This window comes from Muscardinus avellanarius (genome assembly GCF_963383645.1).
Source record: "Muscardinus avellanarius genome assembly, chromosome: 10".
Taxonomy (NCBI): Eukaryota; Metazoa; Chordata; class Mammalia; order Rodentia; family Gliridae; genus Muscardinus; species Muscardinus avellanarius.
This window is the reverse complement of record NC_137796.1, coordinates 58518500-58662678: the sequence shown is the minus strand read 5'-3', so window position 1 is coordinate 58662678 and position 144179 is coordinate 58518500. Positions and strand designations below refer to the sequence as shown.

Genomic DNA, 144179 nt, shown 5'->3' with positions numbered 1-144179 from the left:
AAGCCTGCGCCACCACACATGGCTGTCCTATTTTTTTTTAATTTTTAAAAATTCTTTACTTTGAAACAGGGTCTCACTGAGTTGCAAATGGCTTCACTAAGTAGCTGAGGTTGTCCACGAACTATGATCCTCCTGTCTCAGCCTCCCAAATGCTGGGATTACAAGTGTGCACCACCACGCCCATCTTACCATTTAATTTTTAAAGCTATTTGCATGTATTATTGTTTGACAAAAAAAAAACAGCCTATTAAAAATAAAAGAGCCACTTTGGCCGGGCATGGTGGCACATGCATATAATCCCAGCACTTTGGAGGCTGAGACAGAAGGATCGTACAGGTTCAAAGCCAGCCTCAGTTACTTAGGCTCTCAACAATTTAGTGAGACCCTATTTCCAAATAAAGTATTAAAACAGGTCTGAAAATAAAGCCCAGAGGTAGAAAAAACCCTGGTTCCACCCCCAGTGCCACAACAACAACAACAACAAAAAGCTAGGCATGTAGCTCAGAGGTAGAATGCTCCTGAGTTCAATCCCCAGTACCAAACACATACGCAAAATCCGAGCCCGGAGATCATGCATTTGAATTCCTTTTCTGTGTAGATATTTGTGTAACAACTATGACCACGTCTAGATGGTTTTATTTTAAGACTTTGAGACCTTCCATTTTTATTTTGTTATGTTTTAAGATGAGGTCAGGTGAGCTGGGCGTGGTGGCGCACGCTTGTAATCCCAGCATTCAGGAGGCTGAGACAGGAGGATCGCAGTTCGCAGATAGCCTCAGCTACTTAGGGAGGCCCTCTGCAACTCAGTGAGACCCTGTTTCAAAATAAAGAATAAAAAAGTAGGGCTGGGAGCTCAGAGGTATAATGCCCTTGGGTTCCATCCCCAGACCCGCAAAAAAAAAAAAAAAAAAAAAAAAGATGAGGTCAGGCTACATTGCCCCAGGCTCATCTGGAACTCCTGAGCACAGGTGATCCTCCTGCCCCAGCCTCTCTAGATGTGGGGACTACAGCGGCGTGCCACCATACCCACACCCACACTCAAGACACTCTGCTTTTGGTGGGAGGTGCCAGGGAAGGAATCCGGGTTAGTTCTTACTCTGAACTTCCCTCTCTATTTTATTTTACACACACACACACACACACACACACACACACACACACACACACACACATATATACATACACATATATATATACACACATACATACATATATATATACACATACATACATACATACATACATACATAGTGTGTCTGTGTAGTCCTGGGGATGAAACCTAGGGGCATTCTACCTCTGAACTACCCCAGCCTTATTTTTTGTTCTAGTTTTTTTTCTTTTCAGTTCTGAGAATAAAACCCAGAGATATTCAACCTTCAAGCTACATGCCCAGCTCAATTTTTTAGTCTTTATTTTTTTTTTGGGGGGGGGTTGTTTTTGGTGGTACTGGGAGTGGAACCCAGGGGATTTTCTACCTTCGGGCTATTCTCCCAGACCTATTTTTATACTTTATTTGGAAACAGCGTCTCACTAAGTTGCTGAGAGCCTCACTAAGTAGCTGAGGCTGGCTTTGAACCTGTGCGGTCCTCCTGTCTCAGCCGCCCAAGCACGGGGATTAAAAGCATGCACCACCACGCCCGGCTCTTATTATATATATTTGATTGATTGATTGATTGCGGGTCTGGGGATGCAACCCAGGGACATTTGACCTCCGAGCTACACCCCCTGACCTATATTTTATTCTTTATTTTGAAACAGGGTCTCACTAAGTTGCGGAGGGCCTCATTAAGTATCTGAGGCTGTCTGCGAAACGCGATCCTCTGGTCTCAGCCTCCTGAATGCTGGGATTACAAGCATAAGCCACCACGCCCAGCATCTTATTTTATATTTTGAGAGAGGATCTAAGTGGCTGAGGCTGGCCAGGAACCTGCAATCTGCCTATATCAGCTTTCCAAGTACTAGCATTACAAGCGTGCGCCACCACCCTGGCCTTATGCTTTGTTTTGAAATGGGGTTCTACTAGGTTACTGAGAGTCTCACTTCTTGCTGAGCCTGTCCTAAAGGCTGTAATCCTCCAACTCAGCCTTCCAGGTACTGGGATGACAGGTGTGTGCCACCACACCCAGCACATTACCCTGTTTCAAAAAGGGCTGGGGGGCCAGGCCTGGTGGTGCAGGTCTGTAATCCCAGTACTTGGGAGGATGAAACAGGAGGAGCCCAGGTTTGCAGCCAGCCTCAATAGCCTTGTCATGTCCTGCACAATTTAGTGAGACCCTATTTTCTTTTTTGTTTGTTTATTTGTTTGTTTTGCGGTACTGGGGATGAAACCTAGGGGCATTCTACCTCCGAGCTAAACCCCAGTTCTATTTTTTAATTATTTTGAAACAGGTTCTCTGAGTTGCAGAGGGCCTCATTAAGTAGCTGAGGCTGTCTGCGAATCGTGATCCTCCTGTCTCAGCCTCCCGAATGCTGGGATTACAAGTGTGTACCATGCCCAGTTCATTGTTGTTGTTTTTTACGGTACTGGGGATGGAACCCAGGGGCATTCTACCTCTAGGCTACACCCCCAGCACTATTTTATTTTTTATTTGAGAACAGGGTCTCGCTAAATTATTGAGGCTGGTCTCAAACCTGTGATCCTCCTTTATCAGCCTCCCAAGTACTGGGATTACAGGCCTGTGCCACCATGCCTGCCTTCACTTTTTATTAATATTAATATTATTGGTACGGGGATTGAATCCAGGGGCATTCTACCTCTGAGCTACACCCCAGCTCTGTTTAGTTTTAATTTCAATTTCATTTTTCTTTTTTTCTTTTTTTTTTTCTTTTTTTTTTTTTTTTGCGGGTCTGGGGATGAAACCCAGGCGTATTCAACCTCTGAGCTACACCCCGTGCCCTATTATTTTACTCTTTATTTTGAAACAGGGCCTCATTAAGTTAGCTGAGGCTGTCTGTGAACCACGATCCTCCCATCTCAGCCTCCTGAATGCTGGGATTAGAAGTGTGCGCCACCACACCCGATGTCATTTTATTTCTTTCTTCATAGGTTGGGTTCCTCTATTCCCTCACGGGACCCCGCAGCAGGGACAGGAGGCAGAACCCCAGAAGCCAGAAGTAGAGATATTGCAAGACTACAGGTGTCACAAGACTTCAGACAGCAAGACAGACTCCAGGTGCCCTGAGACTCGGCATTTCCACCCCAAGACCCCCTGTTATAAATATTTGTACTTCCTCTCTGAATATGTGACTCTCCCAACCGACTGTGACTCTGCTGACTGCATAACTCTGCTGCTCCGTTACCAGTCTCTACCCCCATAGTCAGCAGACCTCACCTAAGGTGCCAGTTGATTAAAGAGGCCATTAATAACTTGGCTGAAAGCCGGGCGTGGTGGCTCACACTTGTAATCCCAGTACTTGGGAGGCTGAGACAGGAGGATCATGCAGGCTCAAAGCCAGCCTCAGCTACTTAGTGAGACCCTGTTTCAAAATAAATAATAAAAAATAGAGCAGGGGGTATAGCTCAGAGGTAGAAAGGTAGAATGCCCCTAGGTTCCATGCCCAGACCCTCAAAAGAAGAAAAGAAAGAGAGAGAGAGAAAGAAAGAAAGAAAGAAAGGAAGAAAGAAAGAACGAACGCATGCACGCAAAGCCGAGCATGTTGGCACACATTTGTAATCCCAGCATTCGGGAGGTTGAGACCGGAGGATCACGGTTCGCGGACAGCCTCAGCTACTTACTGAGGCCCTCTGCAACTTAGACCTGTTTCAAAATAAAGAGTAAAAAATAGGGCAGGAGGTATAGCTCGGAGGTAGAATGCCACTGGGTTCCATCTTTAGACCCGCAAAAAAAGAAAGAGAGAAAGAAAGAAAGGAAGGAAGGAAGGAAGGAATGAAGGAAGGAAGGAATACACAGCTGAGTTGGAGAGGCCCCTGGACGACCAGGTTGTCCTCTAGCATTGAGAAGGCATTGAAACGTCTTTCCCGATCTTTTAACCCCTGTTCCTGAAAGATTGATCAGGAAAATAGGAAAGCCTGTTTCCTTTTCTTTCTTTTTGCCCACGCACCAAATTATGGGAAGCCAAACCTCCAAAATCTAGCGGAGGACTTATGCCCTACCGTTATGAGTCTTATTGACGCAGTGGTGAGAATGACAGGTCACTCTTAATGTCTTTCATGAATACGCGGTTTATTTCACAATGCTCATGACACTCCCATCCTTCTCTATCTACGCGGCTGGCCAGATAGCATTTGGTGACCTGAGGAAAACGGGTCTCCACGGTAACTTAGGTCTAGGATCGTGGTCACAGCCGTCGTCGATGGTCGAGGTGCAGATTCTCGGTGTCCGGGGAGTCAGACAGGGATGAGCCCGACTGTCATCTAGAGGAATGTGCCCTTCTGCCCGGGCTAACTTTCAGCCTCTTAGACTGTTGGGTCAGGGCCGCCGATCTAGCCATTTGCTAGGTCTTATACGGCCTAAATTGATGTCACTAATTGCACAGGCTCATTGCTTTGAGCTTGTTTTCTCAGCTGTTTCATCTTATGGACGTATGTCCGGGATGTGTGTCTGTTACTTTATCCTTGTCTTCCAGCTGTCTCATCCTACAGATGTGTGCCGGGGTGTGCGTCCATTAATTTGTCTTGGGCATGTCAATTACATCCTTCTTCTGCCCCATATTCTTTGCGTGTCTGGCCAGCCCACCTGTCCCTACGCTATACCTATATCCTGACATATATTTCATATACCCACAACATTTTTTTTTGTGTGTGTGGTCTGAGGATAGAACCCAGGGGCATTTGACCTCTGAGCTATTTTTTTGTTCTTTTTTTTATTCTTTATTTTGAAACCGGGTCTCACTGAGCTGCAGAGGGCCTTACTAAGTAGCTGAGGCTGTCCGCGAACCACGATCCTCCTGTCTAAGCCTCCTGAATGCTGGGATTACAAGCATGCGCCACCACACCTGGCTCTTCACTCACAACATTTTTGACAGAGATTTTGTGTGCTCACAACACCTGAGCACCTACATTTCTATTATATGAGGGTCTGGCCTCAATACAAGTTGGATAATGGGTTGCGGTGGCCCAAGAATGGTACTTTGGATTTTAATTTTAATATCCTTTGGATCTCAGCAACTTTTTTTTTGCAGGTCTGGGGATGGAACCCAGGGGCATTCTACCTCCGAGCTCTATACCCCCTGCCGTATTTTTTTTTTTTTTTTTTTTTGGTGGTACTGGGGTTCCTGGAAGCCCTTCTACCTCCAGGCTACACTCCCAGACCTATTTTTACATTTTCATTTTGGAAACAGGGTCTCCTAAGCCAGCGCGCGTGGCTGGCTTCGAACCTGCGCGATCCTCCTGTCGCCGCCTCCCAAGCGCGGGGATTACAAGCGTGCGCCACCACGCCCGGCCTTGCCGTATTTTTTATTCTTTATTTTGAAGCCAGGTCTCACTGAGTTGCAGAGGGCCTCACTAAGTAGCTGAGGTTGTCGGCGAACTGCGATCCACTGGTCTCAAGTCTCCCAAATGCTGGGATTACAAGAGTGCATCAACAAGCCCAGCATTCTCAGCAACTTTTGTAAGCGGTCCGGTAGATCTTCGGAAGTCTATATCCAGACCTTCTTTTTATGTGTTCCCTCTTTTCCCTTCCCATCCCACCCCCACCCCACTCCACTGCCCAAGTCTGCTGTCTAGGGATTCCCACCAGCTGCAGTCACCATCTTGGTTGCCACATGGCGGCATGCAGGTGCCATCTGGTGGTCTTGCTGAGTTACAGGCTAACTCACAGTCACCATCTTGGTCGCCCCATGGCGGCGTTTCTGTGCCTGCTTTGATTTTGCTGAGTCACAGACACAGTCGCCATTTCGTGGCGATATGTGGTTGCCAGCATTTGACCCTGCTGGGTTGCAGGTGCCACTTTCTGAGGACCCTGATCCACAGGAACTCTCCTCACCACCCCAACCACCAACCTATCCTAGGACAGCCTCCCACTCTAACCCGCTCCTTGTCCCCCACCAGCCATCCTCCCTTAAGGGACCAACTCAGGAGGCTTTTACCCTCTATACCCGCTTAGATCATCTACTGAAGCAGGATCTGTGGTGTTGGCAACCCATATCATTGGACAATCTGCTCCTGGTATTCGAAAAAAAATTAAAAAGGCTGAGGATGGACCTTAAACTCCTATCCGAAGGAACAGGCTTAAATGGAGCATACAGTTGTAATCCCAGTACTTGGGAGGCTGAGACAGGAGGATCGCACAGGTTTGATGCCAGCCTCAGCTACTTAGTGAGGCTCTCAGCAACCTAGTGAGACCCTGTTTCCAAATAAAATATAAAATAGGTCTGGGAGTATAGCCCGGAGGAAGAAAGCCTCTGGGTTCCACCCCCAGTACCAAAAACAACAACAAAAGCTACTTAAATGGAGCATACACTCCAACTTTGCCAAAAATCAGGTCCCTGGTAGCTGCCCTATGGCTGGCAGTGGTGGCTCAGCCCTCTGGAGTGCCACCTAGGGGTGAAGGACAGCAATGACAACTACCTCCAGGGGCCTACTTCAAGTGTGGCAAGGTCACACCCACCAACCAGACCATGCCCGGCATGTGGGCAGGAGGGTCCCTGGAACAGTTCCCTTGGAAAAGCGATGAGCCCCAGGTGCCTTAACACAGGGGGACCACCCTTCCAGACCAGGCCCCTCCAGTGACCCTGCTTGACCTGGCTAAAGACTGATGGACCCCGGACTCCTCAACTTCAATAATCCTTGCCAGGCCCAGGGTAACTCTCAAGGTAGCCCGTAAACTAATCTCCTTTTTGATTGCCTACTCAGCCCTTCTATCCTTTTCAGGTCCTAGTTTTCCTTTTCCGATCTCGGTACAGGGAATTGACGGCAAATTCTCCTGCCCACGCACTACAGGCCCTGTTGTACAGGATGAAATTGCCCAGCCTGAGGCTCAAGCCGAAGCCATTATTAACCTAATATATAATTCCCTACACGTTGGGCCTTTTATTCTCCACTCCTGCAACAGCTGATTAGTAAATTCAGTGCCTCCTGTTCTACTTGCACTGCTATTTCTCCCCAAGGAGGCCTTTGCCCCTCTTTTCCCATCCACCAAATGAGAGGCGACACCCTAACAGGTTGGGTAGAGGCTTTTCCCTCAAAGGACGAGACAGCCAGCACAGTGGCTAATGTTCTGTGCTGGGACACCGTCCCTCAGTTTGGACTCCCTAATTCCTTACAGTCTGATAATTGACCAGCTTTTATTTCTAAGGTTACTCAACTGGTGGCACAAGCCCTTGGCATTTCTTGGAAGTACCACATCCCATGTCAATCTCAGTCATCACAAAAGCAGCTCCTCGTTTGTTAAAGTTTACTCGAACAAGCATTAGCAAGCTGTCCAGGTTAACCTCCAATCAATTCCCGTTGCAGCCATACCCCCACCTGCCCACTTATGAAGAACCCGACCTCTCCTGGCCTCCCCTATGATGCCCCCTGTCAGCAGGAAGTCGTCATGAACTCAGTCGTTGCCCAATACCACCAAAAGCCTGGGGTGATAGGTCGGGTCCCTCCCTTCCCCCACAGGACTCCACAGCAGGGACAGGAGGCAGAACCCCAGAAGCCAGAAGTGGAGATATCACGAGACTCCAGACGTTCTGAGACAGACTCCAGGTGCCACGAGACTCTGGATGTCGTGAGAGAATCAGCATTCCCACGCTGCTAGCTCCACCCCAAGACCCCCCACTATAAAAATTCATACTTCCTCTCTGATCACGTGACTGCTAAGGACTCCTGACCTACATGACTTTGCTGCTCGGTCACTGGTCCCTCCTTCCCCCACGGTCGGCCGACCTCACCTGAAGGTGCCAGTTGATTAAAGAGGCTTTTTTTTTTTTTTTTTTTTTGGTGGTACTGGGGTTCCTGGAAGCCCTTCTACCTCCGGGCTACACTCCCAGACCTATTTTTACATTTTCATTTTGGAAACAGTCTCCTAAACCAGCGCGCGGCTGGCTTCGAACCTGTGTGATCCTCCTGTCTCTGCCTCCCAAGCACGGGGATTACAAGCGTGCGCCACCACGCCCAGCTTAAAGAGGCCTTTAATAACTTGACTGGTGTTTGCCTCCTTCATGACCCCAAACTCAATTTCAACGTTACATTTTCTTTTCCTTTTTTTTTGGAGGGGGGGAGGGAGAACTGGGGACAAAACCCAGGAGCATCCCAGCCCATTTTTTTCTTTTTTCTTTTTTTGCGGTACTGGAATGGACCCCAGGGACAATCTATCTTGGAGTGATACCCCCAGCCCTATTTTTATTCTTTTTGTGTGTGTGCGTGTGGATCTGGGGGTGGAATTCAGGGGCATTTGACCTCCGAGTTATACCCCCTGCCCTATTTTATTCTTTATTTTGAAATAGGGTCTCACTGAGTTGCAGAGGGACTCACTAAGTAGCTGAGGCTGTCCGTGAACCGTGATCCTCCGGGTCTCAGCCTCCCAAATGCTGGGTTTACAAGCGTGCGCCACCACGCCTGGCTTTTATTCTTTATTTTGAAACAGGGTCCCACTGAGTTGCAGGGGGCCTCAATAAGTACCTGAGGCTGTCCGCAAACCATGATCCTCCTGTCTCAGCCTCCCCATTGCTGGGATTACAAACATGTGCCACCATGCCCAGATTCTCCCAGTGTTTTTTATTTTATTATTTTATTTTATTTATTTTTTTGGTGGTACTGAGGATGGGACTCAGGGGTATCCTACCTCCAAGCTACACCCCCATCCCTATTTTTTTTCTTTTTTGGTGTGTGGGCCTGGGGATGGAACCCAGGGGCATTTGGTTTTTTTGTTTTTTTGTTTTTTTTTTTTTTTTGTGGTACTGGGGTTCCTGGAAGCCCTTCTACCTCCGGGCTACACTCCCAAACCTATTTTTACATTTTTATTTGGAAACAGGGTCTCCTAAACCAGCGCGCGTGGCTGGCTTCGAACCTGCGCGATCCTCCTGTCTCTGCCTCCCAAGCGCGGGGATTACAAGCGTGCGCCACCACGCCCGGCCGAACCCAGGGGCATTTGACCTCCGAGCTACACCCCCTACCCTATTTTTTATTCTTTTTATTTTGAAACCGGGTTTCACTGAGTTGCAGAGGGTTTCACTAAGTAGCTGAGGCTGTCTGTGAACCGCAATCCTCTGGTTTCAGCCTCCCGAATGCTGGGATTACAATTGTGCGCCACCACGCCCAGCTATTCTTTATTTTTAAACAGGCTCTCGGTGAGTTGCAAAGGTCCTCACTAAGTAGTTGAGGCTGTCTGCAAACTGCGATCCTCCAGTCTCAACCTCCCAAATCCTGGGATTACAAGCGTGCACCACCATAACCGGCTCTAATCTTACTTTTTATAGAGACAATAATTATTTATCATAATTAAATACTAGGAAATCTGAGGCCACAATACAATTAACAAAGAAGAAATATGGTAATTATTTTTTTTCCATCTTCCAAAAAGGGTAAAAAACAGCCAGGCATGGTGGCATATGCTTGTAATCCCCATGCTTGGGAGGTGGAGGCAGGAGTATCACACCGGTTCAAAGCCAGCCTTGCTGGTTTAAGAGACCCTGTTTCCAAATAAAATATAAAATAGGTCTGGGAGTATAGCCCAGAGGTAGAAAGCCCCTGGGTTCCACCCCCAGTACCACCAAAAAAAAAAAAATTATGAATATGGCATGGTTAACCTGGACAACCATTGGTGGGAGGGGGGAAGGGAAAACGGGTGGGGGGTGAGAGGGCACCAAGTATAGTTTAAATGTATACCATTTATGTTCAATTAAAAAATAATTAAAAAATAAAATAGGGGAAAAAAAAGGGTAAAAACCAGTTTTTGTTGTACCAATCTCTGTTCCTGTACCTGCACGGAGGCCCTGAGCAGAAGGTGGGTCCTGGGCCTTAGGTCCGGAGAGGACATGCTCAGAAGCAGAGCGAGGATGCTCAGATCATGTTACTGAAGGACTGCTTCCTTTTTTACCTTTTAAGAAGCATCTCAGCTGGGCGTGGTGGCGCATGTTTGTAATCCCAGCATGTGGGAGGCTGGACTGGAGGACCACAGTTTGCGGACAGCCTCAGCTACTTAGTGAGGCCCTCTGCAACTTAGTGAGACCCTGTTTCAAAATAAAAGAATAGCGGGGCATGGTGGAGCTTGCTTTTAATCCCAGTACTTGGGAGGCTGAGACAGGAGGATCACACAGGTTCAAAGCCAGCCTTAGCTACTTAGTGAGGCTCTTAGCAATTTAGGGAGACCCTGTTTCAAAATAAAACATAAGCCGGGTGTGGTGGTGCACGCTTGTAATCCCCTGCTTGGGAGGCGGAGACAGGAGGATCGCGCAGGTTCAAAGCCAGCCGCACTGGCTTAAGAGACCCTATTTCCAAATAAAAATATAAAAAATAGGTCTGGGAGTGTAGCCCGGAGGTAGAAGGGCTTCCAGGAACCCCAGTACCACCCCAAAAAAAACAAAACATAAAATAGGTCGGGGGCATAGCCCGGAGGTAGAGATCCCTCGGTTCCATCTGCAAGACCACACAAAAAAAGTAAATAAAAAAATAAAGCATACCCAGGCATGGTGGCACACGCTTGTAATCCCAGCATTCGGGAGGCTGAGACTGGAGGATCATGGTTCAAAGACAGCCTCCGCTACTTAGTGAGGCCCTCTGCAACCCAGTGAGATAATAAAGAATAAAAAATAGGGCAGGGGGTGTAGCTCAGAGGTCGAATGCCCCTGGGTTCCATCCCAGACTCGCAAAAAAATAAAAAATAAAGCCAAGTGTGGTGGCTTATGCTTGTAATCCCAGTATTTGGGAGGCTGAGACAGGAGGATATCAGGTCGAAGACATCCTCAGCTATTACTTAGGCCCTTTGCAACTCAGTGAGATCCTGTTTCAGAAAAGAAAAAAAAAATTGGGCAGGGGGTGTAGCTCAGAGGTTGAATGCCCCTGGGTTCCATCCCCAGACCTACACACACACACACACACACACACACACACACACACACACACACAGTAGGGCTGGGGGTATTGCTCAGAAGTAGAATGCCCCTGGGTTCCATCCCCAGTCTGCAAAAAGAGAAGAAGCATCTCATATCTCATTATTTTACGTTCAACTTTACCATGTTTGACAAAGCTTATAGTTTGCAATGTTTAGGGTTTTTTTTTTTTTTTTTTTTTTGTGTGTGTGTGTGTGTGTGTGTGTGTGTATGGTGCTGGGAATGGAACCCAGGGTCTTTCTACCTCCAGGGTACACTGCCAGACCTATTTTTTATATTTTGTTTGGAAACAGGGTCTCACTAGGTTGCTGAGAGCCTCACTAAGTAGCTGAGGCTGGCTTTGAACCTGTGTGATCCTCCTGTCTCAGCCTCCCAAGTGCTGGGATTACAAGCGTGTGTTACCACGCTCTGCTGATGTTTAGCATTCTATTTTTTTATATTTACTTATTTATTTGGTGGTATTGGGGGTGGAACCCAGGGGCTTTCTACCTCTGGGATATCCTCCCAGACCTATTTTATACTTTATTTGGAAACAGGGTCTCACTGAGTTGCTGAGAGCCTCACCAAGTTGCTGGGGTGGGGGGGATTACAAGTGTGAGGCACCGCTAGGCGATGTTTAGCATTTTAATAACCTGTATCTACAACAAAGAGTTAAGTGGAATTCTGGCTTCCCCCAAGCTGCTCAGATTACAAGTGCAGGCCACCACACCAGGCTTTTTTTTTTCTTTCCAGAAACAGTTCTGAGCTGTACATCAGTGTGTCAGAGAGAGGAAAATCATTTTGGTGACTGTCGTCTGGGACTTGCAGACTCTCTATGATCAGCAAGGCGCTCGCATTTGTTGTGACCTACCCAGGTGAGAATAACTGTCCACAGCCAATTATTAGTCCGTCAAGCCACACTGTATTGCAGGTTCGAACCTGGACCCAAGCACATCTGACACAGCAGAATTAGCAAGGCCCAGACTGTCATTTTTGTGGGTCTTATATACTGTCTTACAGGTTACTGGAAGTCATTTTTTACTTCATTGGTGACGTTTTTTTACATTTCCCGCTTTACATTCTCCGTTTCATTTTTCGCATAGCTTATACAGACGTTTTTAAAATAATAGGGGCAGAGGGTCTTTTATCTAGGATGTGTAGTCCTGACATGGGCAGTGACTCTGGTAACTCTTAATTAAGCTTTTTTTTTTTTTTTTTTTTTGGTGGTACTGGGCTTCCTGGAAGCCCGTCTACCTCCGGGCTACACTCCCAGACCTATTTTATAGGTTTTATTTGGAAATAGGGTCTCTTAAGCCAGCGCAGCTGGCTTTGAACCTGCGTGATCCTCCTGTTTCCGCCTCCCAATCGCAGGGATTACAAACGTGCGCCTCCACGCCCAGCTAATTAAGCTATTTTCCACCTTGTGCCCTGGTTACAAATTTATGAAGGAGTTAAATTAAAAGCTTCTACTTAAAACAATGTGTTATTACTATATCATACATTAAATTATTACACAGTATTATTATTACAATTACTAATCTTATTATTAATCACAGCAAACTTATAAAACTTAAACCAACTCCTAAAGCATCTAACTTCAAACCAGGCATAGGTGGGGGTTTCTTATCTAAGACACACAGGCAGGCTGGGCCTGGGCAGCTGCTTTAGGTGTTTCCCGTTTAGCTGCTCTCTGCCTGTCAATTTAAAACTTTTAAACAAAACTTATAAACACAAATCTATATATGTGACATTAAGAACTTATTACTTAACTGATTATTAAACACCATACAGAATTAAACTAAATTAGTTATCTATTATTGATTATTAACTTTTATTAACACGGCACACAACACTGCACTCATGAATTTAAAGACACTTTATAACAGCATTCACCATTCAATTGCAAATGCAAAGACGGCCTGAGTCTAATCCCTCTAAAGGCGGAGCCTCCACCTCAGGTTTGCTGCTGGAACCAGTGGATGGTGCGCTCATCCTCCATCTCCAGCTGGGCAGAGTGTTGCAGCAGGCCTTCATCAGCTAGCTCACTGTGTGTGCCTCTTAATGTTAAACCGCACTGCCGGGCCATCCTGCCCGGCCTCATTCAGGTAGACTGGTCATTCTCAGTCTTCACTCCCCTCCCCTTGGACTTCCTCATCAGACGCAGCTGCACTGTGTGGTGAGGGCAGAACACAGCATTGCGAGAGATAGCGGAGAGCAGGCTAGTCGCACTCTGGGCCCCTCTGCTCTCCAGCCTAATTTTATTTATTATTTATTTGTTTATTTATTTATTTTTGTGGTACTAGGGATGGAACAGGGATATTTTACCTCTAAGCTACACCTCCAGCCCTATTTTATTTATTTATTTACTTGTTTACTTATTTATTTTTGGTGGTACTGGGTTCCTTGGAAACCCTTCAACCTCCGGGCTACACTCCCAGACCCATTTTTATATTTTTATTTGGAAACAGGGTCTCTTAAACTAGCCAGGCTGGCTTCGAACCTGTGGGATCCTCCTGTCGATGCCTCCCAAGCGCTTCCCAAGCACGGGGATTACAAGCGTGCGCCACCACGCCCGGCTTATTTTTTATTTTGAACAGGGTCTCAGTTGCAAAGGGCCTAAGTATCTGAAGCTGTCCACGAATACAATCCTCCTGTCTCAGCCTCCCAAATGCGGGGATTACAAGCATGCACCACTAAGCCCAGCCCTATATTTTATATATTTTTCTTTTGCAGGTCTACGGATGGAACTCAGGGGCATTCGACCTTTGAGCTACTCCCCCTGCCCTATTTTTTTATTCTTTATTTTGAAACAGTGTCTCACTAAGTTACACAGGGCCTTACTAAGTAGCTGAGGCCGTCGGTGAACTATGAACTTCCGGTCAGCATCCTGAATGCTAGGATTACAAGCGTGTACCACCACACCCGGCTTTATTTTTTATATTTGAAACAGGGTCTGAGTTGCAAAGGGCCACACTAAGTAGCTGAGGCAAGGTCTCGAACTTGCGATCCTTCTGACTCAACCTCCCAAATCCTGGGATTACAAGTGTGCCACACCACACCCAGCTCTTAAATTTATTTTTAAAACAAGTCCAAGAAGATATCGCGCTGTCTTCTGAATTCCGACCTTCCCCCGACGCAATGCTCTCTGGAATTCGTAGTCTTATCCCCCAAAGCAAAGAAGGACAAGCACTACCGGCATGGATAACAGAGGTGGGATTCACCGCCATGTTGGCCAATGAACGATGCTTGCAGGGCTTGAGTGGCGGGCCAGCAGCCAATGGGCCCGGCGCTCAGCCTGAGTGGCGTGAGCCCGAGCCTACAGGCGGCCCGCGGGGCGGGGCGGGGCGCGGCGGCCGTAGTGCGAACCATGGGAGGCGGCTGGTGGTGGGCTCGGGTCGCCCGCCTGGCCCGACTCCGCTTCCGGGGGGCGCTGCTGCCGCCTCAGCGGCCCCGGAGCGGGGGCGCCCGGGGGTCCTTCGCCCCTGGCCACGGCCCCCGCGCCGGGGCTTCGCCGCCCCCAGTGTCCGAGCTGGACCGCGCGGACGCCTGGCTCCTCCGGAAGGCTCACGAGACCGGTCAGCGGCGGCGGGCGGCGGGCGGCGGGCAGGGGCCGCCCGGCGGGAGGGGCCCCGGCCGGCTCGGCGGGGAGAGGGGCTTCCGTATCCGCGCGGAGGACGGCGGCTGCCCGACCGCAGGGCGTCTGCACTGCCAGGGCTGGCGGGCGGGCGGGGGTCCGGGGTAATGGGCGCAGTCGGGGTTGGAAGGAGCGGCCCCGTAGGAGGGGCAGCCCGATAGAAACGCTCCTGCCCCGAAGGGAGCGCTTTCCAGGGGCTGCTGAGGGGGAGAGGGTCGCGGGGAGAACGCGAGGGGTCTGTTCCCAAGGCAGAGGTGACCACTGAGAAGAACACGAGTGCGGTTCCCCGCAGAAGATGGGGAAGCTCCGGATTGGGGGAGGGCACAACCAATAGAGGAGAAGCTCTCTGCTGATTGGCGGGAGAGGTGATCTAGGATGCAGGAGGAGGGACCTGAAATATGTGGGGGTGACAAGTTGGAGCAGGTGAGGCATCAGAAGACCGGGTGGGGGGCGTGTAATGCGACCAGCCCTTTGGTACCACACAGGGACTTCAGTGGGGCGAGATGTAGCTGCATCGAGGATGCCATCTTCTGTAAGAGTGGACTTTGAAGGAAGGTGAAGGGGTAGGCTGGGGAGAGGCTTAGGTGGGGGAAGTTTATTCCAAGTCTGAGAAAGAAGTGAGTGGGCTGGGCGCTGTGGCACATGCCTGTAATCTTAGTTCTTAGGGGGTTGAGATAGGAGGATGGCAGGTTTGAGGCCAGCCTCGGCCACTTAGCCAGAGCCTCAGCAATTTAGCAAGATCCTATTTCAAAACAAAAAATAGGCCGCCGTGTGTAGTGGCGCACGCTTGGAATCCGAGCGTTTGAGATGCTGAGACCGGAGGATCGTGGTTCGCTGACAGCCTCAGCTACTTAGTGAGACCTTGTTTCAAATTAAAGAATAAAAATAGGGCAGGGGGTGTAGCTCGGAGGTGGAATTCCCCTGGGTTCCATCCCCAGGCTCACAAAAAAAAAAAAAAAAAAAAAAAAATGTCGGTTGTGGTGACCCACGCTTATAATCCCGGTACTTGGAAGACTGAGACAGAGGATTGCAGGTTTGCAGCCAGCCTCAGCTACTTATGCCCTCTGCAACTTAGTGTGACCCTGTTTCAAAATAAAGGACTAAAAAATAGGGCTGAGAATGTAGCTCAGAGGTAGAATGCCCCTGGGTTCCATCTTTGGTACCCCCCCCATGTACACACACAAACAGGACCGGGGGTGTGGCTCAGAGATTGCATGTCTCTGGGCTCAGTCTACAGTTCCAGGGAGGAGGAGCCATGGATACACCTGTGAAGAGGGGTTGGCTAAGATGACCCTGATCTCCCTGTCTTCAGAGTGAGGGTCTTCCGTTGGGGTCTTAGATTGTCCTTCAGGTTCTACAGATGCTGTCTTGAATCTTTGGTGTTGGAGAATTTGGGGGAGAGGGGCTCAGAGATAGGGGGTAAGAACCAATTTGCCGGGATGGGCTTGGGGGAGCTTCCTGGATTAGGATTTGGTGAAGCCAGGCGTGGTGGCACACACTTGTAATCCCCATGCTTGGGAGGCTGAGACAGGAGGATCGCGCAGGTTCTAAGCCAGCCTCAGCAACTTAGTGAGACCCTGTTTCCAAATAAAATATAAAATGGGTCTGGGAGTATAGCCCGGAGGTAGAAAAGCCCCTGGGTTCCACCCCTAGTACCACCAAAAAAAAAAAAAAAAAAAAAAAAAAAAAAAGGATTTGGTGTGGGTTTGCCTTGTGTCTGGATGGGGGCAGGTGGGGCGAGGGAAGCCCCTTGGCTTATCTGAGCCGAGGGGTCTGACTCCCCACCGCCCCTTCCTCTCAGCCTTCCTCTCCTGGTTCCGCAATGGCCTCCTGGCATCTGGCATCGGTGTCATCTCCTTCATGCAGAGTGACATGGGTCGGGAAGCTGCCTACGGTGAGTGCAGACCTTTACCCGCACTTTCCCTGACACACGGGGGAGTGTGGCCCTCCTACCTGCCCCTACCCCCTGGGCACTGGGTTCCCTGAGTGGGTGGCCCAGGGCGGGGTTCTGGGGCTTCCTCCTCCCATCTTATTTTTCCAAAGATGAGGGTCCTCCAGCCAGGTATGGTGGTGCTCACCTATAATCCCAGTACTTGGGAGACTGAGACAGGAAGAATGTAGACTTGAAGCTAGCCTGGGCAGTATGTTTCAAAATTTAAATGAGTATAGCTTAGGTAGAATGGCCCTGGGTTCCATACCCAGTCCCAAAAACAAAAAGAAAAAAAATGAGGGTCCTCTTCCAGCCCCTCATGTCGGAACAGCCCCCACATGACCCTGCCTCTCGCCTCCAACTTTGTTCCAGACCACCCCCCCCCCCCGCCCCTCTCCTGAGTGGGACTCCACCTCCAAGTCGCCCCCTGCCCTTTTTGCGGTACTAGGGATGGAACCCAGGGGTATTCTACCCCCGAGCTACACCCCCAGACCTCTTGTTTATTCTTTATTTTTTGTGATACGAGGGATAGAACCCAGGGGCTTCTCTACCCCCGGGCTATACTCCCGGACCTATTTTATGTGGAAACAGGGCCTCACTAAGTAGCCGAATCCTCCTGTCTCAGCCTCCCCAGTGCTGGGGTTACAAGCGTGCGCCACCACCCCGGCCCCTCTGCCCCTTTGACGCCTTCCCGTGACCAGCCCCCTCCGGCCTGGCCCTGCGCTCCCCTCACCCACCGGGCCCCAGGCCCCCGACCCTGGCCTCCGCCCTCTACCACGGCCCCTCCTCCGCAGGCTTCTTCCTGCTGGGCGGCCTGTGCGTGGTGTGGGGCGGCGCCTCGTATGCGGTGAGCCTGGCGGCGCTGCGGGGACCCATGCAGCTGTCGCTGGGCGGCGCGGCCGCGGGCGTGGGCGCCGTGCTGGCGGCCAGCTTGCTCTGGGCGTGTGCCGTGGGCCTCTACATGGGCCAGCTTGAGCTGGACGTGGAGCTGGTGCCCGAGGACGACGGGGCGGCCACCGCAGAAGGCCAGGATGACGCGGGCCGGCCACCACCCGAGTGAGCGACAGGACCGTGTGGACTGGCCGGCCCAGGCCGAGGCCTGGACATTAAACCTGACCCTTCCCCTCAGGATCCGAGTGCTGGTTCCCATTACTTGGGGATGCTGGGCCCGGAGGCGGGTGGCGCCCGGGAGGAGCCCCCAGTGGACGAGAGGACCGAGGAAGAGTTGGAGAAACCTGCGGGGCGGCTTTAATCCTCAGGGAGGGCTGACGGCCGTCCCCCCACCCCCGCGGCCCCTGCGCCTCAGTCGCCCTTCCGCTGCACCCTGGCCCCCGCGGGCCCGGGGTAGGGCAGCCCCAGGCCGGGGTAGAAGGCCTCGGGGAGCGCGGGCCCCGGGCCCAGCCGCTGCAGGTGCTGCAGGTGCTGCAGGTGCGGGTACACCAGGCCCAGCTCGGCGGGGCCGTAGCGGATGGCGCCGGGCGTGCACAGGCCCCGCACCGCGGGCGGCAGGAAGCCCGCGTGCAGCAGGGCCGGCGGGGGGTCCGCGGGCGCCAGGCCCCACGGCCGCCCCGGGCCCGGCCTCAGGGCTCCCGCTCGGATGACAGACGCGAACTCCCGCCTCGGCGGGGCCGGCGCCTCCGAAGGCTCCTCGTCTCCACTGTCGCCCGGGCCCTTGGCGTCCCCGGGGCCGGGCTCCACCTTGATGCGCGTGCCCCGGGTCTGGAGGGCCTCGTCCGCCTCCGGGGGGGCAGCCTGCCTGCCTTCCACCGCGGGGTCCGGCTCTGGAAGGGGAAGAGAGTGAAGGGGGGCCTGCGCCCCCAGCCCGCCCATCCGTGGAAGGTGCGCGTGGCCAGCAGCGGGTCTTGTCCCCAGAGCGCACTTGGCAGTGGCCGGGGCACCTTGGGCCCGGTCAGGAGGAGGGTGCCCAGGAGGAGGGTGCCCAGGAGGGATGCTGCTTAAACATCCGAGGGCTGTCAGCACTCAGGTGTCAGGAGAGCGAGGATTGAGAAGTTCAGGTTATACCTGCGGGTCCACAGACTTTCCAGAAAGGACTTTCCACAGTACTGTCCGTCTTATCCACTGCATCGCCCACCGGGCAGCCACTGGCCACGTGTAGTTACTGAGTGCTCGCAGCGTGGCGCGTGCGAGGAGGAAGTGGGCTCTGTGGTACCAGGGACCGAACCCAGGGGCTTTGTTCTTTGGAACCGCATCCTTAGCACCCCCCACCCTGCGCCCTTTTTCCCCCCTTTGGAAACGAGGTTTAGCTAAGTTGTCCAGACTGGCCTTCAACCTTCAGGCCTCCTGTACCAGCCTCCCAAGTACTGGGATGATGTGTGCTGCCACACCCAGCTGCAAATGGACATTTATTTATTATTATTTATTTTTGTGGTACAGGGGATTGAACCCAGGGACATTCTACCTTCGAGTTATACCCCCAGGTCTATTTTTTTAGTCTTTATTTTTGAAACAGGGTCTCACTGAGTTTCAAAGGGCCTAAATAGTTGAGGCTGTCCGAGAATCCAGATCCTCCTGTCTTGGCCTCCCAAATGCTGGGATTACAAGCGTGCGCCACCACACCTGGTTTCAGCCCTATTTTTTATTTATTTATTTTTGCGGTACTGGAGATGGAAGCCAGGGGCATTCTACCTCTGAGCTACACCACCAGCCCTATTTTTTTATTCTTTATTTTGAAACAGAATCTCATCGAATTACAAAGGGCCTCACTAAGTAGGTATGGCTGTCCCTGAACCGCGATCCTACTGTCTCATGCTGGGATTGCAAGTGTGTTCCACCATGCCCAGCTTTTAAATTTTTTTTGCGGGACTAAGGATGGAACTCAGGGGCATTCTACCTCCAAGCTACACCCCCAGCCCTATTTTTTATTCTGTATTTTGAAATAGGGTCTCACTGAGTTGCAAAGGACCTCACTAAGTAGCGGAGGCTGTCTGCGAACCTGGATCCTCCTGTCTTAGCCTCCCAAATGCTGGGATTACAAGCATGTGCTACCATGCCTGGCTCTTTTATTCTTAATTTTGAAACAGGGTCTCACTAAGTTGCCGAGGGCCTAAGTAGCTGAGGCTGGCTGCAAACTTGCAATCTTCTTCTCAGCCTCACAAGTACTGGGATTACAGGTGTGCTCCATCAAGCCCGGCTGATGGACCTTTAATTTTAATCTTAAATAGCACATGTGGCTAATAGCTTTCAGGCTGGACAGTGCAGGTCCCCAGGGCCTCCCAGGGCTGAGGTGGAGGGGCTCACCTGTGGGCTCTGGCCCTGGGCTGGACGTGTCCTCACAGGCCATGCTGGTCGGAAGCTGGAAGGTGTCCAGAGGTGTCTGGCCACCTTCGGCTTGGCTGGGGACAAGAGGATGGGGTTCGTTGCCCGGGTCCTGGCTGCCCAGCCTCTGGTGAGGGTGATGCCTTCCTGTGGCTCCCCCCACTGTGAGTGTGGAGGCCCCACCCTGAGGCTCTTTTTTTTTTTTTTTCCCTTTTTGCAGGTCTGGGGATGGAACCCAGGGCCATTTGACCTCTGAGCTACACCCCCTGCCCTAATTTTTTTTATTTTTTATTTTTTGTGGTAGTGGGGGTGGAACCCAGAGGCTTTCTACCTCCAGGCTATACTCCCAGACCTTTTTTCTATTTTATTTGGAAACAGGGTCTCACTAAGTTGCTGAAAGCCTAAGTAGCTGAGGCTGGCTTCGAACCCGTACGATCCTCCTGTCTCAGCCTCCCAAGCGCAGGGATTACAAGTGTGCGCCATCATGCCCAGCTTTTATTCTTTACTTTGAAAAAGGGCCTCACTATGTTGCAAAGGTCTCACTAAGTAGCTGAGGCTGCCCGTGATCCTCCTGTCTCGGCCTGCTGAATGCTGAGATTACAAGTGTGTGCCACCATGCCCGGCCCTGAGGCTCTTAAAGGGCTCTTCACCAGACCCAAACTCCAAGTTCATTTCTTTCTTTCTTTCTTTCTTTTTTCTTTCTTTCTCTCTTTCTTTTTTCTGGCGGTACTGGGGATGGGGATGGGACCCAGGAGCATTCTACCTCTGAGCTACACCCCAGCCCTATTTTTTAGTCTTTATTTTTAAACAGGGTCTCACTGAGTTGCAAAGGCTGTTGAACCGCGATTCTCCTGTCTCAGCCTCCCAATTGCTGGGATTACAAGTGTTAGCCACTAGGCCCAACAGCTCTAAAACATTCTATGGCTCCCCAGTGCCATACTCCAACCCCAGTCTTCACCTTTACTACTTACACCTTTATCTCTGCTCTGCCTTCAGCTAGCGGTGCCCCTCTCACCCCTGGCTACTTTTCCATGGTTGCTGGGCCTGCGGCCCTCCCCTGGTAAGAATGCACCAGAGCCAAGGGCCCCAAAGTCAAGTTGCCATACCCAACCTGGACCAGAGCCAGGGGAGCTGCCCCTCCCTCCAGTAACTTCTGGGCTCCTACTGGTGAGACCACCACCCTTCCAGCCTCCTTTCCCCTCACTCAGCCCCCAGGGTGGAGGCTCTCACCTGAGCACATGGCTGACCCACAGCACGTGGTGCTCCCCGGGGTTCTTCCCGCTCCCGGCCACGGTGGCCACGGACTGCAGCCACACGAAGCCCCCCGCGCGCTGCAGCCAGCGGTAGTAGCCGGTCATCACCTGCCCCTTGTCCAGCACTGGGCCCAGCCCAGGGGCGCAGGACACCGGGGCGACAGGCAGGGCGAGACAGGCGGACGGAGGTGGGAGAGAGTGGACAGCCGGCGTGGGAGGGCAGGGAGCGGTGAGAAAGAGGAGACAGACAGCAGTCAGCCCAGAGGGGGCCGGCATCCAGGCCACCGGACTTCTGAGGGTGGGTCTGAGAGGCCCGCGGCCCCTTTACTCCCACCCATCCTGAGCTGTCGCTCAGAGTCCTTGCTGCTTTCCAGCACCAGGCGGTGGCCCTGGAGCGTGGGGTGCGGGCTCAGCCCTGGAGGGGGGCTTCAGGGAGCCGGGCGCGCCTGGCAGGGTGGTGGTGGGCAGGGGAGGAGGGTGTCGGAGGCATGTCTCACGGTCCAGGTGGCTTTGGCGGATCCTGGTTGCATCCTGTCCGTGCACAAACTGGTAGCAGCTGCGGCCCACCAGCTCCGAGGGCCCCAGGTCCATGTGGTCGCTGACTCTGGGAGGACGCAGAGAAGAGGGGAGCGTCCAAGGCCACGGGTCGGGGGAGACAGGCCCCGAGCCCGTGTCCTGGCCTGCCAGGGGCTTCTGTGTGCCTCTAAAATGGGGCGGCAACAGCACGCTCCCGAGGTGGCTGTGGGGCAGAAGCCGCCGGGGCGCAGCCAGCACCTTCCCTATCTCATTTTTCCACTGCCTGGTGCGGAATGGATGGGAGCCCAGACCAGGACAGAAGCGGCCAGGGGGACCCGGCCACACCGACCTGCCTTCAGTCCCCAGAGGCCGCACTCCGGCCAGGGCCGCCCCCGCCTCCCTGGCCATCCCCCTTCCTCCTCCCAAGGCGCAGTACCCCGCCTGAAGCCCAGCGCTCATCTGAAGCCTTGTCTCCTGTGCCCCTGCCCACCCAGCTCAGCCCCCGGCCACGCTACCTGCTCTCACAAGCAAGGATGGTGAGACCCAGGCTGAGGCGGAAGACGATCATGTGTCCATGCAGAGGCAGCTCGGCCAGCGGGGCTGGGGGCAGTGTGTGGCCCAGGGCCACCAGGCCCAGTGCGCGGGCCCTCAGGCGCCCTGTCACGTGGATGACCTGCCGGTGGTAGGTGTGGCTAAGGGAGGGAGGGCGGGGCCATGGCGGTGGGCGGGGCTGGGAAGGACAAGGTAAAGCCAATGGATAGTTGAGAGCGCAAGGGGGCCTGTGTGGCGGGTGTGGCCATGGAGGGGAAGGCGGGGCCAGCGTGGTAGGCGTGGCCATGGAGGGCAGGGCAAGGCGGGGTCTGTGAGGCCGGAGGACCCTGACCAGGCGCCCGCCAGGCTCCATCTGACACCTCCCACGATGGGGCAGTGAGCAGTGGTGGCTCCTGGTTCCCTGACCCACCCGCAGCCATGAAGCCATCAGCCTGCTTCCCTTGGTCACCCTCGGGGACACAGCTGGCTCCCCAGACCGCGGGACGGCGCGCACCCACCTTGTAACCCGAGGCCTTGACGTGCAGCCCTCTCTTGGTGAGCGTGGATTTCATGCGGACGAAGAAGGAGCGCTCCTGCACCCGGGAGGAAGGGGGCGCCCTGGCAGGGCTGGCCTCTGGGACGGAGCGTGACGGACAGTTAGGGGATCCTAGGGGGGGAGCGTCCACCCTCTCCCGCCAGCAGACACACCTGACCATTCCGCAGGCTCACTGGGGACACACTGCAGCCTCCCCTGCCCGTGGGGGCCAGGTCTCCCTAGAGCTTGGCCAGACCCTGCCCTTCTCCTGCTCCCATCCTGCGTAGCCCCCCAGGGTCTAAAGGAGAAAGCCACCATGCTAGCAGCCCCCTCCTCCAGCTCTCCCCCCGCCAAGGCTGGCTCAGTTTCTCTCTCTCAGCCCTCCTCTGGGCCCTGCCCAGTCTGGGCTGTCCCTGTCTGGAGACGGTCAGTCTCCCCCAGTGGGCTGTGAGCCCAGAAGGGTGGGGATGGGGCTGTCGTGATCTCTGCTACGTCCCCAGCATAGACCTAGGCGCAGAGCAGGAGCTCAGAATAGAAATGCATGAAACTCACAAATCCAGGTTACTCTTTAAATTTCGCAATGAGGTCTTATAAAAAATGTCCACATACAACATACCTGGTGCCTCAAACTCAAGCAGAGACAACTCTTTCCCCAAAGCCCTGTGCCGTAGATGTATCCCCACGCTTATGAGCCCTGCTAAGGTCTTGGGATGGTTTGGTGTTAAGCAAACTCAACTAGGAAAATCATATTTACAGAACTGTTAGCCCCATAGGGCCCCCAACATCTCAGAGTAAAGGGAGCTTTCTGGGTATAATCTCCAACACCCTCTCCACCAGAGGAATGGAAATTTCCATAGGAACAGAAGGGCAAAGAGAACAGATCCTGGGGTTAGACAAACCCGGGCTGGAGTCCAACCCAGTCACTTACAGCTGTGTGACCCGGGGCAGTTAGCACAGCCTCCTGGTATTGTGCCCTGTGCTTCCTCTTTCTGCTCAGTATAGAAAGTGCAGATAAGAGTTCCTGCTTCTGAGGTTATGGTTAGGATCCAGTGTAATTATTATCGAAAAGCAACGTGCATGCCGGGCGTGGCGGCGCACGCTTGTCATCCCAGCATTCGGGAGGCTGAGACCGGAGGATCAGGGTTCGCAGACAGCCTCGCTAATTAGTGAGGCCCTTTGCAACTCGTTGAGACTCTTTCAAAATAAAGAATAAAAAACAAGACCGGAGGAGGTGTAGGTCGGAGGTAGAATGCCCCTGGGTTCCATCCCCAGTATTGCAAAAAAAAAAAAAAAAAAAAAAGGGCTGGGAATGTAGCTTGGAGGTGGAATGCCTCAGTTCAATCCCTAGCACCACACACACACACGCACACACACACAGAGTCTGATTTATTTTACAAAGACTTGCTTTGCACAACTCTGAGGAGAGTGGGTTTTGTTTGAAGGAGGCATAGCTGGGCACAGTATAAAGAGGGCCCCTAGCCAGGTGTGGTAGTGCATGCCTGTAATCCTAGTCCCTGGGAGGCTAAGATAGAAGGATCACAGGCTCAAGGACAGCCTCAGCAACCTAGTGAGGCTCTCATCAATTTAGCAAGACCCTGTTTCCTTATTAAAATACAATAAAATAGGAGCTGGGTATGGCGGCACATTCTTGTAATCCCATTACTTGGAAGGCTGAGACAGGAGGATCACGGGTTCGCGCCGGCCTCAGCTACTGAGTTTACCTTGCAACTTAGACCCTGTGTCAAAATAAAGAATTAAAAACAGGACTGGGGGTGCAGCTGGGGGGGCAGAATACCCCTGGGTTCCCAGTACCACATAAGTAAATAAGTAAAATAAAAAATAAAGATGCCCCCCTGATCTCCCTTCATGCTTCATTCTGAGAGGGGAATCTTTGGAATTACCAATGTCAGGGGTCTCCGCCAGCGAGGAGGAAGACGATGAGGAGGAGGAAGAAGAGACGGAGGGCGGAGTGGGGGGTCCTGGGGTTCGGGCCCGCAGCCCCAGCTGTTCCAGCACTTCCGAGTGGTCCCCGGGATGGATGTAGTCAAAGACGCTGCTGCCCGTCAGCTCCACCTGCCGGCGACGGGGGGGAACGCGGGCAGGTGAGGTGCGCCCGGTGCCACTGCGGCTTGGGCCCGCGCAGGCACGCAAAGCAGCTCTCGGTTGTTTTTATTATTATTATTATTATTATTATTATTATTATTATTATTATTATTATTATTATTATTATTTATACTGAGGATGGAACCCAGGAGCTTTCTACCTCTAGGCTACACTCCCAGACCTTTTTTTTTTTTTTTTTGGAAACAAGGTCTCACTAAATTGCTGAGAGCCTAAGTAGCTGAGGCTGGCTTCAAACCTGTGTGATCTTCCTGTCTCAGCCTCCCAAATACTGGGATGACAAGCATGCGCCACCATGCCTTAGTAGAAACGTTTACCTTTTTGTTTGCTTATTTATTATTTTTGTGGTGTTGGGGATGGAACCCAGGGGCATTCTGCCTCTGAGCTACCCCATCAGACTTATTTTATTTTGATATAGGGCTTCGCTAATTTGCTGAGTCTGGCCTTGATCCTTTTAGTTGAGCCTCCCAGCTACTGAGGTTACAGGCATGCAACACCATGTACTTATTTGCAGTACTGGGGATTGAACCCAGGGGCATTCTACCTCTGAGCTATACCCCCATCCCTATTTTTAAAATTTATTATTATTATTTTTTTTTTTCCTTTTTTGTGGTATTAGGGATGGAACCCAGGGGCATTCTATCTCTGAGCTATACCCCCTGCCCTATTTTTTATTCTTTATTTTGAAACAGGGTCTCACTGAGTTGCAAAGGACATCATTAAGGTAGCTGAGGCTGTTCCTGAACTGTGATCCTCCAGTCTCAGCCTCCTGAATGCTGGGCTTACAAGTGTGTGCCACCATGCCCGTCTTGTAATCCCAGCATTTGGGAGGCTGAGAGAGGAGGATTGCGGATTCGTGGACAGCCTTGGCTACTTAGTGAGGCCTTCTGCAACTTTAGTGAAACCTTGTTTCAAAATAAAGAATAAGAAAAAAATATGAGCCAGGCGTGGTGGTGCACACTTGTAATCCCAGCATTTGGGAGGCCGAGACTGGATAATCGTGGTTCATGGACAGCCTCAGCTACTTAGTGAGACCTGGTTTCAAAATAAAGAATAAAAAATAGGGCTGGGGGTATAGCTCAGAAGTAGAATGACCCTGGGTTTCATCCCCAATACTGCAAAATAATAATAAAAAAGTAATAATATTGTGCTGGGATATAACTTGGAGGTAGAATGCCTTTGGGTTCAATTTCCAGTAATGCACACACGCACACACACACCTACCAACCAAAAATAAACAGGATTAGTGGTGTAGCTTGGAGGAACAATACCCCTGGGTTCAAACTTAACCCCCACTTCCACACACAAAAAAATAAAAATTAACAAAAATGAAGGCTGAGCGTGGTGGCGCATGCTTATAATCCCAGTGCTTGGGAGGCTGAGACAGGAGGATTGCACAGGTTCAAAGCCAGCCTCAGCTACTTAGTGAGGCTCTCCACAACTTAGTGAGACTGTTTCCAAATAAAGTATAAAAAGTATAAATTAAGTATAAAATAAAGTATAGCCCTAGAGGTAGAAAAGCCCCTGGCTTCCACCCCCAGTACCACATACACACACACACACACAAAGGTATGGTAGCATAATCCTGTAATCCCAGTACTTGGGAGGCTGATACAAGAGGATTGCAGGTTCAAGGCCAACCTCAGGTACTTAGTGAAGCCTCAGCAAATTATGAGACTCATCAACCCAGCTAGACTCTGTTTCCAAATAAGAAATAAAATAGGGCTGTGGGTATAACTCAAAGGTAGAATGCCTCTGGGTTCAATCCCCAGTACTACACACACACCCCCACACCCACACCCACACACACACACACGACTGGGGATGCAGCTTGGAAGTAAAATGCAATTCAATCCTCAGTACAAAACAAAGCAAAAATGCCAAGCATGGTGGCTAATGCTTGTAATCCCATTATTTGGGAGGCTGAGCCAGGAGGATCCAGGTTCTCCTGCCAACCTCAACTACTTAGTGAGGTCCTCTGCAACTTAGACTCTGCTTCCAAATAAATATAAAATAGGGAGTGTATCCTGGAGGTAGAAAGCCCCAGAGTTCCATCCCCGGTACCACAATAAATAAATAAATAAATAAATAAATAAATAAATAAATAGGGCTGGGGGGCCGGGCGTGGTGGCGCACGCCTGTAATCCCCACTCTCTTGGGAGGCAGAGACAGGAGGATCACGCAAGTTCGAAGCCAGCTGCTCTGGTTTAAGAGACCCTGTTTAAAAAAAAAAAAAAAAAAAGGTCTGGGAGTGTAGTCCAGAGGTAGAAGGGCTTCCAGGAACCCCAGTACCACCAAAAACAAACAAACAAACAAACAAATAGGGCTGGGGGTGTAGTTCAGTGATAGCATGCCTCAGGGTTCGATCCCCAGCACCCTCACACACTTGACCTGTTACTTACAACCCCTCTCCCTCCATGAAGACTAGCCTCGCGGGCTGCCACATTTTTCTCCTATTGGCATGGGGAAGCCAGGCGGGAGGGAAGGCGCCCAAGCGCCGGGCCGCGGGGATGGTGGCTCCCTGGGGCCCTTACCTGTGAGAGACCCAGATAAATGGAAACCGTTTCCGAGATGTAGAGGAATTTTCCTTCCTGGTTCAAGGCGAACACGAAGCCGTCCAGGGACTAGATAGATAAGCGTCAGGAGAAACAGAAGGCGGGAGTAGGGCGCCGTTCCCGGCACGGCCACCAGGTGGCAGCAGGGCGCCGCGGGCCGCGACGGGGCCTCACCTGCAAGATGTGTCCTCCCAGGTGCTGCTCGAAGACCTCGGCGACCAGCGCTGCGGGGCCGCGGCGGCCGGCGGCTGGGCGGAGGGAAGGAGGGACGGGGCCACGGGCTGGCTGAGGCTGGCCGGGGCAGGGCGCCAGCCTCCCATCCCGCACTTACCCCAGCCCGAGAGCCGCCTTGGGGCCCTGGACGCCTAGCAGGTGGACCTGGGGCCGGAGAGGGGCAGAGGTGGCACGACAGGATGACAGAGACAGACAGACGGGGGGACACAGACAGGGGCTCCTCCACGCATCCACTCGTTCCCTCTGTAGAAGCTCCCTGAATGCCCGCCGGCCACCTGTCCTGTGTGGGCACTGCGGAAGACCCAGAGGTGACCTCAGCCCCGCCCGCCTTGCTGGGCCCCAAGCCAGGAGTGGAGGAACAAGCAGAAACGAACGAACACGGAATTCTCATTTGTGGGCTGTGTTGTGAAACGCAGACGACGGGGAGGGCTGCGTTAGGAGGGAGCGTCCAGTCCGCCTGGAGGAAGAGCGGCGGGGAGGGCCTGACTGACAGGGCCCAGGAAGAGAAACGTCACGACCCAACAACAAAAAGACAGTTAATGGAAAATAGAAAGCCGGGCACGGTGCAGCACGCTTGTAATCCCAGCATTCGGGAGGCTGAGACAGGAGGATCACGGTTCAAGGACAGCCTCAGCTACTACTTAGTGAGGCCCTTTGCAACTCAGTGAGGCCCTGTTTCCAAATAAAGAATAATAGCGGGCGTGGTGGTCCCAGCGTTTGGGAGGCTGAGACAGGAGGATCTCACCGCACAGGTTCGAAGCCAGCCTCAGCTACTTAGTGAGGCTCTCAGCAACTTAGTGAGACCCTGTTTCCAAATAAAGTACAAAATAGGTCTAGGAGTATAGCCCGGAGGTAGAAAAGCCCCTGGGTTCCACCCTCAGTACCACACAAAAAATAAAAATAAATAATAAAAAAATTGGGCTGGGGGTGTAGTTCAGGGGTAGAATGCCCCTGGGTTCCATCCTCAGTACTGAGAGAGAGAGAGAGAGAGAGAGAGAGAGAGAGAAAGAGAAAGAGAAAAAGGAACACAAGCTGGGCGTGGTGGCACACATTTGTAATCCCAGCATTCGGGAGGCTGAGACAGGAGGATTGTGGTTCATGGACAGCCTCAGCTACGTAGTGAGGCCCTTGCAACTCAGTGAGACCCTGTTTCAAAAATAAAGAATAAAAAATAGGGCTGGGGGTGTAGCTCGAGGTCAAATGCCCCTGGGTTCCATCCCCAGACCCGCAAAAAAAGAAAAAAGAAAAAAAAAAGCTAGGGGTATAGTTCAGAAGTTGAATGCTCCTGGGTTCAATTCCCAGTCTCACACACACACACACACACACACACACACACACACACACACACACACGCTGTGCCATGGCCCCTGCCCCCTACCCGTAGTCAGGAACCGGGGCCCCAGGTCTTGTGTTAGGTGTTGGCAGAGACACAGGGGTCCTGGACTCTTCCCACCAGGACCACCCATGACCCTGGTCCTGGAGGGGGCGACCCCAAGGGTGACCCAGGCACTCTGGGGCAGCAACAAGGACTCACTGGCCCTGGGGCTCCCAATCGCTTCCTGCGGGGCAAAGGATCTGGTGCTGAGGCCCGGCTGTCCTTTCCTGACCAGCCCCTTCATCTCTGAGGCCCGGGTTCCTCCTCTGTCAAGTGGTTTATGGCGTGCCCTGGCCTCTCCTGCTGGGGCCTGGCACGCAGCACTTGCTGTGAGACCCGGGCCAGAGCGGGGCTGGTAATAATTGTGTGATTACTACTGTTACCACCAGACCATCAAAACACCAGGCCGCGAAGCACCCCGCCCCACGCGTCCCTGTCCCCCCCAGCGCCCCAGGTCTGGGCCAAGCTCTGCCCCAGGCGCACCCCCACATCCTAGCTCCCAGGGTTCCTCCGAAGCTCCAGGAACAATAAGAGGAGGGTGGTGGGGACCCCTCCCCCGAGACGCAGCTCCAAGCAGCCCAGTGACAGGCGGAACAATGCTGCCTGCTAATTGTCGCAATTTTCCCCTGTCATTTTTGCTAATTCCTTCATTTTCCCTCTCCCAGGATCAGCCTGGGTCAGACCGAGCTGCTGCAATTAACAGCATTAATGGGCGCTGGGGATGGGGGTGAGGGAGAAGGCTCCAGGCCTGCTGTTCCACATACTTGCGGCTGTCCTGTTCCCTAGGACAGGGACCCCCATTCTGTCTATGATCTTTTAAAACAAATTAAAAAAAATTTTTTTTATACTGGGAATTGAACCCAGAGGCATTTGGCATTCTACTCTACCTCTGAGCTACACTCCCAGCCCTTTTTATTTTGAAACAGAGTCTTGCTAAGTTGCTGAGGGCCTAAGTGGTCGAGGTTGGCCTCAAATCTACAGTCCTGTCTCAGCCTCCTAAGTACTACTGTGCCCAGCTGTTCTATGATCACTGCTTGATGTGCTGACGTGCATGACGGCCACCCCAAAGCTCCCGGACTCCTCCCCAAAGGCCCCACTTCACTGTCCCCTGAATGCACCAACTGGCTTTTTTTTTTTTCAGTACTGAGGATGGAGCTCAGAGGACATTCTACCTCCAAGCCACACCCCCAGCACTATTTTTTATTCTTTATTTTGAAACAGGGTCTCACTAAGTTGCAAAGGGCCTAAATAGCTGAGGCTGGCCGCGAACCACGATCCTCCAATCTCAGCCTCGCAAATGCTGGGATTACAAACTGCGCCACCACGCCCGGCTATAGCCAAGTGGCTTTTTACCAATCCCAGGTCTGCCCCTCTTCAAATCCAAACTCCAAACATCACTCGTGTGTGTGTGTGTGTATGAGAGAGAGAGATAGAGGATTGAACCCAGAGGCTTTCTACCTCTGAGCTATACCCTCAGCCCTATTTTATTTTTATTTTAAATTGGAAACAAGATCTCACTAAGCTGCAGAGGGCCTAAGTAGCTGAAGTTGGCCTCAAACCTACAATCCTCTTGTCTCAGTCTCCCAAGTACTGGGATTATAAGCACGTGCAACCATACCTGGCTACCCCTAACTCTTTTTTTGGGGCGGTACTGGGGATGGAACGCAGGGCATTCTACCTTCAAGCTACACCCCCAGCCCAATTTTGTTTCTTCTTTTTTCTTGTGGAACTGGGGATTGAACCTGGGGGCATTCTATCTCTGAGCTAAACCCACAGCCCTGTTTTTCTTTCTCTCTCTTTGTGTGTATGTGTTACTGAAGATGGAACCCAGGGGCTTTCTACCTCCAGGCTACACTCCCAGACCTAGTTTTTATAATTTATTTGGAAATAGGGTCTCACTAAGTTGCTGAGAGCCTCACTAAGTAGCCGAGGCTGGCTTCGAACCTGTGTGATCCTCCTGTCTCAGCCCCTCAGTACTTGGAGTATAACCATGTGTCACAACACCCACCTTTTTTCCTTATTTTGAAACAGGGTCTCACTAATTGTGGAGGGCCTCACTAGGTAGCTGAGGTTGTCTCCAAACTGGGATCCTCCTATCTCAGCCTCCCAAATGCTGGCATTACAAGTGTGTGCCACCATGCCCAGCTATTTATTTATTTATTTATTTATTTATTTATTTATTGCGGATCTGGGGATGGAACCCAGTGGCATTTGACCTCTGAGCTACACCTCCTGCTCTATTTTTTATACTTTATTTTGGAACTGGGTCTCACTGAGTTGCAGAGGGCCTCACTAAGTAGCTGAGACTGTCCACGAACCATGATCCTCCCGGTCTCAGCCTCCCGAATGCTGGGATTATAAGCGTGCACCACCGTGCACCACCACGCCCAGCCCAGCTATTTTATTTTTGAAATAGGGTCTCTCACTAGGTTGTTGAGAATCTCACTAAGTTTCTGGGGCTGGTCTTGAACCTTCAATCCTCCTGTCTTGGCTGCCCAAGTACTAGGATGCTAAGTATGGGCCACAGTGCCTGGCTCTCACTCATTCTTTTTTTTTATTTTTTTGCGGCACTTGGGATGGAACCCAGGGGCACTTTACCTCTGAGCTACACCCCAGCACTATTTTTTAAATTTTTTATATTGAAACAGGGTCTCACTGAGTTGCGGAGAACCTCACTAAGTAGCTGAGGCTGGCTGCAAACCGGTATCCTGCGGGCTCAACCTCCAAATGCTGGGATTACCAGCGTGCGCCACCACGCCCAGCTCTCACTAATTCTTTTTTTCTTTTTTTTGGTGGTACTGGGGTTCCTGGAGGGCCTTCTACCTCTGGGCTACTCCCAGACCTATTTTTATACTTTTTTATTTGGAAACAGGGTCTGCGCGATCCTCCTGTCTCTGCCTCCCAAGCATGGGGATTACAAATGTGCACCACCACGCCCGCTTATTTATTTATTTATTTACTTACTTATTTAGATGTACTGAGGATTGAACCCAGGGGCATTCTACCTCCTAGCTACAACCCAGACCTATTTATTTATTTATTTGTTTGTTTTTGGTGGTACTCAGGATAGAACCCAGAGGCAGTCTACCTTGGTGTTACATTCACAGCCCAATTTTATTCCTTATTTATTTATTTATTTTTTGCAGGTCTGGGGATGGAACCCAGGGGCATTTGACCTTCGAGCTACACCCCAGGCCCTATTTTTTTTCCTTCCTTCCTTCCTTGTGGTACCAGGGTTCCTGGAAACCCTTCTACCTCCGGGCTACATTCCCAGACCTATTTCTTTTTATATTTTATTAAGGGTCTCTTAAACCAGCGGGGGGGGGGGGGGGGGGCGGCTGTCCCGCACCCGCCTCCCAAGCTCAGGGGATTACAAGCGTGTGCCGCCACCACGCCCGGCTTTATTCTTTATTTTGAAACAGGGTCTCACTGAGTTGCAAAGGGCCTAAGTAGCCAAGGCGGGCCAGGATCCACGATCCTCCCGTCTCAGCCAAATGCTGGGATTACCAGCGTGCAGCGCCACGCCTGGCTCACTGCTTATTTAGAAACAGTGTCTTCACTAGGTTGATGAGCCCCCCTTGAACCTGCCGTCCTCCTGTCTCAGCCTCCCAAGTGCTGGGATTACGACGGTGCGCCAATACACCTGGTGGTGACTCCTCCTCCTCCCCTCCTCCTCCTCCCCTCCTCCTCCTCCCCTCCCCTCCCCCTCTTTTGGAACCCCGGGATCATTCTACCTCTGAGCAGCACCCACAGCCCTATTTCATTTTTATTTTGAAATAGGATCTTGCTAGATTGGTGAGATTTTCACTAGTTGTTGAGATTGTAAATGCACCCTAAGGCTATCTGAGCTGTACCCCAGCGCTCTCCCCCTCCTCTCTCTCTCTCCTCTCTCTCTCTTTCTTCTCTTTCTTTTTGTGGTGCTGATGATTGAACTCAAGGGCTTTCTACCTCCAGGCTATACCTCTAACTCTATTTTATTTTTTTGTTTGGAAGCAGGTCTCATAAGTTGCTGATAGCCTCACAAAGTTGTTAAGGTCAACTTTAAACCTGGGATCCTCCTGTCTCTGCCTCCCAAAAGCTGGGATTATAAACATGCACCAGCCGGGGCGTGGTGGCGCACGCTTGTAATCCCCGGGCTTGGGAGGCTGAGACAGGAGGATCGCACAGGTTCGAAGCCAGCCTCAGCTACTTAGTGAGGCTCTCAGCAACTTAGTGAGACCCTGTTTCCAAATAAAATACTAAATAGTGTAGCCTAAAGGCAGAAAGCCTCTGGGTTCTACCCCCAGCACCACACACACACACACACACACACACACACACACACACGCACACACAGCAAGCACCAATAAGCCCAGTTTGTTTTTTGTTTTGTACTGGGGATGGAACCCAGGGCCATTCTACCTCTGAGCTACACCCTCAGCCTTGTTTTGTAGTCTTTTTAGTTTTTGAAACAGGGTCTGAGTTCAAAGGGCCTTGCTAAGTAGCTTGAGGCTGGCCTAGAATGGCAATCCTCTGGCCTCCGCCTCCTGAATGCTGGGACCTTTTTTTATTAAGTACCAGAGATGGAACCCAGGGGCATTCTACCTCCAAGCTATACCCCCAGCCCTATTTGTTATTCTTTATTTTGAAACAAGATCTCACTGAGTTGCAGAGGGCCTCACCAAGTAGCTGAGGCTGTCCGAGATCCTCCCGGTCTCAGCCTCCAGAATGCTGGGATGACAAGTGGGTGCCACACCCACCTCTCACTAAGTTTCTGAAGGTCTTACTGCCTTACAGAAGCTGGCCTTGAACCTGCAATCCTCATATTTCAGCCTCTCAAGTGATGGTATTATAGATGTATGCTGCTGTGTCTGGCTACTGTGTTTTTGTTTTGTTTTGGTATTGGCATTCTACCTCTGAGTTACATGCCCAGACCAATTTTATTTTTATTTATTTATTTATTTATTTATTTATTTATTTATTTATTTGGGTCTGGGGATGGAACCCAGGGACATTCGACCTCCGAGCTACAGCCCCTGCCCTATTTTTTATTCTTTATTTTGAAACAGGGTCTGAGTTGCAGAGGGCCTCACTGAGTAGCTGAGGCTGTCCATGAACCGCGATCCTCCGGTCTCAGCCTCCCGAATGCTGGGATTACAAGCCTGCGCCACCACTCCCGGCTTATTTTTTATTTTGAAACAGGGTCTCACTAAATTGTGGAGAGCCTCACTACGTTGCTGAGGTTGGCCGATCACACTTGTGATCCTCCTGTGTCAGCCTCTCAAGTGCTGGAATTACAAGCATGGGCCACCTTCCCTGGCTACTGTGGTGGGGTTTTTTTTGGTGTGTGTGTGTATGTGGTACTGGGAGTGGAACCCAGGGTCTTTTCTACCTCTGGGCTATACTCCCAAATCTGTTTTATAGTTTATTTATCTCTCATTGAGTTGCTGAGAGCCTCACTAAGTAGCTGAGGCTGGCTTCGAACCTGCGCGATCCTCTTGTCTCAGCCTCCCAAGCGCGGGGATTGCAAGTGTGCGCCACCACGCCCGGCTTACTGTGGTGGTTTTAATAAGCTTGTCAGGGAAGGCCTTACTGAAGAGCTGACATTCTGAGTAAAGGGATCCTGGGAGAGGGCACAGCAAGAGCAAAGGCCCTGGGGTGGGAACAGGCTTCTCCGAAGGGCAGTAGAGGCCAGAGCTGAAGGGGGGTAAGGGGAGAAGATGGGATCAGAGTGGAGGAGGGGCAAGGGCCTTGCCTGTGGGGCTTGGAGGTGCCATGCTGCGGGCAGGGACACAGGGAGGTATCCAGTGGGTATTTATTGAGGTTTGCCAGGAGAACCTGGCGTGGTGGTACACACCTGTCATCTGAGTACTTGGGAGGCTGAGGCAGGAGGAGTGCAGATTTGAGGCCAGCTGCAGAAACTTAGTGAACCCTGCTACAAAAAAAAAAAAAAAAAAAAAAAAGAGCTGGGGATATAGGTTGGAGGTAGAATGCTCCTGGATTCAATTCCCAGTACCGGAAAAAAAAAAAAAAGCCCATCCAGGTAGTGGGGGGCTGGATGCCGGTGGGGCTCTCTCAGTGCCCCCCTTTCCTCCCTGGAGCCCGGGGACAATAGACAAGATGTTTATCCCCGCCGGCGCACATGTTGTTCGAGGTAATGACAGTAATCAGCGGAGCTAATGCCGCATTCTCTCAGCGCCAGTCAATTCGCCTAATTACCGCCTGGGAAGCCGGATTATTTAAATTTAAATGGTGATTTATTGCAAGTTTAATCAATGCTATTTTCTCCCCCCCCCCATCCTCCTCTGGGACCAGGGCAGGAGAGAAACTGAAGCCCCTCCAGCCCCACCCCGAGGGCACCCCCTTCTCCTCCTGCTGCCGGGGAAGCCTGGCGTGCCCCGTCCCCGACTCCTGTGACCTCAGATTAATACCATCCGCGGTCTCCTCGCGATAACCGTAAATCAGGGATACATAAAACAGAAGTAATAATAACGAGAACGCCATTACTTCCCAGGTATCAATAATCAAGTCTGAGGAATCATAAAATTAGATAAGCTATACATCTGTATTTTACAGAGTCTACATTTTCACATAGTCTAGATTATATTGTTTTACTTTGTTTTTGGTACTGGGGATGGAACCCAGAAGCATTCCGCGTTGGTGCTACACCTCAGCCCCTTTTACTTTTTTATTTTGAAACAAGGGCTGGCTAAATTGCGGAGGCTGGCCTCGAACCTTCGATCAACCTGTCTCAGCCTCCCAAACACCGGGGTTCCAGGCGTGTGCCACACAACCGCTCGCTTTCTTTCTTCACTGAGTCTACTATACCTACCACAGCAGCCGCCCTAGTGCCAGCCGCTCCGGGCAGGGGCTTTAGCTTGTTTATGCCGGCTCCTCGGGGCTCAGGAGGGGGCCGGACACCGGGTGTCCTGTTAAACCGCGGCCCCCACCAGCCACGGGCTGGCCGGACGGCAGTCTCTGCACAGGGGCCGCTCTGCGAAGGCAGCTCAGGTGTCGCCCACCCCCGCGAGCCGGCGCCGAGGCCGGTTCACGCCTCGCCCCCCGCCCGCCGTGAGCTCCTCCCGCAGGCCTCGGGAGGTCTGCGGGTTGTGCCCATTTCAAGCCGGGCGCGGTGGGCGCACGCTCGTCACCCCGGCCTCCGGGAGGCTGAGACAGGAGGATCGCGGTTTGCAGCCAACCTCAGCTACTTGGCGAGGCCCTCGGCAACTCAGGGAGACCCTGTTGCAAAATAAATAAAAAACAGGGCGGGGTGTCGCTCGGAGGTAGAACGCCCCGGGGTTCCATCCCCAGACCCGCAAAACAAACTCGGAGACTCGGAGGCTTGGGAGGCGACCTGCCCGAGGCTGCAAGGCTGGGGGTGGCACGGGCGGACCCGGCGCGGAGACCCGCGCCAGGCTTCCCGAAGCGCCCCGTCCTCCTCCAGGTCGGTCTCCATCCCGCAGCCGCGGGCCGCCAACTGAGACCCCCACCTCCTTGGGCGGCGGGAGGTCTGGGGCGGGGTCGCTCTCGCGTCGGGAACGGGCGGGTGGTCCAGAGTGGGTTCCGTCCATGCAGACAAGGGGCTTCTCTGGTGATAATGACTTAGGTCTCCGATTAAAAATAATAACATTTAGCCGGGCGTCGTGGCGCACGCCTGAAATCTCAGTACTTGGGAGGTTGGGACGGGAGGACGGCAGATCCGAGGACGGCTTCGGCAAGTTAGTCGAGACCCTCAACAACCTGGCGAAGGCGGGCCCCCGGGGGTGTGACTCGGAGCTGGAATGGCCCCGGGTTCAATCCTCAGCACTACGGCTGCCAGGCTAATAATACTAATGATACTAATGATACTAATGATACTAATGACACTATTTACTAGTGGTTTTTGGGGTCGCCAGGTCCTGGCTGGAGCCCAAACCCACGAAGTCGCCCCGACGTGCCGTCCCCGCTTCGCAGATCAGTAAACTGAGGCTGGGCGAGCAGGACAGGGACCCACGAACCGTACCGGGGACCCCGGTTTCTGGGGCCCCCCCGGCGCCGCGCATGCGCACTCACCGAGGCCGGCGGGCGGCCCCACGGCCCGCAGCCCCCAGGGCGGCGCCCCCAGCGCGGCGAAGCGGCGCAGGCGGAGGTAGGAGACGCTGAGGCGCACGACGGACGCCTTGTCCAGCTGGCCGGAGATGGCGCCGGGCAGCGGGAGCAGCTTGGCCAGCTCGAAGAACTCCAGGTTCTCCTTCCCGCGCCGCGAGCGCGCCGCGTGGCGCGACTTCTCCTTGCGCTGCGCCTGCGGGCTGGGCGGCGGGGGGCGTCACGCGGGCCCGGGGCGGCGGGGGGGGCGGGGGGCGGGCAGCTCACCAGGGCGCGGGCGGGGCCGGGACGGTCAGCCCGGGCAGAAAGTCCCAGGGGACGCCGGGGCGGGGGGCGGCCATCTCCGCGGGCGGCTCCTGCGGCGGGAGGGAGTCGGGGGCGCGCGGTGCCTCAGTTTCCCGCCCGCGGCGGGCGCGGGGCGGGCGGCTGCCGGGGAGGACGTGCCCCGCCGCCGCCGCCGCCCGCGCCGGGCCGGCTCCCGCATACCAATGGGCGCACGCGGCGCGCATACGGATCCCGCCGCGCTGCGTGCCGAGCATCCCAAGCCGCCGCCGCCGCCGCCGCCGCCGCCCGCGCTCGGGACCCCCGCCCGCCACGTGCCGGGCCGCCAGACCCCCGCCGCCGCGGCCTCAGCCCGGGGCGCGGCGACCCCGGCCCGGGACGCCCCCGGGGCCCCGGTGTCCCGCGTCCACACCCGCCGGGCTCAGGCGCGTGTCGGCTGGACCCTCCTGCGGGGCCAGGCGCCCCGGAGGCCTCGCGCCCGGGGGGGGGGGTCCCGGCGGCCCCCGGCCCCCGCACCTGCAGCCCCGGGCCCCGGCGTCGAGAGCCCCCAGGATCCTATCTCCCCGGAAGGAAGAGTCCCCCAGACCCACAGAGCCCGCAGCCCTCTCCCCGGCGGCGTGGACGTGCACCTTCGCGGCGCCCCAGCCCCAGTCGCGGCCCCTCACTCCCCCAGGTGCCCCTCCGGCCACGCTTCCAGGTGTCCCCTACCTGCGAGACCCTCGGCCCCGTCACCTGGCCGCGGGGCGGGCTCCGGGCGCGGGGGGGGCCGGCCAGGCCGCGCACAGGGGCGGCCCTATGGACCCTGGGGCGCGCGGGGCAGTGGGCGCCCCCCGCCGCCTCGCAGACTTGGAAACGCGGACGCCCGTGGGCGTGGCCTGGGAGCCCCGCCCACCGCGCCCGCCCCGCCCACCGCGCCCGCCCCGCCCCGCCCCGCCCGTGGCCGAGCGTCGGGTCCGCGGGAACTCAGCGCTGCCTCCTCCGCCCCCCAGGGGAGTCCGCGAACCCCGGACCCCCAAAGTCTCCGCACGGCGGAGGCCCCGAGCGTCCCCGGCCCCCCAAGTCCACGCTGCGCCCCCGCAGCCCCTCTGGACGGGAGGGCGCCGCCCGCCGAGGAGGCTCACGCGCGCCCCTCCGGGGTGGGGCGACTTTCCCTTCCCAGGGGGGCACTCTGCGGTGTCGGCACCCCACCCTCACCACCAGGCGGCGGCGACCGCGCACCCCCTTCTGAGGCCAGGATTTGGCGCCCCAAGGCTCGGGACCTGGGGCTCCGGAGGGACGCAGAGGCCGGGATCCTGGGGGCTTAGCCCCGGGTCCGGCTGCAGAGCCTGGATCCCCACGTCGGGGCTCCGCAGGGGACCAGAGGTGGGAACCACAGAGGACGGCGAGCCGGCGTCCAAGCCAGGCCTTTCCCTGGCTCCCCAGATGGCGCCCCGCCCCAGGGTGCCGTGCCGGCTGCCTGGACTGAGGGTCTTCGGAGCTTAACAACCCTTCCATGCGACCCCAACACGGGGAATGAAAACGGGGTCGGGTTCTAGGACAGGGAGGCAGCCGGGGTTCCCAGAGAGCAGGAGCAGCACCTCTGTTTGGACAGATGGGTAAACTGAGGCACACAGGAACCCCCCACCCCCCATACACCGGCTCAGGAAAGCTCTCCGACTCATTCACAGAGTTAACAAGGCGGGACTGCTCCTTTATAGATGTGCTCTACAGCAGGGCCTGCACTGGGCTCTGTTCTGGATCCATTTTACAGGTAGGAGAACCGAGGCCTGGTACTGATGGCATCTCAGCCAATAATATTCCCCATTTGTCCCCGGAGAGACTGGGGTGTCAGGGAAGGGGTCTGAATTCAAATCACTGACTCCTCACGTTCCTCCCCTCTTTTTTTTTTTTTTTTTTTTTTGCGGGTCTGGGGATGGGACCCAGGGGCATTCTACCTCTGAACGACACCCCCAGCCCTATTTTTTATTCGTTATTTGGAAACAGTCTCACTGAGTTGCAGAGGGCCTCACTAAGTAGCTGAGGCTGTCCGCGAACCTTGGTCCTCCTGTCTCAGCCTCCCGAATGCTGGGATTACAAGCGTGCACCACCACGCGCACTTCCCTCTTTTCTTTTTAAGTGGATTTTTTGTTTTTTGTTTTTTTTTGTTTTTGTTTTGGTGGTACTGGGGTTCCTGGAAGCCCTTCTACCTCCGGACTACACTCCCAGACCTATTTTTATACTTTTTTTTATTTGGACACAGGGTCTCTTAAGCCAGCGCGGCTGGCTTCGAACCTGCGGGATCCTCCTGTCTCCGCCTCCCAAGCTTGGGGATTACAAGCCTGCGCCACCACGCCCGGCTTTAACTGGATTTTGAACCCAGGAATATTCTAACTCTAAGCTACATCCCCAGCCCTTTTTACATTTATTTGTTTATTTATTTATTTACTTTTGGGTGTGGGGATGGAACCCAGGGGCATTCGACTTCCGAGCTATACCCCCTGCCCTATTTTATACTTTATTTGGAAACAGGGTCTCACTAAGTTGCTGAGAGCCTCACTAAGTAGCTGAGGCTGGCTTCGAACCTGTGCGATCCTCCTGTCTCAGCCTCCCAAGCGCAGGGATTACAAGTGTGCGCCACCACGCTCGGCTCAGTCTTTTTATTCTTGAAACAGAATCTCACTGAGTTGGAAGGGTCTTGCTAAGTAGCCGAGGCTGTCCGCGAAGCGGGATCAGCCTCTCAAATGCTGGGATTACAAGTGTGTGCCACCACACCAGGCGCTGTCACTCTCTTATCTAGATGCCAGACAATTACATCAGCTCTGCCTCTGTGTGTGTGTGTGTGTGTGTGTGTGTGTGTGTGTGTGTGTGTGTGTGTGTGTGTGACTGGGAGATTGAACCCAGGGGCATTCTACCTTCAAACTACACCCCAATCCAATTTTTTCTTCTTTATTTTGAAACAGGGTTTCACTAAGTTTCAAAAATAGAAACTTAGTTTAGGCCTCACTAAATAGCTGAGGCTAGGGTGAACCTTCAGTCCTCCTGTCTCAGCCTCCTAAATACTGGGATTACAAGCATGGGGTACCACTCTTGGCTTTTTTTTTTTTTTTTTTTTGAAACAGAGTCTTGCTAAATTGCTGAGGGTCTCACTAAATTGCTGAGGCTGACCTCAAATCTATAATCCTCCTGTCTCAGCCTCCCAAGTGCTGGGTGGAATTACAGGTGTGTGCCACTATGCCTGGTTTATTTCTTTTTGGGGAGGGGCACTGGGGATGGAATCCAGACACATTCTACCTCTGAGCAACACCCCAGCCCATTTATTTATTTATTTATTTATTTATTTATTTATTTATTTATTTATTATTTTTGTGGGTCTGGGGATGGAACCCAGGGGCATTCTACCTCCGAGCTATACCCTGCCCTATTTTTTATTCTTTATTTTGAAACCGGATCTCACTGAGTTGCAGAGGGCCTCACTAAGTAGCTGAGGCTGTCTGCGAACCATGATCCTCCTGTCTCAGCTTCCCGAATGCTGGAATTGCAAGTGTGCGCTGCCATGCCCGCCTCCATTTATTTATTTAGTTATTTATTTTAAGCAAGGTCTTGCTGAGTTGCTGAAGGTAGACTTGAACCTTCAATCTCTTGTCTCAGCCTCCCAAGTCTTGGGATGACATTTGTATGCCACCGCACCAGACTCCCTTTACCCTTTTATTTATTTATTAATTTATTATTATTATTATTATTTTCTGGTACTGGGGATTGAACTCAGGGGCATTCTACCTCCAAGCTACACCCCAGCCCTATTTTTTATTCTTTATTTTAAAACCGGGTCTCACTGAGTTGCAGAGGGCCTCTCTAAGTAGCTGAGGCTGTCTGCAAACCGTGATCCTTCTGTCTCAGCCTCCCGAATGCTGGGATTAGAAGTGTGTGCCACCACGCTTGGGTCACTTCACCTTTTTTTTTTAGTGGTACTGGGGCAGAACCCAGGGACTTTTCTACCTCCCGGCTATCCTCCCAGACCTATTTTATACTTTATTTGGAAACAGGGTCTCACTAAATTGCAGAGAGCCTAAGTAGCCGAGGCTGGCTTCGAACCTGTGCTATCCTCCTGTCTCAGCCTCCCAAGCGCTGGGATTACAAGCGTGAGCCACCACGTCTGGCTCCTTTTAAAGCGTGTGTATTTTATTTGCTTTTCTGGTTTTGATTTTTTTTTTTTTTTTGGCATATGCAGTGGTTTTTAACATATTCACAGAGTTATGCAACCGAATCCGTGGTCAATTTTAGAATATTTTCATCAGCCATCAAGAAGCCTTGTGCCCATTAGCAGTCGCTCCCCGTCCCCTGCGCTCGCTTCGGAGCGAGCAGGCGCTGCCGGAACTAAGTGCCCCAAGCTGGGTGGTTGCCGCACCAGCAGCTGGAGCGGGCGGCAGGGCTGCCTCCCTCCAGGGCTGCCCTCCCCGCTCTGCTGTGCTTGAGGGGTCAGGATTCTTCAGGCGGCAGAAGCAGCTCCACCTGGCCTCCTCCTCCTGCGAGTCCCCTCTGTCCCCATCTCCCCTTCATTCAAGGGCAGCAGCAGGTTGGTTTAAGGCCCACCCAATGACCTCCTTGTAACCTCTGTCAAAGACCTGTCCCCAAACACCTTCTTAGTACTGAGGCTCAAGACCACCGGGCACACCTGAAGGCTGAGTCCTTGGGAGGCTGAAACAGGAAGATCGCGGGTTCACAGCTGGTCCCCACTCCTAGAGACACCATCAGCAACTTAACCAGACCGTTTCAAAACAACAGCAAAATATAGGGAGGCTGAGACAGGAGGATGGTAGTTTGAGGACAGCTTCAGCTACTTAGGCCGTTTGCAACTCAGTGAGACCCTGTATCAAATAAAAAAAAATAGGGCTGGTGGTGTAGTCCGGAGGTGGAATGTTCCCGGGTTCCATCCCCACTACCGCAAAACAAACAAACAAACAAACAAACAAACAAACAACCCCCCACCCCCACCCCATCCCTGGCATGCGCCCTCGCCGGGAAGCCCAGGGTTGGGAGGCTGCGCTCTGCTGACCCCTGGTGGTCGCGGGGAGGAACACTGCGCTCTCGCCATCCTGGCCGCTTAGCAAGTCCGTGCACTGGCTGGTTGGTGGTGTCTTCACCGCTGTGGTCTGGAGAGATCCTGATCCCGCCTCTCCTCCTCTCCACTTCCAATAGCCAGCTCCGGTCGCATCCACCAGATCCAGGCTCAGCTTCTCAGCCTCAGGTTGCAGTGCGGCTTGCCCAGCACTGTCAGTGACTCATCCATTTTTGGGGGATGTGTGGTGCTCGGGATTGAACCCAAGAGCATTCTGCCTCTCAGCGACACCCCCAGTCCTATTTTAGCTTTATTTTGAAGCAGGGTCTTGATCAGAGGCTCACTACTTGCTGAGGCTGTCTTGGAACCTGTGATCCTTCTGTCTCAGCTTCCCAAGTACTGGGATAACAGGCACAGGTCACCACACCCGCATTCCTTGGCGAGGTGTGTGGGTGTGTGTGTGTGTGTGTGTGTGTGTGTGTGTGTGTGTGTTACTGGGGATGGAACTCAGGGACTTTCTACCTCTGGGCTACACTCCCAGACCTATTTTATATTTTATTTGGAAACAGGGTCTCACTAAGTTGCTGGGAGCCTCACTAAATAGCTGAGGCTGGCTTCGAACCTGTGAGATCTACCTGGCTCAGCCTCCCAAGCACAGGGATTACAAGCGTGCGCCACCACGCCCGGTTTATTCCTGGACTTTTTATTGAGCTACACTCCCAGCCTTAATTTTTATTCTTTATTTTGAAACAAGGTCTTTTTAAATTTTTTAAATTTAATTTTTTTCGGTGGTACTGGGGTTCCTGAAAAACCTTCCACCTCTGGGCTACACTCCCAGACCTATTTTTATTTGGAAACAGGGTCTCTTAAGCCAGAGCGGCTGGCTTCAAACCTGCGTAATCCTCCTGTCTCTGCCTCCCAAGTGCGGGGATTACAAGCTGTGCCACCACGCCCGGCTTATTTTTTTAATTTTGAAACAAAGTCTTTTTTAAATTTAAATTTTATTTATATTTTTATTTATTTGATTTATTATTTATTTATTTTTATTTTTTATTTTATTTTTTATTTTGAAAAAAGGTCTTTATTTTGAAGCAAGACCTAAGTAACTGAGGCTAGCAGCGAACCATGATCCTGTCTCAACCTTCCAAGTACTGGGATTAAAAGTATGCATGTGGTGGCACACACTTGTAATCCCAACATTTGGAAGGCAGAGACAGGATCTTGGTTCCCAGCCAGCCTCAGCTACTTAGTGAGACCCTTTGCAACTCAGTGAGACCCTGTTTCAAAATAAAGAATAAAAAGTAGGACTGGGAGCCGGGTGTGGTTGTGCACGCTTGTAATCCCTGCGCTTGGGAGGCTGAGACAGGAGGATCGCACAGGTTCAAAGCCAGCCTCAGCTACTTAGTGAGGCTCTCAGCAACTTAGTGAGACCCTGTTTCCTAATAAAATATAAAAAAAAAAATAGGTCTGGGAGTATAGCCCGGAGGTAGAAAGCCCCTGGGTTCCATCCCCAGTACCCCCCCCCCCCCCATACACACACACAAATAGGACTGGGGTTGTCGGCTGGAGGTAACCTGCCTCTGGGTTGCATCCCCAGTACTAAAAAATAAATAAAATACAGGGCTGGGGGTGTAGCTCGGAGGTAGAATGCCCCTAGGGTCCATCTTCAATACTGTAAAAAAAAAGAGAGAGAGAAAAAAAGAAAGTGTGCGCACACTTTCTTTCCCTCCTTCTCTTTCTTTTTTTCTTTCTACCTTTGAGCTACACCCCTACACCTACTTTTTATTCTTTTTATTTTGAAACAGGGTCTCACTGAGTTGCAAAGAGCCTCACTAAGGAGCTGAGGCTGTCTGCGAGCCGTGATCCTCCGGTCTCAGCCTCGCAAGTGCTGATTTGCTTATTTATATTTTGCAGTATTGGGAATGAAAACAAGGGGTATTCTACCTCTGAGCTACACTGCCAGCCAGCCAGCCTGCTTGCTTTTTTTCCTTCCTTCTTTCTTTTTTGTGGTACTGGGGATGGAACCCAGGGGCATTCTCCCTCCAAGATACAACCTCAGCCCTATTTTTTATTCTCTTTATTTTGAAAAAGGATCTCACTGAGTTGCAGAGGGCCGAAGTAGTAGCTGAGGCTGTCTGCGAACCATGATCCTTCAGTCTCAGCATCCTAAATGCTGGGATTACAAGTGTGCGCCACCACATTGGGCTGACCATTATCATTGTTATTGTCTTGTACTGTGGATTGAATCCTAGGGCATTCTATCTCTCAACTATATCTGTGTGTGTGTGTGTGTGTGTGTGAGAGAGAGAGAGAGAGAGAGAGAGAGAGAGAGAGAGAGAGAGAGAGAGAGAGAGAGAGAGAGAGAGAGAGATATATAGCTGGGGACGGAACCCAGAGGCATTCTATTTCCGAGCTACACCCTCAGCCCTATTTTATTCATTTTTTGCAGTACTGGGAATTAAACCCAGGGGTATTCTACCTTTAAGCTACACCCCCAGCCTTATTTTTTACTCTTTATTTTGAAACAGAGTCTCACTGAGTTGCAAAGGATCTTCTTACTAAGTAGCTGAGGCTGGCTGTGAACCTGAAATCCTCCTGTCTCAGTCTCCCAAATACTGGGATTACAAGTGTGTCCACCACGCCTGGCTCCTGGCTTTTATTTACCTATTTATTTATTTACACTTTTGCGGTACTGGGAACCTAGGGGCATTGTACCTCCGAGCTATACCACCAGCCCTATTTTTAAAAAATTCTTTAAGACAGGGTCTCACTGAGTTCCAAAGGACCTATGTAGCTGAGGCTGTCTGCGAACCACGATCTTCCTGTCTCAGCCTCTCAAATGCTGGGATTACAAGCGTGTGCCACCACGCCTGGCTCCCTATTTATTATTATTTTGAAATGGTCTCAGCTGGGTGTCGTGGCGCACACTTGTAATTGCAGCATTTAGGGGGCTGAGACTGGAGAATTGTGGTTCGAGACCAGCCTCAGCTACTACTTACTGAGGCCCTTTGGAACTCAGTGAGACTCTGTTTCAAAATAAAAAGCAGGGCTGGGCGTGTAGCTGAGAGGTTGAATGCCTCTGGGTTCCATCTCCAGAACCACACACACACACACAGTGTGTGTGTGTGTGTGTGTATATATATATATATATATATATATATATATATATATATATATATATATATATATATATGGCAGGGGGTATAGATCAGAGGTCAAATTTCCCTGGGTTCCACCCCCCCACACCCCCTCCCACACAAAGAAACAGGGTCTCACTGAGTTGCAAAGGGCCTAAGTGGCTGAGGCTGGCTGTGAACCATGATCCTTTTGTCTCAGCCTCCCAAATGCTGGGATTACAAGTGTGCATCACCATGCCTGGGTCCTTCTCCTTTATTATTATTTAGTGGCACTGGGGATTGAACCTGGGGGCATTCTACCTCTGAGCTACACTCTCAGCCTGTTTTTAAAATTTTTATTTGAAAACAGGATCTTAAGGTTGGTGTGAAGCCTCCCAGATTCTGGGGTCACCCGTGTGCAGCGCCATGCGCGGCTGAGCCTGACATTCAGATCCTCTTAGTGGGTCCTGGACTCCTTGCCTTGCAGAGAAGTACTTGCAGCCTCTGCCTCTGCCAGTGAGATGGCTCACTCTCAACTCTGCTCCCTGACATCTCAAAGCCCCACACGGGCACCCGACTCTCAGCACTGTGGGCTGCGCAGGGTGGTCTGGAGGGTGCTGCGGTCTTGGACGTGCTTTGGGTGGACCATGACCTAAAGGAAATGGCCAGAAGGCTTCTGGGAGACAGGGCAGGGCCGCGGGGAAGCCGGCAGCCCCACTCTCCCTGCTTGGTGTCCACAGGGCCATCCCGGGACCATGGCGTGGTGCAGGCTGGCAGCTCCCGAAACCAGTGTGGGGAAGGGCTTCCTTCATTTCTCTCGTTCTTTTTTTTTTTTTTTTTAACAAGATTGATTTATTAACTATGATACATATCACATAAGGCCTTTTCAGTTTTTTTACACCATTCCCATTAGAGACAAGTACAATACTTTGTAGCAAATACATGATTTTAGAAAACAAAACCAAACAAAAACACCTCAGTCAGAGATGCCTCAGCCTTCTTGAAAGCTGACCATGCACTAATCAGGCTGGAGCCTCAAAACCCACGACGTGTTAACGAAAAAGTCTGGAAATTAAGCAAACATTCCTAACACCAACTAGGAGGTCCTGGTTAAAGCCCCTAAAATACAAGAAATAGTTATACTTTCTTTACATAGTTCTCCACTTTTGCTGCGAAACAGAAATTTGGGCACACAGCCAGACTACTAACACATTTCAATACCATTAATGTTTTTTTCAGGAAACTCAAAATATTTGTTAATTCAACATATATAAAGATCATTTAACATGTGAAAATACAAGTACCAGAAAAATAAGCTGGCAGCAGCACTATTCCAAATTTTCAAACAAGTTTTATTCCCAATACAATTCCAAGACATTTCCTTTTCTTAAAAAAATGTACACAGGGAACATTTTCTTTTAATGCAAACAATAACTTACTCCCTGTCTGGACTACATGGAGAGCATGTGGAGGGCCGCCGGGCAGAGGAGCCGCGCAGTGGTCTCTGGGCTGGCACTTCTCCTTAAGCAGAGGCAGCAGAACCTGACAGGAGGGGCGCTGTGCAACCGAGCACCGCACCAACCAAGGCCCCGCGTGCGAGTTGGGCAGCTCTGCTGGCGGGTGGGGAGGGGCGCAGCCAGAGGTCACTTCTGAGGAAAAGACGCTGCAGCCGGCTCCCTGCAGTGCTGGGGCACAGGCCGCCAAGCCCCTTTAGACCAGGAGCTAAGGCATCGTTTGGGGAAGTAGCGCTTGGCTGAGCCCCTTCTGCGAGGGAGGGGCTCCTGTGATGCCACTTTGGCTGCCAGAGCCTCTCCAGCAGGGACCCTCCCTGGGGAGGAACAGATAAAGCCCTATGTCCAACTACCCTCCACAAAACACAGAAGGAATGTGCAGTGACGCCTGCTCACCAGCCAGGACCTGAGAGGACCGTGCAGCTTACACAAGGGTCGGTGTGAGAGCACTTTCCAGGGCCCGAAAGCCTTGGGGGTAAGTGATGGCGGCGGGTGGGCAACATCCTGTGCTGGGCCAACGTGACCAACCAAGCCCCAGGTCTCTTTTGTGGGTTGGAACAATGTCTTAAGTGAATGAAGCCCAGAAATGGGGACTGCCCACACTCCCTCAGGAGCGACCCCACGCCCTCGGCTTCTGTGGAGGCAGGACGTGTGCCAAGTGGAAGCCAGCTCGGAGAGCAAGGGTGGCCTCGGCCCTACTGCTGCCCCCAGTGGGTCAAGGGCAAGAAGCAGTGCTCCTCCCTAGAGGGGCCGCTGAGTGCACACACAGCAGCTCAGGTGGGCCCCACTCACACACGGGGAGGCCACAATCCTGCTCCTGCAGTTCCTATAACTCCAACTCCTGGAAGAGCATGGCCTGGGAAAAGCAGGGAAGTGAATTAAATAAAGCCCCCACCTCATCTGCCTGGGGCTGAGGGGTTTCAGAGCCAGAGGACATACTGACCAACCTTGGATCTACGTTTCTAGGTACTAGAGCCACCAGAAGGAGAAAAATAATAAATCCATCATCCAACATTTACCCAGAACATGTCTGCACCTTGGGGTTGGCTTTGTGTTCTCAGGAGATGAAATGGGCTAGGGTGTAGCTCGGGTCTAGAGTGCCTGCCTAGCATGCATGAGGCCCTGGGTTCAATCCCCAGCACTGGGGGGGAAAAACACACACACACACACACAAAAATAAAAAACACCCAAACATACAGGGTAATCTAGTGTTTCCAAGCACCTTATTTTGCCATAAAAACTAAACAGGAGACTGCCAGCTTATCCAGAGGAAGGGCCCACTATTGACCCAGGGAGGCGCAGGTGGCGGTTGCTAGTGAGGAGGCCGTCCTCCACACCACACCCCTCAGGACATACCACAGAGCTGTGTCTAAAGTGCAACAAGACCCGGGCCTGTGCAGTGCAGGCCCTCTGCCCCTCCCGCACCCGGGGTACCTTAGTGTCAGCATTTCTGGCTGTGAAGGCGGAGGCCCAGCCGTGAGAGGGGACAAAAACCTGGGGACCAGAGGCTGCAAGCTATTGGGGTTGCTGGTTAGGGGCAGAGACAGGTGTGGGAAGGGCTCTTGGGTGAGTGGCCTGGTCATGCCAGGTGGTAGTGTTTTTCTGGACCGAGATCACAGAGGTTCCCCAGTTTGGGCCCAGTGAATGGCCCATACACCACGAATACCCCTGCTGGTGGTGTTCCACAGCCTGGGCTGAACATCTCAACACCACGTAATCAAGCCCGAGCCCAAGTGTCCCATCCTGCTCCCCGTGTGCACAAGTAGTGTTTCTATAGTAGTGTAGTATCAGGCAACCAGCCCAGGACCCACGCTGGTCCCACCCACCAGCTCTTCCACCATGGGCTCAAATCATCTTAGAAAAAGGGGGATCTGCTGACGCAATCTCAGTAGGATCCCATGGGTTCGCAGGCGGGTGCTCCAGGCATTCTTATTTTGCTGTCACATAGACAAGGCCACCGCCACCTGTGTGCCTCCCAGCAGAGGTGGGAGGGCAGTGGAACCTTGAGGTCTGCAGTTTTCTTTCTGTGATTTCTTCTTTTTGCTTTTTTAATTCTTGGAGGGGCTTCTGAATTTTCTTCCAGTGTTCCTTTGTGTGTTTGTAAAGAGAATGTGTCTGGAAACCTGTGTGGGGTGGAGGGTTGCACGCTCTTGGTCCAGGTACAAAGCTAGCCTCCTTGGGCTTTCATCCATTGGGTGGGTGCCCCAGAGTATACTTTGGGGCGGCAGAGTTGTAGCCTACGTGTTCCCAAGGACCTCCCATAGCAGGTGTGCGTGCAGATACAGAAGGTGGAAAGACAGACAAAATGAATGGGAAATGTTCTCTTCGGGGTCCGGCCTGCATCTGGGAACATCCTCCTCCCCTGGCAGAGACCAGGGTTCTATCCCAATAGTGGGCTCTGCACAAGCAGGGTGATGCCCTGAAGCTGGTGTGCACAGACAGATGGGGAGACAATCCAGGGGCAGTGGAGGGGCAATGGGGCTGCTGCCTGACTAGGTCAGTCCTCAGAGTGGTTTGGGTCAAAGGATGGGCCGACAGCTGCTCCTGCAGCCAGGCTGAAGTACTGGGCTCCGGGCGCCTGACACCCAGCTTGTGGTGGACGCTGGTTGGCGCCAACGCTGAGACCTTGAGGTGACGGGGAAGAGGGACACTTGGCCCCTGCCCTTGCCCCAGTGGCCTTGGTCTGGTTCAAGGCTGAATGCCACCCTGTCAAAGAGAAGACTGGTTCTCCTACCACCCCAGGCCCTGATGGCTCACAGCGTGTGCTCGGCTTGCAGCTGGGAGGAGAGCAGTGGCTGCATAGGGGACTGGGGGGTAGGTGGAGGGGACTGGGGGGGTGATGGCTGACTCGTGACAGGTGTGGAGGTAAGGAAGGGGACAGTGGAAGCCATAGCCGAGGGGGAGCTGGGCACAGCGCCTGGGGGCTCACTGATGGGCCGATTGTAGAAGAAGAAGGGGCACTGCTGGATGAAGAGTTCGATGATTGTCTGGTAGGTGCGCGTGGCTGTGAGTGCGTCCATGGTGCTGAAATCGGGCCTCATCAAGGTCGGCCAGAAGCAGATGGAGAGGTTCTCGCTGGTCATGAGATTGACCTTGTTATTGTGGCTGACCCTGCAGGCGACAACAAAGCCATCGTCAGAGCTGTACATGCCGTCCCATCCTTTATGTGCTCTGGCGACTGTCTCACAGGCTGCTCTTCCTGCCTGAGACCCTGAGGCTGCCTGTGTGAGCTTCAGAAGAGGTCCATGCAGTCTCCTTTCCCTCTCCACTCACCCTTGGGGGTTTAGTGTGGCCAGCTCCACACAAGCACCTTGGGAGACCCTGGCCCAGAGAGGCCCACAAATCCCTGGGGGTGGATGTACCCCCTCAGAGCCTCACTGGTCAAACACTCAAAGTGGGTGACAGTTCTCTGGCTGTGCAGTGACAGAGCTTCTCTGAGTCTCAAGCCAGAGCTGCATAAAACACTGCCAACAAGCTGGGTGTGGTGGCGCACGCTTGTAATCCCAGCATTTGGGAGGCTGAGACAGGAGGATCATGGTTTGCGGACAGCCTCAGCTACTTAGTGAGGCCCTCTGCAACTCAGTGAGACCCTGTTTCCAAATAAAGAATAAAAAAAATAGGGCAGGGGGTGTAGCTTGGAGGTCAAATGCCCCTGGGTTCCATCCCCAGACCCCCTAAAAAACCCCAAAACAAAGCAAACAAACAAGAACAAAAAACAAAACAGAAAACCCCACTGCCAACAAAGCTCTCCATTCTGTGCGTGAGCAGGGCTGTGTAATAGTCTCGGCTTCTTGACTGGCAGCTGCGCTCCCTTGATGGAGGCTCACCCTTTTCTTCGGCAGCCCTTCTGGCAGTGTCTTGTCACATACCAGTTGGAAAATAGAATGTGTTGGAGGTGGAGATTTGGGAGGCTCCTAGGATTTCAGCTGCTGGGGCAGTTTATGGAGGCACTAGTACTCACCAGAGAACCTTCCTGTGTGGGGAGCAGGGGTGCCCTGTAAACCCAGGTAAACCAAGTGCACCACTGTCTGGTGTGAGCACAGTGGGTCGTGTGCAACAGAGCCAGGATGGAGACCTCAGGTCGCCTCTCATGCGGTAGACAGGTGCCCCTCACAGAGGAGGCTGAACAGCATGGTAGGCTGGACCACACCGGACCTCGCAGGCTGGGGCTTTAACCAAATGCTGTTAACCAACCTCCCCATCAACTATTCAGAGGAGGAAAAATAACAAAATCACCCTGCAACCTACTTGTTTAGGTGAGAGATGACGTATTTGAAGACTTCATGATTTTCTTTTGGGAATTTCTTTAATACTTCTTTAAGGGCATGTAACTTCTGCTCTCGGTCGTTGATTTCTGAGGAGAGAAAAATCAAAGACCTTCGCTGCGGCTGGTGAGTGTTTGGTGGCGGTAAGCAATACGGACAGCTGGCGGGGCCTGTGGCTGGCAGCTATCTCAGGGAATGCTGTGGCGGGCCTTCTCTGATGACTGCCCAGGGCTTCAGGCAGGCCAATCCTGCTCTGTCCCCACGCTGGCACACCTGGCCATGGCATGGGCCCGCACGCCAGACCCACCTCTGTCTGTTCCAGGCCCCTGCTGAAGGGCACTACTGTGTGTCTGAGGCTTCCTGGCCCCCACCACCAGAGAAGGAACCATCCATAGACTACCATAAAGAACACCATTCTTTGCTACTCTGGTTGCCCCTGGAGACATGCATCCTGATGCAGAAAGACAGTTTGCTTCCTGACCAGACGGGCAAGCGCTGCCACCCACCCACGCCAACAGTCTAGGGAGGGAGTCCATCACAAGACCAGGGCTCTGTCCTTCCCTAGAGACATAGGAAGCCTCCATCCATTGCTTTGTTGGAAGAGCTGGTGGAAACAGTGGGGGAATTCTTACACAGCTCATCAAAGAGACCATGCACCCTCTTCCCCTACTGCCGCCCACACCCTGCCTATTAGGGAACCCCAATGTCCTGGGACAGGGAAATAAGCAGCTCCAGAGAAGTGTGTGACCTGCTGCAGGCCTGGTGAAGTTAGTCCCTGCAACCCAGAGGAAAGTACTGTGCTCCCTCGTTTTGAGAATGAGGAATCTGGGGCACAGAAAGAGTGCAGAACTGGGAATCAAACCCTGACCAACTGGCTGAAACCTGAGTTGTGCCTGCTGGGGAGACCTATGTCCTGCTTCCCTCCCTGAGTGTGCCTTACCTGCCCTGGCTGGCAAGGCAGAGGCAGTCTGGAGTCTGCCTAGCACCATGCTGACAAAGATAGGTTTCTCTGCAAGGTGTTGTAGTGCACACTTGGAATCCCAGTACTTGGGAGGCTGAGACAGGAAGATCCACAACCTTGGAGCTGGGCGTGGTGGTGCTTGCCTGTAATCCCAGCATTTGGGAGGCTGAGACAGGAAGATCAGGGTTTGTAGACCGCCTCAGCTACTCAGTGAGGCCCTGAGTTCCTCTTTCAAAATAAAGAATAAAGTGGGGCGTGGTGGCACATGCTTGTAATCCCAGCATTCGGGAGACTGAGACTGGAGGATCGCGGTTTGCAGCCAGCCTCAGCTACTTAGTGAGGCCGTTTGCAACTCAGTGAGACCCTGTTTCAAAATAAAGAATAAAAAATTTGGGCAGGGGGTGTAGCCCGGAGGTCAAATGCCTCTGGTTCCATCCCCAGACCAAACACACACACACACACACACACACACACACACACACACACACACACACACGAGAATAAAAAATAGGGCTGAGCTGTAGCTCGGAGGAAGAATGCCCCCCTGGGTTCTATCCTCAGTACTGCACAAAACAAAAACAAAACCCACCACCACCAACAGAAAACTATGGCTCAGCTAGGTGTGGTGACATACTTCTGTAATCCCAATACTTGGGAGACTGAGACAGAAGGGGTATAGCTCAGAGGTAGAATGTCCCTCGATTCCATTCCCAGTACCACATACACAAAAACACCAAGGCTCTTAACTTGGTTTGGGGCATAGACTCTGTGGACATGGATGAAAGCTCTGGATCCTCTGTAGACATGCATACATACCATCCTCCCTCAGCCTTCCGGAGGATCATGGACTCCACACACCATGCATTCCAGAGGAGAGCTATGGCCTCCTAGCTAAGAACTTTTATAGGAGATGACATTCTAAAGGGACGCAGGCTAGAGAACTGCATGAGAAACCTGCTGTAGGCTGGGCTTGGAAGGTCAGACCTAATGTCAATGGTGGGTGACAAGTGCTGGTTTAGTGGGCTGTGTGGTGGTGTAGAGCTCGACCCTCCCACTCAAACAGTCTTGGGTATTAAACCTGTTTCCAATACTAAGCAGCTGCGTGACCCTGGACAAGTGACACCTGAGTGTTAGATTTCTTGTCTGTAAAAGGTACATGCCTGTAATCCTAGTACTTGGGAGGCTGAGACTGGAGGATCGCGGTTCGCAGACAGCCTCAGCTACTACTTAGTGAGGCCCTCTGCAACTTAGTGAGGCCCTGTTTCAAAATAAAGAATAAAAAATAGGGGAGGGGGTGTAGCTCGGAGGTCGAATGTCCCTGGGTTCCACCCCCAGACCTGCATAAAAAATAAATAAATAAAAATTTAAAAAGACTAAAACAAATTAGGGCTAGGGTGTAGTTTGGAGGTAGAATACTCCTGGGTTCCATTCCCAGTGCTGAAAAAAAAAAAAAAAAAAAAAAAAAAAAAAGCGAGCTCAGGGCTGGACACAGAGAAGCACCTGGCTACTGGTCTGACCTAGGGAAGCAGTGCAAGGAGGCTGCAGGACAGCAGGGACGGAGCTTAGGCAGGACCACGAGCCACACGTGTCTCGGCCTTGAGTGTACGAGCAGCATCTGCTAGGGACCTAAGATCAGCCCTGTTTTTTATTCTTTTTTTCTTTCTTTTTTTTTTTTTGGTGGTACTGGGGTTCCTGGAAGCCCGTCTACCTCCGGGCTACACTCCCAGACCTATTTTATACTTTTTATTTTTGGAAACATCGAGTCTCTTAAGCCAGTGTGGCTGGCTTCGAACCTGTGCGATCCTCCTGTCTCCGCCTCCCAAGTGCGGGGATTACAAGCGTGCGCCACCACACCCGGCTTATTCTTTATTTTGAAACAGGGTCTCACTGAGTTGCAAAGGGCTTCAGTAAATCACTGAGGCTGGCCACAAACCTGTGATCCTCCTGTCTCAGCCTCCCAAATTCTGGGATTTACAGGTGCGCACCACCACGCCTAGCTCCCCCACCCCTATTTCATTCTGAAACAGGTCTGGGTTGTTTAGAGTCCCACTATGTTGTTGAGGCTGTCCTTTAAACTTAGAATCCGACCTCAGGTTCCTAAGCCTTGAGTTTTAAAATCCTTTACTGTTAGGTTTCAATAAAGAAGTTTGCTTAGAAAAAGTAAACTGCAAAGCCGGGTGTGGTGGCACACGCTTGTAATCCCCGCACTTGGGAGGCTGAGACAGGAGGACAGTGCAGGTTCGAAGCCAGCCCCAGCTACTTAGTGAGGCTCTCAGCAACTCAGTGAGACCCTGTTTCCAAATAAAATATAAAATGGGTCTGGGAGTATAGCCTAGAGGTAGAAAGCCCCTGGGTTCCACCCCCAGTACCACCACCAAAAAAAAAAAAAAAAAAAGCAAACTGCAAGCCGGGCATGATGGTGCATACTTGCAATCTCAGCATTTGGGAGGCTGAGACAGGAGGATCGTGGTTTGCAGACAGCCTTAGCTACTTAGTGAGGCCCTTTGTAACTCAGTGAGACCCTGTTTCACTGAGGTAGAATGCCTCTGGGTTCCATCCCAGTACGAGAGAGAGAGAGAGAGAGAGAAAGAAAGAGGGAGGGAGGATGGGAGATGATATGAGGAAACAGGAGAACCATGTGTATGGCTCAGTTTCATTTAATAAAATAATCATGCCCCCTTCCAGATGTGACTGTGCACAGGTCTCTCTGTAGGTGCCTTACGACACAAACACAGCTGTGTTTGTTTTAATCAAGCACTTGAGCGCAACATCTTCTCATAGGAGCCGAGCCTCACCCGTCTGTCTTCCCTCCCGGCTGAGTCAGGAAGCGGTGCTGACCTGGCCACCGTCTGCCGGAAGCCCTCTCTCCTTCCTATCCAAGAAACAGCAAGGATGGGTGTTTCCTTTCTTTCTTCCTTGAGGGGCAAGTACAGAGCCTACTTTGGTAGTAATTCATTGCCCTCCTGTGATGGAAGCCTAACCGTCTCCATATAGCACTTCAGCCGGGGCCCCAGTAAGAGCCTAGATGGTCACTCCCTACTCCTCCCCTCCCTTCCCGCCAGCTGCCTGGCCAGGTGCTCAGGAGCACCAAGAGTGTGGCAGAAGAACCTCAAGGATAGCAATGGGAATCCTCTCAGCAAAGCAGTCTCCGTGTCCATGACAGTAAAACAAGGCCAATCCTACCAATGTCTTTTTATTTTTTTGTACTAGGGATTAAACCCAGGGGTATTCTATCTCTGAGATATACGCTCACACTTTATTTTAGTTTTTGTTTGGAAACAGGGTCACTAAGTTGCCAAAGTTGTCCTTGAACCTGCGATCATCCTGTCTTGACCTCGCAAGTATTGAGATTATAGGTGTGCACTACCACGCTGGGCTTTGATGTCCTTTGACTCGACCTCATTCCCTTTTCCCTCCCCATTTGCTGAGGAATAAATTGGCAGCCTTCTCATATAGAAAAGACACTAGCAGTGGGTGCGAGTGTAGCACAGTAGCAGTGTGATGACCTAGCAAGTGTGAGGCTGTTTTTTGCGGCTCTGGGGATGGAATCCAGGGGCATTTGACCCCTGAGCTACACCCTCTGCCCTATTTTAATTCTTTATTTTGAAACAGGGTCTCACTGAATTGCAGAGGGCCTCACTAAATAGCTGAAGCTGTTCGTGAACCGCGATCCTCCAGTCTCAGCCTCCCAAATGCTGGGATTACAAGCATGTGCCACCACGCCTGGCTCGAGGCTATGGTTTCAATCCCTAGCACAGAAAAAAACAAAAACAAAACAAAACAACCCAAAATAACAATTTAGCAGGGCCCAGTTTCCAAATAAAAGTCAAAGTCAGCTAGGGGTGTAGCTTGCAGGTAGAACACCTCTAGGTTGCCGGGCGTGGTGGCGCACGGTTGTAATCCCGGAATTTGGGAGGTGGACACAGGAGGATCACACAGATTTGAGACCCTGTTTCCAAATAAAATAGGTCTGGGAGTGTAGCCCTGAGGTAGAAGGGTTCCATCCCCAGTACCACACACACACACACACACACACACACAAAAAAAAAAAAAAAAAAAAAAAAAAAAGAAGAAGAAAAAAGAAAGCCATGTGTAGTGGGAGGCAGAGACAGGAGGACTGCAGTTTGCGGACAGCCTCAGCTACTTAGTGAGGCCCTTTGCAACTCAGTGAGACTCTGTTTCAAAATAAAGAATAAAAAAATAGGGCTAGGGGTGTAGCTTGGAAGTAGAATGCCCCTGGGTTCCATCCTAAGTACTGCAAAAAATAAAAAGAAAAAAAGAAAAAGATACCAATTTCACACAGCCTTTGCCACACACCTGAGTGGAAGGTGGACTGGCTGAGAAGCCCGCTCAAGAGGCCATGACGAAGGCACTAAGGCTGATAAGTGGGCAGGTACGACTGTCCCAGGCTGGTGCCTGGCTCAGCCACAAGCTGCAGAGAGGAAGTGGGCAGGCCTCGTGTAGACAACAGGTCCAAAGGAGGCATTTTGGGGTCAGTTGAACCAACAAAATCTGCACAGTCTAGGCAAATGAAAACAGCTGAGACCCTTTAGAACTCAAAAGGAAGAGGAGTAGAATAGCCAGAGGTCATCAGGGACTTTGAGAAACAGGGCACGAAAAAGGTTCAAAGACTGTCCCAAGGTCTCACAAAATGGAGGCAGGGACTGTAGCCGAGTCCTATGCTGGGAGCTGCTGCTGCTGACTCAGTGCCTGAGCTGATGGCCTTAGACCACCCCACCTACTTGTATCACAAGAAAAGGAAAAACCCGGGCTCAGGGTCACAGGCCTCCAGCAATGTGTGCAGGATGCCAAGCGTGCAACTCCCCCTCACCGCTGGCCAGAATGGGTTTGCTCTCTGCTGGGCCCAGAATAGGAAGCATGACCTTGCAATAAGCTGCTCAGTGTCTTCTGCTCCATCAGACGGAGGCAGGGACTGCACTCTGTCCACTGCCATCCGTCTCTGTTGTCACAGGGTCCCCCACAAATGTATGTCTGTGAAATTACTAACCCTGTGCTTGGAAGTGTGGAATGCTGGGCACCCAATTAGCTATCTGGGCAGACAAGAGGAAGGGAGGATCCCAGAACCAGCCCTGTCACAAGGCAGCTCAGGAATAAGAGTCCAAAGGATGACAAGATTCTTCTGCCTGTGACCTTGGCAAGCATTTATTATCTCCAGTCTAAATTGTCTCATCTGTCAAATGAGAAGGGCAAGATGATAAGCCAGCATCCTGAAACATTTCCTTTTGACAGTATGATGAAAACAACTGGTCAAGATATCCCTCAACTAAAAGGGCTGGATTTTTTTTTCTTGTGGGGCTGGGAATGAAACTTGGGGAGCATTCGACCTCTGAGCTACACCCCCTGCCCTTTTTTTTTTTTTTTTTTTTTTGCGGGTCTGTTGATGGAACCCAGGGGCATTCGACCTCCGAGCTATATCCCCTACCCTAATTTTTATTCTTTTATTTTGAAACAGGGTCTCACTAAGTTGCAGAGGGCCTCACTAAGTAGCTGAAGCTGTCCGAGAACCGTGATTCTCTAGTCTCAGCCTCCCGAATGCTGGGATTACAGGCGTGCACCACCATGCCCGGCAAGGACTGGATTTTATGAGCAGTTTTGAGGGTTAATGAAGACCCAAAGGACACAGATCCTTAGCTCAGAACCTCTGGCCTGAAGTAGAGCCAGCTCTAGGATCCCTGCCAGCACAAAAGTTGTAAGATGGGGCCTATGGGGACAAGCCAGAGGGATTCTGGATAGGGAGAGGGGAAAAGCAAAGACAATTATAGGGCAAGAACAACTTTTGGGCTGGGATGCAGTGTGGAAGGAGAAGAGAAGGCAATACAAAGCATTCTCCTCTGCCTCCTGGAGCCTTTTCCTACCCCATGCCACAGCTCAGGGGCCACCTCTCCACAGGGCCTCTCCTTCCCTCCACCTCAAGTGTTTCCTGGGCTTCTAACTCAGCTTGCTCCATTCTGTCTGCAGGTATCTTCAATGTGTACTCAGGGAGGGTATGGGGCCCCGCGTGCTAGTTCCTGTATGACTCTGGCCTCAAGACAAGCTGTGTTGCCTCTGAGAGCCTCAGTTTCCTCTTCTGTAGAAGGGATATATAATAGTACTTACCTCCAAAGCTACTATAAAGCAGTGATGCCTGGCAGAGTGCCAGCCAGGCACACTGCAAGCACACAACTGGTGTGAGCTTTAAATGTTACTATTTATTTCTGAGTCCCCCACACTTCACATTGAATGTGGGAGGAAGATGCCTGGTAAATAATCATAGAAATCTCTACTTTGTGGGCATATTTTCAGCAACCTTCAATATTGTGAGATTCTGCTCTACCAGTTAAATAGACAGCGACCTTGATATTTGTTGTGATGGGATCTGAAACCAGGTCTAAGCCTGAACACACAGTCACAGCTGCTAGGTTTTAAGTGGAAAAGTGGTGGTCAAGTTGAGGTTGCCATGGAAACCCAGCCAGTCTGGGGAGTAGCTACTTTGGGGAATGGCAATCTTCATTTCTTTCCTTTTCCTTTTTTTTTTTGGAACTGATGATGGAACCCAAGAGGATTCTTCTTCCAAGCTATACCACAACATTTTTTTCCTTTCCTTTCTTTCTTTCTCTCTTTCTTTCTTTCTCTCTTTCTTTCTTTCTCTCTCTCTCTCTCTTCTTTCTTTCTTTCTTTCTTTCTTTCTTTCTTTCTTTCTTTCTGCGGCACTAGGGATGGAACCCAGGGATATTCTACCAAGCTACACCTCCAACCCCTTTTTTTTTTTTGTGGTACCGGAGATGGAACCCAGGGGCATCGTACCTTCAATCTACACCCCAGCCCTATTTTTTAGCCTTTTCATTTCGTTTTTTTTTTTTTTGTGGGAAGTACTGGGGATCTTTATTTTGAAACAGGGTCTCACTGAGTTGCAAAGGGCCTCACTAAGTAGCTGAGGCTGTCCGTGAGCCCCAATCCTCTGGTCTCCGCCTTTTGAATGCTGGGATTACAAGCGTGTGCCACTATGCCTGGAGCTAGCCTTGTTTTTTGTTTTTTATTCTTTTTTTTTTGTTGTTGTACTGGGGTTCCTGTAAGCCCTTCAACCTCTGGGATACACTCCCAGACCTATTTTTTATATTTTTATTTGGAAACAGGGTCTCTTAAGCCAGCACGGCTGGCTTCGAACCTGCACGATCCTCCTGTCTCTGCTTCCCAAGTGCAGGGATTACAAGCGTGCACCACCACGCCCAGCGTGTGCTTTTTATTCTTTTATTTTGAAACAGGGTCTCAATGAGTTGTGAAAGGCCTCACTAAGTAGTAGCTGAGGCTGAGCCACCATCCTCCTATCTCAGCCTCCCCAGTGCTGGGATTACAAGCATGAGTTACGACACCAGGCTCCCATAGCTCTATTTTATTTTTGTTTTGAAACAGGGTCTTGCTAAGGCCGATGAAACACAATGGGACGAGGAAGCCAAATCCCTCCATCCCTTTCCAAATGCTGCAGTAGCAGCAGCAGCTAGGAGCCACCTCCTCAGCCTGCAGGACTCTGTGGGAAGGTAGGCCATTCCCTATCAAAAGCACTTCCTTCTCCTGCCCCCTCCCCAGACAAAAAGGTGCTATGTCAGCAGTTCCAGAAGAAACAATGGCATTCTGGTGGATGTCAGGATTCAACACACCTCTAGATGGCGCCAAATAAAGACAAATTCAGTAAGGAATTCCTGGTTTCCAGTAGGTTGTCAACAGAACACCTTCCTATCTTTTTTTTTTTTTTTTTTAAGCAGTACAGGGGATGGAACCCAGGGGCATTCTACCTTCAAGCTATACCCCCAGCCCTATATTTTATTCTTTATTCTGAAACAGGGATTACAAATGTGTGTCACCATGCCCAGCCACATTCCCATCTTCTAACTTCTATTCAGATAGAAGCTTTAGAAAGAGCCCTCTCCAGAGAGATTTCCTACCTACACCTTCACATCTGAGCCAGCCTGGAGCCTGCCAAAAAAGATACTGCTCAGGAGAACCTGTGTGTGCTGAGGGCAGGTCCCCTCCCCGCCACACTGGCTGCCAGTACTCACTGTGTGCCTCCACCAAATCAATCTGCATGTTGTACGGCACCAGTGGATCTGGCAGCTCCGAGAAGAAGCTCTTCATGGCACCTGCCACAGTGTTCACGGTGAAGTCTTTCTCTGCCAGGTCCAGGCTGTGGTCTGAAAGGAAGTCAGCAGAGTGAGGCCCGGCAAGTCTGAGCGAGGCAAAAGCCACAGGGAAACAAACGCAAGGCTTGCCAGGAGCCAGAGGGACGCTAGCCAGGAGCTGTGCAGGCACTCAGGGCTAGCAGACGCTGGGAAGGTAGCATACGTAAGTGCTACCAAAACAGGCTCTGCAGTTCAGACACAGGCCGACACCCAGACCTCCTTCAAGGCCACCAGATGCCCCCACTGGCCTCTGGCTAGGGCCGATGCCCTCACCCTCATTCTCTGTACCAGAGCCCTCCCCTCGCCAGGCTATGAAGGGTGCTGCCTTTCTCCACTCCTCTCCCTACAGGGAACAAAGGAGGCTTTGCTGAGAGGCTGGCTCCCCATCCAGGTGGCTCACAAAACCACAACCATGTCCTCGCCTCTGCCTGGGGAGGTGCTGCCGCTCCTCTCCCTGCGGCCCCTCAAAGCCCAGGGCACCACCACCTTCCTGTTCATTTCCGTCTATGTAGGTGCTTTACTACACCCCTGACTGCAGCAATCATCTACTGAGGAACACTGCCAATGTCCATTTTGGGCGGTGGCCAGCCTTTTCAGATTCTTGCAGGGACAGCCACGCACCATATAACCACATTGCAGTCAGAGCAGACTGCACGCAGGATGATGGTCCCACAGATGATACTGCCTAGAGACACGGGCCACCTTAGTTTGTGTAAGGGTACTCTGAGATGAAGTCTCTAAGGATACATTTCTCAGAAGGTGGCTCCAACACTGAGTGATACATGACAGGGTAGAGTGCTTCTCCCAGGGTGTGCTACCTCTGAACTCCACCCCCAGCTCTATTTAATTAATTAATTAATTTATTTATTTTGTGGTACTGGGGATGAAAACTAGAGGCATTCTACTTCCTAGCTATACCCCAGCCCTATTATTTATTCTTTTTTTGTGTGTGTGTGTCTGGGGATTGAACCCAGAGACATTCTACTGCTAAGGTACATACCCTGCCCTACTTTTTATTCTTTATTTTGAAACAGGGTCTCACTGAGTTGTGGAGGGCCTCACTAAGTAGCTGAGGCTGTCAGGTACATACCCTGCCCTACTTTTTATTCTTTATTTTGAAACAGGGTCTCACTGAGTTGTGGAGGGCCTCACTAAGTAGCTGAGGCTGTCCACGAACCACGATCCTCTGGTCTCAGCCTCCCAAATGTTGGGATTACAAGCATGTGCCACCACGCCCGGCTTTATTCTTTATTTTGAAACAGGCTCTAAGTTGCAAAGGGCTGGCTGTGAACCACGATCTTCTTGTCTCAGCCTCCCAAATGCTGGGATTACAATTGTGTACTACCACACCTGGCTTATTTTATTTTAATTTTGAAACAGGGTCTTGATAGGTTGATTAATCTTATTACTTGTGGAGACTGTCCTTGAACCTGCTATCTTCCTCCCAAGTACTGGAATTATGGGCAAGTGGCCCCACACCTGGCTCTGTCCTCACTTTGACATCTCCTTTCCTAACTACACAGTTAGCAGGGGGTGCCCTTTCTCATGGGCCCCTCTGCCTCGAGCTGACAGTGGTGTGCAATGTACTCTGCTCCTGCAAACGCTGGGGGAGACTCTCCCTGCTGGGTCCCATGGGCCATGCCCTCTGGTGCCCTGCACTCACCCCTCCCTGACCACTGGCAGCTGACAACTTCCACTGCTCAGACACCCTTGCTTCTGGCACAGGCGTGTGTGGCTGTGCCTGCCATGCTGTGGCCAGGCTCCAGCTCAGAGTTGGGTTGCCTGGCTGGAGATGTTTCACAAATGACAAGTTAGGAGAAGGAAGGTGCCACTAAGAATGAGCGTGACCCTCTAGAGTTCCGCTTTGAAAGCCAGGGAGGGCGCTAAGGTCAGTGCATCCCCAAGTGTCTCCTGTGTTCTCTCATGTGGGCCTGTGCAAGAGTAGCCATGGCGGAGGGCTCTCCTGGCAAAACAGGATCACCACCTCAACCTGACTTTCACACTGCGTGCCGGCACCAGCCCTGCCCAGCCAGAGGAGTCTTGACACTTCAGGGCAAATGAAGTGCACGTGCCCGTGAGGGCAACCTGGCTGCCATCTGTGGATGGTGACCGCGCCTGCTGACTCAGCCTTGGCAGGGTGCTGCTCTGGTTGCTGGTCCTTTGCAGCGGTGTGATTGACCATGCAGGCAAAGCAGCTGGGGTCACAGGTGGTCTTGTTCTCAGACAAGCCGCACGCCTTGGTAACAATTGTGGGTCGCTGGGTGGCAGGGTGCCTGAAGTCCCACAGGTATTCCTCCTATGCCTTACCTTGATCGAACTGTCTCTGCAGACTCTCCATCTCTGACTTATTCCCGCTAACCCGGTAGATGCCTTCAGTGCTGAGTCCTGAGGAGAAACAAGCAAGCAGAGGCCTTATCATCAGGGACCGAAGAACAGAGAATGAATGCTGGGCTCCCAGACAGAGGGGCACCCACTAGCAGAGCAGAAGGGGCATGCTTTCTTAAACGCTTCATTTCTCCAATGCTTCACCCACTCTCCTTGCATTCGTCTTTCATTTAAACATTTATAAAACACTTGCCTTTTGGTTAAGTATAAAGTATAGAAGTTACAGATAAGCTGGGCGTGGTGGCGCATGCTTGTAATCCCAGTGTTTGGGAGGCTGAGACAGGAGGATTGCACAAGTTCGAAGCCAGCCTCAGCTACTTAGTGAGGCTCTCAGCAACTTAGTGAGACCCCGTTTCCAGATAAAGTATAAAATAGGTCTGGAAATATAGCCTGTAGGTAGAAAAGCCCTTGGGTTCCATTCCCAGTACCAAAAAAAAAAAAAAAAAAAAAAAAAAAAAGTTACAGATAACTTTCATCCACATTTTGACATGTACTCTCAATTTTTTTTTGGTAGCATTGGGGATTGAACCTGTCAGCATTTTTAATTTTTTGTTTTAAAACAGGGTCTTAGAGCCAGGCATGGTGGTGTACAGTTGTAAAATCAGTACTTGGGAGGCTGAGAATGGAAAACCTCCCGTTTGAAGCCAACCCCAGCTACTTGGTAAGGAACTTTGCAGCTTAGTGAGACCCTGTTTCAAAATAAAGAATGAAAAATAGGGCTGGGCATGGTGGCATACACTTGGAATCTCTTACTTGGGAAGTGGAGACAGGACTGCAGGTTCAAAACTGGACTCAACAATTTAGCAAGGCTCTCATCACCAAAGAGAATGTTTCCAAATAAATAAAACCTGGGAGGGGGTAACTTGGAGATACAATACTTCTCCTGTACCAAAAACAAAGGTCAAAAAAACAAAACAAAACAAACAAAAAAGATGATAGCCAGGTGTAGTGGGACATGCTTATAAATCCTGTACTTGAGAGGCAGAGATAGAAGGATCTAGGTTCACTGTCAGTTTCAGGAACTTAGTGACACATTGTTTCTTTTTTTCTTCTTCTTCTTCTTTTCTTCTCCTTCTCCTTCTTCTTCTTTTTTTGGTGTGTGTTCTGGGCATTCCATCTCGGCTCTACACTGCCAGCCCTATTTTATTTTATTTTTTTGAAACAGGGTCTTCATAGGTTGATGAGAGTCATTACTTGCTGAGGCTGTCCTCAAACCCATGATCCTATTTCAGACTCCCAAGCACTGGGATTACAGGAGTGCATCATCATGCCTGGCTAGTGAGACCCTGTTTGTTTGTTTAGGAGGTATAGCTTGGAGGTTGAATGCCCCTGGGTTCCATCCCAGACCCGCAAAAACACCCCCAAACAAACAAACAAAGAAAAAAACCAGGGTGGGGATGTGGCTCACAGGTAGAACACCCCTGGGTTCAATCCCCAGTACCACATTAAAAAAAAAAAGAAAGAAAGAAATAGACACTTTCTCAATGAGTCATGATGCCATTTAGTCTTCCATACCTCCTGTGAGGGGTATTGGCTGGGGAGAGAAGACAGCTGAGAAAAGCCAGAGTTCACAAGAGGGAAGTTCTTGACCCAAATTGCACAGCTGCTTAGAGTGATCTGTAGAGTCTAGAGCCTCTGCCACATTTCTGCCTCCAAATGTTTGGGCTCACTGCCTCACTTTAACCCATGCAGCTGGGACCCAGCCGTGGTCTCTCCAACGCCAGGAATGGTGGCCCACGCTTGTCATCCCAGCATTTGGGAGGCTGAGACAGGAGGATCCAGGTTCGTGGACAGCCTCAGCTACTTACTGAGGCCCTTTGCAACTCAGTGAGACCCTGTTTCAAAATAAAAAATAAAGCCTGGTGTGGTGGTGCACACTTGTAATCCCCGCGCTTGGGAGACTGAAACAGGAGGGTTGCACAGGTTCAAAGCCAGCCTCAGCTACTTAGTGAGACCCTGTTTCCAAATAAAGTATAAAATAGGTCTGGGAGTATAGCCCGGAGGTAGAAAGCCCCTGGGTTCCACCCCTAGTAACACACACACACACACACACACACACACACACACACACCCACCCACCAAAGACAAAAAGACAAGACAAAACAAAAAAACAAAATAAAGACTAAAAGACAGGCATGGTGGCACATGCTTGTAATCCCAGTCCTGCCTGGGAGGCTGAGACAGAAGGACTGCACAGGTTTAAAGTCAGCCTCAGCTACTTAGTGAGACCCTGTTTCCAAATAAAATATAAAAAAAATAGGTCTGGGAGTATAACCTGGAGGTAGAAAGCCCCGGGGTTCCACCTCCAGTAACACACACACACCAAAAAAAAAAAAAAAAAAAAAAGAATTAGTTCGGAGGTAGAATGCCCCTGGGTCTCATTCCCAATACAGGGGGAAAAAAAAAAAAAAAAAAAGGCTTAGAGGTAGAACCCCTGGGTTCAATCCGCAGCACTAAAACCCAAAAAACAAACAAACAAACAAACAAACAAACAAAACCCAAAAAACCCACATCCCACACCCCACACCACATCCAGTGGGCCTGTAACTTTATCATGAACTCTTTCCTCAGCAGCTTTTCTAAACAGTCCTCGGACATGTTTAAACTTCCTTACCTACTTCATATCTCAGGTGACACACTGCAGGCTTACACATGCAGTCACCCACATCTGGACAAGCCCTGTCAGCAGCCTCAAGTTTTCACCCCCTAGTTTGAGGGAAAAATACACAAAACATACAAACAAACAAACAAAAACTATTTTTTTTTTTTTTTTGTGGTACTGGGGGTGGAACCCAGAGGCTTTCTACCTCTAGGCTATACTCCCAGGCCTTTTTTTTAATTTTATTTTATTTTATTTGGAAACAGGGTCTCACTAAGTTGCTGAGAGCCTCACTAAGTAGCTGAGGCTGCCTTCGAACCCGTGCGATCCTCCTGTCTCAGCCTCCCAAGCACGGGGATTACAAGCGTGCGCCACCACGCCCGGCTACAAAAACTATTTTCTAAGTTCTCTTCCCCTGCATGTAAAGCAATGAAGACAGAGATGTCAGGAGCTTAAGTCCTCAGTAACGCAGCAGTGTCACAGCTCCTGAGGCCCAGGGTGGAGAGGCCCTCTGCACTGCAGAAGACCCCACAGCCTTGGGCGTTCATCATTTCCTGGCAACCCCATCTTCTGCAGAGACAGAGGAGTCCTCTGCACTGTCTCCTGATGCCACTTACTAGCACCAGAGGGCAGAAAACAAACTACAAATTAACTATCTGGAGATCACCAGCGTGTGGGTCTGCTAAGACCTCACTAGATGGGTCATCACAGAAACGGAAGTGTTTAAAAGCACAAGGCCAGCCTAGAGCGTCAATTAGTCACCAACTTAGCGTTTCCTGTGATCTGGGGGTGTTTATCTTATGAGGTCTCATTTTAAAATAGCAAATTCTGCTACTGTCATATCCAACACCCTGGCATAATTTAGGAAAGGTATCATTAACTTGGCTAGTACAATCTATCACAGCTACTAATTAGACATTAATGAAAACAAAACAAAACAAAAACATAAACAGCAGAATGGATACCATGGAGGCTGCGAGTGACTGGAGGCTGGTACACAGAAAAATCAGAATGGCAGACAGATGAGGGCAACTTGCCAAGGGCCTGAGACCAGGGCAGGGAAAAGGTGGGGGCCAGAAGCAGACACCAGAAGCATTCTAGGGGAACTCTGGCTCACGCTTGGCAGCGGAAAACAGAGTTCTTACCAATAGTGACCTGAATCCACCATGTCTACTCCAAGCTCCCAAGTCCATCTGAGAAAGCACCAACCAACCAATCCAGAGACATACTCCCTATCAGAATTCCCCAAACACTTCACAAAGCACAGCCCATATACCATTTTTCTCCCCCTCCTCTTTTTCCCTTTTTTGACAGTACTGGGGATGGAGCCCGGGGGCTTTTTACCTCCAAGCTATACCCCCAGTCCTATTTTTTATTCTGAGTTGCAGAGGGCTCACTAAGTAGCTGAGGCTGTCTGTGAACCGTGGTCCTCCAGTCTCAGCCTCCCGAATGCTGGGATTCCAAGAGTGCGCCCCGCGCCCGGCTCATAAATAGCTATTGATAGGCACAGATGTGCTCTTCGCCTTTTCTCCGCTATCATAGTTCGAGCTCCTGATTCACTTTCACAACATGTCTTCCCACAAGACTTTCAGGGTCAAGTGATTCCTGGCCATGAAACAAAAGCAAAATCGTCCCATTCTCCAGTGAATTCGGATGAAAACTGGTAATAAAATCAGGTACAACTCCAAGAGGAGACACTGGAGGACCGAGCTGGGTCTGTAAAGAATTAGACATGAGATGGAACACATATTTATGCTGTATCAAGGTCTTCAGCTATGAAAAATGCATAGTAAAGCCGGGCGTGGTGGCGCACGCTTGTAATCCCAGCATTTAGGAGGCTGAGACTAGAGGCTCGCAGTTCGTGGCCAGCCTCAGTCACTTAGTGAGGCCCTGTGCAACTCAGTGAGACCTGGTTTCAAAACAAAGAATAAAAAATAGGGCTGGGGGTGTAGCTCGGAGGTCAAATGTCCCTGGGTTCCACCCCCAGTACTGAAAAAAAAATGCATAGTACTGGGCTCAGTTGTTTCAGTAATAAATATGTAAAAGCTTAAAAAAAAAAAGGTACAGATGCCATTTATTGAAATGAGCCAGAGCTTCTGAATTCCCTGTTCACTGAGTAACCAGCTGACTGGGATGCTGTTTAAAGTTAGTACCTTGCCTAGGAAGAGAGCTTACAACAGTAACAGTGGTAATACACTACTTGCCGAGTGCTTGCCATGCATTTCTACATTAGTCTTCCACAGTAGCTCCTGAAGGCAGGCTACAGCTAATCCTACTGCACAGCAGCAACGCTGAGGCCAAGAGGTAAAGTCCACTCACACGCTCAGACGGAAGCGAGCTGTGCAGAAGTGATCTGAACCTCGTCTGGCTCGGCCTGCAGCCTTTTATTACGCTTTGTGCTGCTAGTTCTTGCAGTTGAGCAGGCATCATAATTAGGTGGAGGGTTTGTCACAGGACACACTCCACCATCTCAGACTCTGAGGCTTTGGAGTGAAGCCCGAACATGTGCACTGTAAACACATTTCCAAGGTGCTGCTGCCGCCCAGAAAACCACTTTGGGACTTGCCACTCTAGGTGACCCAGGATTCTTAAGGACTCTTCTGACTTCTGATTTCTACAGGCCAATAAAACAGGGGAACGCCCGCGCATGGTGGCGTATGCTTGTCATCCCCGAGCTTGGGAGGCTGAGACAGGAGGATCGCACAGGTTTGAAGCCAGCCTCAGCTACTTAGTGAGGCTCTCAGCAACTTAGTGAGACCCTGTTTCCAAATAAAGTATAAAATGGGTCTGGGAGTATAGCCCGGAGGTAGAAAGCCTCTGGGTTCCACCCCAGTACCACCAAAAAAACAAAACAAACAAAACAGAGGAGGGAGAACACCAGGTATACCAGGCAAAATAGACACAGCTTTACAAACTTAGGCACAAAGCTGCTTTTTTTTTTGTTACTGTACTGGAGATTGAACCCAGGGATATTCTACCTCCAAGCCACAACTCCAGCCCTGTTTTTGCTTTTGTTTTGAAATAGGGTCTCACTAGGTTGATGAGAGAATATCATTACTTGCTTGAGGTTGTCTTTGAGCCTGAAATCCTTCTTTTTTTTTTTTTTGGTGGTACTGGGGTTCCTGGAAGCCCTTCTACCTCCGGGCTACACTCCCAGACCTATTTTTATACATTTTTATTTGGAAACAGGGTCTCCTAAGCCAGCGCGCGCGGCTGGCTTCGAACCTGCGCGATCCTCCTGTCTCTGCCTCCCAAGCGCGGGGATTACAAGCGCGCGCCACCACGCCCGGCTGAAATCCTTCTTTCTTAGCCTTCCAAATACTGGGATTACAGGCATGTGCTACCACACTGGCTAGGAACACACCCCCCCCCCCCTCTTTCTTTTTTTTGCGGGTCTGGGGATGGAGCCCAGAGGCATTTGACCTCTGAGCTATACCCCCTGCCCAATTTTTTATTCTTTATTTTGAAACAGGGTCTCACTGAGTTGTGGAGGGCCTCACTAAGTAGCTGAGGCTGTCCGCGAACCGCGATCCTCTGGTCTCAGCCTCCCAAATGCTGGGATTACAAGTATGCGCCACCATGCCCGGCTCTAGGAACACATTTCTAAGAAATATTATTTATTTTAATTTTTTATTTTTTGCAGTACTGGGGATGGAACCCAGGGGGATTCTACCCCTGAGCTATACCCTCAGCACTTTTTAAAAAAAATTCTTTATTTTGAAACAGGGTCTCAGTGAGTCAAAAGGGCCTCACTAAGTAGCTGAGGCTGTTCATGATCACATGAACCGTGATCCTCCTGTCTTGCCTTCCAAATGCTGAGATTACAAGTGTGCACCACCTTGTCTGGTTTCTAAGAAATATTAAAATGGCTGCTTCTTAGGTGGTTATGATGGCACTCTCCTGTAATCCCAGTACTTGGGAAGGGGAGACAGGAGGATTGCAGGTTCAAAACCAGGCTCAGAAACATAGTGAGAAGCTGGGCGTGATGGCGCACATTCAAGTACTTGGGAGGCTGAGACCAGAGGATCATAGGTTCGTGGACAGCCTCAGCTACTTTGTGAGGCCCTCTGCAACTTAGTGAGAACTTGTTTTAAAATAAAGAATAAAAAATAGGGCTGGAGTTGTAGCTTGGAGTAATGCCACTGGGTTCTACTTCCAGTGCTGGAAAAAAAAAAAAAAAAAAAAAAAGAAATAAGAAACCAAGGGGTAAGAATTGTCCCTCATCCCAGGATGGGCCTGATTTTTCTGAAATGTCCAAACATTTGGTTGGATCCCAAACCAGCCCTGTCAGCTGTGGCAGGCCTTGCTATGGCTCCTTCACACCAGGACTCGGTTCCTCTAAGTTTCCTTTCTAGCAACGAATCAATACTTCCTCCAAGATAAACTCGGACTTGCTTATTTTTTACTTTCTATATTTAGATATAAAAACTCAGCACTTTAGTCCTTTAAAAAAAATCTAACTGGCACTGGTACTATACTAAAATACTACACACAGATAGAACTGACTACTAACAATGCTCGTGGGTTTCCTGGAGGCTGAAAGCATGGGATAAACAATTCCCTTCGTACCACGCATACAGGAGAGGCCGAGGCAGGGTAAGTGGCAAAGTATGAGGCTCAGGGCGAGGGGGAACACCCTCAACCAACGGCCTTTGGGAGGATTGGCTTCTGAGAGCACCAGTACGCTCTTCCTCCAGGCCATACAACAATGATCCAGCTCCAGTGCAAGCTCCTGTGCATGCCTCTTCAGGATTGAACCCAGAGGCATTCTACACCCAGAGGCATTGAACTACACCTTGCAGTACTGGGATTGCAGGCGTGTTCCATCTCACCTGGATGATGAGATCCTTTTGAGGACCTTGCTGCACCTCAATAGAAGATGACAGGGTGATGGGGCAGGACAGAGTTAGGTCAAAGTCAAAAGCAAGTACGGACAGGTTCAGTGGCACATGCCTGTAATCCTAGTACTTGGGAGGCTAAAACAGAAGGATTATAGGTTTGAGGCCAGCCTCAGTTATTTCGCAAGGCACTCAGTAACTTTTTTTTTCTCTTTGCGGGTTTGGGGATGGAACTCAGGGGCATTCGACCGAGCTATAGTCCCTGCCCTATTTTTTTTTTCCTTTTCTTTATTTTGAAACAGGGTCTCACTAAGTTACAGAAGGCCTCACTAAGTAGCCGAGGCTGTCCCCGAACTGCGATCCTCTGGTCTCAGCCTCCTGAATGCTGGGATTATAAGTGTATGCCACCATGCCTGGCTTTTTTGTATTTTTTGAAACAGGGTCTCACTGAGTTGTGAAGGGCCTGGCTAAGTAGCAGAGGCTGTCTGCAAACTGATCCTCTGGTCTCTGCCTCCCGATCGCTAGGATTACAAGTGTGCACCACCACATTCGGCTTGTCTACACTCTTAATAAGCCTCAACAGCAGGGCCTGCTTGTAGGCCTGGCCTGGGTTCTGAAAACTCAGCCCAAACAAGCCAGTCTGCAGAAGAGTATTTAAAAACATGCATGGGCTCTGACATCAAGGCGATCCTCGCTCGGCCTTACAACTAAGCAAGGTGGCTGAGAATAAACCGCCTGACCGCTCCAAGGTTGGGATCCTACCAAAAAGAGAGTAAAGGTGGCATTAATGCATCTGTTAGGAAGTTGTGACTATTGAAATTACACAAATGAAAACAATTAGTACAATGAGTGGATGGCATACTATCTACTTATTTTGTGGTACTGAGGATTGAACCCAGGGGCATTCTACCTCTTAGCAACACCACCCCTTCCTATTTTATTTTGAAACAGGATCTTGCTCAGTTGACAAGAGTCTCACTACTTGCTGAGGCTATCCTCAAACCTGTTCCTCTGCCTCAGTCTCTCAAGTACTAGGATTATAGGTATGTGCCAACACACCTTGCTCTAGTGGTACTGGGGTTCCTGGAAGCCCTTCTACCTCCGGGCTACATTCCCAGACCTATTTTTACACTTTTTTCTTTTTTATTTGGAAACAGGGTCTCTTAAACCAGTGGTGGCTGGCTTTGAACCTGCGCGATCCTCCTGTCTTTGCCTCCCAAGCGCAGGGATTACAAGCATACGCCACCATGCCCGGCCACGCCTGGCTCTAAAATAGCAATATTAGCCGGGCGTGGTGGCGCACGCTTGTAATCCCTGCGCTTGGGAGGCTGAGACAGGAGGATCACGCAGGTTCAAAGCCAGCCTCAACTACTTAGTGAGGCTCTCAGCTACTTAGTGAGACCCTGTTTCCAAATAAAATACAAAATGGATCTGGGAGTATAGCCCGGAGGTAGAAAGCCTCTGGGTTCCACCCCCAGTACCACCCAAAAAAAAAAAAAAAGCAATATTAACAAAAGTTAGCTTTGGGGTGAGGATTTACTATGTGCCAGGTACTGTACAAAGCTCTTCACTCAAAAGCACTATGAATACTTCCAATCATTCTTTTTTTTTTGTGGGTCTGGGGATGGAACCCAGGGGCATTTGACCTCCAAGCTACACTCCCTGCCCTATTTTTTATTCTTTATTTTGAAACCAGGTTTCACTGAGTTGCACAGGGCCTCACTAAGTAGCTGAGGCTGTCCACGAACCGCGATCCTCCAGTATCAGCCTCCTGAATGCTGGGATTACAAGCGTGCGTCACCATGCCTGGCTCCAATCATTCTTTGAGGTTTCCTTTTCTTTTCTTCATCATCATCATCATCATCATCATCATCATCATCATCATCATCATCATCATCATTATTATTATTTTGTAGTACCGGTGATGGAACCCAGGGATATTCTACCTCTGAGCTATACCTCCAGCCTTATTTTTTTATTCTTTAGTTTGAAACATGGTCTCACTGAGTTGCAAAGGGCCTAAGTAGCTGAGGCTGTCCTTGAACTGCGATCCTCCTGTCTCAGCCTCCCAAATGCTGGGATTACAAGCGTGTGCCACCACGCCCAGCTTTCTTTTTTTTTTTGAGGGGGGGGTGCTGCAGATGGAACTCTGGGGCATTCTAATCCCAGTACTTGGGGAGGCCAAGATAGAAGGATTGCAGGTTCGTAGCCACCCTTGGAAACTTAGTGAGATGCTTTTTCAAAGTAAGAAATAAAATAGGCCTGGGGGTGTAGTTCAAAGGTGAATGTCCCTGGGTTCCATTCCCAGGACAAAAAAGCGGGGGTGGGAGAGTGGGGGTGAGAGGGGGCTGGGTCCATTTGCTTGAAGCCACAGATCTGGGTAAGTGGCAAGGCTGGGAACTGAACTGGCTAACTCAAGCCCCTGTCTCCTTAAAGTGTCATGCTGCTCCCTCCAATGTTAGCTCTCCATCGTCACTGTCTCATTTATTTATTTATTTACTTATTTATTTTTTGGCGTTGGGTTGAATCCAGAAGTATTCTACCTCTGAGGTAACCCCCCAGCCCTATTTTATTTTGAAACAAGGTCTTGCTAAGTTGTTGAGGTTGGCTGCAAACCTGCGATATCCTCCTATCTCAGCCTCCCAAAGTACTGAGATTACAAGTGTGCACCACCACACCCAGCAGCCACTGTCTCTGTTAAACAGACTCATTCCCCTAAGGGTCAAACTCGCTGTGGACTATTACGGTCTCTGTGACCCTCCTTTGTTCATCTAGTCAGAGGCACTCCTTGTCGCTCGCCCACCATGGATTTGCTAAGCTGTTAACTGGAAGGTGAGCACCTTCTCACACTGGCATAGCGGAGCTTTCCTGCGTCACTCCTCCAGGGTCTGTTGGGGTCCTGCGCACCAGTGTCCACCAGCTTTTCCTGCTGCCTTTCTGCTCTAACGTGTCTGAAATGGTTTCTGGCTTTTCTCTTGCTGGAACACTGGGGCCCCTCTGCCCCTCCCACACCCTTCTGTCAGCTGCCTTCCCCGGTAATTCAATCAAGACCTGCTTCTGCCAATGCCAGACCTTTCTCCCCGTAACAGAACGCCACTAACGCTCTATTATGATTACTTGATTGGGTGTTAGTCCCACAGGCAGGCACTGTGGCTTTGTGCATTCCCAGTGTTACTGCTCGTCTGTACAACCCCGTCATAAATCTCAGGGCAGAGGAGAAAAGGCGGAGAGTTCTAGAGAGAAACAACAAAACCTCACACCAGGTCTGGGGCATCATATGGCTCTTGCATCTGCTTGATCCTGCAGTGAACTGTGAAGCAGAGCGTCTGGACCCTGCTCTGAGACAAACACAGGGGCTCTGTGTTCCTCTGCCTTTCAAACAGGGTTCAGAATCCACATCACCAGCTGGGTGTGGCAGCCCATATCTGAAACCTCAGGACTTGGGATCATAGGTTAGAGGTCAGCACTAAGTATCTTAGCATGACTCTTTCAAGGCCAGCTTGGGCAAGTTAGGGAAACCTGCCTCAAAATAAGAAAGAATAGAACTGTACTAAAAAAAAAAAAAAAAAAAAAAAAAAATGAAGAAGAAAAAAAAAAAAGAGGCTGAGGCTGTCACTCAGTAGTACAGGCTTGCTGAGTATGTGTAAGGATATGGGTTCGATTCCTGATATTGTACAATCCATAGAACCACACTATAAAGAGCAGGCTAGCCTGGAGCCGACACCCTACTGGCTCTGGAAGGGTGAGGCATGTAACCTACAAGTAGGTGAGCAGACTGCACCCTGCAGAACAGAAACAAATGTTCCAAGCCAGGACTCCTGGAAGACCCCTCCTACCAAGCACACAAGGTGTCCTCTGGGCTCTGGAGTGTGACTTGGCCAGCACAGCCCTGCAGGCTCAGGGCACTGGGGTGATGCCAGGGTGAACAAGTGGAACTGGAACCAACGCTGGGGGTCCGTGGCTGAACAAGGCCAGCTGCCTGCTAGCACACTGTCCTCACCTACACAAACAATGGCAACTCCCACCCCCACAGTGCAAGTGGAAAAGCCTCATAAGGACACACACCCCTCCCAAGCTTTAACAGGGCAGAGGTTAACTTCATCCAAGTTCTTGATGCCCAGCAAGCAGCCCATGAAAGGAAGCAAAGATGGCACCACTCAGACACCAGTCACCATCTGCCTCTAAGAAGCACTTTTCACAGTCAGAAACCCATAGCCATCTAGAAGAAAAGTTGATCCCATTCTCTATAATCTATGAAAAAAATATAAACTTGGGGATTTCTGTCACCAGGCCCAAGCCTGCCACTCTCTCCTACCACTTTAGTCCAAGCTTAATGGCCTTTCCAAGCCTCAAATAAAGGCCCTTCTTATAGGACCTGAGGCTGTTTCTTTGCTTTACCTCCACGCTTTGGCTGGCTTACTATGTGCCTAGATAAATGAAGTTCCCTATTTCTATTGCTATAACACTACTTTATTTATTTAGATAAAATAGGTAGACTTCTTTTTCAGTATTTTATTTATTTATTTTGGTGGTACTGGGGGTGGAACCCAGGGCCTTTTCTACCTCTGGGCTATACTCCCAGATCTATTTTATACTTTATTTGGAAACAGGGTCTCACTAAGTTGCTGAGAGCCTCACTAAGTAGCTGAGGCTGGCTTTGAACCTGTGTGATTCTGTTTCAGCCTCCCATGCACGGGGAGGCTGAGACAGTGTGAGCCACCACGCCTGGCTAAGTATTTTATTTTATTTTTTATTTTTTTGGTGGTACTGGGGTTCCTGGAAGCCCTTCTACCTCCGGGCTACACTCCCAGACCTATTTTTGCATTTTTATTTGGAAACAGGGTCTCCTAAGCCAGCGCGCGGGGCTAGCTTCGAACCTGCGCGATCCTCCTGTTTCTGCCTCCCAAGCGCGGGGATTACAAGCGTGCGCCACCACGCCCGGCTAAGTATTTTATTTTTATATGCTTTGCCAGTACATTATATTCTCACATCATAATGTTAATAATTTTATTTTTTTTGTGATATTGAGGATAAAATCCAGGGGCTTCCTACCCCCGGGATACACTCCCAGACCTATTTTATATTTTATTTGGAAACAGGGTCTCATTAAGTAGCTGAGAGCCTCACTAAGTAGCTGAGGCTGGCTTCGAACCTGCATAATCCTCCTGTCTCAGCCTCCCAAGTAGTGGGCTTATAAGGGTATGCCACCAGCGACATACATGCACACAGCACTTGGCGCCCCCACAACCCACTGCTTACATTTATGCAGTGCTTATCCTCTGGACTGGGCACAACCACAAGTGTTTTACACACATCATCTTGCCAAACTGTTACAACTACCCTATGAGTTGTACACTACCATCATTCCTCCCATTATATAACTGAAGAAACTGAGACGAGCAGTAAACAAATGGTAGGGCTGGTACTCAAGCCTAGGCAGTGTAACTCCATGTACTAGAATTACAAGGGTGCACCACCACGCCTGGCTTATTTATTTTTTTTGCGGGTGTCGGGATGGAATTCAGGGGCATTCGACCTCCAAGCTACACTCCCACCTATTTTTTATTCTTTATTTTGAAACAGGGTCTAATTTACCGAGGGCCTCATAAAGTAACAGGCTGTATGCAAACCATGATCCTCTGGTCACAGCCCCCCAAGTACTGGGATCACAAGCGCACAATCACCACGCCCAGCATTCCCAGCCCTATTTTCACACCAACCCCTCCCACACTGGGGATAAAACTCAGGGGCATTCTACCTCTGAGCTACACCTCCAACCCATTTTTTACTCTTTATTTTGAAACAGGGTCTAAGTTGCAAAGGGCCTCACGAAGTACCTGAGACTGTCCATGAACCGTGACCTTCCTGTCTCAGCCCCTCAAATGCTGGGATTACAATTGTGCACAGCCCTATATTTTATTTTTTTGTGGTACTGGGGATGGAACCCAGGGGCATTCTACCTCTGAGCTACCCCGCAGCCCTATTTTTTATTTTGAAACAGGGTCTCACTGAGTTGCAAAAGGGCCTCAATGAGAAGCTGAGGCTGTCCTGGAACCTGAATCTTCTTGTCTCAGTCTCCCAAATATTGGGATTACAAGTGAGCACCACCATGCCTGGCTCTATTTTTAATTAAAAAAAAAAAAATTTTTTTTTTTTTTTTTTGTGGTACTGGGGATGGAACCCTTCTACTTCCGGGCTACACTCCTATACCTATTTTATATATATATTTTTTATTTGGAAACAGGGTCTCTTAAGCCAGTGAGGCTGGCCTGGAACCTGTGGGATCCTCCTGCCTTGCCTCCCAAGTCTGGGGATTACAAGCTTGCACCACCACACCCGGCTCTAGTTTTTATTTTGAAAGAGTTTCACTAAGTTACGGAGGGTCTCACTAAATAGCCGAGGCTGGCTATCAGTCTGTGATCCTTCTGTCTCAGCCCCCCAATTACTTTTTATTTTGAAACAGGGTCTTCCAAAGTTGCTGAGGGCATCACTAAGGCACTGAGACTGGCCTTGAACCTGCCATCCTCTTGCCTCAGTTCCCAAGTGCCTGGATGTGGCTGGGGTGCCCCGCAGGGTGGCACCACTCCACAGTACTGCTCAAATTCTTGTGCCTTTTATTGGGCTCAGTCTTCCTAGTTTCCTAGACTGACCTAGGCGGGTCTTTAACATTTTTACAGCCAGTCAGTCCAACAGGGAGAGCAGACTATCATACAGGGGGGTGTTGGGAAGTGACCAGGAAGAAAAGCAGAGCACTGAGCACAAAAACACTGAGCACATCTGTGCAGGCATGGCTGAGGGCTCAGAATCACAGAGGCACTGGACTGCATCACAGTGCCAGGCTTACTGGCCGCCTCACTCTGTACATACTGTCACACCACACGAGGGCCTCATCTGAAAAAATGGGCATAATAAAACTTCTGTGCCAGGCTGCTGTGTGCGTCTACCTGCAAGCAACAGCACTGTGCCTTGCTCTTGATAAGCACTTCAAAGTGTTCTGAAGCAGGTGCTACTACACCCTTGGATCACCATCAGGCCTCCTGAGCCTTGCACACCTGACTTGGGAGGCTTAGAGGTGATCCCAGCAGAAAGGAAACATGAGTATGTGCAAGGGAGAGACGGATGGACACACAGAGCAAGAGCCAAAGGAGCCTCCAGATCCTGATGGAATGGCACGTGCAGGCCAGGCTCACCTGGGGCCCTCTCTGCAGAGGGCCTGCTCCTCTGGGCCTCGCTCACAAGACGGCCTGCTGTTCCTCTGTCCCTTCCTCTTGTCCTCCATGCTAAACACTGTTTTTTCTCCTCTGAGCTCAGAGTAGAAAGCCTGTCTGAGTTCCCCACTGCACAGAGGGCAAGCGTGGCTGGGACAGCCAGGCAAAGAGGCCTGTCGGAACTACATCGGGAACTTGGGCTGCCACCCAGACTATTTCTGTCTTGGATGGAAGGCAGGATTATTTTGTGGGACAAACGCGACTTCTCGTTGGCTGCTGGGCTCTCCAGGCGGCCTGCCAGGGCACGCTGTTCTATCAGGCAGGGCACTGGGTCCTGAGGAAATCCGCTAGTAAGGCCGAGTCACAAGCTAAATGAACTCTGCTTATCTGGAGCAAGCAAGAGCTTGGCGAGCTGACTGCTTGTCTGTATGGCAGCGGGGAATTTTTGGAATGCAAGTGACTTGTGCTTCACTTACAAGCAAGCAAATTATGGGAAGGTGATGAGGAATGAGTGCACAGGAGGTAGCAAAACAAAAAGGGAGAGGATGCCTTTGTTTAAAGCTAGCTATTTGGATCACACGGAAGGGAGAGATTAAGCCACACAGACCAGCCCCTTAAAAATTGCCACACACACACACACACCACACTTATTTATTTTTCGTATGGGGTATGAATCCCAGGGGAACCCTATCCCTGAGCTACACTTCCAGCCCCAATTTTTATTCTTTTTTTTTTTTTTTGGTACTGGGGATGGAATCCAGGGGCAGTGTAGCTCTGAGCCATAATCCCAGCCCTGTTTTTTTTTAGTCTTTTTATTTCTGAAACAGGGTCTCACCGAGTTGTGAAGGGCTTCGCCAAGTAGCTGAGGCTGTCCATGAACCACAATCCTCCAGTCTCTGCCTCCCGAAAGTTGGGATGACAAGCGTGTGCCATCACGCCTGGCCTATTTTTTATTCTTTATTTTTTTATTTTTATTTGCGGGTCTGGGAATGGAACCCAGGGGCATTTGACCTCCGAGCTACACCCCCTGCCCTATTTTTTATTCTTTATTTTGAAACTGGGTCTCACTGAGTTGCAAAGGGCCTCACTAAGTAGCTGCGGCTGTCCATGAACCATGATCATCAGGTCTCAGCCTCCTGAATGCTGGGATTACAAGCTGCGCCACCATGCCCGGCTTTTATTCTTTATTTTGAAACAGGGTCTGCCGGGCATGGTGACGCATGCTTGTAATCCCCGCGCTTGGGAGGCTGAGACAGGAGGATCGCACAGGTTTGAAGCCAGCTTCAGCTACTTAGTGAGGCTCTCAGCAACTTAGTGAGACCCTGTTTCCAAATAAAATATAAAATGGGTCTGGGAGTATAGCGCAGAGGTAGAAAGCCTCTGGGTTCCATCCCCAGTACCATAAAAAAAAAAAAAAAAAAAGAAAGAAACAGGGTCTCACTGAGTTGCAGAGAGCTTCACTAAGCAGCTGAGGCTGTCCAAGAACCATGAGGCTGTGCAAGAACCACAATCTTCCTGTCTCAGCTTCCTGAATGCTGGGATTACAAACAAGCACCACCATGCCTGGCAATTGCTGCATATTAATGTGTATATTTTAGCACTTTATCACCAATTCAAACCAGCACAAATATGAAGTTACTCTCAAGGACCCTGTTGTTGAATCTAAGTAATAGCTGTGGCTGAGAGTTGAAAGCATCTACATTGAATGTAGCTATCTTGTCAGAGCTGGACCTTTTTCTTTTTCCTTTTTTCGCCCCCATACTTGGGACTGGACACTCTACCGCTGAGTTACACCCCCATCCCTTTTTATTTTGAGACAAGGCCTCGCCAAGTTGCTTAGACTGGCCTCAAGTTTGTGATCCTTCTGCCTCGGTGTCCTGAGTAGCTGGGATTACACGTGTGGCACCAGTGAGAGCTGGACCTTCTGACTGCAGGGAAACAATTGACTTGGATAGCTCTACAAAGTGGCTAGGAAAAATATGGGTGGAAACACAAAGGTTTTTCGTAGGGAAGCAGTTGCCCAGGTTGGAAGGAATTGGGTAAAGTTCTGAATCTGCCCAGACTAAGGCTGTAAAGCCCACCACCTCATCTGTCTAAAGCACAGAAGGGCCTGATGAAGGCTCTTTCCATCCTGTGAGAGGCCTGTGCCCAAAGGACTTGGGGATTTCTTTTTCCTCTTGTAAAAAAGGATTAGTGCTACTGTGAGATTAACGTTTTCCAGCTCACAGAAGATTAGGCAATAATGAAGGTGCTCTGTGAAGAAAAAGTCCCATACAAACAGGGTCTTCACTGTGCTGCCACACGGTAGAACCAAGGCAGGGCCCCAGCCCCCAGGCCCAGCTTTAGAGTGCAGCCTCCTCCTTAGGGCACCCTCAGGAGGGCAGAGGGAGCTCACTCTCAAGGTCTTAAATTTAGGAGCTCTGAGGGGGTGGGATGGAGTAGTGTGGTATAACAGGAAAGACAAAGTTGGCACGCGTGCGTGTGTGTGTGTATTTTTGAGGTACTGGAGGTTGAATCCAGGGGCATGCTATCTCTGAGCTATACACCCAGTCCTATTTTTATTCTTTATTTTGAAACAGGGGTTTGCCAAGTTGTGGAGTGCCTCACGAAACAGCTGAGGCTGGCTACGAACTTTCGATCCTCCTGTCTCTGTCTCCCAAATAATGGGATTAGAAGCATGCACCACCATGTCCGGCTCATATTTGGTTATCTGTCCTTGTTCCTGGCACAAACATTCTAAAATCCTTGGAATTTCCTGATAGGAGCATCTTTGGTTACTCATGGACAATGATATAATCATTCAAGCCTACGTAATGGAAACTCCATAAAACCCCCAAACAGCAGGGTCTGCAGAGCTTCCGGGTGAGGGAGCACATCAAAATGCTGGGAGGGTGGCATGTTCTGGGGTTACACAAACTCCATGTGCCTTCCCTGTCCCTTGCCCATGCATCTCTTCTATTTGGCCATTCCTGAGCCATACCCTCTATAATAACCAAGTAATTGGAAACACAGTGTTTCTGAGCTGCAAGCCATTCTAGCAAATGTCCTTCTCTTGCTGGGAGGGGCTGTATCAACCCCTGACTTTACAGACAGGCCAGTACCCTGACTTCTGGTTATCTGCCCAGTCCTCTCCCTGGCATCTGAGGTGAGGTCTGTTTTGTAGGTCTGGGGTGTGCCATTCACTGTGGTCCTTAATGTCAGAGCTGAAGTGCATTGCTATAGACCTTGTAGTGTTGGGGAGCTTGAGCAGTGGTGCTGGAAAAGACCCCATACATTGATTATCACGAGCAAAAAACCTCCAGGGAGTTGGAGGTTTTTGGTATCCTAGAGCTGAACCAGGATTGTCTGGCTTGACTCTACTTCTGTATGAGTTACCAGGGCCCAAGCTGATCTGTTAGGCTTCAATTACCCTGGTGAGAGGCAACGCGTGGCTGGCAGGGCGATGCTTGGCTGTAAATCTTGGCCCCTGCCTTCATCTTCCCTAACTTTATTTTCCTCATCAGAATGTTGTAGATTACGGCTGTCTCATAAGGTTGCTATGAGGATTAAATGAGGCTTGTGGAAACCCTTAGCTCTGGGATTGGCAGGTAAACTCTGGGCTGGCACTTGGTACAAATTTATGTCTTTTAATACACAAAACTACACAGCAAGGAAGCTATTTTCATCTTTGTGTTACAATCAAGGAAACAGACTAAGAGAAATGAAGGAACTTAGTACTGAGGGCCACACTGGCCACTGGCCATGCTGCCCGCAGACGCTGCGCTGGCACCTCTCACGAAAGGCTCTATGCTGCATGCTAGGTTTAAATAAAGAGCATTTCCCAACTGGATTAAGCAATCTGGGAGTTCACCAACAGCTGTAGGGAATCAGCCCAAGCAATAGTTGGCCTTTTGTCCTGCTGTCTCCAACAGAGCAAATTACAGGACAACACTGTAATTTGCTCTCAGTTAGTTATAAAGCTGAAAATATTTGTATATTACTTATTCTGAATTCTTAGCAGCCATTTTCCATGAATAGTTTGGTGGAATTTTTTGGAGGGTAGTTCCAAGAAAATTTAGCTTGATATTTTCTGAAGAACTGTGTACCATACATTGGAAGTGTTCCCTAACATTGGGTATCTCTTTTCAGAGATCATGTGAAAATACATGTGAGGCAGAAGTGTGCCAGGCCAGCTCCCTGTGGGGAAGGAAAAAGTGGAGGCAGTCATTAGACTCTGGAATTCCCAAGAGTTTGCCTATATAGATGTGTTTACAATCTATAATAAGGAGGTGAGAATGAGAAACAAAGCTCGGGTCCAGTGAGTTACCACACTGAAACAGTTTTGTTAGTCACTTTACCACGGTGTGCTTTGAGTATAGGTGATCGTTCCTTGCCCACCCTGCTTTGAAAGGAAGCAATGGAGAAGACTGGCACATAGGAAAGACAAAAGCCAATTACAACCAACTTGGGACCCATGGAATCACTAGGAGGCTGTGAGGTCTCCCTCCTCAGCAAGCTGAGAAGCACAGACTATTTGGTTTAAGAACAGTCATTTCAATCCTGCTTTTATTTTTGTGGTACTGGGGATTGAACCCAGGGACACTTCTGGGAAACTGAGACAGGAGGATCACAGGGTCGCTATCAGCCTCAGGAACTTGTGTGAGAACCTCCACAACTCTTTGAGACTTTATTTAAAAAAAAAAAAAAGAAGAAGAATAAAACAGGGCTGGGGTGTACCTTGGAGGTAAAATGTCCCTGGGTTTCATCCCTAGTAACACACTAACACACACACACACACACACACACACACACACACACACACACAGAGAAAATTGAGATAAACTCAGAGAGGATCCTTCCTAGGAAGCTTAGAGCAAGGATGAACTATGGCATGGGAGTTCTCCCTTAGAGGGCTAGAAGAGAGGGCACTGCTTCCCTGAGACTGCTGACACCACAGACGACAACTCAACAGGTATTCAGGATAGGGTTCTGTCTCCAGTGTTCTGTCCTTAGACTGTGAAGGTAACAAATGTTCTCTGATGGTTTGTGTGCTGCTACTGATACTGGTAACACAATGCATATGTCACAGAGACTCTAACACGGTCTGTCTCTCACCAGTCTCTTGTCCCCAGAGCTGAACAATGCCCTGAGCAGTCCTATGGTGATGAGAGAGACCGAAGGAATTGCCAGGCAACAAGAAATCTTTGTCAGAGCAGGTCTCTTCTCTAAGCAACCCCCTTGAATTAACACAGGCCGCTGAAGATTCAGTAAAAAATTTATCAAACCTGGAGTCAAGTATCTACTTATCTACTCTCCATTTATTATTATTTTACAAGTTTTACTAAGATATAATTCACATCTGCACAATTCACTGAGTATACAATTCAATTTTTTTTTTGTTGTTGTTGTCGGTACTGGGGTTCCTGGAAACCCTTCTACGTCCGGGCTACACTCCAGACTTATTTTATACATTTTTAAAATTTGGAAACAGGGTCTCTTAAGCCAGCGCGGTTGGCTTTGAACCTGCACGATCCTCCTGTCTCTGCCTCCCAAGCACGGGGATTATAAGTGTGTGCCACCACGCCCGGCTACAATTCTATTTTTTTAAAAGCATATCATAAAGTGTGAAACCATCATCACAATTTTTTGTGTGTGTGTGTGGTAGTGGGGGTGAAACCCAGAGGCTTTCTACTCCCAGACCTATTTTTTTTTTTAAATTATTTTATTTGGAAACAAGGTCTCACTAAGTAGCCGAGGCTGGCTTCGAACCTGTGTGATCCTCCTGTCTCAGCCTCCCAAGCACGGGGATTATAAGCGTGCGCCACCATCCCGGCTCTTCATCACAGTTTTCTGATACTTTCATCAACCCACAAAAAAAATCGGGACCCAAGAGTAGTTACTCCAAATTCTTTACTCCCGGCAACCACTTACTTAACTTTCTGAATTTATAGATCTGTTGATTCTGAATGAACATTTTGTCTAAACAGGATCATACAATATGTGACCTTTAGCAACTGGCTTGTTGCACTTACCATAAAGTTTTCAATACTTTTTCCTTCCCATGGCTAAATAGTATGCTGTATGGACACACTACATCTTATTACTCCACAGTCTGGGCTATTATAAACAATGCAGTTCTCCCCCACCCTGCCTCTTTCCACTGCCAGCTCTGCCTCGGGGACACTGTTTCCCAGCCTGCCAGGCTGATCTCTGTACTTTCTTTCCTCCTGCTCTACTAACCTATAGCTCCTTCCTTCCTTCCTTCCTTCCTTCCTTCCTTCCTTCCTTCCTTCCTTCCTTCCTTCCTTCCTCCCAAGTCCATCTATTAAGTCTCACACGTGCCCCTGACTGTTAGCAACACACCCTCTATCCCCACACAAAACATAAAGGATATTTGTTCTCACCCACATGTTATAATCTTGTAAGATTTTAGTATTATAAACATCTTTTCCCTTCTCCTTTTCTATATATACAACACTTTGTTTCTATTGCTGAATGGAGCTTTTGAGGGATGAGGTTTTTGACTATCTTGACACCATTCAGTCATTTATAATCATTTACTAGAGCTCTGTGTACTTAGATTGGAGGAAACAATGATGAAGACCCAGTTGCTTCCCTCAAGGAACTTAGGGTCTATTGAGGGAGGCAAACAAAGTCCAGTAGTGCACTGAGTGCTCACAGAAGGCAGCATCGACCGACCACAGGACAGCCCTGGCCACACTGCTAAGTCAGATACCCCAAAGGGACTCTTAAAATAACTACTAGTGAGACCCTATTATAAAATAATAAAGAACAGGGCTGAGGTATATATATAGCTCAGAGGTGGAATGCCTCTGGGTTCCATTCCCAGTATCGCAAAAAATTACATAAATAAAAACATTAAGGAAGCAGGCATGGTGGCACACACCTGTAATCCCAGCATTTGTTTGTTTTTTGTGGTACTGGGGGTGGAACCCAGAGGCTTTCTACCTCCAGGCACACTCCCAGACCTATTTTATATTTTATTTGGAAACAGGGTCTCACTCACTAAGTTGCTGAGAGACTCGCTAAGCAGCAGAGGCTGGCTTCGAACCTGCATGATACTCCTGTCTCAGCCTTCCTAGTACTAGAATTACAAAGGTAATTTGGGAGGCTTAGTCTGGAGGATTGCAGGTTCAACACCAGCCTTGGCAATTTAGCTCGCAAGACCGTTTCAACTCAGAAGGGGAAAGGGGTATTGTTCTGAGGTAGAATGCCCTTGGGTTCAAAACTCAGTACCAAAACCAAAAAACAAAAACCAAGCCAGGTGTGGTGGTGCATGCTTGTAATCTCAGTACTTGGGAGGCTGAGACAGAAGGATCACAGGTTTGCAGCTAGCCTTAGCTAATTATTAGTAAGGCCCTCTGGGACTCAGTGAGTCCGTGTTGAAAAAAATGCATAAAAAATAGGTCTGGGGCTGGGTGTGTGGCGCCACCACGCCTGGCCCAAATAACTTTTAAAGATCCAATGGAAGTCGCTTGTAATCCCCACGCTTGGGAGGAGGAGACAGGAGGATCGCCCGGGTTCTAAGCTACAGCCTCGCTGGCTTAAGAGACCCTGTTTCCAAATAAAAGTATAAAATAGGTCTGGGAGTGTAGCCCGGAGGTAGAAGGGTTTCCAGGAACCCCAGTACCACCCCCCCCATAAAAAATCCAATAGAAAAAATTAAGGAAGCTGGGTGTGGTAGTCCACGTTTATAATCCCTGTGCTTGGGAGGCGGAGACAGGAGGATCGCGCAGGTTTGAAGCCAGCCATGCTGGCTTTAAGACACCCTGTTTCCAAATAAAAAGTACAAAATAGGTCTAGGAGTGTAGCCTGAAGGTAGGAGGGCTTCCAGGAACCCCAGTACCACCAAAAAAAAAAAAAAAAAAAATAGGGCTGGGGGTGTAGCTTGGAGGTAGGATGTCTCTGGGTTCAATCTCTAACACCAGAAAAATAAATAAAATAAAAAGAGAGAGAAGAAAATATTACACAGGTAAACTGAAAGGTTCCAAAGTATACCTGAGGAGCCACTGGATATATAAATAAAGGAGGGTACAAAAGGGTGCTGGGGCTGTAGAAACATACGTTTCCATGGACCATCTCCCTCACTGGTTTATCTTGATCACAGTCTTCATTAGACTGAGAATTCTTTAGGGCTGTCTGAACTGACTTACTTTACTTATTTTACCAGAAATTAAACCCAAGGGCAGTCTACCTCCAAATTATATCCCCAGCCCTATTTTTATTTTACTTGGGGTACTGGGGATTGAACACAAGGGTATTCTACCTTCCAGCAACACTCCCAACCCTATTTTTTTTTTTTTTTTGAAACAAGGTCTCACTAAACTGCTGAATGATGGCCCTGAATCTGCCATCCTATCTTTTCTCTTCTTTTTTGGTGCAATACTAAGAATTGAAACCAGGGACATTCTACCTAAAAGCTATGCTCCCAGCCCTATTTTTTTATTCTTTAAAACACTAAGTTGTGGAGGGCTTCACTAACTTGCTAAGGCTGGCCGCGAACCACAATCCTCCTGTCTCAGCCTCCCAAGTATTGGGATGGCAAGAGTGTGCCATCACGCCCTGCCATCCTAGTTTAGCCTCCAAAGTACTGGGATTATAGGTGTGAGAGTACTGGTAGTTGAACCCAAGAGGCATTCTACCTCTGAGCTGCACCTCTAGTCCTATTTTGTCTTTTATTTTTGCTACTGTAGATTGAGCCCAGAGGCATTTTACCTACAAGCTATGCCCCATGTGGATTTTATTTCTTATTTGGAAATAGGGTCCCACTAGGTTGCTGAGAGCCTTGATATATTGCTGAGGCTGGCTGTGCCAAGGCTGGCTCTGAAACTGCAATCCTCCTGGCTCAGCTTCTGAAGTACTGGATTACAGTGTATGCCGCCACTCCTGGCTTAATTTTTATTTTGAATCAGTCTAAGTTGCTAAGGCTGACCGGAACCCTGTGCTCCTTCTGTCTCAGTCTCCCAAGTACTGGTTTTATAGGCATGTCACTATGCCCGGCCTTTTTATCTTAAGCATCCAATGGGGAAAACAGGTATACAACAAATCCTTAATTAATATTTTAGGATTGCAAATGTGAAACATTGTGAGGCTATAGAATATTCTGGCAAAGAGAGGAAGAAATAAAGAAATGGAAAGTGGAATTGAAAAACATTGATTTTACCTGCAATTAGAGCACACTATAAAATAAAGATTAAAAAAAAAACAATTTTGGTATAAAAACCAGAAAGTAAAAAGAATCAGTAAAACAAGAAAAATTTTAGAAAAGACTCAATTTTAAGGATTTACTATTTGATGAAGTACTTGTGACAAAATATAGGAAAAAAGATCAAGAGTATTATGATAACTGAATAAACAAGGGGAAAATCAATCAGTTTTAATCCATGCCTTGTACTTTGAGAGCCTGGCCAAAACTTGCCAAGGCCCCTCATTATGCAAGTTCATGAAACTTTTAGACCCTGTTGGCTTGTGCCTGTTTTTTCAAAGGGTTCATAAGCTAACATTATAACCCAGGTAAAGCCTCATTCCCTAATCTCCCAGAATGGCCCTTCTGCTAAAATGAAATTGCCCTATCAAGCAAATACCATCCCAAATTCACAGTGTCACAGCTGACGCCAGCTGGCACTTGAAAATTATTTTTTCACAGTTTTTCTATAGGGAACTGACTTGCACCCCCTATTTGCTAAGGTACGCAAAATAAACTAAAAACTGAACAATTTAATTTTTAGTAATCTCATCTCTGATGGTATGTTCTGATATATGGTACCAAGATATAAGTCACTGTTGGAAGCATACTATGTGGGGACACTAGAGTACAGAGAGTAAAGGTGAGAAGTTAAGTCACACTGAAAGGTAACAAAAGATAAGCCAAAAGGTAGGGCATGGTGACTCTAGAGACAGAAAACAGAAGACCTGAGGAAGGTGGGCTGGACTCACTCAAGGACAGTTTGTCAGTGTACAGAAGCCCTCTGCAACACACTGAGATCCTGTTTCAAAGAAAGAATAAAAAATAGGGAAATAGGGTTGGAGGTGTAACTCAGAGGTAGAATGCCCCTAGGTTAAATCCCCAGTCTGAGAGGGGGGGAGGGAGGGAGAAAGGTTGGAGGTATAGCTCAGAGAAGAATGGCCCTGGGTTCCATTCCTAGTACATGTCCCCTCCCACCAACACACACACACAGAAAGAAAAAAGAAAAAGGGTAAGGGCTCTATTCCAGTACCAAAAAAGAAAAAAAAAAGTACAATTATGTGTACCTGTTACTGGTGATGGAACTCAGGGTTGGTCTGCCTCTGAGCTGTACCCTCAGCCCTCTTTTATTTTATTTTATTTTGAAATAGAGTCTTATTGCCGGGCGTGGTGGCGCACGCTTGTAATCCCCACGCTTGGGAGCCTGAGACAGGAGGATCACACGGGTTCGAAGCCAGCCTCAGCTACTTAGTGAGGCCCTCAGCAACTTAGTGAGACCCTGTTTACAAATAAAATATAAAATGGGTCTGGGAGTATAGCCCAGAGGTAGAAAGCCTCTGGGTTCCACCCCCAGTACCACCAAAAAAAAAAAAAAAAAAAAAAAAAAGAAAAAGAAAAAAAGAAATAGAGTCTTATTTAGTCGCTAAGGCTGGCCTGGAATCTATGGATCTTCCCATCTCAGTCTCCCAAGCACTTTGATTACAGGTGTGTGTGCCAATGAGCCCAAACAGACACTGAGCTGAAAACAATTAGGTGTAAACAGTAGAACAGTGGAGATTAGGATGCAGAGATAAGAAGGATGAAGTCAGAGAAGTCATGAATGAGGCAGGCCAGAATATAGACAGCTACACTTCTCAGCAGAAAGCCTTCCACAGTTTGTGTGTCACATGAGTGTGAGGCCTGGAACTGAGATTTGTTCCCCAAATACAACAGCTCAAGCTTGACACATTAGCTGGCTCCCAGACACTCCATTCTTCTTCTAGGGTCTCAAGGTGAGAGACACTATCACATGTTCACGGCCAACCAGTGCCAGTGGTATCACTAGACCAATCTTGGCAAGACAAGGCAGGGCTTTGGCTTCCAGCATCAGGATCTCAGGAAACCTTAGCTGCATATGGGGAGAGAGAGGTAATCCTTTAACTCTTGGGGTCTTTACCTTTAAAATTGAAGGGTTAGGCTAGGCACTTAAAAAATTTAATGGAGAGGTAACCAGGATGGAGTTCCAATGACCACACCCAAGTAAATAGCCCACAGATCAAGACAGAGAGGTTGTCAGCATGCTAGCAGTCCCCAGTGCCCTCTCCCAGTCAGACTCCCTCTCAAGGTAAGATTCCGTGTTGCAGAGCAGTCCTAAAGCATACACTCTTTCTATGACCACTTGAAGCTACCTTTAGCACTGCCAGTGGAAATTGTACATCGAGGAGCATTTTGGCAGTATCTTCCAAGACATAAAAATGCACATGCCCTTCATTCTGTAGGATATATCCTACAGAAATACTAGCCCCCAAACGTGTATGAATGTGTATGTGTACACACACCTAGAGATCCACTCTAATAACATTATTATTATTAATGGTATTGGGGACTGAACCTGGGACATATTACCTGAGCGACAACCTCACATCTTCGTAAATTTTTGTTTTGAAACTGGGCCTCTCTAGGTTGCTGAGAGTCTTATTAAGCTGCAGAGAGGCTGGTCTCAAATCTGTAATTCTCCCATGTCAGCCTTCCAAGTATTGGGATTATAGGTATGTGCCACCATGCCTAACTACCATTCAAACTCTTAATAGTAGACAGTTTTGGGAAATGAGAAAATAAATTTAACTTTTACTTCTGGCAATCCCACAGTTTAACTGTGTGTGTGTGTGTGTGTGTGTGTGTGTGTGTATGTGTGTGTGTGTGTGTGTGTGTGTGTGTGTGTGTGTGTGTGTCTGGGGATGGAACCCAGGGCATTCAACCTCTGAGCTACACCCCTGCCCTATATTTTATTCTTAATTTGAAAGAGGGTCTCACTAAATTGCAGAGGAACTCACTAAGTAGCTGAGGCTGTCCTCGAACTGTGATCCTACAGTCTCAGTCTCCCAAATGCTGGATTACAAGGGTGCACCATCATACCCAGCTCACAGCTTAACATTTTAAGAAGAGTAGTACAAAGTTTACTAGTAAATTTTTCTTTTTTATTGTGGTGCAAGGGATCAATTCCAGGGCTTTGTACAGCTATACAAGCATTCTACCACCAAGCTCTATTACCAGCTCTTTTATTTATTTATTTTGGTACTGGGGGTGGAACTCAGGGGCTTTTCTACCTCCGGGCTACACTCCCAGACCTATTTTATACTTTATTTGGAAACAGGATCTCACTAAATTGCTGAGAGCCTAAGTAGCTTAAGATAGCTTTGAACCTGCACAATCCTGTCTCAGCCTCCCAAGCGCAGGGATTATAAGTGTGCGCCACCACGCCTGGTTTGTAGTTTTTGTTGTTTTTACTGCTGCACATAGAACCCAGGGCCTCTAGCATGCTAAACATATGCTTTGCTACTGAGCTCCATCCCCAACCCACACCTTTAATCTTGTTTAATCTTTGTGGTATTATTAGAATGTCAGCCTCACAGGGCTGTTGTAGATTAGAGGAAATACAGTATTTAGCGGGGTCCTGTTCAAGTAGCAGCTCCTCCAGCCTTTAAATTATGAGACAAGAAAAGTTGTAAAATTTCATAAATTTATAAAGTATCTTCACGTGTCTCTCTTTGGATCTTCAACATCCCTTGGGTACCTGCCTTTTGCATAGAAGAAACTCAACACTCCAGCACATGTCCCTTGGGGCTAGAACCGAGAGCCTTGCACACTGCACACACCCTGCCGCTGAGTTACATCCCAGCCCCTCAGTCTTTTAAATACAGGAACTCTCCTTCCACCTTTATGTATTCTCCATTTCTGTTTTCCAACTCCTAGGAACAGGGACCATGTCCTATTGATTGTCCTCAGCCTGCTCAAAAGGTTCATTCAATGTGCTCACTGTAGGAATGGCAAAAGTTGGGTACTTTCTGATGCTAGCACCAATGGTGGTACACACTTGTAATCCCAGCATTCAAGAGGCCGAGACTACTTAGTGAGCTACTTTGTCAGGCTCTTTGCAACTCAGTGAGACTGTTTCAAGACAAAGAATAAAAAAATAGGGCTGGGGTGTATCCTTGAGGTAGAAGGCCCCTGGGTTCCATCCCAACACACACACACACACACACACAACACACACACACACACACACACACAAAAAAAAAAAAAAAACAATAGCTAAAAATCATTTGTAATTCTGTGCTGAGACTTACATGCGGACAGTTTGCTAAAACTAGGGTGGCATACCCCTGAAGTCCAGATCCTAAGGAGGCCGAGGCAGAGGGTCACCTGAGTCCAGGAATTTGAGAACAGTCTGGGCAACACAGCAAGACGCCCTCTCAAGGAAACTGGAGCTTGGATGGGCTCAGGCACTTCCCCAGATTACAGGATTGCTGAGTGGCAAGACCATGCCTGGCACCAGACTCAGCTGCCTCCAGGTTATGTTGTATGGCGGCATTAAACCTCACTCTCATTTTTCTTTATATCTTCTCAAGAAGAACAGTTTAATAATAATATAACAATATTCACTGTCTTAAGAGACAAGCATTTTTAAAAATGATTATAGAGGTTTCCCGTAATCTTGCGTATGTTATTTAAATGCTGAGTAAGTCTTTCCCTGCAAAGTCATTCCAAAGATAAAGCTCCCCTGCTCAAAATACAGGAAATATGAAATAGTGCCATTCAGATTAGAAAGATATTGTTGGCTTTACCTAATTGCCGCCAAGAAGGCTGTTGAAAGGATAGCTGTGTGTGGCAAGAGACAACTCCTCTGAGGCTACATCCCTCACGGGGATGAAATAAAATAATGGTTATAAAATCTTAGGTCAATGCCTCCTAAATGCTAATTAGCCTCATTCTTGTTACTGAAGCAGCTACTACCATGTTCTTGTCATCTGATCATGTATATATCTCCCATTTTAAATGTTTTCTAACTAGGCTGACTTGTCATCCTCTACCACCCCTCTACCACCTCCCTTCCCAGCCAGTAATAAAAGGAACTGGATGAGGGCAGCTCAGAATCAAGAGTTATTGTATTCAGTTCAGTTCAGGCTAAGAACTTCTTATATTTCTTCCTTTCTTTCTTTCTTTCTTTCTTTCTTTCTTTCTTTCTTTCTTTCTTTCTTTCTTTCTTTCTTTCTTTCTTTCTTTGGTGGTACTGGGGGTGGAACCCAGGGGCCTTCTACCTCCAGGCTACATTCCCAGACCTATTTTATATTTTATTTGGAAACAGGGTCTCTTAAGCCAGCTGTGGCTGGCTTCGAACCTGAGCGATCCTTCTGTCTCAGCCTCCCAAGTGCAGGGATTACAAGTGTGTGCTACCACGCCCGGCTGAATTTCTTATATTTCCTCATCTAGTCTTAGTGATATTAAGAACAACAATAACAACAACACAACCTATTTTTCATGTCAAACTTGCCAGAACTATAAAGACTGTCCAAGGCTCAGATAAATTAATTATGAGCAGGGAATGGTGGCACACACTTGTAATCCTAGTACTTGGGAGGCTGAAACAGGAGGATCACAGATTTGCAGCCAGTTTCTGCAACTTAGACTAGTTTCAAAACAAAAGAATAAAAACAGTGCTTGGGGGGTATAGCTCAGAAGTAGAATGCCCTTGGATTCCATTCTCAGTACCATTAGAAAAAAAAAATTATGAATTGACCCAGAGTTGGGTCCTTCACCGAACTGACGGTTTAGAAGAGCCTTGGGAGTAAATACCTCAGTAGAGATTAAGCTTCAATAAAAACACTCACTCGTCACAATCCAATGCTGACTCCCAACATCCACACAGAAGAATGGGTTCTCTGTTTCGGCTTTTGAAATACACAAAATAGATCACCAAACAGAAACACTAATTGTAGTTCCAGTTATCAGAAGCTTTGGACCACAAGCTAGAAAGGTCTCATTTCAACCAAATGGCAGCTGACGTGAAAAGATAAATTGTGTGAGTTCCTTTGTTTTACACTGTTGGGAGGCCACCAAATTTAAATAGAAAAAGGATTCTAGCCAAGACTGAAAGAACCCAAACTGGGGTGAAATCACAAGATCTTATGCCATCTCTGTTTGAAAAAATGGGATTCAATTGCCTGATACCCAAGTCATCTTACATTTCAAACCAGTACAACACCTGAGAGTGAGGCAGTACACAGAAGAATGAGCTTATCTTTTCCAACCAGGGTTCTCAAGTGGTACTCTTCCACGTCTTCATCCACCTGTCTAGTCCTTCCGACTCTGTGGTTTCAATTCCCATTCCTACTGACCCAATTCTCTGTTCTGGTCACGTGGGCACAAAGGTCCCTGACTGAGGCCTCTGCAGAGCCTGAACCATGGGGATGCATGCATGTGGAAAGGCCTGGCCCCTACCATAAGGATCTTGAGTACTGAGGCCCACAGCAACCACGCTGCCATTTGTCTTGGCTATTTGGGCCTACCACAGTAAGTGTCACAGACTGGGTGGCTTAAACACATCCATGTTCTCACAGTACTGGAGGATGAGAAGTCCAGGATGGCGATGCCTGCCAATGGAGTGTCTGGTGAAGCCCCTCCTGGTCTACAGATGGCCACCTTCTTACTGTGCCCTCCCGTGACAGAGAGAAGACAGCGAGTGAGCAGAAAGAGCAAATGAGCTGCTTTTTGTTTTTTCTTACAAAAGGGTGAAAGATAGATAAATAACCTTACTACAAAGGAAAATATGCAATACTAGTAACCTTTCTAGAGTAAAGGCTTCAGACAAAGTAGGCCATTCCTATCCCCAGGGCAATAATATGGGGAACCAGGACCAGAGGTTTCTTCCCAGAGAAGGAGAAGCAAATGGAGGAAGATTTCTAGAAAGGTAGCTAGAGAGCTAGGCTCAGTGGTACACACTTGTAATCCTAGTACATGGGAGGCTGAGGCAGGAGCATTGCAGGTTCAGGCCAGCCTCAGCAACCTTATTTCCAAATAAAAAATAAAATAGGGAAAGGGGTGTAGCTTAGAGGTAGAATGTCCCTGAGTTTAATCTCAAATAACACACCCACACCCACACCCACGGTAGCTAAAGCAAGAGCACTTGAGTCTTCAAGGGCCAGGACTTCTTCACACAGCGGCAGAGGCCAAATCCTGTCCTTCCCCTCAATACCCTCCAGTGACCTCTGACGACGCTCAGAGTGAAAGCCAAGCACTTTGCAGGGACACCAGGGCCTCAGGACTTCTGCATTTGCTATTCCCTGTCTAGGGCTCTTCTCCAACTCACCTCCTTCAGGCCTCCCCCCAAGCCACGCTCCTCAGCGCCCTGATCTGAATGTCAGTGATCTTCCATACACTTCACATCCCTAAGTTATGCTTCATTTTCTTTGCCTTGAGCACAGTTTATATTTTATTATTGCATATCTCCCCCACTAAATTGCAATATATGCTGTACAGGGGCAAGGATTCTTGTTTGTTTTGTCCAACAATGTCAGTCCTTCACCTTCACCATGCATGGCACATGGTATGAGGTGCTTGCTGTGTGTGTGTTTATAGTACTAGGAATTGAACCCAAGGATATTTTATCTCCAAGCTACACTCCTAGCTCTATTTTATTTTTATTTTGAAACAGGATCTCGGTAGGTTGACGAGAGTTTCATTGCTTTCTGAGGCTATCCTTGAATCTGTGATTCTCCTGTCTTAATCTCCCAAGTACTGGAATTACAAGGGCACACCACCCACCATGTCTGGCTCATGATGCTCAATTTCTGCTTGCTGAGTAGTATATATAAAGCAGTGTCTCTGCTGCTGAGGCCTACTAGTCCTCTTGATTTCTGGAGCCAAGCATAAGGAGAAATACACAAAGAACTACTCAGAGTGAAGTAAAATAGAGATGTAAAGAGCTTTGGGGAAAAACGGTTCTGAAATTTGAATCACAGCCCTAGCAAGCAAGGAGAAGATCTACAATAAATAAAATAGGGAACCCTGATGGCAAGAAGTAAGCATCTGAACGAGGAGTCAAAACACACTTGTAATCCCAGTGCTTTGGGCGGCTGAGACAGGAGGATCTGGGTTTGAGGCCAGCCTCAGCTACTTAGGCCCTCTCCGCAACTTAGTGAGACTCTGTTTCAAAATAAAGAATAAGAAATAGGACTGGGGGTATAGCTCAGAGGCAGAAACCCCTGGGTTCAATCCCCAGTACCCCCTCAAAAAAGGGAATCAAACCCCTTCAAAACACACACACATACATGTGCGCGCATGTGTGCACACGCGCCTGGCCCAGATTTCTTTGAGGAGGTAGAATGTCCCTGGGTTCAGTCTCTGGTAAAACACTCTTACTCTCTCTCTCTACGAGCTACATCCCCAGCCCTATTTTTTATTCTTTATTTTGAAATGGTCTTCCTAAGTTGCAGAGGGCTTCACTAAGTAGCTGAGGCTGGTCATGAACCCAGATCTTCCTATCTCAGCCTCCCTCCCAAATGCTGGGATTACAAGTGTGAGCTACCACCTCTGGCTTCCACCAGTCTTATTTTTAAAAATATTAATTAATTAATTAATTAATTCACTCATCCATTCATTAGTATTGGGGATTGAACCTAGAGGCATTCTACCTCCAAGCTACACCCCAAGCCCGATTTTACTTCTTATTTGGAAACAGGGTCACGAGGTTGTTGGGAGTCTTGCTAAATTGCTCAGGCTGGCTGTAAACCTCTGATCCTCATGTCTCTGCCTCTCAGGTATTGAGATTACAAGTGTGTGTTACCACACCCAACCAAGTAAAAACTTAAAATGGAAAGTTTTCCCCCAGATACTGGGGATAGAACCCAGGGGCATTCTACCTCCAAGCTATACCCAAGCCCTATTTTTTTTCCCTTTATTTTGAAACAGGGTCTAAGTTGTGGAGGGTCTCACTAAATAGCTGAGGCTGGCCAAGAACCTGTGATCTTCCTAGCTTAGCTTCCCAAAAGCTGGGATTACAAGCGTATGCTACAATGCCCAGCAAAACTGAAATTTCTTCTTTGTGTGTGTGTGAGATACTGAGGATTGAACCCAGGGCCATTCTACCTCCAAGCTATACCCCAAGCCCTACTTCATTTTTTACTTTGAAACAGGGTCTCACTAAATTTTGGAGGGGCTCACTAAGTAGTTAAGGCTGGCCGTGAACCCTAATCTTCCTGTCTCAGTCTCCCAAATACTGGGATTACAAGTGCGCACCACCACGCCCTGTGAGAATTGAACTTTCACAACAAATCTACAATGGCTCCCATGTTCTGAGGTTTACTACGGGCCAAGGATCTTCTATGCATGATCTCATTTGAGCCTCATAGTCCTTCCAGGACTGTTCACAACTGGCATAGCCATGAGCTATACTGTGCAGAGGACGAACAGAGGCTGAGAGATGGGAAGGACTTTAGACAAGAAACATGGTAGAACTGAGATCCTTTTTTTTTTTAAGTACTAGAAATTGAACTCAGGGCCTCACACATGCTAGGAAAGCACTAGCTATATCCCAGCTCTTTTTTATTTTATTTTGAGGCAGGGTCTTTCTTACTAAATTGCTCAGACTGGTCTTCAACCTGTGATCTTCCTGTGTCAGCCTTCTGAATAGCTAGGATTATAAGCATGTGTGCCACCTTGCCTGTTTATTTATTTATTTATTTTGGGTGCTAGGGATTAAAAGCAAGGGTTTTCTACCTCTGAGCTATACCCCTAGCCATATATATATATATATATATATATATATATATATATATATATATATATATATATATTTTTTTTTTTTTTTTTTTTTTTTTTTTTTGGTGGGTCTGGGGATGGAACCTAGGGGCATTTGACCTCCACCCTCTGCCCTATTTTGTAATCTTTTTTTTTTTTTTTTTTTGATGGTACTGGGGATGGAACCCAGAGGCCTTCTACCTCTGGGTTACACTCCCAGACCTATTTTATATTTTATTTGGAAACAGGGTCTCGCTAAGTTGCTGAGAACCTCACTATGTAGCTGAGGCTGGCTTTGAACCTCCTGTCTCAGCCTCCCAAACCCCAGGGATTACAAGCGTGCCCACCACGCCTGGCTATTTTTGTATTCTTTATTTTGAAACAGGGTCTCTCCTGTCTCACTTAGTTATAATTATTATTGATATATATATATATATATATTTTTTTTTTCCCCCTTCGGTACTGGGGATTGCACCCAGAGGCATTCTACCTCCGAGCTACACCCCCAGGCCTATTTTTATTCTTTATTTTGAAACAGAGTCTCACTGAGTCGCAGTGGGCCTAAGTAGCTGAGGCTGTCCACGAACCGTGATCCTCTGGTCTCAGCCCCCTGAATGCTGGGATTACAAGCAAGCGCCACCACGCCTGGCTTTATAATTATTATTATATTTAGAAACAGGGTCTCACTAAATTGTGGAGGGCATCACTTAGTTGCTGTGGCTGGATGCAAACCTGTGGATCCTCCTGTCTCAGTCTCCTAAGTACTGGGATTTTAGGCGAGTGTTACTACATCTGGCTCAGAGCTGAGATTTTAAACAACTGTAGGAATTCCAAAGTCCAGGCTCTGACCTGAGCTGCTACATACCTCAGGAGACCCTGTTTCAAAAGAATAAAAAATAGCCGGGTGTGGTGGCGCATGCTTGTAATCCCAGCATTTGGGAGGTTGAGACCAGAAGATCGAGGATCTTCTACTTAGTGAGGCCCTTTGCAACTCTGAGATCCTGTTTCAGAAAATAAAGAATAAAAAAATTGGGTAGGGAGTATATATCAGAGGCCAAATGCCTCTGGGTTCCATCCTCAGACCGGAAAAAAAAAAAAAAAAAATAGAGCTGGGAGTGTAGCTCGAAGGTAGAATGTCCCTCCCATCCCGGTAAAGCTTAAAATAAGGAGGGGAGAGGGAGATGCAGATGGCTACTTTAGTTCTTACTGTTCCCAGGGCTTCTGCCCTACACTTCAGTACTGACACTGGCCCACTTTATAGTCAAGGAAACAAAGGCAGCACTTTTCTTAATTTTTATTTTTGGTGGTACTGAGCATTGAACTTCAAAAACATTCTACCTTTGAGCCACACCTCCCAATTTTATTTCTTATTTGGAAACAGAGTCTATCCAGGTTGATTAAGTCTCACTACTTGCTGAGGATGTCGTTGAACCTGTAATCCTTCCTCCAAGCTCAGCCTCCCAAGTACTGACTGGGATTACAGGCCTGTGTCACCACACATGGTTGAAGGCAGCATTTTATAGTCAAAGACATAAGGCAGGGAGAGGTTAAACAGTTGCTCATAAGCAACAGAACCAAGACTTGAATTTGGACACTAGCTTCAGATTCATCCTGCACAGCCTATTCACTAGCAAGGAATAAAGGCCACCAAAATATGTTTGACATGTATGGCATAAAAACATGTATATGCATGCATGTGGCAAGAGACCTCCCTAGGCCCCTCAGTGGCACATCTACAGTTACTAATAAGAGTTACATTCTGTCCCCACCCCCTGCTGTTCTAAGTCTGCCTTCTATGTGTTTGTTGCAAGGTTGTCTCCCAAAGGCCTCTGATCTAATGGCAAATGTTGTTCCCTAAAGATGCTCCCATCGATTAGTGGTGAAATTTAAATCTGCCACACAAAAAGCACTCTGTGCATTTACCCAGGCAAATGTGCTACATCAGGAGGAAGGTCACAACTCTAGAGTATTCTGTCAAAAGCCAGTTTTCTAGAGGGCTTCCATTTGTACGAGGAGTGAGGTCACCTCTGACCTTCCAAGAGCAGATAGCTGATAGGCAGCCAGAGCCCTCGAGCCATGGATGGCTACAGGGCTCGGCGCTCCCCAGAAGAGCAGCGAGAGATGACGACCTGTTTTCTGAGTTCCTTCTTCCTCTCCTTACAAACTGCTTTGTTACAAAAGGTCAGGATTGGCTTTTTATTTTTATTAATATTTATTTATTGTGTGGTACTGGGAATTGAGCTCTAGGGCATTCTACCTGAGATATACTCCAGCCCAATTTTTATTCTTTTTTTTTTTGTGTGTGTGGGTCTGGGGATGGAACCCAGGGGCATTCAACCTTCCAGCTACACCCCCTGCCTTATTTATTTTTTTTATTCTTTATTTTGAAACAGGGTCTCACTAAGTTGTAGAGGGCCTCCCTAAGTAGCTGAGGGTGCCCTCAAACCGCGATCCTCCAGCCTCCTGAATGCTGGGATTACAAGCCTGTTCCACCATGCCCAGCACTGTTTTTATTCTTTATTTTGAAACATGGTCTCACTAAATTGTGGAGGGCCTAAGTTGCTGAGGCTAGCTTTGAACCTGTGATCCTCCTGTTTCAGCCTCCCAAATACTGGGATTACAAGTGTACGCTACCATACCCTGCAAGTACTGACTTTTTTTTTTTTTCAGTACTGGGGATGAAACCCAAGGGCATTCTACCTCCGAGCTAGCTACACACCCTCAGCCTAACTTTTTATTCTTTATTTTGAAACAGGGTCTCACTAAGTTGCGCAGGCCTCACTAAGTAGCTGAGGCTGTCCATGAACTTGCAATCTAGCCTCCCAAGTACTGGGATTACAAGCGTGTGCCACCAGGCCTGGCTGAGTACCGACCTTCTGTTTTAAAGTCTTGGTGAAAATGAAGACCTGTGTCTTACTTCAGATGTCTGAAAGAATGCCTATTTATCTGTACACATTGCCAAAATTTTATCTAAGAGCAATGTTCTAGACAGCTTATCAAGTAAGATTCTAGGTTATCAACACGTGTGCAAACCACAGCCACAACTCAAGACCACAGAGAGCAAGAGTAAAGAGTAAAGAGAGGAGGCACACTGCATGGTGTGCCAAGCACATGCCTCCAGAGGATCCAGGACCCACACCAAAGCCACCCCATCCTTGCCAGGACCAGATCCTCAGAACGAAAAATACAAAACCACAGCTAGGAGCAGAAACCCCTCAACTGCTTCAACTCTCAGTCTCACAAATTACTGTTCCTTCAGGTATTGACTGACAGGTGCCTCAAGATACCGTGTGTGTGTGTGTGTGTGTGTGTGTGTGTGTGTGTGTGTGTGTGTATGTGTGTGTGTGTGTGTGAGACTTAAGACTTAACCCAGGGCATTCTACTTCTGAGCTACATCTCTAGTCCAGTATTTATGTATTTATATATTTTTGTGGCACTGGGGATGGAACCCAGAGGCATTCTACCTCTGAGCTATATTCCTAGCCCTATTTTTTTTTTTTTTTTTTTTTTTTTTTTTGGTGGTACTGGGGTTCCTGGAAGCCCTCCTTCCTCCGGGCTACACTCCCAGACCTATTTTATATTTTTGAAACAGGGTCTCTTACACCAGCACGGCTGGCTTCGAACCTGCGCGATCCTCCTGTCTCCGCCTCCCAAGCGCGGGGATTACAAGCGTGCGCCACCACGCCCGGCTCCTAGCCCTATTTTTATTCTTTATTTTGAAACAGGGTCTCACTGAGTTGCAGAGGGTTTCACTAAGTAGCTGAGGCTGGCCATGAACAACATCCTCCTGTTTCAGCCTCCCAAATGCTGGGATTACAAGCATTAATGTAGGGATTACAAGCGTGTGCCACCGTGCCCAGCCAATTTTTATTTCTTATTTGGAAACAAGGTCTCACTAAGTTGCTGAGAGCCTCGCTAAATTGCAGAGGATGGCCAGGCAAGGTGGCGCAAGCTTGTAATCCCAGCGCTTGGGAGGCTGAGACAGGTGGACTACACAGGTTCGAAGCCAGCCTCAGTGAAGCTCTCAGCAACTTAGTGAGACCCTGTTTCCAAATTAAATATAAAATAGATCTGGGAGTATAGCCTGTGGGTAGAAAAGACCCTGAGTACTGGGTTCCACCCCCAGTGCCACTAAATAAATAAATAAATAAATAAATAAATAGCAGAGGATGATTTAGAACCTACGATTCTCCTGTCTCATACTCCATGCTTGGCTCATACTTTTCTTAATGTGTATTTTCTTTCAATAAAAAGTGTTTTAGCCGGGCGTGGTGGCGCATGCTTGTAATCCCTGCGCTTGGGAGGCGGAGACAGGAGGATCGCGCAGGTTCGAAGCCAGCCGTGCTGGCTTAAGAGACCCTGTTTCCAAATAAAAAAGTTTAAAATAGCTCTGGGAGTGTAGCCCAGCAGTAGAAGGGCTTCCAGGAACCCCAGTACCACCAAAATAATAATTTTAAAAAAGTGTTTTAACTGGATGTGGTGCCACATCCTGGTAACCGCAGTAGTTGAGAGGCTGAGACAGGAGGATCGCACAGGTTTGAAGCCAGCCTCAGTTACTTAGTAAGACCCTGTTTCCAAGTAAAATATACAATAGGAGCCAGGTGTGGTGGCGCATGCTTATAATTCCAGCATTTGGGAGGATGAGACAGGAGGACTGCAGTTCTTGGACAGCCTCAGCTACTTAGTGAGGCCCTTTGTAACTTAGTGAGACCCTGTTTCAAAAAAAAAAAATAAAATAAAATAGGGTTGGGGTGTAGCTCAGTGGTAGAATGCCCCAGGTTCAATCCCCAATACCACAAAAATAAATAAATAAATAAATAAATAAATAAATAAATAATACATAGGTCTGGGAGTACAGCCTGGAGGTAGAAAGCTGAGTTTTTTCCCCCAGCACTGCAAAAAATATAAGTGTTTTAAACTGCATGTGGACACTGTCCAACCTACTATTCCAGGGAAATGCCCTGTTTAGGTTTCAATAACTAGAGCAAGTCAATGATATGAGCTACCAAAAGAATAGCTAATACTAAGTGATTATTGTGTACCAGCCAGTCTTCGAAGAACATTAAAAGTAGGATTTTATTTATTCTAAAAAATTCCCTCTGAAAGAGTTTTCTTGCCAAAAGGCGGCCAACTAATACTGCAAAGGCAAGTCAGGATGTGACTTTCCAACTCATGGACTTAAAACACTGGGTTATGCCAGACGAAGGGATTCATGCTACCAATGAAAATTTCATTTAGTGCTAAACTCTTCTTTTTTTAAATGACACTTTTTTTTTTTACTGAGTTCAGACCAGTTGTCTTGTAAAATGTATCACATTAATTCTGGATTTGAGTGATTCGCTGCCTCATACAAGATTCAGACTAAATACATAGCCAGAGTATATACTATTAGGTTGAACTGCTAGTAGAGATGATGAGCCTGATCATGATAGTATTCCTCAGATCTCTCCATTATCAGGGTACAACCCTTCTACGGGGAGACTGAGGCAGGAGGGTCACAAGTTTGAAATCAGTTGGGACAGCCGTGCGTGGTGGCGCACACTTGTAATCCCCGCACTTGGGAGGCTGAGACAGGAGGATCGCACAGGTTCGAAGCCAGCCTCAGCTACTTAGTGAGGCTCTCAGCAACCTAGTGAGACCCTGTTTCCAAATAAAGTATAAAAAAAGGTCTGGGAGTATAGCCCGGAGGTAGAAAGCCTCTGGGTTCCACCCCCAGTACCACCAAAAATAAATAAATAAATTAACTAATTAATTAAGAAAATAAAATAAAAAAGAAACCAGTTGGGACAACTGGTTTTCTAAAAAAAAATTAAAAATTAAAAATTAAAAATAAGGGCTGGGAGTGTCACTCTGTGATAGAATGCTTACCTAGCATGCAAGAGGCCCTGGGTTCCATCCCTTTGTCTCTCAAACACACACACACACACACACACACACACACACACACAATGCTTTTGTGTGTATGGCACTGGGGATTAAGGCCATAGAGACCTTTGAGCTATACCCTCAACCCTTTTTATTTTTTGTTTTGAAACAGGGTCTTGCTAAATCGCTGAGTCTTGTTAAATGATGAAGCTGGTCTTGAACTTAAGATACTCCTGTCTCAGCCCATCAAGTACTGAGATTACAGGTATGAATCATCACATCCAGAACGCCCCTTTGTAATTAGTAACTAATATGTTAGTTGATATTTGGAGACTACAGAAATATCAATCAAGTTCCATCAAAATCATTCTCCAATTATTTCTTTTCTCCTTCTTCTCCTTCTTCCTCCCCCCCCCCTTTCTTTTCTTTTCTTTTCTTTTCTTTTTTTTTTTTTTTTTTGTGGCACTGGGGCTTGAACTCAGAGGCATACTACCTCCAAGCTACAATCCCAGCCCAATTTTGTTTCTTATTTTTAAATAGGGTCTCATTAGGTTGCTGAGAGCCTCACTAAATTTCAGAGGCTGGCCTTGAGCCTGAGATCCTCCTGTCTTAGCCTCCTAAGTACCAGTGTGGTAGTACACGCTTATAATCCCAGTACTTGGGAGCTGAAAGAGAATTGCAGGTTCACGACCAGCCTGGGCCACTTAGTGAGGCTGGGTATGGTTGCGCATGCTTGTAATCCCAGCATTTCAAAGGCTAAGACAGGAAGATTCAGGTTAGCAGCCAGCCTCAGTTACTTCATGAAGCCCTTTGCAACTCAATGAGACCCTGCTCCAAAAATAAAGAATATGTAATCCCAGCATTCAGGAGGCTGAGACTGGAGGATTGCTGTTTGAGGACAGCCTCAGCTACTTAGTGAGGCCCTCTGCAACTTAGTGAGACCTTGTTTCAAAATAAAAATACAAAATAAGGCAGGGGGTGTGGCTCGGAGGTCAAATGCCACTGGGTTCTATCCCTAGACCCACAAAACAAACAAATAAACAACAACAACAACAACAACAACAACAACAACAACAACAACAGAACAAAAAATAGGGCTGGGGGTATAGCTCAGAGGTAGAATGTCCCTGGGTTCCATCCCCATTACTGGAAAAAAAAAATATATATATAGAATATAGGGCCTGATGTGGTGTGGTGGCACATGCTTATAATCCTAGCATTTGGTAGGATGAAACAGAAGATCCTGGTTTGCGAACAGCCTCAGCTACTTGGTGAGGCCCTGGGTGATCTAGCAAGACCTATCTCAAATTAAATACAGAAAAGGTTTCAGGATGTATTGCAGTGGTACACCACACCTGGGCTCACTCCCCAGCATGCCCTTCCTCTGAAAATAACATGAAATACTGCGATTACTCTCAAAGTTTTCTCAGGACTTACTGCAATCAGTTCTAGTAGACCTGTCACTACAGATTAGTGTGCATTTTCTTTTCTCCTTCCTTCCTTCCTTTCTTATTCTCCCTCTCCCTCTCCCTCTCCCTCTCTCTCTCTCTCTCTCTCTCTCTCTCTCTGGGGCATTCTACCTCCAAGCTACACCCTCAGCACAATTTAATACTTTATTTTGAAACAAGGTCTCAATAAGTCCTAAAGAGCCTCAAAAGCTGCTGAGGCTGACTGCAAACCTGCAATCCTCCTGTCTCAGCTTCCTAAAATGCAATCACTTCTGCAGTTTCTTGTGCCTGGTGTCTGCTGCTATTCGCAGGATAACTCTGAGATGGCACTGAGTCACCGGAAGCAACAGCACTCAATCCTCTGCACCGCTGGGTAGTATGCCACTTGCAGAAATACCACAGTTAGTTTATTCACCTGCGAATGGACATTTGGGTGGTTTCCAGTTTGATGTTCTCAGGAATGAGGCTACTAGAAATAGCTGAGTCTAAGACTTCTTGTGAACATATGTTTTAATTTCTCTCACACGAATACCTAGAAGTGGATGGTAAGTATATGTTTAATTTTTTTTTTTTTTGAGTGGTACTGGGGTTCCTGGAAGCCCTTCTACCTCCGGGCTACACTCCCAGACCTATTTTATATTTTTGAAACAGGGTCTCTTACGCCAGCGCGGCTGGCTTCGAACCTGCGCGATCCTCCTGTCTCCGCCTCCCAAGCGCGGGGATTACAAGCGTGCGCCACCACGCCCGGCTATGTTTAATTTTTTAATAAACTGCCAAAGAGATTTCCAAAGATCTCCTTTCTCACATTCCCCTCCGCAGTGTCTGAGTGTGCTATTGCTCTATCTCCTCACTAACACTTAGTCTTGTCATTTTATCCCTAATCATTTAAAAATGTTCCTTGCCTGATTAATGATGACTTTGTATGATTATGTCTATCTCTCCTACTCCTGGAAATCCTGAGGACAGCCTGAGGTCAACAGAGTAACTAGCATATAATAGGTACTTAACTAAGAGCAACATCCAATAAATACTGGTTGAATGAATGCAACATGCTGTTCCCATACACAAAAAGATGGTAAGCAAATTGTTAATAGTCCTACTAATGAGTTATCAGGAAGTCTGTCTTCCTACACTCATCTGCCTGTATCTGGGATTTCCCCACTCAGCTGTGGATGAGAGGTCAAGCATAACCCAATTATGCTGCCCAATATGGTACAGGGCCTCTGGTAGGCAAATCAAAAAGGCACTGTTTGCATTATACAGCCTGCTGAGTGCAGGCACTGACACTGGAGGCAGGGGTGTGTGACTTAATTCTCCAAAAGCCTTCCAGAAAAAAGCTTTTGAAAATGAACATGGTTCAGTTGCAGTAGTACCCAATCAGGTGATTTCCTGAAAGGTAGAGCCCTGATTCTGTCGCCAGGTTTTGTGTAGGATTCTGATTCCTCATGAGTGCAGGGGATGGGAATAGAAAATGCTACCACCTGTGTGCTTGTGTGTTTGTGTGTGGGTGTTACTGAGGATGGAACCCCAGGCACTCTACCTTTGAGCTATACCCCTAACTTTTCTTCTTCTTTTTTTTCCCCCAGTACCCAGGACTTAACCTGGAGGCATTCTGCTTGTGAGTTACAGCCCTAGCCCTATTTGGTATTATTTATTTTGAAACAGGGTCTCACTAAGTTGTAGAAGACCTCACTAAGCAGATGAGGAAGACCACGAACGAACTTGCGATCCTCTTATCTCAGCCCTTCCCCCCAAGTATAAGGATTACAACCTTGTGCCACCACGCCCAGCTCCCCTAACTCTTCTTATGTTTTGTGTTTGAAACAGGGTCTTCCTAGGTTGCTCAGAGTCTCTCTCTGGTGCTAAAGCTGTACCTGATCATACCTGTGGTCCCTTCTGTCTCAGCCTCCCAAGTACTGGGATTATAAGTGTGTGCCATCATGCCCAAATTGCTGCCACCATTTTTCTAGTGAAGCTGATCTTGTACTTTGTACTGAAGTTTTGCCTGCAGTGACAAAAGACTTGAGGTGTTCCCTGACATCTTCCCAAGGGCCAGCTTCCCACCATACCTGGTTTTCAGAGCAACAAAATGTTTTCTTGTGAAATAAGATTACATATGCCCCAAGTGCCTAGCACAATGCTAGATCATAGCAGCACTCAACAAATGTTTAAGAAATAGAAAGCAGAGCTGAGTGTAATGACACATGCCTATAATCCCAGTATCTGGTAGATTGAGATGGGAGACTTGCAGGTTCGAGGACAGCCTCAGCAAGTAGTGAGAATCTCAACCTAGTGAGACCCTGTTTCAAAATTTAAAAATCAGGATGGGAGCAGGCATGGTGCACATGCTTGTAATCCCAACATTTGAGAGGTTGAGACAGGAGGATCCAGGTACTCTGCCTGCCTCAGCTACTTAGAGTGAGGCCCTTTGCAACTCAGTGAGACCCTGTTTCAAAATAAAGAATAAAAAAAATAGGGCTGGGGGTGGAGCTTGGAGGTAGAATGCACCTGAGTTCCACCCCAGTACCAGAAACAAGCAAACAAACAAAAAATAGAAATCAGGCTGGGAGTGTAGCTCAGAGGTAAAATGCCTTTGGGTTCCATCCCTGGTACCTGGTACCAAAAAACAAACAAACAAACAAACAAACAAACAAACAAACAAACAACAACAAAAAAAAGGGGTGGTAGGGTGAGTAGATATAACAGAAAACCATTTCTGGCACTATTATTTGTAACAGCTACCAGTCTTCCTTGACTTCAGAAAGTTTGGCGTTCCATGGGAAGACTAAAATTCAAATATACGAAAAAAAAAATCATGGTCTACCAGTTTGTTTGTGGTACTGGATTAAACCCAGGGGCATTCTACCTCCTAGCTATACCCCAGTCCTATTTTATTTTTATTTTGAAACAGGATCTCACTAAGTTGATGAGAGTCTCACTACTTGCTGAGGTTGGCCAGGAACCTTGATCTTCCTGTCTCAGCCTCCCAAGTACTGGGCCAACACACCAGGCTTCTACCAGTTTTTTATACAAAGTGGTGTGCATATATTATAATTCAAAATATTAAACAGGTGCCTTGCTGGGTGTGGTGGCACATGCTTGTAATCCCCGCGCTTGGGAGACAGAGACAGGAGGATCATGCTGGTTTAAAGCCAGCTTTGCTGGCTTAAGAGACCCTGTTTCCAAATAAAAATATAAAATAGGTCTGGGAGTATAGCCCGGAGGTAGAAGGGTTTCCAGGAACCCCAGTACCACCAAAACAAAACAAAACAAAACAAAAAAACAAAAAACAGGTGCCACTGGGCATGGTGGCACACGCTTGTAATCCCCGTGCTTGGGAGGTTGAGACAGGAGGATCACATAGGTTCGAAGCCAGCCTCAGCTACTTAGTGAGACTCTCAGCAACTTAGTGAGACCCTGTTTCCAAATAAAATATAAAATAGGCCTGGGAGAATAGCCCGGAGGTAGGAAAGCCCCTGGGTTCCACCCCTAGTACCACAAAACAAACAAACAAATAAACCACCACCACCACCACCAAACAGGTGCCTCTGCCAAATGAAACTGCTTCTCTCTAGAACAATTCCCCCTGTAGTGCTTGCTAGAAGGCTGAGGAGTGGTGACCTTTTCAGTAAACAAATCAATGAAAAAAGGACTAGCTGAATGGGACATCATTTTTGTCAGTTACGCAGTCTCTTCCCACTGCCAAAAGAAAAAGGCTCAAAATCACTATGTGCATGCACATCACTGTCAAGATTATTTAAATAATGTCAGACTATAATGCACCAATAAAAGCATATTAAAAAAGAAACAAAAAAATCACCAAAAAAGATGGGAAAGTTTGTTCTCATATATTATTCAGAGAAACTATACCTATAGAATGCCCCCCCCCCTTTTTTTGCAGTACTGGGGATGACGCAGGGGCATTCTACCTCCAAACTGCACCCCCAGCCCTATTTTTTATTCTTTATTCTGAAATAGGGTCTCACTGAGTTGCAAAGGACCTAAGTAGCTGAGGCTGTCTGCAAACTGCATCCTCCTGTCTCAGCCTCCCACACCTGTCTTGAGAATGCTATTTTTTGTTACATGGCTACCAAGTGAGACTGAGGTCCAGGGAACAAGTGCAACAGAACAGTGACAAACAGGACCCCATGCACAGGGCCTCCAGGATGCTGAGACCTTTGCAGTGGACACGTGGAAGCTCCCCCGAGAGGCTCCTATGTTCCTATCCTGAAGGACACAGACATGCCCTAAATTATAGAAAACACGGACTTGAATTTGGCCCGAAGATCTAGGCACAAAACCTTAGTCTGTGACCACCAGGGGATGTAAAGACAGTGAATCTCACCCCCTAACAATTATTCTCAGGAGGATGGTGAGGAAGATCGAAAAGTAATGCCCCCAATTCCTTTGAGATAAATGCACAGAATCAAATATTCCTACTTCCTGCCATGCATCAGAGAGCTCATAGCCTGGCCAATGTTCTCTGTCACTTAAAGAGTCACACTGGTCTAGAAGGAAGCAATGACTTCATGACCTCAACCAATTTTCTATGTAGATGAAAACTGCAAAAAGAAAAAGCATTTGAGGCAGAAATAGAAAGTCCTTCTAATTCCCAGGCTTCGCCATTCTGCCGCTGATCTCATGGAGGTCCCAGAGCAGCTGTGGTGGTGACATGCCCTCTTCTTGCCTTTCCATGTAACCAGAGCTGAGAGAATGAAAATCTAATACCCTATTAGCACAGCAAGCACTGAGGTTGTTCCGGGACCCGTCTGGCCTAAAAGCATCTGCAGATCAATTTGAAGGCTGTTCTACCTACTGGTCACGGCTCACACACATTCAGATTTCAGGAAATATGAAACAAGGACAAATGAACTAGTCACAGACCTCATGTAAAAATGTAGATGCACATTAACGTCAGTCTGCATCCATAATGTTATGAGATAATCTAAGCAGGAAAAAATACAGGAACGCCTCAGTGAGGGCTCTGGTTACAGATATCATCAACGGCAAAATCTGAGGTAAGAACGCCATGACCCTTTTTATTGTGATCTCTGTTTACAGGGTAATTTATTTACAAGCTATGGGGACTAGACACAGCAGTCACAGAAATGTGCCCCCTCTGCAAACAAAGCTTCTCTCCCTACACTCCCAGTACCTCCTTCTGATAGTAGTTCTTGCTGAGACAGGAGGATCATGGTTCGTGGACAGTCTCAGCTACTACTTAGTGAGGCCCTCACCCTTTTTATTTTGAAATAGGGCCTTTTTATTTATTATTTATTTATGGGGGAAGCCTCATCCTTTTTGAAATAGGGCCTTGCTAAATTGCCAAAACTGGCCTCAAACCTGTAAGCTTCCCATCTCAGCTAATATTCTTGAAGTGATAAGGTTAGGCAGTGTTGGAGAAGTCTTTAAGCTTAGGGATATATTCCAAAGTTTTAGGGACATCTGCAGTTTGCTTTAAATGGTTTAACAATAATAAAAATTAAGGGGAGGAAAGGGGCAAAGGTGGAAAAATGCTAACCATAGAATCCCAGATGGCCATTGTAAAATTCTTTCAAGTTTTCATGAATTTTACAACCCTCAGTTTGAAAAGTTGAGGTAAAAAAGAAAGCCATGAGTGTTTATACTTAAAAAGTAAAATCTGGCCGGGCGTGGTGGCACACGCTTGTAATCCCTGCGCTTGGGAGGCTGAGACAGGAGGATCATGCAGGTTTGAAGCCAGCCTCAGCTGGCTTAAGAGACCCTGTCTCCAAATAAAATATAAAATAGGTCTGGGAGTGTAGCCCAGAGGTAGAGGACCCCTGGGTTCCATCCCCTGTACCACAAAAAAAAGAAAAAAAAAAAGTAAAATCTGAACGTCAAACAAAGGCATAGAAGACAGAAAGTATTACTGGTGAAGTGAATGGTGACCAGCCTTCCAGCACATTTCTGAGGGTCGGGCCCCACATCGCTTGCCCATGTGTGGGTTTCCCCGAGCCCTTGTGGACCCTCTTGAAGCAGGATTTTTCATTACCCTTGTTCTATGTATGGCGGAGAAAAAAATTCTGAGGAAGGACTGTAGACTGGAAACGCTATCGCTACTTCAAAGGCCCCTCCTAACTGTTCTGCTTCTTAATTTTAAGTACATCAGGAGAAAATGCTATGTTGTTGGCAACAGGAGTGATTAAGTCATCTGTGCTATAGCCACTTATACAGCATTATTCAGCAATGCATACGGCAGTCCTATTTTCCCTATTTCAAAACAAGTTGTACGCCAGGCGTGGTGGCGCACGCTTATAATCCTCGCACTTGGGAGGCTGAGACAGGAGGATCACACAGGTTCAAAGCCAGCCACAGCTACTTAGTGAGGCTTTCAGCAACTTAATGAGACTCTGTTTCCAAATAAAATATAAAATAGGTCTGGGAGTATAGCCAAGAGCTAGAAAGCCTCTGGGTTCCACCCCCAGTACCACCAAAAAAACAAAAACCAAAAACAAAAACAAAACAAGCTGTACAAAATAAACACATGTAATTTGTTTGCTAATTAAATAGTTCTTAAAAACAGTTATATGTTAGCCAGGCACAATAGTGTATGCTTGCAATGCCAACTATTAGGGAGGCTCACAGGAAGATTGCAAGTTTGAGGCCAACCTGGGCAATTTAGTGAACCCTGTCTCAAAATAAAAAAATAAAAAGGGCTGAGCATGGTGGCGCACACTTGTAATCCCAGCATTTGGGAGGCTAGGACAGGAGGATCATGGTTTGTGGACAGCCTCAGCTACTTAGTGAGGCTCTTTGCAACTCAGTGAGACCCTGTTTCAAAATAAAGAATAAAAAAATAGGGTTGAGGCGTATAGCTTGGACGTAGAATGCCTTTGGGTTCCATCCACAGTAACACACACACACACACACACACACACACACACGCGCGCGCGCGCAAATTAAAATTAAAAAAATTAAAAGGCTGGAGTAGTAGAGCTCCTCTGGGTTCTATCCCCTATATTGAAAGTGGTAGAAAAGGTCATGCTTTCACAAAGTATTCAACAACAGAGGATCATGATCACAAAGCCAAGTCTTGTTTAAAACACAGTCATTGTTTGAAATGCAGGCGGGAGGGGGCAGGTCGGCACCTGGCAGGCAGGGTTTTCCAGCAGAGTGTTGTGGTCCCATTAGCAGGGTAGACTGAGAAGAGGGATGATGGGACAGTACAATTTAAGTGAAGGGGACTGAGCCAAGAGATGATAAAGTAGGCCTGATAGACTTGGAGCCTGATTAGATGAGTCAGAGATGACTCTACTGTTGTAAGTATTTGTGACAAGGACAGTGATGCAATCTATCAGGGCTTTAAGAACAGCAGCTTGGTGGTGGCTGAGGCAGGGTGGAAGAAGTCTTCATGGCTGAAAGGATTCACAACTAAAAAATAGCGGGGAGAGGTAGCATTTCACCCATGGATACAAAGGTATTTTCTTTTTTGTACTGGGGATGGAACCCAGGGGCATTCTACCTCCAAGCTATACGCCCAGCCCTATTTTTTTATTCTTTGTTTTGAAACAGGGTCTCACTGAGTTGCAAAGGGCCTCACTAAGTAGCTGAGGCTGTCCATGAGCAGCAATGCTGGGATTACAAGCTTGCACCACCATGCCCAGCGTGGATACATAGTTCTAATCATACTAAGTGGAAAGCTGAAGAAGCCAGGCAGGTCAGCTCATCAGTGTGCTCAACTGGAGGGCATCTGGGGGACACAGTACCTGATGACGCTACAGCAAGCTGCTTAAGAAAGCCCTTCCTATCGGGCGTGGTGGTGCCCGCTTGTAATCCCAGTACTTGGGAGGCTGAGACAGGAGTATTGCGCAGGTTTGAAACCAGCCTCAGGTACTTACTTAGGGAGGCTCTCAGCAACTTAGTGAGACCCTGTTTCCAAATGAAGTATAAAAATAGGTCGGGGAGTGTAACCCAAAGGCAAAAAGCCCCTGGGTTCCATCCCCAGGACCAAAAAAGAAAGCCCTTCACAAAGGTTTCCCATGGGAAGGGCAAGATCTTCCTGACAGAGAATCTACTAATCAATGGAGACACTGAAAAATTCTGGTGATCATCGTCCCAAAGAAAGTCATGGTTGGATGCTCAAACTGGGAATGTGGCTGAGTAGAAGAGAACTTACCTAGCATATGGGAGGCCCTGCCTGATTCCACCTCCCATACCACCATAACAAACAAATCAAACTAGCAAGCGAAAGTATTAGGAGAAACTTATTACTTATAGTCTCAAAGCATCTCTGAACAAATACTAAGGTCCAAGGGGAAATGAGTAGAAATGAGTTCTCCAGAGCACAAAGCAGACAGACACCACCTTCATCAAGTGATGGAAGTGAACAGCTCGTGATGGGAAAAAGCAAAATCTAGACCTTCAGATAGGAAGCACTAAGGACACAGCACCCCTGCCTGCTGTCCTGCTCTTCTCCACCAAAAGCGCAGAACAAATTTCATCATGAGGAAACATTGGGGGAGAAAAAGCCACCTTGAGGGACAAATAGAAAATAACCGAACAACTCATTTGTATTCTTTGAAACATCAAGGTCATGAATAACAGACCAAACAGCTCCAGATTAGAGGAGACTGAAGAGTTTTCGCAACCAAATGTGACATGTAGGCCAGGATTCTGGACCAAAATAATATTTGTATGTTGCTATAAAGGACATATAGTGATAAAATGAAAATGTGTATAAATTAGACTGATATTAATATCAAATCAATGTCAATTTCCTATACTTGATAACTACACAATGATTCTGTAATGAATGTTTTCAAGGAAAACCCACTCAAGCATTTGTAAGAAAAGGTACATAGAGCCAGGCATGGTGGCGCACGCTTGTAATCCCTGCGCTTGGGAGGCTGAGACAGGAGGATCGCACAGGTTCGAAGCCAACCTCAGCTACTTAGTGAGGCTCTCAGCAACTTAGTGAGACCCTGTTTCCAAATAAAATAGAAAATAGGTCTGGGAGTATAGCCCGGAGGTAGAAAGCCTCTGGGTTCCACCCCAGTACCACATAAATAAATAAATAAATAAATAAATAAATAAATAAATAAATAAATGGAAGGAAGGAAGGAAAAAAAAAAAGAAAAGGACACTGAGATAAGGCTTTGCGCACAGAATGGGCTAAGGAAGGCTGCAGAGCTGGTACAATTACACAAAATGCTTACAAAGATTTAAACCTGGGATGCCACACAGAAGAGGCTGGAAGTAACTAAAAAGTCTTTGGTGAATTTCAACCTTTCCTGGTTCGACATATCCTGAGTAAATATTAACACCACTATTTAGCTTCATGGGATATAGCTGAAACAACCAGTGCAGCCACACCACACAGTACTTAACAGCACTATAGGTAACACTGGCAACTGGAAAAACAGAGGAAGCTTTAGTCCCTGTCTTTGTTTCAAATTAATACAAACCTATATTTTTTAGCTTAACTATTAACACTCAGGAATCCACATTAGCACATGCCTATTATGACATCTTCTCAAAGCTCATCAGCCTTGAAAGCAGGAGAAAACTGAGAAAAACAATAGAGTGAACCTGGAAGGCCAAAGAGACAAGTGGGTGCTCTAAATGAATTAAACAAATGCTTTTGTGTGTGTGTGTGTGTGTGTGTGTGTGTGTGTGTGTGTGTGTGTGTGGTTTACTGGGGATGGAACCCAGAGGCATTCTACCTCCAAGCCACACTCCAGCCCTATTATTTTATTCTTTATTTTGAAACAGGATCTCACTGAGTTGCAAAGAGCCTCACTAAGTAGCTGAGAGGCTGTCCTTCAACCTCGATCCTCCTGTCTCAGCCTCCCAAATGCTGGGATTACAAGTGTGCACCACCATGCCTGGCTCAATAAATGGGTTTAAAACAAATAAAATCTTGCTATTTCAAGAACCCTGTAGAAAATTTGAAGAGCCTGTATTTGTGATAATTCCAAGTTGTCAGTGTAGCTGAAATTCAGCTGTTTGACAAGATATCCAAGCATCCTGTTTGTTTTTTTTTAACCTCAGAAAAGACGTCCTATCAATACATGGGTTTGAGGCATCAAACAGTAGTATGAGGGGCTGTAACAGTCACAACTATTCATTCGTTTTACTAAACCAAATGCATTATGTGTCCAGGATAGTGCAGAGAACACTGTGATAAATAAAACCCTTCTCCTATCTTCAAGGAGCTTACTGATCTAGGAGCTTACTGATGTATAGGGGAAACAGACTGGTAAAATACAGATAAATACAGAGTAAAAAGAAAGCCAACTAATGAACCAAGCACAGCACCAGCAGCACAGCACAGAGCACTGGTGCACAGCCCACCAGAGAAGAGACCTAACCTGCGACACTGAAGTCCTCAGGACAGAATAGCTCCCACGTACGGAGAAACCCAATCAATATCACACAACAGCCCACAACTGCACAGACGCAGCAGACCTAACGCCTGGCACCTATCAGGTCACTCAGCTCCTTCTCAAGAGCATCTCACACTCAACAAGCACAGCTTCTCAACACTCCGGAGGCTTCGCCCTCCAGAAAGCTTCCCGCAGACAACAGAAAGGCCCAGTTGTCTGCAAGGTAATACTCTCACCTGTGGCTTCAATGTATTCGATGCATCTTTCAATAAAAATAGGGATTGGCTTCTCTGGGGTCACAACAGTTGTTAAGGGTACCCCAAAATAGTTACTCTCCCAAGTTGCCTTCGTGATGGATGGCCGTGGTTTGGGCTTTGGTTTCTGTACGGAAAAAAGAAAACAAAAACAAAGTGAATATCAACATGTATCAGTAAGGTTTCCAGAGAGGAAATCACAGTGGGGTGGAAATTGCTGAAAAGATTTCAAGTATGATAAAGAGACCCACTTGCTCATCTCATAATTTCTGCATTTTCTAGCCTATGAATACCACATAAGGTGCTGGAAAGTTGCCACACAATCACACCTTGAGTGTGAGACTGTGTTATTAGAACTAAGATGTTTATTATCAGCAGACCAAGTTTATTTAATAAAATAACAATAAAATGACTATCCACATCCTTTATCAGGAATACACTGGAGTAAACAGGAAGTTTTCCAAACATTCCACATAGATATAAAGATGTCATATACTCACAGATGTCTAAAATCAGCTGGGCGTGGTGGCGCACACCTGTAACCTCAGTACTTGGAAAGCTGAGACAGGAGGATCACAGGTTTGTTGACAGCCTCAGCAAATAATGAGACTCTATTACTTGGAAACAGGGTCAACCTAGCAAGACCCTGTTTCCAAATGAGAAATAAAATAAATATTTATTTATACCGAGGGTATAGCTCAAAGGTAGAATGCCTCTGGGTTCAATCCCCAGTACCACAAAAATAAATAAATAAATAAAGCTAAAACTTCAAAAGATAAAAGATGAATTGGATAAGTTCCTCTTTCCAGAAAGGACATACAGCATTTAGCCTTCTAGGGCTCAGAGCCCAAAGCGAGAATTCCCTTTGATACATTAGACGGACGTTCATTTTTCATGGCTGTCACATTAGGAAAACTAAGACAACTAGGAAACCACACTAATAACATAATTCTTTGTCTATTCTTTCCCCAAAGTTACTTTGCTTGAAGAGTGGCAGCAGAGCAACAGCAAGAACTAGTACTTGAAAACTTACTATGAATCCACCAAGTCCCAAAGATGTTCACTTTTAAACCTTCCAACATCCTATTTCACAAGAGAAAGTCGCATGTGCCTAACTGACACAACTAGTGACGGTGCTCCGACTCCAATCCAGGAGGGCCTTCAAAGTTCATGTGCGTTAATACTGAGACATTCTGCTCTCAACTACTGAACCCTTTTATTTTGAAGCTCACATAGGAAAAAACCCTGCTCTATGCAAATGGTGAATTTCCTAAAGTCACAAAAATGCACTTGAAATTTTGACTTTTTGTTAAAATATCTACTAAAAAGAGGATGGCAGCCAGGCGTGGTGGCACACACTTGTAATCCCAGCATTTGGGAGGCTGAGACGGGAGGATCACTATTCACAGACAGCCTCAGTTAACTTAGTGAGCTCCTTCACAACTCAGGGAGACCCTGTTTCAAACAAATAAAAAGACTAAAAATTAGGGCTGGCATGTAACTCTGCGGCACAATGCCCCAGGGGTTCCTTCCCCAGTATCTATCTATCTCCCCCCACACACACACACATACACACGCGCGCGTGCGGACACCAAAAATAGAGGATGGCAAACAAATAGGACCAAGGCAAGTAAATCCAGTGTGTCTCTAGTTGATGAGACCAATAAAAAGAAGGCAGATTTGCCAGGTGTGGTGATGCACCTGTAATCTCAGTTCTTGGGATGCTGAGACTGGAGGATTGCAGGTTTAATGACAGCCTCAGCAAGTAGTGAGACTCATCAACCTAGTGAGAACCTGTTTCAAAATGAAAATTAAAAATAGGGCTGGGGGTATAGCTCAGAGGTAGAATGCCCCAGGTTCAATCCCTAGTGCCATTAAAAAAAAAAAAAAAAAAAAAAGGCCCAGCATTGTGGTGTAGGCTTGTAATCAGAGAATTCGGGAAGCAGAGACCGGAGACCTTGCAACTCAGTGAGACTCTGTTTCAAAATTAAATTCAAAATTAAGGAGCAGCTGGGTAGGAATGGCATAGGCTTGTAATCTCAGCATTCAGGAGGCTGAGATTGGAGGATCACGGTTCGAGGACAACCTCAGTTACTTAGCAATGCCCTTTACAACTCAGTGAGACCCTGTTTCAAAAAATAAAAAGACTAAAAAAAATAGGGCTGGGGTGTAGCTCAGAGTTACAATGCCCCTGGGTGCCATCCCCAGTACTGAAAAAAAAAAAAAAAAAAAAAAAAAAGCCGATTTACTCAGAGGTGTACATAGGCTATAGGCTATAAACCTAATTAAGGGATTTTTTTTTGGGGGGGGGGTTGAGAGCCTTGCCAAATTGCTGAGGCTGTAATTCTGTTTCAGCCTCCCATGTACTAGGATTACAGGTGTGCACTACCATGCTTGGCCTAGTTAGAGTTCCTAACATAAAATCCACCAAAGGAGCAACTATCTGCCAGGTCACCAGTCAACCTTTTTCTTTCCTTCTCCTCCATCTCATTCCTTTTAGTACCCTTTATAAGAGAACAAGTCACTTCCTGTTTAGTCTGAGATTCTTTGAGGAGTTCCTGTACAAACAAGTGGCAAAAAAAAGAACAGTGGAGGATAAAGTGTACACTAAAGAAAGAGCAGGGCCATTTCTGGGCTGCTAGTTTGACAACTCAATGACAAATAATCTAATCTTCACACTGCCTGCTAAGTAGTTCAACATGGTGCACCTTGTGGTCCTGGAGAAGAGCTATGCACTCCATAAGCCCTGGTTCTGCCCTTGCAGTGTGCTCACTCCTGGCCAAACCTGTGACGGCCCCTAAGGCAACGAGGCTCTGACTTCAGACCTCTTATCAAAAAAGGTGAATCAAATTAGTGACTTACGATCTATCATTACAAGAAATTATCAACCATTTAATCTAAGACAGTCTGCATCTTTTTTTTTTTTTTTTTTTTTTTTGCAGTACTAGGGATGGAACTCAGGGGCATTGTACCTCTGAGCTACATCCCCAACCCTATTTTTTTTAGTCTTTATTTTTGAAACAGGATCTCACTGAGTTGAAAAGGGGCTTACTAAGTAACTGAGGCTGGCCGTGAACCGTGATCCTCCTGTCTCAGGCCCGGCTACAGTCTGCATCTTATACTTGTGTAAAGTACAATATAAAAAATTATAGTAAGCCGGGCATGGTGGCGCATGCTTGTAATCCCAGTACTCGGGAGGCCGAGACAGGAGGATCGCACAGATTTTCAAAGCCAGTCTCAGCTACTTAGTAAGGCTCTCAGCAACTTTGTGAGACTCTGTTTCCAAATAAAACATATAAAATATGTCTGGGAGTCTAACTCAGAGGTAGAAAGTCCCTGGGTTCCATCCCCAGTACAAAAAAAAAAAGGGAGAAAACTTGAATAGTGATACATGCATGCACAGTTCACAATATCTAAATTATATTACTAACTACTGTGTCTAACCTAGGTGTCTATCAACAGATAAATGGATAAAGAAAATGTATATACATAAAATGGAATTCTACTCAGCCATAAAGAATAAATTATGTCATTTGTAGGAAAATGGATGGAACTAGAGAATAATGTCCTAAAGTAACTCAGCTAATCTCAAAAAGTCAAGGGTTATATGTTTTCTCTCATATATGGAATCTAGAGAGAAAACAGGAAGCAAAGGGACTTCAGGTAAATGAAGAGACCAACAGAAAGGTGGAAAGGGATTGCGGGAGGGAGGGAGGAGGGGAAAAGAAGGCCCGATGAAGGAAGCAGTTCAAATACTATTATGTCTATACATGAAGACGTCACTACCGATATTACTGACATAACTGGCTAGGGTGGGATCTGGCGGGAACCGCAGCAAGTGCTCTGTGCATGTATGTCTGCATCACACTCAATTTCACTATGATGGATAATTACAATGCACCAAGAATGTAAACTACACCCCAGCCTTATTTTTAAAATTCGAAACAGGGTCTCATTAAGTTGCTAAGGACCTTGCTAAGTTGGTGAGGATGGCATCAAACTTGTGATCTTCCTGTCTCAGCCTCCCAAGTACTAAAATTACAGGCATATGCTACTATGCCCAGGTCAGCACCACCCACCTCCCTTAAAGTTTTAAACAAACTATGGTTTACATATGATTTAAATATGCCCCTGATGCTGGGTGTGGTGGCGCACGCTAGTAATCCCCGTGCTTGGGAGGCTGAGACAGGAGGATCGTGCAGGTTCGAAGCCAGACTCAGCTACTTAGTGAGGCTCTCAGCAACTTAGTGAGACCCTGTTTCCAAATAAAGTATAAAATAGGTCTGGGAGTATAGCCCGGAGGTAGGAAGCCTCTGGGTTCCACCCCAGTACCACCAATAAATAAATAAATAAATAAATATACCCTTGAGATAAGTGAAGGGTGTCACAAACTTAGACAAGAAACCCCCTCCCAAGTACAGGGGATTGAACCCAGGGGCATTCTACCTCTGAACTATACCCCCAGCCCTATTTTTTATTCTTTATTTTGAAACAGAGTTTCACTGAGTTGCAAATAGGCTGGCCAAGAACAGCAATCTTTTTAGCCTCTCCAATGCTGGGATTACAAGCGAATGCTAGGATTACAAGCGTACGCCACCAGGCCCAGCTCTTTCCTTTCCTTTCCTTTCCTTTCCTTCCTTCCTTTTCTTTATTTTTTGTGGTATTGGGGACGGAACCCAGGGGCACTGCACTTCTGAACTACATCCCCAGCCCTATTTTTTTAGTCTTTTTTTTTTTTTCTTTTTGGTGGTACTGGGGGTGGAACCCAGAGGCTTTCTACCTCCGGGCTATACTCCCAGACCTATTTTTTTATATTTTATTTGGAAACAAGGTCTCACTAAGTTGCTGAGAGCCTCACTAAATAGCTGAGGCTGGCTTCAAACCTGCACGATTCTCCTGTCTCAGCCTCCCAAGCGTGAGGATTACAAGCATCTTTTTTTTTTTTTTTTAAACAGGATCTCACTGAGTTACGAAGGGCCTAAATAAGCTGAGGTTGGCCACGAACCTGCGATCCTTCCTCAGTCTCTTAAGTATTGGGATTACAAGCATGGGCCACCATACCCAATTATGTCAAGGAATTCTTGCTCAACTCATTCTAAAGCTTCCTGGTAAGAAAATCAAGTGTTTGTGGTGCATGCCAAGAGCTGGGCCAGATTGCTAATAAATGCTGATTGCTGATAAATGATCAATACTTTAGGCATCTGAATGGTTACTAGGCATATTTTGGGTAGAAATTCTATTCTCCTAAGTGGTTTGCCAGATGTCTCCTGTCTCCAGCCCAGCATGTGTCACTCACTAGAGAGTCATTGGAAGTGCTCTCTGCTTGCAGAGGAGAAAGTAACACTCCCTGACATCCATCTTCTTTTGGGGACCCTCGCTTAGCAGACAGAGCTGAAAAAGCATTTATGCAGAGGAAGCCAAGCCAGGAGAACAATCTGTACACTAGTGCCTCCAAGTGTAGGATCCAATGGTTGAAACAGAATTGTGATTTCTGAGTACTTTGTGTTGTGCCTAGCTATCCTCACCCTCACAGCGACCCTGAAGATAAAGTTACCAGCCCCTTTGACAGATGAGAACAGAATCTAAAAGAAATTCCATTTGGGCATGGACAGTGCTATGAGCTATGACTGCCAATGCACATACTCTTTCTCCACAATCAAGTGTCACTGCCCAGCCGGGCGTGGTGGCGCACGCTGGTAATCCCAGCATTCGGCAGGCTGAGACCGGAGGATTACAGTTTGTGGCCAGCCTCAGTTACTTAGTGAGGCCCTCCGCAACTTAGTGAGACCCTGTTTCAAAATAAAGAATAAAAAATAGGGCAGGGGTTGCAGCTCGAAGGTCAAATGCCTCTGGATTCCATCCCCAGACCCGCAAAAAAAAAAAAAAAAAAAAAAAAAAAAAAAAAAGCCACTGCCCAGACACAGGACTGAACCAGTTTGCATCATCTTCATCTGGACCTTTCAGATTAATATGTTTGAATAAATAACACAGTTCACTGTTCTATACCTCACAGTTTCCTTAAAATCACACCCAATTCTTAGTCTCAAAGCAATCATTTATCAGAATTTGTAAACAATGGTTAATGCCAGCGTTGCAATGGGGAGAAGAAATTATTGGAATCTGCCTCTGGCCTCTAGTAGGAAGCTGTACCTGTCACCTGGTTGGGTATAAGCCTGTGGCACAGCCCCTTAAAGCCCACCAGGGCAGGAACAGAGGGAGAACACCAGCCATGAAATAAGAAAAAGCCACGAGACGGGATCCTTCCTAGAGTCTGGAAGATGGCTGGGTTTCAGAGCATGATGTGTAGTACAAACAACAAATTTGGTGAATAAAAGCAGTTTCCAAGCTGGGTGTGGTGGCGCAGCTTGTAATCGCAGCATTTGGGAGGCTGAGATGGGAGGATCCTGGTTCACAGCCTCAGGTACTCAGTGAAGCCCTTTGTAACTCAGTGAGACCTGTTTCAAAATAAGAATAAAAAATAGGGCTGGGGGTGTAGCTTGGAGGTAGAATGCCCCTGGGTTCCATCCCCAGTCAGTGTGTGTGTGTGTCTGTCTGTCTGTCTGTCTGTGTGTGTCACACACACACACACACACACACACACACACACACACGAGCTGGGTGTGGTGGCACATGCCTGTAATCCTATAATCCTAATAGTCAAGAGGCAGAGACAGGAGGATTACAGGTTTGAAAAAAGAAAAGAAAACAATTATTGGGCACAATGGTGCACATCTATAATCCCAGTACTTGGAAGGCTGAGATGGAAGTATCACAAGTTCGATGCCAACAGTGCATGATAATTTAGCAAGACCCTGTTTCAAAATAAAAAAATAAAACAGGCCTGGGTTTAATTCCCAGTACCACACAAAAAAGTAAGTAAGTATGTCACTAGAATTGTGTACCAACTAGCATAACCTTTAAAATTCTTGTAAGCCCGGTGTGGTGGTGCATGGTTATAATCTCAGTACTTGAGAGGCTGAGACAGGAGAATCACGAGGGTTCACAGACAGTCTCAGCTACTTAGTGAGGTCTTCTGCAACTTAGTAAGACCCTGTACCAAAATAAAAAATATAAAATAGGAGCCAGGTGTGGTGGCACATGCTTGTAATCCCCACGCTTTGGAGGCTGAGACAGGAGGATCGCACAGGCTCGAAGCCAGCCTCAGGTACTTAGCAAGACCCTGTTTCCAAATAAAATAGAAAATAGGTCTGGGAGTGTAGCCCGACGTAAAAAGCCTCTGGGTTCCATCCCCAGTGCCACAAAAAAGGGGGAGGGCACAATTCAGAAAGTGGTCTGAAAATAGGATGATGTCATCTGAATGGGTACAAGCGGGAGACCAACTAAAACGGGCTACACACGACTTGTCCAGTTGGTTGGTGACACACTCTGGACAAACTGTAATGGCAGATCTCAGAAAACAGGAAGATTTCACAAATAGCATTACACAAAATTACTCCATACCACTTTCTTGCTGTGTGTGTGTGTGTGTGTGTGTGTGTGTGTGTGTGTGTGTGAGGGAGGGAGAGAGGGAGGGAGGGAGAGAGGAAGGGAGGGAGGAAGGATATTACTGGGGATAAAACCTAGGGCCTTCTACCTCTGGGCTACGCTCCAGATCTATCTTATTTTTATTTATTTATTTTTTGTGTGTGGTAATGGGGATGGAACCCAGGGACCTTCTACCTCCGGGCTACACTCCCAGACCTATTTTATATTTTATTTAGAAACAGGGTCTCTTAAACCAGTTGAGGCTGGCTTCGAACCTGTGCGATCCTCCTGTCTCAGCCTCCCAAGCGCGGGGATTACAAGCGTGTGCCACCACGCCTGGCTACCTTATATTTTATTTGGAACGGGGAGGGTCTCACCAAGTTGCTGAGAGCCTCACTAAATTGCTGAGGCTGGATTTGAACCAGTGATCTTCCTGCTTCTGCTTCCCAAACACTGGGATTACTAGAGTGCACTACAACATCTGGCCTACTTTCTTGCATTCTGTAACCAACACTGCACCTTTCTGATTAGCAATTATTCTAAAATTTCCAACAGGACTTTAAAAAAGACCTTTCCAATTAAGTTATTCACTTAAGCCCCATATGCATTCCACCTCCAAGCTACACCCCCAGCCTGATTTTTGTCTAAGTTGCAGAGAGCCTCACTAAGTAGCTGAGGCGGTCCATGAACTGCAATCCTCCTGTTTTAGCCTCCAGAATGTTGGGATTACAAGATAATGTTGGGATTACAAACTTGCACCACCACGCCTGGCTCCCATATGTATTCTTACTTGAACTGGTGCTTCTTCTGGCTCAGAATAAACTTGAGCTCAAATTTAACAGAAAACCCGTGGGCCAGGTGTGGTGGTGTACACCCACAATCCTAATACTTGGAAGGCTGAGACAGAAGGATTGTACATTCAAGGGAAGGCCTTGACAACTAATCAAGATCTTGTTTCAAAATAGAGGAGTAAAATAGGACAAGTGGTGTAGCTCAGAGGCAAATGACTCAATGCTCAATTTTAGTCAAACACAAACACACACACAGAAACCCCGAGGGCAGACTAACTCTTGCTAGCAACGTCTATTATTTAAAGTACAAATGCTCAGATTTTGTCCTCTTTTATTTTGCGGTACTGGGAATGGAACCCGGGGGGGGGGGCACTGTACCTCTGAGGTACACCCCCAGCCTTATTTATTCATTTATTTATTGGTGGTACTAGGGATGGAACCCAGGGGCCTTCTACCTCCGGGCTATACTCCCAGACCTTTTTTTTTTTTTTTTTTGAAACAGGGTCTCTTATGTCAGCTAGGCTCTTAAACCTGCCTAATCCTTCTGTCTCAGCCACCCAAGCACAGGGATTACAAGCATGTGCCACCACGCCCGGCAGCATATTTATTTTTTAAAACAGGGTCTCACTGAGTTGTGAAGGGCCTCACTAAGTAGCTCAGGCTGTACTCCAACCATGATCCTCCGGATCTCCACCTCCCGAATGCTGGGATTACAAGCAGGCACCACCACACCCAGCTAGATTTGGTCTTCTTCAATCTGGCAGTTAGTAGCATGACTCAATCATTCACTAGCTTAGAACATCTTTATTTAGGGGTAAATAAGGAAAGAGCACAAAGTCCTGACATTCCTACCATCTATACTTCCTAGATGAGGAGAAAAGAAAAAAAATGCATGCCATCCATCACATGCCCAAAACAGCAGAGATGAGCTGGGCATGGTGGAGCAAGCCTGCATTCCAGTACATGGGGGGCTGAAAGAGGAGGAATTCTAGGTTCAAGGACAGCCTCAGCAATACATAAGACTCTTGGAAAGCTCAGAGTTATAATGCTCCTGGGTTCAATCCCGAGAAAAACTTGAAAAAAAAAAAAAAAAAAGTAAGCTGGGCATGGTAGCACATGCTTGTACCCAGCATTTGGGAGGTTGAGACAGGAGGATCATGGTCTGTGGACAGCCTCAGCTACTTAGTGAGACCCTGTTTCAAAATAAAGAATAAAAAATAGCGCCGGGGTGTAGCTTGGAGGTAGAATGCCCTTGAGTTTCACCCCCAGTACCACAAAGGGGGGGGGGCGCAATAGCTTTTTGCTCTATAAAGGCATGAAGGCTGGCAAAGCAGGTCTGTTCCTGTTGCTCTCTCAGACTGAATTAATGGTCAGTGTAACTGGGGGCTAAATAGACCAGAGGACCTGCCCTAGGAGCATTCAAGGGCCCTGCCTGGAATTCCATGCACACTGACTTGGCTTCCTAGCAGTGGGCCCATTTTCGTCTGTTTGCTTCTTCCCAAATGCTGGACAGGCTTATCTGGAAGGCCCATTTGGAAGCATAGTTGATTCCTGACTAAATCTGAAATCATCTGTGTCCCCACAAAGGTATTTCAGTATCACCAGGAGGGAAAGAGAACGAGCTGGCTCAGTGATGCATCAGAGCCATTTTCTGTTCTTTGAAAAATAGATTTGGGTTGCCTGTTGCAATTTTTTTTTTTTTTAAAAGAACAGGTGTGCTGTAAGCTAAGGCAGATAGTTAAAAGATAGCCTATTTTTATTACCAAACACACAACAGAAGATCTTCAGGCTTAAAATAAACTGAGACTCAAGTGACACCAGTTCAAAACAATTTCTCAAAGTTCCAGTGGCTATGTCCATGTCTCCAAGCTTTTTCTGTCCTCTATTTTAACCAGACCATGAAGCTAGAAATAAACTGCATCATACCATTCTTAGGGGACAGTATGGGTAAGTGGACCTTGTTTAAATTACCAAGGCCCTTTGAATGGTCAAATCGAATGAACTGGCTGAGTGCTCTAAGTATGTTGACCTGACCACTGAATATTAGCAGATTTGTGGAGAGGACTCTAAAAACCCACAGGAGTGGTAGTCAGAGGACTGAGTCCAAAACTCTCAGCTCCACTGCTTTGTAGCTGCATTAAACTGGGCAAGAAATTCAATCTCTCTGAGCCTTAGTTACCTCATTTCTAAAAGAAGGATTAAAAAAAATCCTATCGAAGCTGGGTATGGTGGCACATGCTTGTAATCTCAGTACTTGGGAGGCTGAGACAGGAGAAACACAGGTTCACAGCCAGCCTTAGCTACTTAGTGAGGCCCTGTTTATTTTAAAGAATAAAACAGGGCTGGAGGTGTAGCTTGGAGGTGGAATTCCCCTGGGTTCAATCCCTAGTACATCATTAAGACTGGTTAGAAAGAAAAAGAAAGAAAGAAAGAGGATTAACTCACCAAGTAGTGTATACATGTCCCTATCACTCTCAATTATATAATTATGTGAAATTACAATGCAACAATAAAAATATTAAAAAGAAAAAAAACGATAAAAAGGCATAAGTGAAAAAAAAAAAACTCATGTAAGCGGCCCTAGCAGAGTGTAGTTATTCAATAAATACAATAAATACTCACAAGTTATCCAATAAATACCTTCATCGCTCATGCCCATTCTGTTGCATCTTTTCAACAGTCTGAACAGGTCCTATTTCCTTTCTCAAGTCTGAGTTCCATACTGTTTCCTGGAAAATTCCTCCACTCCCTGGGGAGAAGGGTAGCCTCCATCCTCACTGCCTGCCTGCCTCACCCCTCACAAATCTCAGCTTTAAATACGATTTCCAGCCAGGCGCGGTGGCGCACACTTGTAATCCCCGCGCTTGGGAGGCTGAGACAAGAGGGTCACTGTTCACTGGTAGCCTCAGCTACTTAGTGAGGCCCTTTGCAACTCAGTGAGACCTGTTTCAAAATAAAAAATAGGGCTGGGGGTGCAGCTTGGAGGTAGTATGGCCCTGGGTTCTATCCCCAGTACTGCTAAATAAATAAATAAATAAATAAAATAGGGTTGGGAGGTATAGCTTGGAGGTAGAATGCCCTGGGTCAATTCCCAGTACGGGGGGGGGGGGCATTGAATTGAATGTTTCCCTCCTAAAGGAAGGAGTGACCGACCACCTGCAATATAGCCACAATACTTTGTTTAGAAGATAAAATATGTTCAGAAATCAGAAAATCCATGGTATAGTCAATGCTTCCCCCTTCCCACTGCTGTGGTATTAAGAATTGAACCCAGATGTCCTCTACCACTGAGCTACTGGCCCCGCCCTTTTATTTTTATTTATTTTGAAACTGACTCTAAACTAAGTTGCCAAGGCTGGCCTCAAACAAGGAATCCTCTTGCTCCAGCCTCCCAAGTATTAGGATTACAGGTGTGCGCCATCATACCCAGCTAAATCAGTACTGTGTGTGTGTGTGTGTGTGTGTGTGTGTGTGTGTGTGTGTATGTGTGTGTGTGTGGTTCTGGAGATGGAACCCAGGAGTATTCTACCTGCAGGCTACATCCCCAACCCCAATTTTTTATCCTTTTTTTTTTTTGGTGTGTGGTACTGGGGTTCCTGGAAGCCCTTCTACCTCCAGGCTACACTCCCAGATCTATTTTATACTTTTTATTTGGAAACAGGGTCTCTTAAATCAGCGCGGCTGACTTCGAACCTGCGCGATCCTCCTGTCTCCGCCTCCCAAGCGTGGGGATTACAAGCGTGCGCCACCATGCCCGGCCTTATCCTTTATTTTGAAACAGGGTCTCACTTAGTTTCAGAACCTGTGATCTTCCTGTCTCAGCCTTCCAAGTACTGGGATTACAAGATTGTGGTACCATGCCATGGTTTTTTTTTTTTTTTTTTTTTTTTTAGTGGTACTAGTGATTGAATCCAGGGGCACTCTACCTCCAAGCTACATCTCCAACCCTATTTTATTTTTATTTTGAAACAGGGTCTCCCTAAGTAAATGAGTCTCACTACAAGCTAAAGCTATCCTTGAACCTATGATCCTCCCATCTCTGCTTGCCAAGTACTGGGATCACTGGCATGCACCATCATACCTACCAAGTCAGTGCATTAAGATCAAAGTACTTAAGCCGGGTGTGGTGGCGCACACTTGTAATCCCAGCATTTGAGAGACTGAGACCAGAGGATGGCGGTTCGCAGACAGCCTCAGCTACTTAATGAGGCCTTCACAACTCAGTGAGACCCTGTTTCAAAATAAAGAATAAAAACTTGGGCAGGGGGTGTAGCTCGGAGGTCAAATGCCTCTGGGTTCCATCCCCAGACCTGCAGAAAAAAAAAAAAAAAATCAAAGTATTGATGTGGTCTTAAAGCTCACTGAGCAGAAAAAGACACAATGGCTCATGAATGAAGCCAAGAAGCTGAGGCAGGAGAGTGCAGGTTCATGGCCAGCAACTTTGTGAGACCTTGTCTCAAAATAAAAAAATATAAGAGGTGGGATGTAGCTCAGTGGTAGAGTGCTTCTGGGTTCAATTCCCAATTTAAAAAAAAAAGCCTCACTGAGTAGGACTAGACTTTTCTAAAGCACACATTGAGTCTTTCCTGAGCAGGTTACAAAGACCTCAAATCTCAAAGCATTCAGCTTGTCTATCAAACCAACACCCCTCCCAGGGAATTGAGCAGTCCAATTCCCCAGCTGGTTTTATTCATACTAGAAACTTTAACTCCGTTCTAGGCCTTACAAAATGAGAGCTGTGTCCACACAAAGCCACAACAACCAGCCAATTCACTAAATCCAATAAAATAAGCCAATTCACTAGGGGGGACACAAACTGTCAAACTGGTTACTTGGTGCCTTATAGACCAAACAATGCGTGATTGAATTGGTTAGCTTTTCAATAGGTTGTCTTGTCATGTGGCAGCTACAGTGAGAGAAAGATTTTCTTTATCATTTTGTTTTGTCTTTTTCTTACACAAAAATAAGAACACATCAGATAGAAGGGTAAACAGCCAATAATGTCTTCTCTTTAAATCATGGTCAAACACACCAAATACAGCAATTTGAAAGAGCCCCAAAGCACATTTATGGAGCAAGTCTTCTCAGCTTGTTTTTCTGGCTTTAAAATAAGAGCCGCTGATCCCAATCTCGCCTTTGCAAACGCATGGCACTGGGAGACAGAGACCATGTGCAGCACCAACGCTTTAGACAAAGCTCTATTCACTACCCGCTGAAGAGCAACGGCAGAGTTTCAATTTCATTCAGCTGAGTGCGGAAGGCTCCCACTGAGGGTGGGTTGCTGAATGGTCCCGCTGGGAAAAGGACCCAAAAGGAGAGTTCAGCTTTACAGTCTGCACTTTCATTAGGAGAGATGAAAGCGTGTCTCTCATTCTGACTTCAGTTTTACAGTGAAGAACTAATCCAGCAAATTAGCCAAGAGTGCTTTTTCTTTCTCCCCATCACATTGGTACCCAGAGCATAGCTTCTCTTTGTTAGGGCAGTTGCCAGGGAAAGCACTGAGAAAGCAGCTAAGTAACATAAGGGTTAAAACTTACACAAGAGGGAAGGAAGGTATTGGTCAGTTAGACCACACCAGTTTTCTCCTTTCTGAGCATAAAATGCTATTTCACTTCTGCCAATATTTTAGTCAACTCCCTCATCCAGGTCTAGTTACACAATAACAGCAACTAAGGTTAATCCAGTCTGCACTATGCCCACCTTCCTCCTCCCTACTCTGTGGAGCGTGGAGAGGTGACCACATGCTCAAAGTCCAAGTGAGGAAGTGGCAGAGTCGGGATTTGACCATTGGCCCCCTAACCCCTACATTCTCAGCTACTCATCACTAAACTTCACCCTACCTGAATCCCAACCCTCAGAAGGGCACTCTGCTCACACAGCCTTCCCATCTGCAGTAGCTGTGTAGCTCTTGTCCCAGCTGCGTGCAAAGGACAGGGCAAGAAGGGGCCAGGCCATTTCTCCAGCAGGGTTTGGCATGTAGTTGGGACTGAGATGTTTTCCATGACCAACTGAAATCGGAACGCCTGGCTTTCCCCTTCACTTCAAATACATGTTGTACTGCTTTGTCATGCCAATAAAAATCAAAGGCCAAATCCCCCCCAGAGGGGCTCATTTGGCATTCTCTGCCTTGATGGTATCTTGCTTTTCCAGTAAAACAAGTGTCAATGTGCATTAACGGCACCAATTTTAATAAAAGGTTTGCTCCACTGGCAAAGGCTTTCCTCCTCTACACTGGAATGACAACGCAACCACCTCCTTCCAATGCACCACTGTCCAAGGAAGGAAGACAGTTTCACCTTCTACTCACTCTTTCCAAAGGACACTCCTAAACTGACTTCTGGCATGCAACTGGTCTTGGGTCAGAGGAGTCATTTTTATGACTTGAAGAGGTGTGGCCCACATAACTGAAGACAGGCAGTACGTCTCAGGTCTATTCATGCTGACTGGCAGGCCCAGTGTGAGGCAGTCCTAGGCGAAGGAGCCTGGTCTCCAGTGGGAACACATATATCTGAGGCTCCAAAACCAGCTGTTCCTGCTCAGCCTACACCACAGTTCCAGCTCTGGAAAGCATGGCTTATTTCAGGAATACATTTTAAAAGGATCATTTGCAGTAAGTATTAGAAATGTTGCCAAAAGTTAAAAAAAATTTATGAAATTCAGTATGCTATTATGCTACTTTCCTAATTCCCAGGTGTGCAAACACCCCCACATATTAGAACACTGTCAGCATTCAGATAGGCTGTTCTGGCAACAGTATTCACTAGGAGAGGAGGAGGAAGACAAGAAAGCCAAAATGTTCAAAATGTTTGGATTCCAACATCGTTAAACCAGGAAGCTTTGGGAAAATATTGGGAGCCAGGTTTTTGGCTTCCTAAGTAAGGACTGCTTTTCATAGGTCTGCCTCCCACCATAAAATCCTAAACTGGGCATGGTGTCCCATGCTTGTAAACCCAGAATTTGGGAGGCTAAGACACAAGGATTGCGGTTGGAGGACAGCCTCAGCTACTTAGTGAGGCCCTTTGCAACTCAGTGAGATCTTGTTTCAAAATAAAGAATAAAAAATAGGGCTGGGGTGAGCTCGGAGGTAGAATGCCATCTCCAGAACTGCAAGAAGAAAAAAAAAAAAGAAAAAGAAAAAGAAAAGAAAGAAAAGAAAAAAGCCAACAACAGAAGAATGTTTTGATACTTAACAACAATTAGCAGAGTTGGGGAAGGGCTGAACACAAAGGATACTGCCTACCCTTTCTGACACTGCAGATAAGAAAGCTCTGGAATATCCTGGCCTTAGTGACTGAAGTGTAATCTGCAATTATGAGGGAACACAAAGCGGATGTAAGGCAACAGCACCAGGCTCCTTCATCCCTGAGGGCTCTAAGGGCTGCTGAGCTGGCCTCCATGTTACGTGTCACAACAGAATTGTCAGCTCTCCAGACAGCAAGAAATCCGGATCCTTCTGATTTTGTATAACAATGTAAGTTTCAAACAACTTTTCTTTCCAAAGGTCCCTGTAATACCTTCAGACAAGCGAACTTGTTCTTTGCTGTTTCATAGGAGGTAGAGGAACAAAAGCTTTGGATACAGAGAAACCTTCATGTTATTGTAATGATGGTCAAGGGGTTTTGTATTTGTGTTGTTGTCTCTCACCAAAATGTCTATCTCTGAAAAAAAAAAAAAAAAAAAAACTTTTCTACATCAAAGCCCAAGCCCAAAAAGACAGGACATCACTTACAGAGAGATCTCTGTGCTACCATGCCCAGTTTCAAGATTCTTTTTTTCATGTATATGAAAATCTTTCACCAATTTGTGTGTGTTAATAATCATCCAAGCTGAGCATGGGGCACACACCTATAATCCCAGTACTTGGGATGCTACTACTTAGTGAGAATTTTAATTTCAAAAGAAAAAAAATTTTTTTTCTTAAAGGGTTGAAGGTATAGCTCGGAGGTATACCTTTGGGTTCAATCACTATTACCACACAAACAAATAAACAAATAAACACCCAATCTTTTTTTCTTTTTTTTTTGCGGGTCTGGGGATGGAACCCAAGGGCATTCAACCTCCAAGCTAAAGCCCCTGCCCTATTTTTTATTCTTTATTTTAAAACAGGATCTCACTAAGTTGCCGAGGACCTCACTAAGTAGTTGAGGGTGTCCACGAACCATGATCCTCCAGTTTCATCCTCCTGAATACTGGGATTACAATGGCACACCACCACACCCAGTTTAAACATCCAATTTCTCATTAATTTGAAATACAGCAACCTTTGTGGAACAGCAAGGGAAATAAGCACTGAAGAGATGTATGGATTACAGGTGAATTTAGCAGTAAGAAACTAAGCATGCAATTTTGTATTCTGGTGTTGAAGGAAAGGCCAAATGTATTATCTATCACTGGCTTGGCCACTTGTCAGGATGCTGACAAGTGATGCTGGCAAGTTCTGATCTATCTGCTCATTTTGGTAACTGACTATTGTTTTAGTCAATGACAACTTGAGCTATATAACCAAGATTCTAAGTATTTGAAAGCTGCTAGTAGACACTAACTTCTTATTGGAGGCTTGAAAAGCCCCTATACATTGTAATCCCAGCATTCGGGAGGCTGAGACTGGAGGATCACGGTTCGTGGACAGCCTCAGCTATTTAGTGAGGCCCTCTGCAACTTAGTGAGACCCTGTTTCAAAATAAAAGAATAAAAAAATAGGGCAGGGGGTGTAGTTCGGAAGTCAAATGCTTCTGGGTTCCATCCCCAGTACCACACACACACACACACACACACACACACACACACACATTAAAAGGCCTTATACACACAACACACACACACAGCAATTTTATTGTGTGAATATGTGTATGTGTTTTACCATAATGTCATTTTATCCCTGAAAAGTCATCATCATCAAGCAGCTTTCACTGAGACACTACACAAACCATTCCTATAATTTATCTTAAATTGGTGTCTTTACCTTAGTGTTTCTCCTCAGACTGCGGAGAATATTCCTCCTCCTTGGGTCTTCATCTGTTTCGTATGGAATGACAGCATTGTCCCCTTTATATCCCTGGGAGGCCTGATCCTCCTCTTTCTTCCGGATAGGCCCCAACTCATCATCACTTCCCACACTGAAACTGGTTCGGTAACTAGCAAACCGCCCCAGTCGGGTACATCTTGTCCTGTATAGCACTGGCTTGCTCACAATAGACACTTTGCGGCCTCGCTCTAGAGAGCTGGTGTCCATTTCACTATCGGAACCATTGCCGCTGCCATTAGATTGAGCTTTGTTGATATTCCGAATGGTGATGATCTTGCCTTGGGTACTGTCATGGGGCACAGAGTATATGTTTTCTTCTTCATTCCTTGGCTTGACCACAGCATCCATTGGTTCAGCATAGTCAGAAGGATCGAACCCATCCTGCGGTAGCCAGGGGCTAGAAGACACAGACTTCCTCTGTCCATCCCTATGGCCTTGTTCTAAATAAGACAGATCTCCCTTCGTAATTTCAAAATGGACAGGAGGCTTTGGTTTGACTGGAGGAGGTACTTTGTTGTTCAGTTTACTCTCAAAATTGCTCATAATGAAAGACAGTCCGTCATTACCCTCCAGTTCCATAGAGAGCTTGGAATGGTCTTTGGACAGAGAGGGTAGTGATGTGTCTTCTCGAAACAGGCTATAAGACGGAGGCTCAATATCCTCTTCTGAATCCTGTAGGTTTGAGTTGCAGAGTGGCGATCCTGCCCGCGGGGAGTTAAACACCTCCTCAGTGGTGCTGCAGGCCTCGGCAGCATTATCATACATATGAGTGGCCTCAATTATGTTCTTTTTTTCCACCACATCTTTAAAAAATGGGTGAAAGATCTCAAGTTTATGCTGAGGTTGGCTACAGGGGATGCTTGTGAACCTCCCGTCAATCTCTTGAGCAATCTCTTCCCCCTCTGTCAGCTGTTCCCGACTTAGGTCATTATCCAGGACATCAGCAGCACCATCAGTAAGTGCTACAAGCTGGATGGGAATGATATCCTGCACTTCACAAAGAAAGGCACACAACATAGCCAAGGAGGCCTTACGTTTGGCTGAATAAAAAACAATGTACCCATGAACCAACCGGCTCTTTCTGATGCTAAACGAGGAATGGTATGAAAGAATAGACAGTTCAATGCGCTTCTTGTGTAATCCGATTGGAAGTTCAAGTAAAACAGAGTTGTTGCTTCCACAATGGGAAGACTTACAGGTTTGAGACTGAAGGACAGGAAAGAGTATATCATCTGCACTAAAAGGATCCCCACACATCAGACACATAACAATTCGCAGATCAACATCAGCCAAATCTTTGATGCTAGCAGTAGAACTGACCAGATTTAAGTTACGTTTAGAGTCCAGAAGTCCCTTCAAAACTTGACTGATTTGCTTCTCATTAATGTTGCGTCCATAACCAATGCCAGCAGAAGCGGGGTCAAGAAAGACACACTGGAGTTTGCTAGCAATTTGCTGACCTTGTTGAATTAAGCTATGCAGGGTCTCTCCACTGGTATCTCCTCTTTTGTTAACCAAAATTAACGTCAGGGGGAGGTGGACTAAATGGTTATCCCTCCTGCCCAGTGTGGACTCTCTGCTCTTTTCTATACTCTCTACCACATAGGACAAAGATTCTTTTGAATTGTAAAGGCAAAGACAGCCGTGGGGCTGAAAAGTTGGTGTCTGGAAAGAGTTCACAGGAAGCCTGACATTCCCTTCTATTGGCCTTAGGGAAAGCTCATACATCTTACCATCTATCACATATTTGTCATCATTGGTACAAAGAGCTCGGATCTCATTGGCCAACTCTCGGGCAAGGCCATCTTTGCCCAAGATAACCAAGTTGATTCTATCAATGTTGGGATCAGACAGTGAATTTTTCTGATTCCGGTCAGATGGTCGGATAAACCGAGAACTAATCAAGTGCTCAATCTTAGCATCCACACAAGCTGGGCAGCTGGGGCATGTCTCCTTTGTTGGGTGGTACACAAAATGAATGTGCTTCAGGATGAGGGCATCACGCTCTGCTTGGAGCTTTTGTAATGCTTTAAATCGCTGTTCTTCCCCCAGAACATCCTGAATGACACCCATCTTCTCCTTACTAGGCTTAGCATCCAGCTCCAGCTCATAGAACAATTCTGAATATTCCAAAAGCAATTCCTGAAACTCTTCCTTTGCTTTGTCTATAATTTGCTTTTGGTGTTTGCCATAAATATCCATGTATACAGATTCTTCCAGCCACTGGTAGAAATCTTCATTCATAATAAAACTACGAGCCTCTTCCCAAGGCTTCCCAGGAGTTATGAAAGGAGAGGTCTCTAGGTTTTCCTTAAACGCCCTTCTCATCTCAGCTCTCTTCCTCTCATTTCTCAGCTTCTCTAAATGGGCCTCGTAGAGCTGCTCTGCAGGAACAGTATCCATTAAGTCAAAGGGAATCCGCTCATTTTCCATGTTGTCAATGTGGCTGGTGGCATCCCATGGTGTCTCTTCAAGCACAACAAACCACTTCAAGAATTCTGGTTTGGTCTCTAAGAGTTTTTTGGCTTTTATGCAGCTTAGGTGGTCTATTTCATCTAGATTAGGTATAAGAGCTTCAAAAGCTAATGGCAGGGCTGCCAGGTACAGCTTTCTCCTACGTTCAATATGCTCGTGCTTGAGGCGGTGGATGTGCTGTAGAAAGAGCTTTTTGGCTTTCTGAGTCCCTTCCAGGTAGACATAGTCCTGGTATTCTGGGGAGGCCTGCATCTTTCGGCTGACACTCAGCCAGTTCTCATTGTGGTTTTTCACAATGCGACTCACCAGCCACTCATACTTGTCTTTTGCTGTAGCTATCTGCTGACTCTGCTGCTTGAGAGCTTCAAAATAGGGAATGATTTTTGTCTTTCCCCGACTTTTATCAATGAGTTGCACTAAGGTGCTGAAAGCCAAGTCTACGTTGACATTGGATCTCGCTGAGGTCTCTACAACCTGGAGGTTCTTTTTGCTTAAGGCAAAAGTATGTGCATCTCTTATGTACCGCTCAACACCCTCATCACACTTAGTCAGGACCACCACTATGGGCTTTTTTGTTTTTGCAAGCTGATTATAGAGATTGGAGACAAACTTGAGTTGGTCATCAAAATTCCTATTCATGCCCCTGCTAACATCAATACCAAGAAGAAAACCATCAACCAGCAGTTTTCCATCTGGCATTTGCTTCTGCTCAAAGTCCTGTTCCAGCCCCAGCTGGTCAGTGCAAAAGTACATGAGTTTTTCAGCTGATGCCAGTTTGGTTGCAGCAGCTCTCTTGATGTAGGGCTGCAGGGCCGTGCTTCGATGGGGCTGAAAAGTCTGATCATCAATAAATTCAGTCTGCTCCACAATATGCATCTTACATTCCACACAATCCTCCAGGGAGCGGCTAACTTCTCCCCAGTAGAGAAAGTGGTCATTATTAACCACTCGCCCACCAAAGTCACTGGTGCTGAGGACAGAGGTATGGTCCAAGTGAAACTCATCAGCACTCGGGCGCACAAAGCGGTTGCACAGACAAGACTTCCCAATGCCACACTGGCCTTTCTCCTTCTCCGTCCCAGACAATCCCACCACACTGATGTTGTAGGTGGGAATGCGGACATCTTGCTTTCTTGCCATCATCATCGTCGACACATCCTGCCACAATCAGCCAGTTCCGAGATCAGATTAATGGTTTCCAGTGGAGTAGAGGCTTCTTGCCATTACCAGTAAAGGCTGGCTGCCCAAGCAGCTCAAGTGTCACGTCCCATAGTGCTGGTCTACCACTATGTCAGTTTTCACCAATTCTCATCGCCAAATGGCCAACATTTCTTCCTATATGAAGGCGAAAAAAAGAAAAAGAAAATCCATCAGCATCATCTCGGAACCCACTTTTAATCACTAAACTATTACAATCTTTGTGTGTATGGGTAGGGGGGTTTATTGGGAATTGAACCCAGAAACATTCTATCTATCTATGAGCTATATCCCCAGCCCTATTTTATTTTTCATTTTGAAACAGTCCCAGTCGAGCATGGTAGCACACACTTGTAAACCCAGTACTTGGGAGGAAGGCTGAGACAGGAGAATCACAGGTTCTGGCCAGCCTCAGAACTTAATGAGAACCTCCACAGATTAGAAATAAGAGTGAGCTTTCACTGCCACCCTCCAGTAATTTGCCAAAATGAGGAACACAAAGGGGAAGAAGAAAGGAACATAATACATATTTTCTAGGCCTTTTAGAAAACATGAAGTTGTCCCTTTGGCTACATATATGCAAATCTACAAAAAGGGTGATACTAAAGACATTAAGGAAATGAGTACTGTTAAAAAAAAAAAAAAAAAGCCTCAAGTTGGGCATGGTGGTGCAGGCTTGTAATCCCAGCATTTGGGAGGCTGAGACAGGGGATCTAGGTTCCTGGCCATCCTCAGCTACATAGTGAGGCCCTTTGCAACTCAGTGAGATCCTGTTTCGAAATAAAGAATAAAAAATAGGGCTGGGGTATAGCTTGGAGGGTAGACTGCCCCTGGGTTCCATCCCCAGTACTACAGAAAGAAAGAAAGAAAGAAAGAAAGAAAGAAAGAAAGAAAGAAAGAAAGAAAGAAAGAAAGAAAGAAAGAAAGAAAGAAAAAGAAAAGCCTCACAAATGTTACCATGGTCAAACTGGAAGGGTCTATAATGTTACCCAGCATGTTGTCGGCATTGTTGTAAAGCAATCAAGGGCAAGATTCTAAGAGAATTAATGTGCGTATTGAGCATATTAAGCACTCTAAGTGTCAAGACAGCTTCCTGAAGTGGCTAAAGAAAAACGGTAAGAATAAGAAAGCCAAAGAAAAGGCACCTGGGTTCAGCTGAATGTCAGTCTGCTCAACCCAAAGAAACACACTTTATGAGAACCAACAGCAAGGAGCCTAAGCTGCTGGAACCTATTCCCTATGAATTCATGGCATAATAGGTGTAAAATAAATAAAGACCCCTGGGCTATAAAAATAAATGAATAAGTAAAGAAAGAAAAAGTAAAAAGAATAAAGAAAGAAAAAATTAATGAGTGATTGAGTGAAAAGTAGGGATGGAGGTATACCTTGGAGGTAGAATGGCCAGGATTCAATCTCCAGTACCACAAAAAGTAAATAAATAAAACAAAATAAAAAACAAAGAAAGAGAGTCTCCCTAAGTTGCAGAGGGCATAAGTTTCTGAGACTGGCTGTGAACCTGTGACCCTCCTGTCTCAGCCTCTCAAATACTGGTATTACAGGGATGTGCCACCATGCCTGGTGCACGTGCTCGTGCACATGCCCCCCCCCCAATATATTTTTTTGACAGTACTGGGGATGGGACCTAGGGGCATTGTATCTCTGAGCTACATCCCAGCCCTATTTTTTAGTCTTTTGAAATTTTTGAACAGGGTCTCACTGAGTTGCAAAGGGCCTCCTTAAGTAGCTGAGGCCGTCTTCGAATGGCGATCCTCCGGTCTCAGCCTCCCAAATGTTGGGATTACAAGTGTGTGCCACCATGCCCAGCTGGCTATAATCATTTTCAAAACTCAATAAATGAGCTTGGAGTGGTGGCACACACTTGTAACTGCAGTACTTGGTTGGCTGAAACAGGAGGATCATAGGTTTGCAGCCAGCTTCAGCTACTTAGGCCCACAGCAACTTAGCAAGACCCTATTTCAAGATAGGGCTGAGGGTATAGTTCAGAAGTAGAATGTCCCGAGGCTCAACCCCCAGTGTAACACACAAAAAATTAAAAAAATATTTACTAAATACCTACTGTGCCAAGCCTCCTGCCAGGTGAAGATATGAGCAAATAAAACTAACATGTGCTCTCAAAGATGTACAATCTAGCCAGGTATGGTGGCGCATGCTTGTAATCCCAGTATTTGGGAGGTCAAGATTGGAGGATCTCAGGTTTGCAGCCAGCCTGGGCTACTTAGTGAGGTCCTCCTCTGTAATATAGTGAGACTTTGTCTCAAAATAAGGAATTTTTTAAAAGGCCTGGCATGGTGGCACATGCGTGTAATTCCTGCATTTGGGTGGCTAAAGCAGGAGGATCTCAGTTCATGCTCAGCCTCAGCTACTTAGTGAGAGGCTCTCTGCAGCTCAGTTGAGACCTGGTTTCAAAATAAAGAATAAAAAATGGGGCAGGGGCTGTAGCTCAGAGGTCGAATGCCCCTGGGTTTCATCCCCAGACCTGCTTAAAAAAAAAAAGTGGGGTTCTGGGGGTGTAGCTCGGAGGTAGAATATCCCTGGGTTCCATCCCCAGTAACACACACACACACACACACACACACACACACACACACACACACACACGTAAAATCTACACTAATGCAAGAAGATAAAAAGTGTAGTACTAAAAACAAGGGTATGTATGGGCTCTCCTCAGAAAATGGCTAATTCTAGGGCTAGGGCAGGATCCTGTACACACAGGATCAGACAGGAACATATATTGTGCAAGAAGAAATGATGGGGCATCTTACGAGGACAAAGGTGTCCTGTTTTAAAGAGACTCCCACTGACCACCTTCAGGGCAATCTGAAGACTCCATGACAGACCTAAAGGAGCTCTTACAGTTCAGGCTTCAGTAGGGACAAATGTGGCATGCATGGGAAAGACAATAAAATTTGCCCTCCCCATCTTTCACTTCCCTAGGTGATTACTTACATAAACAAAACTATGCTTGTGAATATCTAGAGCATGTTGACACTTATCCTCTGAAATATCTGAATAGAAAAGGTCCTACTAAATAAAGTGCTTCTGCACACTACTCTGTATTATAGGTATACAATTTTATTTCAATCCACGAGGACAAATATGTTTATGAGTGCCTCTGATAGGCCTGCTGAAGGTTTTATTTATTTATTTTTTGATGAAGGTTTAAAGACCTCAAGAATGTTTACATAAGGAAGTCCTTCTCAAAAGGGCCTCAAGATCTCAATGCCACACCCTGACCAATCCCGAAATCCAACATGGCAACAGCCCTACTGAAGTGACTGCTGCACGCAGCTGCAAATCATCCCTTTTTGTGACTATTGGTAGACTATAAAGTGAGTCTACCAGTCTACTCCTTCCAAGAAACTCAAAGGGAAAAAAAGATAATAATACTGGCTCAATTTTGAAATAAACTAAAATGCACTATCCATTCAATACCATGTGTGTGTGTGTGTATGTGTGTGTGTGTGTGTGTGTGTGTGTAACAGCATGATAGTCTCAGTTATCTGAAGGATGCTAAAGAAAAGAAAGCAACAGTCAACAATAAAGAATGGAGCAACTGGTATTTTTCAAAACAGAATTAGACTAACAACTAAAAAAGCTCCCCTCCATAACAATTAGCTGGAACGGAAGTGGTTAATTTTTAGACACCTAGTAACTTTCCACTTGTTGGAAACTTAATAAGTTCCTTGGTCTAAGTACACACATCTTAGCTTTGATGTCTGGATAATGCAGTTTTACTAGTTCCTCAATTGGACTGAATTACACGGTAAACAAAGACTGTAATAAATCTAAAAACATCTCAAATACTTGGTGTAAAGGAAATAACTTTAAGTGCCTGGGCACACACACTTTTTTAAGAGGTGGGTAAAAATAAAAAATTAGCTGAATCACTAAATTTAATGATCTGAAAGCCATAGAGAAAGAAAACAGGGCATGTCCAGGACTTCACAATGTCTTCAGAGTTTAAATCTAGTAGGAAATTGTATTCTTAGTAGGCAACTAAGATAATCAGTTAAACCTGAATATATATCCTAATAATTCTCTAATATTAATCCTTTTAAAACTGAAGAGTTAAAAACCAAGCATGGCAGCCAGGCATGGTGGTACATGCTTATAATCCCAGTACTTGGGAGGCTGAGACAGAAGGATGGCACAGGTTCAAAGCCAGCCCCAGCTACTTAGTGAGGCTCTCAGCAACTTAGTGAGACCCTGTTTCAAAATAAAATATTAAAAATAGGTCAGGGGTGTAGCCTGGAGGTAGAAGCTCCAGGATTCCATCCCCAGGACCACAAAAATAAATTAATCAATAAATACACTAATTAATAGAAAAACCAAGCATAGCGGCCCAGGCTTGTAATACCAGTACTTGGGAGGCTGAGACAGGAAGACTGCATGTTCAAGGCCTGCCTCACCCACTTAGACCCTCTGCAACTTAGTGAGACTCTGTTCCAAAATAAAGAATAAAATGTAGGGCTGGGGATGTAGCTCAGAGGTAGAACACCCCTGGGTTCAAACCTTAGTTCTGGGGAGAAAAAACACAAACATGATGCAAACACCTGCATTCTGTTTAGAACTTGTTACCAGTAGTCCAGAGGTGTTTGTGATTTGTTTAACTAAGACATTGGCTCCCTACCCAAGCACCAGTTGATGGAACGAAGGGGCATTCTACCTCTGAACTACACACCCCGCCTGATTTTATTTTGAAACAGGGCCTCACCAGTTGCTGAAAATGGCCACAAATCTTCCATCCTCCTGTCTCAACCTCCCCAAGTGCCGGGACTATAAGTAATGTGCTACTACACTTGGCTTTATTTATTTATTTATTTTAATTTTTTATTTTTGTGTGGGTCTGGAACCCAGAGACATTCAACCTCCGAGCTACACTCCCTGTCCCCCCCTTTTTGCTTTATTTTGAAACAGGGTCTCACTGAGTTGCAGAGGGTCTCACTAAATAGCTGAGGCTGTCCGTGAACCGTGATCCTCGGGTCTCAGCCTCCCAAATGCTGGGATTACAAGCATGCGCCATCATGCCCGGCTTGGCTTTTTTCTTTTTTTTTCCTTCCTGTCCTGGGGATGGAACCCAGAGGGGCCTTCTACCTCTGGGCTATATTCCCAGACCTATTTTCTATTTTACTTGGAGACAGGGTCTCACTAAGTAGCTGAGGCTGGCTTTGAACCTGTGCGAACTTCCTGTCTCGGCCTCCCAAGTAAAGGGGTTACAAGCATGTGCTACCATGCCCCGCTTTATTCTTTATTTTTGAAACAAGGTCTCACTAAGTTACAGAGAGCCTAAATAGCTGAGGCTGGCCATAAACCTATGATTCTCCAGTCTCAGCCTATGATTCCCCACTCTCAGCTTCCTGAGTCCTGGGATTACAAACATGGGTCATCATGCCTGGTTTGTGTTTTCGTTTTTAACACCTTTACAAAACACCCAGAGTAAGAAGCGGTAGCATTCCCTAAATAGTACATATTTCCAAGGACCCAGAAATGCCACTGATCTCAGGATTATGGACTGCTAAAGTCCTTACTATAAAAAACTCAATCGTGCCAGGTGTGGTGGCGCACGCTTGTAATCCCAGCATTACAGAGGCTGAGACTAGAGGTTCGCGGTTCATGGAAAGCCTCAGCTACTTATTAAGGCCCTTTGCAACTCAGTGAGACCCAGTTTCAAAATAAAGAAGAAAAAAATATGCTGGGGTGCAGCTCAGAGGTAGAATGCCCCTGGGTTCCATTCCCAGTATCGCTAAAAAGAAAACGGTCTAAAGCTCTATCAGAATATATAACACTAGTACACTTCTCCCATCCCAGCAACCTCACCCCACCTCTCCACAGTAGAAATGGTTCCTTGGTTCCATGGCCTAGAATGCCTTAATAAGACACAGATCTTCCACCATTACCCATACCTCAACTTACTATCTCCAACTATGAGAATACTCAACAAATTCTGAAAACAGGATATACAGAACTCTATCAACTAATAGTATGAGAAAATAATTTCAGAAGGAGCTACTAGCAAAGGAAATAAAGAAAATGTTACTACAATTCTTCTTAACCCCAATAGGGGAAAGGAATAGAAATATACATTATATCTGACAATGTGAAAAGTATTTCCTAGCCACACTGGACACAGTGGTGCACGCTTGCAATCCCAGTGCTTGGGAGGCAGAGACAGGAGGATCATGCAGCCTCGAAGCCAGCCTTGCTGGCTTAAGAGACCCTGTTTCCAAATAAAATATAAAAATAGATCTGGGAGTGTAGCCTGGAGGTAGAAGAGTTTCCAGGAACCCCAGTACCACCAATGAATGAATGAATGAATGAATGAATGAATGAATCAAGAAGAATGATTGGAATAGAAAAGTTTCCACAAAACTGGGCCTGGTGGTGCACACTTGTAATCCCAGCATTCAGGAGGCTAAAACTGGAGGATTGTGGTTTGCAGACAGCCTCATCTACTTTGTGAGGCCCTCCACAACTTAATGAAACTATTTCAAAATAAAGAATTAAAAAATAGGGCAAGGGGTTTAACTCAGAGAGAGAATGCTCCTGGGTTCCATCCTCAGACTCACAAAAACAAACAAATAAAAAGCTTCTACAAGAAGGGAATACTAAACTGGATGTGGTGGTATGAATTTGTAATCCCAGCATTTAGGAGGCTGAGATAACAAGGCTCTCTGTTCGAGGACTGCCTCAGTTACTTAGTGAGGCCTTCTGTGAGATCCTGTTTAAAAACAGTAAGAAATAGGGCTGGGGTTTAGCTTGATAGCTTATAGGTAGAATGTCCCTGGGTTCCATTCCCAGTACTGGGGGGGGGGGGGGGAAGAGACGATTTTCCGGCCTATTGAAGCACTAAACTTATTTATTTATTTATTTATTTAATTTATTTTGCAGGGAGGCAAGGGAATACTGGGGACTGAGTTATTTCCCCAGTCCTTATTTATTTTGCTTTTTGTTTCGGTGGTGGTACTGGAGATGGAACCCAGGGGCCTTCTACCTCTGGGCTACACTCCCAGACCTATTTTATATTTTATTTGGAAACAGGGTCCCTTAAACCAGCCTCAGCTGGCTTCAAACCTGTGCGATCCTCCTGTCTCAGCCTCCCAAGCCCGGGGATTATAAGCGTGCGCCACCACGCCTGGTCTTCTTATTTATTTTGGAACAGGGTCTTGCTAAATTGCCCAAGCTGGCCTTAAACTTGGGATCCTTCTACCTCAGCCCCCCCAGTAACTGGAATTATAGGCATGCATCACCACCTGATGAGGATCTTGTAGTTTACCTAAGGAACAACAGTTATACTTAAAAAGTAACTAAAACACAAGATAATGAATGGTACAACACTCATGGGATACGAAGAAAACGGAGAACACTCAGACCTGGAGTGGTCAGGAAAAGTGTGAGAAAAAATTTGAACTGGTACTTAGATGGTCCAGGTATTCTAAAGATGCATGAGGACTAAAATGGGAAAACATTAGACATGTTTTGGGACTGACGGGAAGAGTATTCACACATGGGAAGTAAAAGATGAGAAGTACAATTGGGCTCAGATTATGAACAGATGATATTTTTATCTGCAAGAACAGTATGAAAATCATTTTACCCTATCAACATTACTGTTGGTAATATTCCTACCTCAACTCCTCCCCAACAAATTAATATAGTCTAAGGAGTTAATCATCTCACATAAAAGAAAATTAGATTTGAGTTTCTTTCAAATCCAATGCAAATCAAAATAACATGGGGGGTTGCATGTGGATAACCATGAGAAGAAAAGAGCAAATGACATTTGCTCATAATCGTACTGGTAACTGCTCCCACTAGTAGAGGCTACATACACCTAACTCCCACAGTGTGGGAAGCAGGATTTCCTCACAGCGACGGAACACAGCTGTATCATTCCTAGATTCTAGGCACAGGAACTCTCGCAAATGGGCCATCTATATCTAGAAAACTGATTTAAGTGTTTACCCATCTGATCTTGAAATGTGGAATCTCATGCAACAAGTGAACCATTTTGGAACACAGGATGTGAGCATCCAACTTGCACTACCCTCTGCAAACTGCAAGTACAGCACCCTCCAGGAAGCTCAGCAAACAGAACACACAGCTTCAGAAGATTTAGGACTAGAAACTGTTTTGAAAGTAATTTGACCAGTACCACCAAAAAAAGAAAAAAAAAAGAAATAAAAGAAAAAAGAAAACAATCTGAACTAAAATTAACTTTTTCTTTTTTTCTTCTTTATTCCTTGGGGGGCAGGGGGCTGGGATTGAACTCAGAGGCATTCTACCTCTGGGCTACAACTCCAGCCCTATTTTATTGTCCTGGAATCTGTGATCCTCCTGTCTCAGCCTCCAAGTACTGGGGATTACAGGTGCTCACCACCACACCAGGCTGTAAAACTATTTTATTAACAGCAGCTATGAAAGCAAGGGGTGATGGTACACCTTTGTAATCCCAGAGGCTGAGACAGGAGGATCACAGTTTGTGGGCAGCCTCAGCTACTTAGTGAGTCCCTTTGCAATTCAGTGAGACAGTGTTTCAAAAATTAAAGAATAGGGCCAGGTGTGGTGTGGTGGTACACACTTGTAATCCCAGCATTTGGGAGTCTGAGATGAAGGATCCAGGTTCATGGGCAGCCTCAGCTACTTAGTGAGGCCCTTTGCAACTCAGTGAGATCCTGTTTCAAAATAAAGAATAAAAAATAGGGCTGGGGTATAGCTTGGAGGGTAGACTGCCCCTGGGTTCCATCCCAAGTAATACCAAAAAAATAATAATAATAATTTAAAAATAAAAAAATAGAGCTAGGGGTGTAGCTTGAAGGTAGAATGCCCCTGGGTTCCATCTCTAGTACCTGCGCCCCCCCAAAAAAAGATTAGCTATGAAAGATTCTGACATTCCATTTGCAGTCTTTACAAATGTCCCCCCTTACCGCTCTTGATTTACGTTTCCCCCCTATATCCTGGTACAGGAACTACTGAATCCCAAACAGAAAACCAGAAATAACTGTCCTACACTAAATACAGTAAGCCCATTTTCCTCCCTGACAGAATTGTCATGCTTTGAGGCATACAGAACTCTACAAACCAGTCCTAAAGAACCAACACTTTTAGGCCAAGTTATTCACAGGATAGAATCACAGATTCCGTGATGAATGAGAAGG

General features: G+C 47.6%; 3 protein-coding genes and 1 pseudogene across 4 annotated transcripts; 2 read left to right on the top strand and 2 right to left on the bottom strand.

Moving 5' to 3' along the window:
• Positions 1-14344: 14344 nt before the first annotated feature.
• TMEM160 (transmembrane protein 160) lies at positions 14345-17601 on the top strand (the record flags this gene model as incomplete). Its single annotated transcript, XM_080703328.1, has 3 exons — positions 14345-14552; positions 16413-16505; positions 17336-17601. 3 exons carry the CDS (start codon positions 14345-14347, stop codon positions 17599-17601), a joined length of 567 nt encoding a protein of 188 aa, XP_080559454.1.
• A 242-nt stretch (positions 17602-17843) lies between these two features.
• Positions 17844-37342, bottom strand: NPAS1 (neuronal PAS domain protein 1; the record flags this gene model as incomplete). The annotated part of the gene is made up of 11 exons (XM_080703633.1): positions 17844-18322; positions 19800-19894; positions 21048-21195; positions 21568-21674; positions 22102-22259; positions 22636-22751; positions 24554-24725; positions 27308-27397; positions 27503-27576; positions 36969-37204; positions 37269-37342. 11 exons carry the CDS (start codon positions 37340-37342, stop codon positions 17844-17846), a joined length of 1749 nt encoding a protein of 582 aa, XP_080559759.1.
• A 12356-nt stretch (positions 37343-49698) lies between these two features.
• Positions 49699-134949, bottom strand: ARHGAP35 (Rho GTPase activating protein 35; the record flags this gene model as incomplete). Its single annotated transcript, XM_080704178.1, has 6 exons — positions 49699-50056; positions 51194-51299; positions 60226-60357; positions 62653-62730; positions 114010-114154; positions 131266-134949. 6 exons carry the CDS (start codon positions 134947-134949, stop codon positions 49699-49701), a joined length of 4503 nt encoding a protein of 1500 aa, XP_080560304.1.
• Positions 134950-135487: 538 nt separating this feature from the next.
• LOC308267823 (large ribosomal subunit protein eL21-like) lies at positions 135488-136595 on the top strand (annotated as a pseudogene). Its single transcript has 2 exons — positions 135488-135628; positions 135928-136595. The product of its transcript is annotated as a large ribosomal subunit protein eL21-like (transcript).
• Positions 136596-144179: the final 7584 nt, after the last annotated feature.